This window comes from Myxine glutinosa, chromosome 1 (assembly GCF_964187855.1).
Source record: "Myxine glutinosa chromosome 1, kmMyxGlut1.1, whole genome shotgun sequence".
Taxonomy (NCBI): Eukaryota; Metazoa; Chordata; class Myxini; order Myxiniformes; family Myxinidae; genus Myxine; species Myxine glutinosa.
This window is the reverse complement of record NC_136261.1, coordinates 263,564,822-263,701,426: the sequence shown is the minus strand read 5'-3', so window position 1 is coordinate 263,701,426 and position 136,605 is coordinate 263,564,822. Positions and strand designations below refer to the sequence as shown.

General features: G+C 47.4%; 1 protein-coding gene across 3 annotated transcripts; it reads left to right on the top strand.

The window, feature by feature from the left end:
* The first annotated feature begins 29,292 nt into the window (after positions 1-29,292).
* Positions 29,293-133,195, top strand: LOC137439472 (serum paraoxonase/lactonase 3-like). Of its 3 annotated transcripts, none has more exons than XM_078786504.1 (9): positions 29,293-29,616; positions 70,527-70,597; positions 74,218-74,273; positions 91,933-92,101; positions 106,552-106,684; positions 109,801-110,001; positions 114,848-114,929; positions 132,614-132,742; positions 132,860-133,195. In XM_078786504.1, exons 1-9 carry the CDS (start codon positions 29,555-29,557, stop codon positions 133,037-133,039), a joined length of 1,083 nt encoding a protein of 360 aa, XP_078642630.1. In that variant the 5' UTR covers positions 29,293-29,554; the 3' UTR covers positions 133,040-133,195. The 3 variants fall into 3 exon arrangements, with proteins under 3 accessions (XP_078642630.1, XP_078642634.1, XP_078642631.1); XM_078786505.1 differs by lacking the exon at positions 29,293-29,616 and adding an exon at positions 31,135-31,207; XM_078786508.1 differs by lacking the exon at positions 109,801-110,001 and having other exon boundaries at positions 29,348-29,616.
* The last annotated feature ends 3,410 nt before the right edge of the window (positions 133,196-136,605 follow it).

The window sequence follows — 136,605 nt, the reverse complement described above, 5'->3', positions numbered from 1 at the left end:
TTGGGATGGTGACATACGTCAGTATGTTCTTGCCTAACCTGTCAGCCCGCACTACCGCTCTCAGATCGTTGTTGGAACAAGATACAGATTGGCAGTGGAACCATGAGCATGCCAAAGAGTGGCAGGACATTAAACAGCTATTGACAAAGGAGTCTGTGCTGCAGTACAATGATCCACAAAGGTCAATCAAGGTGTGGATGGATGCCAGCAAGAATGGGTTAGGAGCGGTACTTCTGCAGGAGAAAGAGGGACATTGGCTACTCCTTGCCTATGCTTCAAGGTAAATGACAGTGGCAGAGACTAATTATGCACAGATTGAAAAGGAAATGCTTGGTGTGTGTGTGTATGGTTGTGAACGATTCCATGCATACATTTATGGCCAGAAAGTCATTGCAGAAACAGATCATAAGCCTCTCATTGCAATAGCAGGCAAACCTCTTGGGGGAGCGCCACCTCTCATTCAAAGACTTTTACATCTGCAAAAGTATGAACTGCAGTGGCAATATACACCGGGAAAACACCTGGTGGTTGCAGATGCACTGAGTCGTGCCTGCTCAACAGAGGCAGTGAGCAGGAAGAATTAAACGGATGTAGAAGTTCATGTGTGCATGGTCCGAGCGAATCTACCAGTTTCTGCGACTAAGTGGGCTGAGCTAGCAGCAGTAATTGCAGAGGATACCATATTGCAACAGGTGATCAGCTACATCAAAGACCTGAGTATGCAGTGTCCGAAGCCTTACACCACATTTCTGGACGAACTGAGTGAAGTTGATGGAGTTCTGAAAGGCCAGCGAGTCGTTATTCCTTTCAGCATGCGCAGTGGTATGTTTGGCAGGATTCACGAGGGTCACCTGGGTAAGGAAAGGTGTAAACGACGGGCACGGGAGGCCATTTATTGGCAAGGCATGAATGGTCCGATTGATGACTATGTGAGCCGCTGTGATGTGTTTGAAACACCGCAGTGCCCAGTGTGCAGAACCACAGCAGCCGCATGAAAGGCCGAATAAAGTCTGGGTAAAGGTGGTGTGTGACATATTTTACTATGCCAGTAAGCCGTATCTGCTGGTGATGGACTATTTCTCCAACTACCAGGAGGTAGCCTTGCTAACGTCAAAGACTAGCAGGGAGGTCATCATCCACCTTAAGTCTATCTTTTAGTAAGGGAAACATATGAAAATCTGTTAACTAAATTGTTACCAAAAAATTTCTTCAGCAATATGTTTGTAAAGGTGTGTAATAACATGTGTTAAAATGTTGAAGGTCAACTCCCGTGGGAAACCCAGAAAAAAAGCTGTTGAATTCGGGTACCGAAAAATTATTTTCGAGAATTTTTATTTTTTAAAATCGGCCCTTAAGTAACTTATGAGGGGTCAAATAAGGGTTTTTCATGATTCTGAGTTGATTGTTAACATTTATATTTCAGCACAGACACTCCTTTGTGGAAAAATAATTTCTAAATATATCTCATTTTCTACTTTGCAGGACATGGAGTCTAGCAATATGGATGAAGACGTTACTCCACCTGTGCTCAATTGCTTCATCTGTGCACGCTCGGATACACCAGCTGAAAGGCTCATACAGGCAACTCCAAAGGGATACTCAACTTTATTGAAACAAGCAGAAACTGTCGAAAATGTTACTGTTGTGGAACGTATGAAGGAGGCTCAAAAGGAAGGAAAACTGAGGTACCACCAGAAGTGTAAAAATGATCTGTACAACAACTTTGTTGCAACCACCAAGAAGTCAGCTCAAGCATCAAAGGCAGAGAAAGAGTCATCAAAGTTGAAGAGAAGACGCACTACTTGTGAGTTCAGTTCATCAACTGGCTGCAGTTCTAGAAGATCACAGTCAGTTGACCTCCTGTATAAGGATGTATGCATTCTTTGCAACCAACCAGCCCAGCTCTACAAAAATAATCCAGCACAAGCTAGAAAGAAATACAGAGTGCCAGATAATTTGACTGCAGATACACTGAAGGCAAGCTTGCTGAAGACAGCACGGAGTCGCGGGGATGACTGGGGCACTGAAGTCACTGGACGCCTGGAAGGGATCAACGACTTGGTAGCAGAAGAAACACTGTACCATTTGCGATGCAAACTTATGTTTGCGAGAGGTGACAGTTTGTCCAAGACTGATGAGGAAGGAAAAAGGAAGAGAGGACAGAGGAGTATTGATGAGGAGCGAGAGGCAGTTTTTATTGAATTCTGCAAATGGTTAGACTCAGAATTAGAGCATGGGGTAATGAACATGGACCAAGTCTATGAAAAGCTGCAGGAGTTTGATCAGTCACCAGAGAAGAGCCTTTCTTATTCAAAGCATTGGCTAAAGATAAAACTTCTCGAGAAATACGAAGACACCTTGTATTTCACAACACAGGAAAGAAGGGCAGATGTACTCTGTCTCAAAGATGGCACCGACAATATTCTGCGAGGGCATCATGCTAATCTTGACCATGGAGATGAGAAGACTCAGATCATAAAGACGGCACTCAAGTTCATATCCAATGATATTGCCTTGATTGATTTAGGTCCAAAGTCATACCCCACCACACACAGTATGACTGACATCGATAGTCAGCTGACACTTGTTCCTGCAAACCTTCAGATGTTCTTGAGACCGATTGTCAAGACAGACGAAAGAGTTGCCGTTTGGGGGCAGAATTTTATTAAGGCCTGTCGACCTCGGTCTGGAGTATTGCCACACCAAATGGGGCTTGCCATACAACTTGATCATAGATTTGGGTCAAAATGGATGCTCAACAAGTTCCACCGGCTGGGATACACTGAGTCTTACACGGAGACACAAAACTACAAATACTGCTTCCTTAATAGTAGGAGTGGAGATGATGTTCCAGATACTTCTGGCACTCTTGACACCATTGTGGAGGAAACCGATGAACAGATCAATGATGAGGTTGCGGTTGATGCTGTGCTTGAGGATCAATCAGTGATGACAGCCAAAGTGCCAGCCAGTGAAAGTGAATTGTCAAGTAATGATCAGGTGGTCTTTATGGAGGTTGGGGAAACAAACAATGCAATCACTCAGTTTGTTGGAGACAATATAGATTTAAACATTGTCTCTATTCACGGAAACACTCCCTTTCACTCAATGGGTTGGATCGAAGTCACCTCTCCGGCACCACCTTTGCCAGATCCACAGACAACAGCAGCTTTCCCCCGGGTGAAGTTGAAGGCACTCGACAAAGCTAAGATCCTGAGAGGAACTGAAGTAAAGATTATTCCATTTACGAACAGGAAACAGATAGGAACGAACGCGATCATGTTTCTCCCCCTCGCTGAGCTTTCCTCCTCCCTGGCTCATGATCAGCCACTCCTCACTCCAGGTGACACACTCTGGGCAGCGGGGTGGGTGATCAAAGCCAACGATCCTGAGTTCCCACACTCCAACTGGAATGGCTGGATGAAGAGAATCCATGCTAATGATGCAAAGCAGAGCACACAGATCGAGTTCCTCCCAGTTATTGAAGGAGACCCTAATGACCTCAACACCATCTTCACCACTCTGAAAGAGTGCATACGGCGCGCTGGGGTCGCTATAGTGACCTTTGATCTTCCGATTTGGCTGAAGGCTGTGAATATAATAAAGCAGGCAAATCTACCCGTCATTCCAAGGTTGGGTGGTTTTCACCTGCTGAAGTCTTATCTTGGATCAATGGGTAACATCATGGAAGATTCTGGACTACTAGATGTGATCCAGTTGATCTATCCTGGAAGTACGACAGCCAACCACATCATGGATGGAGGATGTTTTGACAAGGCAATCCGTGTTCACCTCCTCATCGATGCAGCCATCTATCAACACATCATGAAACTTGCCTTCACTGAGGAGGAGCGTGGTGACATGAAGACCTTCATGGAGAAGGTGGCTGATGGGAAGATGGGAGCCAGACACTCAGACCCAGTAGTGCCAGTGTTTGAGCAAAGGTTTGAAGAAACCTTCAAACGACTCGCAAAAGGAGGAAGAACACCTGCACTCTGGGTGGAGTACCACCACATGGTAGATGTGATCAAGGTCTTTATCAGAACCGAGCGACTTGCAGACCACAATGGACATCTGTCCTGCATTGTTACCAAGATGCTTCACATCTTTGCCGCTGCAGGCCATCATCAGTATGCCAAGGGCGCACGGCTGTACTGTCAACTCATGAAGGAACTAGAAACTTTGCCTGCTTACAAAGACACCTTAGAATGTCTCACTGCCCACGGGAACCACGTTGTCCGTAACTCAAGTCATGAGTGGTCCGGCACATGGTGTGACATTTGCATTGAGCAGACATTAATGAAGGCAGCCAAGTCACAAGGTGGACTGAGCAGAGGAAGAATGAGAAACAGTTTTTCTGGCCACAAATGCTGGGTGGTCACCCTCAGTGAGCTACTTTGTGTGTAAATGTAAAAGTGAAAATATAAATGTTAACAATCAACTCAGAATCATGAAAAACCCTTATTTGACCCCTCATAAGTTACTTAAGGGCCGATTTAAAAAAAAAAAAATTCTCGAAAATATTTTTCGGTACCCGAATTCAACAGCTTTTTTTCTGGGTTTCCCACGGGAGTTGAACTTCAACATTTTAACACATGTTATTACATACCTTTACAAACATATTGGTGAAGAAATTTTTTGGTAACAATTTAGTTAACAGATTTGTGAAATATCTCATAAAATGCCCTTACTATTTGGACGTCAAGGGATCTCAAGCCAAGTGGTGAGTGAAGTGATGGAAGATCCACAATTTGCCAGTGCTGAATTCAAGAAGTTCTCACTAAACTGGCAGTTTGAGCACATCATGTATTTTGTTGCCTCGGCACATCTATATTACAAACACAGTCATCGTTAATAAACAAGGAAAATTTGTGGTTGTGATTAATCACTATGAACTACCGGCACGGCTGAGCCTTCCTTGCATCTAATCCTTCATTGTGAGTCGTGCAGTACAAGATCACTTTTGGACCTCAATCACTGCAAAAATAAAGGAAACTGGAGAGAAGTCGTGGCACGCCAATGTAAACCCCCACTCTTCCCACCAAAAGAAAAGTTGAAAAATGGCAAAAAGTTCCACCCGAATTGACACAATATCAAATTTTGAGTGAAAAAATTTCCCATCTTGACCTCTGTGACCCTAAGTCCCCATCCCCTGAGACATGAACAAATCCCCAAAAACCATTACATATTTCATGCGTCCCCCAATGTAGATTGAATATGCAAAGTTTCATTCAAAAATGTTTAAAATGTGCCCGAAACTGCTTTTTTTGGTATTTGATCTTTTGGCCCCGCCCCTTAGGGATACTTCTGTTTATAACCAAAATGTTATTGTTCTTGCACCTTCTTGCAAGTGGTGACCCTAACTAAAAAGTTTGGGGAATTACTGCCCAACAGTTTAGGAGGAGATAGTGACGGACAGACGGAGCCGATTGCAATATCCGGCGGTTTTTTTTAACATAGGGATGATAAAGGAAATAAATTGTAATCAAAGCTCGTGCCTGTAACAGGAAAGGAGACTAGTGCTGTACTGTATGTTTGTCGGACAGTGTCGCAGATGACATCTTTGTTGGAGATTATTTGGAGTGAAGGACCCATGTGTTAAATAATTCACAGAAGCATTTCCTTCCCCTGAAGCAAAAGGTGTCATGACGCTTGTTCCTCATCACCGTACCTTCCAACCTCAGGTAAAAGAACCTGACACAGTCCGAGTCGCTCGGGCCTCAAACTGCCAACAGCTTCGCTCTCTGGATATGTAGTCCGGCAGCTAAGCTAAATATAGCATAACAATTGTGCATTTTGTGAGGAAAGCACCAAATTTGGCACACTAGTAGACTATCATATTATGAAAAGATCTGGATATTGGGCCATCTCAGATTCAGAGATTTGATGTTTGCAAGATTTGCAGATTTTGCAGATTTGCAAGCTGAGATTGCAACGCCAGGGACGGCCGACTCCTTCCTGCGAGCTGCCCACGTCACCCACACAAGAAGAGCTCATCAAATCACTGCAGCGGCACTGCACATCCTGCAACACTGTGCGTATGAACGCCACTGTATGACGTATGCTGATGATGCAGAAGACCTGCCTGAGTTCGAAGACTGGTGTCACCAGAGAGGAGAAGACATTCCCAACTTTCAGTACTGGGCAACTGTGCTGGAACTAGAGATGTTGGTACTGGTCTACGTGCGTTCTCTGCGGCAGGCTTCATTCACGATGTACCTTGATGCCCTGACGGAACTGGTCCCATGGTTCCATGCCTTAGACCACACACACTATGCCAGGTGGGTCCCTATTCACCTGAGGGACATGGTTGCACTCCCAATGAAGCACCCAGATGTAGCCAGAGAATTCAGGGCTGGCAACTTCACTGTACAGAAGACGAAGAAGGTGTTCTCTTCGATCCCAATCGACCAGGCGCATGAACAGAATAACGCCTGCATCAAAGGAGATGGTGGAGCAGTCGGCCTCACTGACAACCCAAGTGCCCTGCGGCGTTGGATGATTGCCGGGCCAGAAGTTGCCAGGGCCATAGAAGAGTTCCAAGATGGCCATCAACACTGGGGGAGGCGAGAGGACACACGTCATCACGACCAGACACCAAGTGTGCAGACCTCTTTCGCCAAGGATGTTCGCGCCCTTGTCAGCGTCATAGAAGAGCTTGGCAACCACTTTGAGGAAGAGAGCATGGATCTGGTTGTCCTTGACACAAAGGAAATTGCAGGTCCTGCTGCAGTTGAGACTGTCAGGAATGTGAAGAAGATTGGCCAAGAGCAGTTCCAGGCTTTCACCAGAGAATGCCTGGTGGAACGGACCAAGCCAATTGATGATGCAATTCGTCGGAACAAGCTGAAGATGTAATTTTGGAAAATGGCTGCCACAGCCATCAGGGGCTGAATTTGAGATGGCCCAATATCCAAATCTGTTCATAATAGGATAGTCTACTAGTGTGCCAAATTTGGTGCTTTCCTCACAAAATGCACAATTGTTATGCTAAGTTGCCCCACTAAGTGGCAATCCAGTGAGCTGACGGAGTTCGGATTGGCACGCCTCGTATCCCGTTGTAAAAACATTGAGGTACAGTGCATTCAGAAAGTATTCAGACCCCTTCACTTTTTTCACATTTTGTTATGTTGCAGCCTTATCCTGAAATCGTTTAAATTCATTTTTTCCCTTGTCAATCTACACGCAATACCCCATAATGACAAAGAAAAAACAGGATTTTAGAAAGTTTTGCAAATTTATTGAAAAGAAAAAACTGAAAGCTTGTGCGGGTCCTTGAGAGATCCTTGAGAGATTTGAGAGGAGAGATTGAGAGAAGAGATTCCTTGAGAGAATTGATTCCTTGAGAGAAGAGATTCCTTGAGAGAAGTGATTCCTTGAGAGAAGAGATTCCTTGAGAGAGGAGATTCCTTGAGAGATCGGTCTTCACCGGGCCCGACCACAGCGTCCGCCATTTGCATGGTACATCACCAAAGTCAACCTTTTAGAGGAGTGTCATTTTGATTTTACCATGAAGTGGACATTGTGCATTATGGTGTGGCTAATGTCGGCCAAAATCTCCAATCTGATCCAAACGGATGTGGAAAAGGACATCACGAGTCGCATTATTAAATGAATTAACAAATAAATTGATGAAACTCTATGGTGTTTTCAAACTTTACACAACAACGATGTCCTAATAGCTGCGGTGAAACGTAATGGCTCTACAAGTACAATTGGGGGCTGGCAGGATGGTCTCAACTCTAAAACAGGGGTTCTTAAAATGAGGTCTTTGGCCCCCAGCGTGTCTGTGGGGTTGGTCTAGGCCCTAGGGCATGGGTTCCCAATCAGTGGGCCATGGCCCACTGGTGGCCCACAGCACGTTTTCCAGGTGGGCCACAGAGACTGCCCAATATTTGCTCAAATAATATAATATTTTCATGCACAAGGCCTAAAACAAGAGTTCAATGCTGTGTGTGTTGGCCAGTGGTAGCCATCCACTATTCCCTGCATATATTTTTAGTCTTTTTTTTTTTTTTTTTTTTTTTTTTTCTCCAGAAACCCTTCTGAAATGACAAAACGAGGATATGATGAGCAATACATAAAGTTTGGATTCACATCCATACATGATCGTGGAGAATTAAAGGGACAATGCGTACTGTGCCAGAAAGTTCTCGGAAATCAATCTTTGCGGCCATCGAAGTTGAAGCTCAATTTGGAGAAGATTCATCCACATCATCAACATAAGGATGTGGACTTCTTCAAGTGAATGAAAGAGAACGTGAAGCGCCAGCGCTTGGATCAAAGTGGAACATTATTTCAGCAAAACAAGCGTCTTATGGAGGCTTCTTATGCCGTCAGCCTCCTCATTGCGCAACAGAAGAAACCTCACACAGTCGGAGAGACTCTGATCAAGCCATATGCTCTGAAGATGGCTAGGATTCTGCTTGGAGAAGAAGCTGAAAAAAAGTTCAACAAAATTTCTCTGTCAAATCATACGGTTCAAAGGAGGATTGCTGACTTGTCTGGTGACATAAAAGAACAGGTGATTGCTGAAATCAAAGACGCTTCATTTGGATTGTTCTCAATTCAGTTGGATGAATCCACAGATGTTTCATCCTGTTCCCAGCTTCTTGCCTTCGTTCGGTATGTGAAGGGTGATTCCATCAAGGAAGAATTCTTATTCTGCCATTCTCTCGAAAGAAATACCAGAGCTGTGGATGTGATGGAAAAAGTAACAGAGTTCTTTGACCATCAGGAACTGAACTGGCACAATATCTGTGGAGTGTGCATCGATGGCGCCCCAGCTATGCTGGGAGCAAAAAGTGGCTTCCAAGTGCTTGTTCGAAATCTATCTCCAGGCATCATTTCTGTTCATTGTCTGATTCATCGGCAAGCTCTTGTTTCAGAAACCCTTCCATCTCATCTTCAGGATGTTCTTGAACAAGTCATCAAAATTGTGAACTACATATAAAGCAGTGCTTTGAATTCCCGACTGTTCAAGAAATTGTGCACAGAAATGTATTCAGAGCATAAGAACCTGCTTTACTACATCAAGGTGCTTTGGCTATCAAAAGGAAATGTGGCACGAGTGTTTGAACTCCGAGATGAGATGCAGAGTTTCCTACAGATGCAAGAAAAGCACAAACTTGAAGCTTCCTTCCATGAAAAGCTGTGGGTCTTTTGCCTCGCATACCTTGTGGATATATTGATCAACTGAACAGACTGAATCTAAAGCTGCAAGGAAAGGGAACAACTATCATTCAGTTCATTGACACTCTCAGTGCATTTATACAGAAGCTTGAAAACTGGAAACAAAAGGCTGAGGAAGGGAACTTTACCATGTTTGAATCTCTTTCAGAAGTCACTATTAATGAGTCGTTGGATCCTGACATTGCAAAGGATGTTGTGACACACCTCAGCTGTCTCCAAGAAGAATTTCTGCAGTACGTTCGAGAAATTGGGAGAGAAGGACTGGCGCTCATGAGGAATCCTTTTCTTGTTAAAGTCAGTGACGTCCAGGATGACCTGCAAGATGAACTGATTGAATTTCAAAATGAATCTGGATGCAGCGATGTCTTTGAAGCTTCCTCTATCTCTGAGTTTGGGCCAAAATGATGGGAAGCTACCCCAACATTGCAAAGGAATGCCTTTGGAAACTCCTGCCCTTTGCAACAACTTATCTTTGTGAATCAAGCTTCTCAACGTTGGTGCAGCTGAAGACAAAGGCTCGGAACCGCCTTGAATGTGAGGCATATCTTAGATGTGCGCTTTCTACAACTGCAAGGTCCATACCTGCACGGAGGACTGCACACGGCAGGGTTATCCGATCCCCACAGACACAGAGACGGGACAGCAAAATCTACAATACAAGAAAAGTAGGATTAGACTAATAATGATTTCATGAAAATACTGCCAGGATAACAAAAATGAATGTACGGTAACTTAATTCCTACATTGAGGGACCCTTCATACGGACTCATACACAACACAAGGGGACGATGAAAGCAAAAATAAATGTGTAGTGTGGTGCGTTGGCTGATGCTCTGCCTGGCATCCTTGACCGGACTCGGAACCGCACAAGATGGCATGCAGTCACGCCCAGAGCAGGCACTGACCCGCGGAGCGACGGCCAAACTCCCTTCTCCTCTGATCGTTCCATGCTCCTAAAGCTCCGATGTTTCTTTCAGGTGCACACGAAGCCCGGACCAGGAGAGAGTGAAAATGTGCCTGCTCGCGACAAAGCCCGGACCAGAAAAGTGTGAAACTGCGTCTGCCCGCGACGAAGCCCGGAACAGGAGAGAAACGCGACTGCTCGCGATGAAACCCAGGACCGAGGGAGAGAGAAAATGGTGGGACTTTTGCTTTTTACTCCTCAGTCTCAAACGTTCTTTCTGACATCACACTTGCTCCAATCACCGAGTGCCACCCGCTCACCCCATCGCTCTTTAACCAATCGCCTCGGGGCGTGGCCTCACGGCCACTCTTGGTGCCCCTCAAATCATTGATTCGGCTAGTTGGTGTAACCACGTCCGGGTATCGTCAGTGCTTGTATTATTTTAATCTGGTTTCAATCGCATGGTTGGCTGAATGTGTTTTATAAGAACAAAGGGAAAAATCATGGGGGCATTTTACACACTGGGAATTTTATCCATATGCTCTAACTAATTAGCATTGCTCCACCCCCACCCCCCCCCCCCCCCCGCATGGAGACACATAATGCTTACGCGGACATCTGGCCCTGACTTAGATACATGAAGGTGGCTACACGTCATACGGCGCACGCTAATCTGTACAATCCTATCTGGACTAAAGTATTGAATTGCCTACCCCCATACACGTAACAATATGTTAATGATGATGTCATAGGTGCCTCCATTATAACGTTATAATTCGACAAGTACAAAACTTCATCCGGTCAAGATGAAATTTCTTGGGGGTCATATCGGGATAAATAGGTTCAGAAAAAAATAATAATGGTGACGTCATCGGTCACGTGCTTTGGCCCCCATTCTTTTTTAACCAAAAAGTTTTTTTTAAACCACGAAAACATGTCCTGGGGAGGGTCTGCAATCTCTGATTGCTCTTTCATGTTACTTTGTTGCGGTCAAGACAATGTAAGTCTCTCTTCCCAGCTCCCCGCCAAATGGCAACACCGATAATGACCGCCGCATAGCGAGTCAGATTCAGTTACCGCTTGGATGCCGACCAGAGAACATTGTATCCGGCCTGTTCTGTGTGGTGCGGCATTCTTGTTAACTCAAGTCACTAATACGTACAATCTGTAAGATTGGCAATTAATGCCAATAAAATCATTGAGTGTGGCGCACGGACAGCGAGAGATTTCAGTCCTGGGCAGCTCTTTCGGTGGGAAAATTCAAATGTGAATAAGCAATAAAAACTGTTTTGTAAATTTTACGTTCTAAAAAGGTGCTATTTATATTATGTGCTTGAATTTATTCAGTTTTTCGTAAATATAGCCAAATGTACCAGTAGTTGCATTTGGAATTATAGATTCATTTCTTTTACCTAAGATTTAAGCCACATTTCGTATATCCGACTCTATAAATCTGTATAAGCTGACATTTTCATGTATATAAAGAGTGAAATTTCATGAAGGTGATATAACCAGTTTTTCTCATCAGATCCTTAATATAGATTGAACACATAAAATATTTCAAAGAAGTGGGATCTGACCATGAAGGGTTAAATTGTGAAAAGCTTGTGATTTTGTGCATGGCCCAAGCAACTTAGCCAACACTCCGATGCATTGGCTGACTGTGACGTCATAATTATGCGACAAGATTTCAGCTTTCTTGCTGCCCATGCGCACTTTGGGCGTATTATTTATCTCATCTGTTTGAGCTACAAAACGCATCTCCAATTCATCTCAGAATAAACTAGAACGGTACTCGGTAGAGAGCATACCTCCGCCAGGATGAGCAGTTTATGTTTTGTATCCTACTGATAGGCCGGATCTGGATTCGGTCCTGAACCAAAATTTAATCAGCTTGTTCTTGTAACCTGACCAACTCTTCCACCAAATTTAGTCATAACTCGTCCATAACGTTTTTAAATATCAAGTTAGATGTCGGTTTTAGCCCGATCTCTCAATGGCGAAGAATCACTTGACAATTAAATAATTACCGTATCCGAATACATATTCAGATCTTCACCAAAATTGAATCAATTCTTCCTTGTCACACACCCAACCTGTCTACCAAGTTTCGTCCAAATCCATCCTTAACTTTTTAGGATATCCTGTTCACAAACATACGGACAGCCAAACAGACAGACAGCAGTGAAAACACACCCTCCGCCCACCTTCAGTGGTGGAGGTAGTAATTGGCCACGTGATCTATTGGATGTCATATGGATAAGTGCTGAATTGCGATTGTGGATTTAATTCCAACCACTGCATATAATACACTAACATGTTGAGCCTGCTCTGCCCTCTGCACTTCCTGTTCAACAGGACCAGGAGAAAGCAATGGCATAGAGTACCCCAGGAAGAGGCTGAACTTTTGACCATGCAGCAATCTCAACCCCTGCTGTTCCAGAATGTGGCCCAGGTACGAGACTGAAGATCTCAGTATGAAGTGGAAAATTCCTCCTCGTACACCATGGACAACCTGGTGGATGCACCAACCATATATCCCCTCGTCGGGGACTTCACGCGCACAGCTGTGCTGCCCACCTCCGGGAATCGTGTAGCAAGCCCACTCTCTACCCAAACCCTCCTCATGCCTCCCCCTCCCCCCCTCAATCATCCTCCCTTCCCAATCAGCACCATCACAGTACTGTTGTTAAAGAATATAACTCACAGGCTGGTGGATTTACTCTTGTTTCACAAACAAAAATATTGTTGCGGTTTTATGTTTTTACAAATAAAGGTTAATTTCCCCCTCATAGTTAGTCACACTACAACATGTAGCCTCGTTTAAGATCAGTTATTTCTTAGTAAGTGTAAGTGTAGACCTTTCCTATGTGTAGTTTTGCGTTGAGAAGAATAATGAGAGTTAGGTCTCCTTCCAATGCTTTATGCCGCCTCGATGCTTTGGTTTTTGGCGCAAACTACCACGAGGCTGGCCTGACAAGTCGAGGTAGGCCGAAGGAAGGCGGGACAGGACAGTGGGAGTGGCCAGTAAGCACGAGCCGCCAATCAGGGCTCGAAGGGAGTGGTTTAGCACTGCGTCAAAAGGCGTGGTTTGGAACATTCGATGCGGGCTAAGGGCGTGGCAATATAACCCTTTGCGCAAAGCCCCCACCTGAGTTATGAGGCAAGCCCATGCGAGAAGGACATGTGCTGAGTGATGAGCTTGAGTTATCGGTTCGAAGCGCTGAACCAAGTTATGAGCCGGGGTCCTCTGTTGAACAGTTCTGAGAGTGCGCGGTATTGAATTGAGTTGCAAGTTAAATGCTCGGTTGAGCTTGAGGCAGATCCTCTGTTGAGTTGCGAGAGTCAAAGCACGCCGTTATATTAATCGCGCTGTGAAGAACTGCCGAGCCGGGCGAGAGACGCGCATATTCGCCTGCCTGCCTTTGTTTGAGATATGTGCTGCAAGGATCCCTCCCGCCTGCCTGCCTGCCTTCGTCGAGGGACGTGCTGTGACCGCAGAGGGCCACGCCGGGTGAGCTGTTCCTGAACAACAAAGCCGGCGCATTCAGCGCATGAACCATCCTTCTTTCATTCCCCCTGTGAGTGTGAAAGGACCCGGTGTCTGGGGATTTAAGCTACGACTGTATAAGATCTGCCCTGTGTCTCTGCTTCTACCAATCATTGTAAATAATAATTATTAAACGTATTATTTCTATGATTCGACAGTTTCGTCCTTTCCATCTATTGACTAAGCGTGGTAGGAATTATATCGCTCTAATCGGGTTCCAATAATAAGGTAACTGCACGGACCACATGGTATGTCATCCGCTCGGACATACTCAAATTACGCGTGGTTCGTGCGAGACTTGATCCCCGCTTCCACGGCGGTGTAGGTACTTAGGTACGTGTGAGAATTGTCCCGAAACCCTGTCCTGCGTCTGCCCGGGAGTGGCGACTCAAGTCTCGTGGTTGCAACGACCCAAAAAGAACAAGGGGCTTAATCTCCCCTTGGTAAGGGAACGAGGGTCGCGCGAAAACCGTAACAATATGATTACTGCATAAATACTCTATATTTATTTTCAAAGTGATAACGGAACTTCTAATGGCAAATAAAACATTTCTATGTCCGTAAGCCATGCTTTATCAGATTCGATCATTTACTTTATAAGCAGAAGCTCCTTGAGATGAATAATGTTGATAGGCGGAAAGTGAGCCGAGCCAGATACTTACTATTACCATGATCAAAAAGGAAATGGGAAACGGGAACGGGTCAAAACGGCATTCTATACATGAACAGGGCAAAATGTTTGGTGGGATTTATTTGAGGTTCTTCAGGCATTCATGCGAAATACACAAAACGCACAGCCTCGATTGCTCCCGAACAACACGATCGTTTCGGAGAAAGGAAAAACACTGAGGCAGTGTTCAACATGTTAACTTTACATATTACCTTCACAACAACAACAACAACACGATCGCTCAGAGAAAGAAGTGCATTTGGCCAATTGTGCCAATTGTGCAAGTGCATTTGGTCGATCGTTTTTTTCGTTTTATTTTCGTGAGATGGGGAGAGAAAGGGAAGCGCACAAGTACAACATTTGAGAGCAGGGACATCGGGAGAACTGTGGGAGGGAGAGGGCTTGGGGGGGGAGGCATAGGAAGGGGGAGGGGGGTGTTGTAGAGGTTTAAAAAACACATGGACACTGCTATGACTTCCAGGAGAGAAGTCGGTATTTCAAAAAAGTGGATCTGGGGTGAATTAATGGGAGTAGAAAAGATCAAGGTTTTGGATGGGGGAAGATAAGAGATGGTGGTGAACAGCTGTTTTAAAGACCTGGAGGGAGGAGTGGGATTGAAGAGAGTGAGGGAGTTTGTTCCAGAGGAGGGAGAAAAGAGGAGTGGAAGAGCGAAGGTGAATAGAGAGTCTTGATTTTGGCAGTTTAACCATAAGAGGGTTTCAGGCAGATCTTGTGCGACCTGTAGGAATATTTGGGCGACAGAACACAGACAGAGCTGGGGGAGCAAGGCCGGAGAGGAGTCGGTATAAGACAGAAAGACCACCAACCTGCCTGCGGTGAGTGAGTGTAAGGCCCTCAGCGTTAGCTTCATCGCGCGAGATTCCAATAATCCTGAAAGCTTTGGTTTCAACAGCGTGACGCCGAGCCAGGTGTGAGGCAGGAGCACCAGCCCTGAGGGGAGAACAGTATTCCATTGAGCTGTGGACGAAAGCCTTGTATGTGGTGAGGAGCTCAGGTATGCCAAGGAAGGACTTCGCACGATGGAGGATGCCCAGTCGGCGACTGGCTTTGGAGGCCAGCTTGGAAATGTGGTTTTCCCAGGAAACCTGGTTTCTATCTAAGTGATACATAAAGGATCCAAGGTTATACTGTATAAATGCGGCCCATCTCTTAAGATATATCTTAAGAATTTTGTTTTCATAAAATAAAAGATTAGTGTTTGCCAAATAACCTTTATTACAGACAATTCTCATGACTTTTTGTTTGTAATAACACGATGTTATTCATAAACAATTTAGAGGAATTACCCCAGGCAAGTAAACCATAATTTAACTGAGACAAAATAAGAGTGGAATATAATATTAGAACTATTGAATTCAGGAAAGAAATTCTTTAATCTATGGATGACACGAACATTACGAGTTACTCTTTTGTTGTGCATTCTCCACGATACGAGATTGTGCCTTCTCCACGACAAGTGATCATCAACATCACTCCAAATAATTTTGTGCACTCCAACTTCCGCAATCTTTGTTCGTTTATGCGAATGGGTTCAGGGAGTACAGATAGTGTATTGCTAAAACGCATGAAATTTGTTTTGTCCAGATTCAGTGATAGTCTATTTGCCCTTATCCAATGTAATATACACAAAGAATTAAGTTAAGCACCCCCCCCCCGTTTTTTTACAACCTCGCACATTACAAGTTTGTTGTCGTCAAAACAGTGTAATATACCCATGATATTGCTATATTTTCTGGAGAAGTGATATTATGGTCACATAAAAACATAACAATCATGCCGTTTTCAATATTTTATTCTGAATAATTTAAGGTGAAATTTTTTGGGAATTTTAGGCATATTTTCACCTCAATTTAAGTATGGAGCTATAGGTCCATCACGGACAGTGTGGATGACGTTTATGTTTTCTAACGTACAGTCATTGTTCTGAGAAGACCTCTAGCGATCTTTGCGTCAATAACGTGTGTAGGACCCACGTGATCGGATCACTGACTCAACCCTACGTCTCATAGACCCTGTAAGCCGTCGTATGCGTTGCTGTGGCAGGTTGTTCCATTCCCGATGTAATGCACGTTCCAATTCATCCAGATTGGCTATTGGAGGGACCATCTTCGCAATTTGTCGTCCCAACATGTCCCAAACGTGCTCGAGGGGGTTCAACCTGCCACAGCAACGCATACGACGGCTTACAGGGTCTATGAGACGTAGGGTTGAGTCAGTGATCCGATCACGTGGGTCCTACACACGTTATTGACGCAAAGATCGCTAGAGGTCTTCTCAGAACAATGACTGTACGTTAGAAAACATAAACGTCATCCACACTGTCCGTGATGGACCTATAGCTCCATACTTAAATTGAGGTGAAAATATGCCTAAAATTCCCAAAAAATTTCACCTTAAATTATTCAGAATAAAATATTGAAAACGGCATGATTGTTATGTTTTTATGTGACCATAACATCACTTCTCCAGAAAATATAGCAATATCATGGGTATATTACACTGTTTTGACGACAACAAACTTGTAATGTGCGAGGTTGTAAAAAAACGGGGGGGGTGCTTAACTTAATTCTTTGTGTATACATGGGCTCGCTCCAGGTTTCTCGTCTTACTTAGAAGGTTGGGATCAGGATGAGAGAAAAATAGGTTAGAATCATGGGTAAACAATATAACTAGACAAGACATTGGATGATCGGTAAAAATCATTGATACAAATTATAAATAGTAGCGTTCCTAATATGGAACCCTGTGGCACTCCACATATCACTCCTTTTAGACTTTTTTTGCCAGTCATTGAGAGCAACAAATTGTTTCCTATTTGTTGAATAATTTTTGAACCATTCCAAGGCTTTTCCCCTAATTCCATAATGTAATAATTTATGCAAAATAATTTCATGATCTATTGTATTGTTATGAATATGGGTAGTGATATGTAGAGCAGAATAGAGCTGAAAAGGTAACATGCTTCGTGTGTCGCGGTAAGGAAAACTACCTTCTAATAAGTTCATGTGTAGGCGTTTGTCAGGTTAAGATCTATACTTGTGAATCTACCAGGAGATTCGTGTGTTAAATAGTGTAGGGATTAATGAGTGGAGCCCTTATATGTCTCACCTGGTTAGCCAAACCTTTGTCCCTTTTGGCACTGCAGACCACATAGACACTTGGTTAGGATCCCTTAATACAACATTAATAACGCCCTCCCCCTGACATGACCTAGGAAGAAATCAGGTCAGGACACCGCCGATAATGGCCGCCGCCATTTGCACCTCCGAGAGGCCTATCCACCTCGCATAGCACGTGCTATGACCACGGAATAGGGGACGGGAGTGAGAGTGACGCAGTGGGCGTGCACAGAGGCGAGTCGGTGGAGGCTCTGATTGGTTGGGAGTGCGCCAATGCTGACGACACCGGCCGGGGATATTAACGGGGGCCGGACGCCAGTTGGAGAGTTGATGAACGAGAGCCGAGCACCATTATGAGGCAGTCCAGCGCAGTTGGATTCGTTGTTGAGAGTTGGATCGAGTGTTCGTGTGCGCAGTTGGCAGTGACCAGTTCGAGTCACGAGTTGGGTGACGAGGGTCGGAACGAGACAGTTGGGAGTTGGATCCCGAGTTCAGGCAGTTCAGATCGGAGATTCTGAGACGAGGTGCGCACGAGTTCGAGTTCGGAACGGGAGAGTTCGTTTGAGGTGCGCCTGAGGAGAGTTGGCAGATCCCGAGTGCAGAGAGAGAGACCGAGTGGAGCTCGCTGTCCTGCTGTCGACCTCGTGGTGATTGGTGCTTGGAGCGAGGCCTTGTGGGACTTGGAGCGAAGGACCTCGTGGTGTGCGGTCGGGCCGAGCGGAGCGGTGTTGGACAGCAGCCAAGAAAGACGACGAGACAGATAAGCCCGAGCTCCGCGTACATTTTGCACAAAAGACGTGTTTCTTTCGTAATTCATAATCCCTCGTTTTGTTTCTGAAGTCGGTGTGCGGCATCCCGATTTAGGATATTTATTACCGGCGCGTGCTTTTACTGTCCTTGCTTTTCCCAATAAACCCTTATATTATTTTCTGTACATATTTCTGAATGCAGTTTACCGGGTGGTTGATTTTAATAGATAAGGCTGCGGGGCTCTCGCCATTCCCCTCCATTCCGCGTGCTTGGGGCTTTTGGTTTTGGAATCCGCCATTGAGTTTTCGCCTCGGAAGTTAAAGCCTTCGTGATTGGCAATCCGCAACTCTGGTGTTAATTGGAGTTGCGTGACAACTGGTGTCAGGAGTGGGATCTGGGCCCGTCGGACAAATTTTTTTTTTGTCCGCGGCGAGACATCGACACGGTCGGGTGTACATCGCGCCCGACGTTCGAACGCAATTTTTTTTATAGGCGAGGCGGAGAAATTTAATAGTCAATTGGGCATACGGAGTGCGATATCGCGTCATCGACAAATTTAAATCTTGGTTTTTTTGGAATTAAAATAAATAAGCGCGTGGGAAACGACCTTCCGAAAAGCGGATGTCGGAGGTTGACGAAATGGAGGTCCATTGCGAGGCTTCTGTCAGTGTAGGGAGTGAGCCGGAAATAGGGGAAATGGAGGATAGCGTTTGAACTTCCCTCGCCGCTGGAATGGCCCTGATAGATCTCCAGATCATAGTAAATTTATTAAATGCTCAGAGGGCCGATAGTGAGCGAACCAGTAAGGAATTGAAGGATGAAATGAAGGAAATGAAAAGTGGGTTGGAAAGCAAAATGGAGTCTCAGGGGAATGAATGTAGGGAAGGAATTAAGGGAATGAGTGATCGATTGGAGGGACAAATTGAAGGAATGGGAGGTATAATTGATGAATGTACGACTAAATTGAAGGAAAGATGAATGAATGGTGCCAACGGGGCACAGGAGAAGCCAAAGGTGGCAAGGTTAGAAAATGAATCTGAACGGGGGGGAAGGCAAATTGGGAATTGCAGCAGGAACGGCATGTGTAGAGGTGAAAGGGGAATGCGTACAGGTGAGTGTGGAGTGCGCACAGGTAGATGGGGAGACTGCATGTGAGAATTGTAATAGGGAATGTTTCCCACCTGGCCTGGTTGTTTATCGGGATCATGTGGATGCCACAACACCCCAACCGGGGGATGAATTTGAAATGGTGCAGCACCAGGGCGGTGGTGTGGAGCAAGAGGGGGTAGAGTTATTGGGGGTCCGTGCAATAGAGCCGGACCGGGTATTTATTGGGGATATTGATGAAAACCTGGCGGGGCCGGAAATGATTTGTGGTATTGATGATGAGGATGAGCTTGATGTGATTCAGCGGTTGGGGACCTGGGACAGTCCCATGGAGGTAGAGGTTGACCAGGCCCAAAGGTGTTCGGGGGATGAGGTGAGTTGGTCCATGGTGGTGGTTGTGGTGACCAAGGGGATCCTCACCGTACACTACAATTTGGTAACAGAGGCTCCAAAATTACAGAACCAGTTGGGGGAGTGTGTGGACTCCGGGCTGGATTTGGATCTTGGAGGATCGGGAGATAGAGCCTCTGGAGATTTGGTCCCCGTAGAGAATGTGGACCAGCTGCAGGGATGGGGCAGAACAACCTGTAAGAGTTGTTACCTGCAGCTGCGGTTTGGCAGTGGAAATGAAAATTTGTAAAATTAAATTTAAAATTAAATTAAAATGGGAAATGGATTTGGCACAGCCATGGTTGGAGTTGGTCCCCGGGCTGCGGGATTTGGACATGGGGAGGTCATTGGTGATGGCCTCGGGCAAAAGTTGCCCCTTTGGAAATTTAGTGATGCCAGCTAGCTGGGGGGCTGGGTTGGCGAGATTTGGACGTGGGGTCCAGCCATGGGTGTCATGGTACGACCTGGGCCCCACAGGGGTTCTGGTGGAGTGTTGATTGCCTTGTCCGTCAGGGCACCGTCCGGGCGAGTGGCTCGGGCCGGCAGGATCACCGGACCCTGGTGGGGGTTAAGACCTCCAGGGGGGTCCGAGGTGGTTTCTCAAGACTGGGATGGCATTTATTGAAGACCACTAGGGGGAGGTGTTGTGGGTCGCGCTTTGGTGGTGGCACTGCGGACGGCCAACTTGGGCCTGATGTGGTGACCACCCGGGCATGCGACCTGACACCCTCTCCCTGAGACTCTGGGACAACCAGCATGTGGTGACCTGGCATGGTGGTTGGTCTATGGACGCGGGTCGAACCGAATGGACAGGAATGAGACAGCCTGCCGGACAACCACTGGGGCATCTGTGGAACATGATGGTGTGAGAGTGACCTTCCACAGATGTTCCGTTATGATTTATGGACTCTCGGTTTGGGAAGAGAGCCATGGGGTTGGTGAATTTGAGATGTGTAACGAGCCGAGCATATGGGCCATGCTTGGCTGGCATGTGTATGGCAAAGCATCTTTCTTTGGTGAGGTTAGTGAAATGTGAAAAATGTTTGGCATGGGTAATCTGTGGGTTAGATGCAAATTTAAGGGTGAATTTTGTGAAGAGAAATTGTGGACACTGTATAGTGATGCCATTATTGATCCAGGTGTGTTAGACCAAAGTGTTGGAGGCTGTGATAAAATTAATAGGGTAGCAGGACACAGCTTCAACTGGTTGCGGGGGTGACTGTGCTGATATTTGGGACGCGGGATCATGGGGATGTAGTTGTGTGGTCTGGGGGTCAACGTGGTGCTATGGGTGTCCGAGGTGTCTGGACCATGTCTTCTGGGTGGGTCTCCTGGTGGAGCATGGCTGTTGACTGGACCTTAGTGTGGTCAAGTGTGGTTGAGCACTGGGGGGCTGCGGTTCTGTGGACTGGGGGACGAGAGGGCAGCGTAGGTGACGTGAGGGGAATGCAACGCACTGCGACCGTCTCCCCCAGGGCCGAGGTTGTGTGTGCGGTAGTGTGTGTTGTGGCAGCAGGTGCTCACCACATTGGCCAGCTAGGGCTGATGCAGCCGTGTTCCTCGCAGGGGGGCCGCAGGATGGATGGTGGGTCACACCCATATGGATACTCATGGGCCATGTTGGCGTTTTGACTGCTCACCTTGTCCTGATTACCCTTGCACGGTACAGGTGAAGAGCTGTCGTGGCCACAGGTAGTTGTGTAGTGATGATCACCGTTGGATGCGGATCCACATACCTGACAGTGTAGTGGGGACAAAAGAGAAATTTGGTGAAATTTGGTAGGCCCAATGTGAAATTTTGGGATTGTGATGGGTGGATTGCACTTTGGACCTGACCAACTGGAAATTGCCTGCACTTGAGGTGAGTGTTGGATGTGTACTGCCCCAATGTTCAGGACTTGCTTGTGGAAATTTAGGGGACATGTAATTTGGAGTTGGGAGGCAGGTGAGAATGATGACATGGCCGGTGAAAGGGATGGAATGGGGGCCACACAGTGTCTTGTGGGTGGCGTATGTTTTTGTGTTGTGGTCATGTGTTTTGATGTGGTCGTGAGAGTGGAAACTGGAGAGTGAGTGATGATTATTGGAGACTGAGGGGTGATTATTGTGCTTTTGGAAATGTGTAATGATTTGAACTGTGAACTGGGGAATTTCACATGAGAGCAGGCCATGGCAAACCTGTGAAACATTTTTTGAACCATCATCTTTGGAATTGTGCTGAGTTGTGTGAGAATTGAATGGCAGCGGGGGAGGAAGTGTGTTTTGGGGATCTTGTGGGTGGGGAAGGTGTGTGTGTCCGCAGGTACGGATTAAGCTCTGAGGAGCGATGTCTGCGGCCCCCCTCTGCGGCAATTACCCCTGGCAGCCGGTGGTAACTGGAAATTGGAGCTCGTCGGTGAAGGGTCTGGTTGGGCGCCGTGGGGTGAGGAATTCCCGCGGTGACCTGTGTTGCTGCGCTGAAGCAGGAGGCGGCAGATGAGCCTGGTGTGTGTGGAGACCCTCACCGGCGAGGTAACGGCGGAAAGGGGATGTTGGGCTGTCACGGGGCCAAGAGGTAAAGGTGGGGGGGCAAAGAACTTGTAAGTCGGTTGACTTGTTTTGGGACTGCGGGCACCACAGCCTGAAGCGCCCCCACCATCTTGTTGTGTGGTACCTCCCCGCTGCCTAGTTGAGGAATGCACACAGATGATATGACATCAATGCCATGGTCCTGCAGGGGGGTGTGGTGAAATAAGTGCTTTGAAACGATTGTTGTGTAATGATGAGTTTCGGAATGAGAATGAGTGGATAAGGGGTTTGTGTTGCATGAATGAGGGAGAAATCCACCGAGCCATGTCAATCACCTGTAACATCTGGACAGGGCCCGTGGAAATTTAGGGGCGCATTGGGGATGGCCCCGCAGGTAAGGTTGTGTCTTGTGGCATCCACCGGGGGATGCGGTCTGTAGACCGGGGTTGTACAAAGGTTAGAGTTTTGAATTTTTGTAAGTTGATTAAGTTTTGTGGTGAAGTTAGTTTGAGTGTTGTTTGTTTCCCCCCTCCACAGGAACAACGGATCGAAATCAATGTACATACTTGCATGGCTGTTAAGGGGTTTAGCATGTTAAGGAAGTGTAGGTATGTAGTCCGACTCACTTCCCACAGCCCTTCCTGATTTATTTCATAGGTTGATTAAGTGTGTGACAGTAAGTGTTAACCCTCAATAGCCCGGGCTATTTTGAAACTGCATAGCCCGGGGGGGGGGGGGGGGGGGCTAATTTGCCCCCCCTCAGATCTCGGCCATTTATCGACCGAATGTGACCAAACTTGGCGTGTCTGTGTCCCATCATGTATTTTACAAGAATGCATAGTCAAATTTATGATATCTATTGTTAATCTTAATTTGTCTAATTAATGATGCAAATATGCAAATTTTTTCAAGGAATTCTCATTTGTTTCAGTTTTCCCCCCATTTATTGAGAAAATGCAATCAAATTTGGCATGTTTGTAGCTTGTCATATAATCTAAAAGATAGCTTAGTCAAATTAATGACATGTATTGAAATTTCATATTTATAATTGTAATTAATTATGCAAATATGCGAATTTTTCTTGAAATTCTGAATTTTCACATTTTGATTACCACGTAAGGGCAGAAATCTTTTTTCTAGTTGTAAATTGAAGAAAGGTGATGTTTAGTGTATGTTTTGACAATTTATGATTGAAATGTGGGAAATGATTATGCAAATTAGAGACAAATGAATATTCATTAGCAACAAGAAAGTTGAATGTTTCACAGTAATTTATTAGATGTGACTTATGAATCAGCATGCTCAAAAGCAATAAAGAATGGCAGTTATATTTGGGTGTTGAAAGTCTACTGATGATAACATAACATTTATGCAAATCATATGCATAACTGTTCTCAGGTCACATAATATATCATACAGACAGTCATGAATACTAATTAGTAAAATTATCAGGAAAATTCAACTTTTGCATTGATATGATCTGACGACTAAATGACTGAAAACAATATTGAATGACAGGAACAAACAACTGTACCCTTGTATCTTCAAAGTCTAACTCGATCTAATTTATGCAAATCATGGACTGTACTGTACCCTAAAATTGTAGATGGAAAAGATGGCAAACATTTCTTTATCTGGTAATAACTAATAAGTATACATGTATGCAATCTTGACTGGCATACATGTAATCATTTGAACTTGGCGTACTGTAATTTATGTATGAAGAGATGTGCAAATTAGATCAATATCATAATCAAATCGAGATTGTTATTGTTTACAAAATGTAAGAGACACCTGACAATTGATAATCCTGAAAGTCCCTTTTTCAGCATGAAGTCCAATTTTCTTCCTTTTTCTTTCAGTTAGTTTTGTTTTGCATAGCATGCCAGACAGAAGTGAACAGTATGTTCTTTGCAACATGCCTCACCACAAACCTGGCACTGGCTTGGTGTCTTTGGCATGGCCTTTTTCCTCAGTTTATGTCCTTCTCCATGTGACTGATCTAAGTAGGCCCTGCAACGACGATGAGAATCGCCATGATGGTCCAACAGATCTCCCCCTGGCTCTCGATGTTGCACGCCGGCTGCCTCTGTTCCTAGTGCTCTCTTCATCTTTTGGGCAATGGGTGTCGATAATCCCCGAAGAGGACGCGCCTGTATGAAAGGGGTAGTCAGTTGCTCGGCTAACGTCAGTCCAAAGTCGAACGAATCGAGCTCTCGTGGTTTCTCTCCTTTGTTGAGAGCATAGATCGTCAGTGCGTTGACTCGGCAGGTATCGAGGAGGTATGCCAAGGCCACAATTGTCCACCGGTTGGATTTCGGCTTGCAGATGAAACTCATTGCCCGTTGATCAATGACGTCCGTCCCCCCCTTTGTGTAGTCGTACAGTTTGTATGCAGCCGGCTTCTGTTTCCCATCGTCTTTTGTGACTCCGAGGATGGGTTTCATGGATGTGACCAACAGTACATTCTTTGTCCCTGATGACTTGGTGTTTACCACGTATGAGTGGAGGCTCACGTTCTTGTTTTCCCTGAACCAAGCAACTTTGTAGGAATGCTCCTCTCGTCCATCAGTCGACTTCATTTCTTGGGGTAACCCCTTTCTGTTTGTTTGTATTGTGCCCGTGCCTGTTATTCCTTTTTCGAATAACCATTCTGTGAGTGGGAGTGACGTGTACAGCCGATCAATGGTGAGATTGCGGCCTCGCAACTGTTGGTGCTCCTCCATTTGATTTATGAGGTACTTGACTACCCCTTCAGTTCCTGTCACATAGTGGTGGGTAGGGTGGTCACCGGTTGGCTTCCCTGCATATGGTAGACTGAAGAACGTGTAAGGATGTCGCATCGTTCAGCGAGCGAAACAGTAGGCCATACTTTGCCGGCTTGCTCCTGTTGTATTGCCTGAACGAAATTCCAGATCGCAATGGATACAAGGTTTCAGCAATCGTGATGAAATCACTGGGTATCAGGGCCTCTGCACAATTCCTGTTCAGCAAGTCGTGGAGCTCGCGAAATGCTGCGAAACGATCGTTTCTCCATCGCTCTGGTCTTGTGTCCTTATCATCGGATGACAATTTGGTAAGCAGAAACTTGAATCGGTTCTTGCTCATTGGGTGGTCCCCCGTCGGTGAAGTGATGCGAGTTGACAAAGTGGAAGACGCAAGGCAGCCATCTTGGATTTTGACGTGGCGACCCAATTTTCAATAGCGTTCTTCGTTATGCCGAGATACACCCACACATCAAATTAGAAGTCGGTACTTCGCTTATTTTTCAAGATATTCCGCTCACAAGGTTCAGACATACATGGCGGCGGCCATCTTGGATTTTGACGTGGCGACCCAATTTTCAATAGCGTTCTTCCTTATGCATAGATAGACCCACACACCAGATCAGACGTTAGTAGTTCGTTTATTTTTCAAGATATTTCGCTCACACATTTCAGACATATATATGGTGGCGGCCATCTTGTATTTTGACGTGGCGACTCAATTTTCAATAGCGTTCTTCCTTATGCCTTGATACACCCACACACCAGATTATAAGTTGGTACTTCGCTTATTTTTCAAGATATTCCGCTCAAAAGGTTCAGACATACATGGCGGCGGCCATCTTGTATTTTGACGTGGCGACCCAATTTTCAATAGCGTTCTTCCTTATGCCTAGATACACCCACACACCCGAATAGAAGTTGGTACTTCGCTTATTTTTAAAGATATTCCGCTCACAAAGTTCAGACATACATGGCGTCAGACATACAATGCGGCGGCCATCTTGGATTTTGACGTGGGTTGCACCCACACACCAAATTCGAATGCGATCCTTAGCTTACGCACGCACGCATGCACGCACGCACGGACAGACGGACGGACGGACACACGGACGGAGGGGAAAACCATAGTCCCCCTGGTGCGACGGGGGACAACAAAGGTGGCATATGGTATTTTATGCCTCCACCCACGAAGATGGCCAGAGGCATTATGTTTTCATGTTGTCCGTCCATCCGTTCGTATGGGCTAAACCTAGTTTTTCTCAGCAACCATATGTCCGATTGTGACAAAACTTTCAGGGTAGGAGTGACACCCATGCAGAATGTTTTTTATGATCATTGTGTTGTCATATGTCACGTGGTATGGCAGCCATCTTGGATTAAACGCAAATAAAAATAATAATATTTCTTGGAAACCACTGAATGGAAAAAATTGAAACTTGGCACATTGTCAAATACTCCGAATGTGGAACAAAAGCATGATAATGATGACATCATTGGTGAAGTGGTACACCAGCCATAAAGGTTTTAATCGAATGCCTTATCCTAAAAACCTGAAATTGCATGCACATGATCTCTGACTCATTTGTATTGAAATATTAAATTTATGACATCATAGGTCACATGGTTTGGCAGGCATATTGGATTGAAGGAAAATATTAAATAATTATATGTGAAACCGTTTACCCTATCGATGTGAAATTTTGCAAATATCATCGAACACCATTGTTGCATATAATTTGAAAATGATGATGTCGTAGGTCACGTGGTTTGGCAGCCATCTTGGATAGAAACACGAGCCTTGTCCGATCAACATGAACCTTCACAAATGGGGTCACCTCTCCATACATATGCAGAGTGTACATTTTAGACGTCATAGGTCACGTGGTTTGGCAGCAATATTAGCTTGAAAGCTGATATTCAAAAAAAAACATTTCTCCGAAAACCCTTCAGATCGATGTGAAATCTGTCCTGTGGTAAAAATGTGATACTTCAAAATAGCTGAAGGGATTTAAACCAAACTTGTTTATTTTTATGACAGTGAACGAGGGCATCAACCCATTGTCACGGGCAACTACGACGCATATTGGCATATTGGCGACACAGTCGCATTGCTCTAGTTGTCCCCAATCGCACCGCGGAGCGAAAGGGGGACTATGGTTTTTCCCTCCGTCCGTGTGTGCGTCCGTCCGTCCGACTATGGTTTTTCCCTCCGTCCGTGCATGCGTGCGGACGTGCATGCGTGCGTAAGCAAAGTACCAAATTCTAATTTGGTGTGTGGGTGCAACTAGGCATAAGGAAGAACGTTATTGAAAATTGGGTCGCCACGTCAAACGCCAAGATGGCCACCACCATAGATATGTCTGTACCTTGTGAGCGACAAATCTTGAAAAATAAACGAAATACTAACTTCTAATCTGGTGTGTGGGTGTATCTACGCATGAGGAAGAAGGCTCTTGAAAATTGGGTCGCCACGTCAAAATCCAAGATGGCAGCCACCCTATGTATGTCTGAAACTTGTGAGCGAAATATCTTGAAATATAAACCAACTACTAACTTCTAATCTGGTGAGTGGGTGTATCTGCACATGAGCAAAATGCTATTGAAAATTGGGTCGCCACGTCAAAATCTAAGATGGCCACCTTGCATCTTCCACTTTGTCAACTCACATCACTTCACCGGGACCGAGGCGTAACGCTTGTTTTCTAGGAATAGGCTTGATTTGCAGTGATCTAAAGTTACAACCGTCAAAGTGGTTGTTGTCCCCCGTCGCACCGCGGAGCGAAAGGGGGACTATGATTTTCCCCTCCGTCCGTGTGTCCGTTCGTGTGTGCGTGCGGGCGTGCGTGCATGCATGCATAAGCGAAGGACCGAATTCTAATTTGGTGTGTGGGTGCAACCCACGTCAAAATCCAAGATGGCCGCCGCCATGTATGTCTGACGCCATGAATGTCTGAACATTGTGAGCAGAATATCTTGAATAATAAGCGAAGTACCAACTTCTAATCTGGTGTGTTGGTGTATCTAGGCATAAGGAAGAACGCTATTGAAAATTGGGTCGCCACGTCAAAATCCAAGATGGCCGCCGCCATATATATATCTGAACCTAGTGAGCGAAATCTCTTGAAAAATAAACTAACTACTAACTTGTAATCTGGTGTGTGGGTGTATCTACGCATAAGGAAGAACGCTATTGAAAATTGGGTCGCCACGTCAAAATCCAAGATGGCCGCCGCCATGTATGTCTGAACCTTGTGAGCGGAATATTTTGAAAAATAAGCGAAGTACCAACTTCTAATATGGTGTGTGGGTGTATCTACGCATAAGGAAGAACGCTATTGAAAATTGGGTCGCCACGTCAAAATCCCAGATGGCCGCCACCATATGTATGTCTGACCATTGTGAGCGAAATACCTTGAACTAGAACGGGCACTCGGTAGAGCGCATACCTTCGCCGCAGCTACTGTTCTGTACTTGGCATGGGAGTGTAGGGAACAGAACAGTGAACAGTTTGGTGCTGATTTCATGCAAATCGGATAAGAATTGACCGAGTTATGACAAAAAACGCACATTTTGCAAGGTCGTGACCCCCCTGACCTTTGACCCCCAACCGCTAACAAGGGTAATGTCTTCACTGGGTCATGTCGTATATCACAAGATCGGGCATTGAATTCTGAACATTTTGGCATTAGTTGCATGCCAATTGGATAAAAATTGACCGCGCTATGGTAAAAATACGATTTTGACCTTTTCGTGACCTTGACCTTGACCTTTGACCCGATTGCTCCCAAAATCTAATCAAATGTGTCCCGTATAATAACCAATCATCCCACCAAATTTCATGCAATTCGGTTGAATACTTTTTGAGTTATGCGAATAACATACACACACACACACACACAGACATACAAATAAATACACAGCGATCAAAACATAACCTTCCGCTTTTGCGAAGGTAAAAATAAACGAACTACTAACTTCTAATCTGGTGTGTGGGTGTATCTACGCATAAGGAAGAACGCTATTGAATATTGGGTCGCCACGTCAAAATCCAAGATTGCCGCCTTGCGTCTTCCACTTTGTCAATTCACATCACTGCACCGAGGGGGGACCTCGGCGTAACGCTGGTTAATATTGAATTTTCCTGCACTGCTCTTGCCATAGATTGAGGCTAAGACAAACACTACACCAACATCAATCGAATATAGTCTCATTGCAACATACAGAATATCCCCTTTTCAGCATATATTGCGCAAATATTGCGTAGGGTACGCTGAGAGTGAAAGATATGAAGAATGGGCAAAGGAAGGAAAATTGATTTAATGATTTATTAGTCAGTGAATATATAGGTTTTTGGATTCTTAGCTTCAGAAAGCATATTCGTACGTTTATGAGTCCTATCACATCACTATTGAAATGTTGGTAAACTCCAGATAGCTCCCTCGCCCGTACGACTGTTGTTGAAAATTTTGGAGCGTTGCTTTGGAACCGGAGCGATAAAAACTGCTTTACCAAGGACACTATATACTTGATATAGCAAATAAGAGTTGCAGTTTTTCAGCAGAACACAAAGCCGCCATGTGGAAGAAGACCATTCTCACCATCATTGGTTTCCTTCTTGAGAATATCATGAGAATGAGGTGAGTGTTCATTAAATATACTGTGAGAATTGCAAGTTTGCACATGCGCTGATGTTAACACTACTTGTTTCTCTCACCATGGTTATTACAAAATCCTGATGATGGAGAATGTATGAATAATTATTGCACAATTAAAATAGTTCTTAAATAAATAAATGTAATTATGAATTAATTTTTTTTATTCAAGATGTGCAAGATATTATTTCCCACGAGGAAGAGTATTTTTCCCGAGTGATGGGAAAAGCTAGTATAGGATCCCCTTCCCCTCGCTCTTCCCCCCCCCTACCCCCCACTTTCTCTCTCCCCCACTCCCCAGTCTCTCCATTATTTCCTCCCCTACTCTTACACCCCTCTCCCCCACACCCCTCTTCTTCCCCCAATCCCCTCTCCCTCTCATGTCTCCTCTCTCTCCCTTGTCTCCCCTCTCCTTCCCCACACATCTTCACGTATGTTTGAATGGAATATGTAACCATGCCAACGGTTTTTTTTTCAATCATGCAAATCGATGATTACCTTTCCAAAGGTAGATATTCAGGGGAAGGTAGAGAGCAGGGGTTGGAGTTCAATACCGCAAACAGACATTTTGTGGGAGCAAAATACGTTGCAGTGAAAGAAGATGTCGTTGTGTGCAGACATACATGGAAACACTCTGCTGGGACCTGTATCAATGACAGTCGCTACATGGATGGCGATGTTACACACGTATTGCACTAATTTATTAATAAACAAGACTAAATATGAGAGATATGCATAATAAAAGAACACTGTACTGGATTATTTTCAATTTTTTCATCAAGGCTCGTGGAAGAGCAACGATACGGAACAGACAATGACGTTCATGGGAGCAACAAAAGTTGATGCAAAAAGTAGAATCCAAATCCAAAAACATCTTAACCGATGTCCCTGGCCGGTAGTAAAACAAAATCAAAATATGGAGTGAAATACAAATGAAATAATCGAATATATCAGCTTTTAATAAGCATATACGATACAATCATGATGGGTTCACAAAACTCAACAAAACACGGGGGATTATACACACAAAGTTATGGATTATGTCTGATGAATTATTTGCAAGGAGGGAATGGGAAATGCGAACAGGTCGAAATGGGATTTTAACATGAATGGGTCAAAATGTTAGGTGGAATTTTGGCCTGCAAAATAGAATAGAGGATTAAATCAACGGGACAAGCACGATGTCCGAAAGGTATTCACACTCGCTCTAAACCATCTTTTCTGGGTTCGAACCATGACCGGGTTATAGACTGTCATCAGTATTGCACAGGCAGGATGATTCATCAATGTGTGTGCCATCCCTCAGATGGATGTTAAACTGGGTGTCACATCTGCTGGATTTTCACCCCCCCCCCCCCCCCCACTATCCACACCCCACTCTTCCATACCCCCTTCTTCATTCTCGCCCCATCACTCTCCCATCTCTCCTCTGTCCTATATCTCTCCCCTCCCGAACCTCACCCCTCCTCTTCCTCCCTCTCTCTCGCTCTCTCTCTCTCTCCCTCTCTTTCCCTCGGTCCAACACCCCTCCTCGCACCACCTCTCACTCCCGGAATGTAAAGTACAACGACATGTGGTGAGGCTTCGGTCTCCCCCTGCCCTCCTTTCTCCCTCCCCACCCCCTCTCTCTTCCCTCCCCTCTCTCTCTATCCACCAACCCCCTCTCTCTCTCTTTGCCTCACTCCCACCCCCTCCTCGCACCACCCCTACCTCCCGGAGTGTACAGTACAGCGACATTTGTTGAGGCTTTGCTCTCCCACCATATTTTCTCCCTCCCCTATTCCCTCTCCCGTCTTCCCCTGCAATTTCTCTCTCCCCCACCCCTCTCTCTCCCCCACCCCTCTCTCTATCCCCACCCCTCTGTCTCTATCCACCACCCCTCTCTCTCTCTTTCCCTAGCTCCCACTCCCCTCCTTGCACCACCCTCCCTGCCAGAGTGTACAGTATAGTGACATGTGAGGCTTCGCTCACCCCGTCCTTTCTTTCTCCCTCCTCACTCTCTCTTCCCTTCCAGTCTCCCCCATCCCCTCTCTCTCTCTTCCAACTCTTTCCCCTCCCTTCTCCCCTCCCTCCCCCCTTTCCACTTCATCCCTCCTCCTCCTCTCTCCTTCACTTCCCCCACCCCTCCCCTCCTGCTCCCTTCACCACACCACCTTCCCCTCCCCAAATCTCTCACCCCTCACCTCCCCTCCCCCTCCCGATATTTCTCCACCACCTCCTACTCGCCATTCCCCCCGGAGTTTATTGTATAGCGACGTGTGGTGAGGCTTCGCTCTCCCCCCTCTTTTCTCCCTCCCCTCTCTCCCCCCTTTCCCATCTCACCCCTCCCATTTCTTTCTCCCTCAACCCTTTCCCCTCCCCCCCCTATCCCTTCCCCTCTTACCTCTCTACTCCCCTCTCTATTCCCTCCTCTCTTCATATTTACGTCACAAAGTACCTTTGCCTCCGGGTACCTTTGCTAGTGTGTGTGTGTATATATATATATATATATATATATATATATATATATATATATATATATATATATATATACATACACTATATATATATATATGCTTGGCTCGGCTCGCTACGCTCGGCTCACCAAGCGTCGTTACTGAGGAACGGGCTTATTTTAGCTGAGGCTAATGACTGTACCTGAGTTGCTGTGTTGTCATGATTTACACCAATCATAATACAAACAATTACTTTGCACAAATGTATTTGTTGTGTTTGTGATATTACATTTTTATAGGCAATTTCGGTTGAAGATTTAGGTTGAATGTTATTTTTTTCAAGAAATAACCCCTCAGCACACACATAGGGGAGGGGTAGTTGCAGACTGGAAGTTTGGGACGATTACACCTCACCACCACGTAATTCAAAACACCTCACAGCCATAAAACACGTAATGAAAACACCTCACCACCACAAAACTAAAAACACCTCACCACCACGAAATTGAAAACACCTCACAGCCATAAAACACGTAATAAAAATACCTCACCACCACAAAAATAAAAACACCTCACCACCACAAAAATAAAAACACCTCACAGCCATAAAACACTTAATAAAAACACCTCACAGCCATAAAACACGTAATAAAAACACCTCACCACCACAAAATAAAAAACACCTCACAGCCATAAAACACGTAATAAAAACACCTCACAGCCATAAAACACATAATAAAAACACCTCACCTCCACAAAATAAAAAACACCCCACAGCCATAAAACACGTAATAAAAACACCTCACAGCCACGAAATTAAAAACACCTCACAGCCATAAAACACGTAATAAAAACACCTCACAGCCATAAAACACGTAATAAAAACACCCCACAGCCATAAAACACGTAATAAAAACACCTCACCACCACAAAATTAAAAACACCTCACAGCCATAAAACACGTAATAAAAACACCTCACAGCCATAAAACACGTAATAAAAACACCTCACCTCCACAAAATTAAAAACACCTCACAGCCATAAAACACATAATAAAAACACCTCACCACCACGAAATTAAAAACACCTCACCGCCATAAAACACGTAATAAAAACACCTCACCACCACAAAATTAAAAACACCTCACCGCCATAAAAAATGTAATAAAAACACCTCACAGCCATAAAACACGTAATAAAAACACCTCACCACCACAAAATTAAAAACACCTCACCGCCATAAAACACGTAATAAAAACACCTCACCACCACAAAATTAAAAACACCTCACCGCCATAAAACACATAATCAAAACACCTCACCGCCATAAAACACGTAATAAAAACACCTCACCACCACAAAATTAAAAACACCTCACCGCCATAAAACACATAATAAAAACACCTCACCACCACGAAATTAAAAACACCTCACAGCCATAAAACACGTAATAAAAACACCTCACCACCACGAAATTAAAAACACCTCACAGCCATAAAACACGTAATAAAAACACCCCACAGCCATAAAACACGTAATAAACACACACCACCACAAAATTAAAAACACCTCACAGCCATAAAACACGTAATAAAAACACCTCACCACCACAAAATTAAAAACACCTCACAGCCATAAAACACATAATAAAAACACCTCACAGCCATAAAACACGTAATAAAAACACCTCACTACCACGAAATTAAAAACACCTCACAGCCATAAAACACGTAATAAAAACACCTCACTACCACGAAATTGAAAACACTTCATAGCCATCAAACACGTAATAAAAATACCTCACCACCACGAAATTAAAAACACCTCACAGCCATAAAACACGTAATATAAACACCTCACAGCCATAAAACACGTAATAAAAACACCTCACAGCCATAAAACACGTAATAAAAACACCTCACCACCACGAAATTAAAAACACCTCACAGCCATAAAACACGTAATAAAAACACCTCACCACCACGAAATTAAAAACACCTCACAGCCATAAAACACGTAATAAAAACACCCCACAGCCATAAAACACGTAATAAACACACACCACCACAAAATTAAAAACACCTCACAGCCATAAAACACGTAATAAAAACACCTCACCACCACAAAATTAAAAACACCTCACCGCCATAAAACACGTAATAAAAACACCTCACCACCACAAAATTAAAAACACCTCACCGCCATAAAACACATAATCAAAACACCTCACCGCCATAAAACACGTAATAAAAACACCTCACCACCACAAAATTAAAAACACCTCACCGCCATAAAACACATAATAAAAACACCTCACCACCACGAAATTAAAAACACCTCACAGCCATAAAACACGTAATAAAAACACCTCACCACCACGAAATTAAAAACACCTCACAGCCATAAAACACGTAATAAAAACACCCCACAGCCATAAAACACGTAATAAACACACACCACCACAAAATTAAAAACACCTCACAGCCATAAAACACGTAATAAAAACACCTCACCACCACAAAATTAAAAACACCTCACAGCCATAAAACACATAATAAAAACACCTCACAGCCATAAAACACGTAATAAAAACACCTCACTACCACGAAATTAAAAACACCTCACAGCCATAAAACACGTAATAAAAACACCTCACTACCACGAAATTGAAAACACTTCATAGCCATCAAACACGTAATAAAAATACCTCACCACCACGAAATTAAAAACACCTCACAGCCATAAAACACGTAATATAAACACCTCACAGCCATAAAACACGTAATAAAAACACCTCACAGCCATAAAACACGTAATAAAAACACCTCACAGCCATAAAACACGTAATAAAAACACAACACCACAAAATTAAAAACACCTCACAGCCATAAAACACGTAATAAAACACCTCACAGCCACGAAATTAAAAACACCTCAACACCATGTCATTTAAAAACACCTCACCACCAAGTAATTCAAAACCCCTCACCACCACGTAATTCAAAACACCTCATCACCAACTAATTCAAAACACCTCACCACCACATAATTAAAAACACCTCACCACCACGTAATTATAAATACCTCACCACCACGTAATTCAAAACACCTCACCACCATGTGATTTAAAAACACCTCACCACCATGTGATTTAAAAACACCTCACCACCACGTCATTTAAAAACACCTCAACACCACATAATTCAAAATACCTCACCACCACGTGATTCAAAACCACCACAACGTTATTAAAAACACTTCACAACCACGGAAACAAAAGTTTGAGGGAGTCGTTAAGTGACAACACAGACACTGCCCAGATGTGTAGATATATAGATAAATGACTGTACCCGAGTTGCCGTTTTGTCATGGTTTAAACCAATCATAATTCAAACAATTATTTTGCACAAATGTATTTGTAATATACGTGATATCACATTTTATAAACATTTGAAGTTGAAAAAAAAAATTCCCCAAAAAATTCCAAAAAAACAACAACAAAAATTGGAAATTTTTCAAAAAAAAATACCCTTAGGACATACCGACGGGAGAGATTATGTGCATACCAGAAGTTTGCTACGTTTGAGAAAGTAGTTCAGTGACAACACAGGGCAGATGCTGCACAGATATATATATATATATATATATATATATATATATATATATATATATATATATATATATATATATATATATATATATATTGTTACGGATCTCCGACGTCGGCTCTCCCCTTATCGAGAGGGAGTTAATCCCCATGTCCTTTATCTGGCCGACGTGATCCTGGGGGTTATAACGTCCTCCCCGGGCAGCGTTAGGTAGGGTTTTTAGGACTAGGGATTCGCTATTACCTAAGTACTAACGCTGACCGGAAACGAGGGAATAACTCCCGCCCAAATCACGGATATTGATAGAATATGCCGAGTGGACAGCAATCCGCGATCCAAGCTGTTAACCACTGACTAGACCCGATTATAGCGGTTCCGAATCGTGCCACGCTTACCCAATTGAGAAAAGACTAGGACGATCGGATTAGGAAGAATGCAGGAAGAACAAGGCAATTTATTCACAATGTACAAAGAAGAGGAAACAAAAGAATGTACAAGGAAGAGGAAGAAAAAGGACACAGGGCAGCCTTAATAACAGTCTTATTCTATTCCCTGGACCTGGGCACGATCACTCTCAGATTCGGTCTCAGACGTAGACTCACACGGGGATGTAGAAGGTAGGGTGGAAAGTCTGGCGATGGTGTTCAGGCTCCGGTCCAGCTCCGGTCCTCGACCCGTACCAGGCGATGATGGTGGACGGCAGACAGCTCTCTGCATAGCGTAGGCGCGAGCGGACAATTATACAGGGGAAGGTTGGTAAACTGGCGGTTATACGAAGCGCTTTTCACACACATCCTTCCAAAGCAGCCGCCTCAATCAAGGCTCATAACACGAGTTCTTGCAATAAGTCGTTGTAACACCGTTCTTTAGCGCGCTCTCCAATGAGTCCTTTTACCATCTCCTCTCCACTCTCTCTTGGCGCGAGTCCTCTCAACAATGCGCTCGCCCCTCAAGTCCTCTCAACCACGATAAGTTCTTTCGACTCCTCATATAACGAGTGCAGTTGCATCAGTCCTCTCCGCACAGTCCTATGTAATGAGCACTGCTGCGTAAGTCCTCTCCAGCACTAGCTCCCTCTGTCAGTCCTCTCCACCACGAGAAGTTCTCTCGAGTCCTTTAGGTCAACCTCTTATAATGATTGCAGTTGCGTCAGTCCTCTCTGCACAGTCCTCTCAACAACTCGCTCGCCCCCTCAAGTCCTCTCGAGGGCTTTGTGTCCGCGCTTTTATAAGCCAAGCCAGCGAACGCTCTGGAAGCCCCAACCACACCCGGTCAGGCGATCTCACCTCAGCCCTGGTTGTTGGCTGGTGATGGCTTACCGGCTCCGCCTTGATGGCTGTTTGACGTGGCCGCACCTCCATCCTTGCGCTCCACCCCCCTTTTCGGGCCTCACCTCGTGGCTTTTGGGCTGGGTCGAGCGAGCCCAAGGGCAGCGAAGGCTGCTGGCCATGGAGCGTAACAAATTGGGAGGGCCGATGGGGCATAGACTGGAGAGTGCTTAATGGCGTCGCTTGGAGGGAGGCTGCCAAAATGAACGAAAGGGGCCTACTCTTATTTGTTTTACGCAACGCAGATGCAACTATTGGGAATGGCCTTATCTAAACACATACTATGAAATAACTGACATCTTATGGTGACCTACGTGTTGCTTGTGGCCTATCTATGGGGTGCAACCTTCAACCTTTAATGATGTTTTATTTACAAGTGTGGGTTCTCAAAACCACAACATTATATATATATATATATATATATATATATATATATATATATATATATACATATATATATATATATATATATATATATTGTTGTGGTTCTCTACACTGCCCTTCTTCCCTTTACCAAGAGGGGATTAATCCCCTTGTCTTTCTGGGCTTGGCGGAACCGAGGCTTGCAACGTCCCTTCCGGACAAACGCGGAGTAGGGTCTCGGGACCACTTCTCGCTCGTACCTAATTCCCCGCGCTGCCCTGGAAGCGAGGAAACAAGCCTCGCACGAACCACGTGTGGTTTGATTATGCCAAGCGGATTGAGTACCACGTGGTCCATGCAATTTTAATTAGTGGAACCCAATTTGAGCGATCCTATTTGTGCCACGCTTAGCCAATCGAAGAAACCACAGGAACGGTCGAATGGCAGAAAGGAAGAACATAGGTTTAATATTTCCCACACGTATTTACAATGATCAGGGATGCAGAGACACAGAGCAGCCTTAAGCAGTCTTAACCCCAAATCCAGACAACGGGCCCGCCTCACACTCACACAGGGAATTGCAGATGGGTAGATGTTCCCCAACGCGTCGACGTGGTCGTCAAGAGACGGTCCCCATCCGGCTCTCCACGGCCCCAGCACGTCCCGCAAAGATGGTAGCAGGCGATGGCAGGAACCCATAGCGCGTCTCCCGAACAAGGCAGATAATGAGGTGGAACGGCAAAGGGCGGGACTTTCAGCGTGGCTGGCGATTACTCAGCCGTTTTCACTCGCATGACTTAAATGCGCTGTATATTGGTTCATGCGCGTCTGGCTGCGCCCGCGTATCTGTACAGCTCTCGGATGCTGACAACTCCTCTTCCTCGATCCTCTGAGCTGGTTGGTCAGTGCGCGCAAGTTCGTTGCTCATCAAGTCCCTTAGGCAGCAGTCCTTTCGTGCAAGTCCTTTGTTCATCAGCTTTCCCGCGCTAGTCCTCTCTACTGTTGCATGCACGCCAGTCCTCACTTCAGTCCTCTGCTTCAGTCCTCTTTACTGTTGTGTGCGTGCCAGTCCTTTCGTGCAAGTCCCTTGCTTCAGTCCTCTTTACTGTTGCGTGCGTGCCAGTCCATTCGTGCAAGTTTCTTGCTTCAGTCCTCTCGAGGGCTTTGCACAGCGGGTTTTATAGCTACGCCCCCCGAACCTTCTGGATCCCTCTCGAACCCTCTCACCACGCCCTGTGATGCCATGCCGCCGCCACCACCTCTGAGCTCTGATTGGCGGCTCGTGCTTACCATCAGCGCTTCTGCCACTCCGCCTCGGTCCTCCTGACATTCCTAGCCTGCCTCGTGTTAACTCGCCCAAAATGAACCCAACATTGGCGCAAAAGGGCATGAGGCTACAGACGCGGGATTGTCGGTGACAGTAGGTCCTATTCTCTTGGCTCTACTCAATGCAGAACTAACAATGGAAAAGGACTAAGCTTACAAATACTAAGACATAACTATACTATCGCGAGGCTACATGTTGCTTGTGTGACTAACTATGAGGGGCAAATTTCAACCTTTATTAGACTCACTGTACAAACTCAAAACCGCAACACTGCCCCCCTCCCTCGTCAGACTCGTCCCCGAGTCGAACCTACAAAAACTGGAACGACCGGTTTTGAGAAAGATCTGGGACTAACTTTTAATTACGTGTGACATACAGATGTGGTTCCCCCTAACATTTATTCTAACTCATGTATGTGACAGTTTTACAACACTAAATATGTCCCACCTACTGCGTTGAGTAGCTACTCTAACAGAATCATGCCCACAATTAACCGAATTGCGGAATTATTTTCAAACTAAACATAAAGGCGGTGGGCAGCATTTTTATATATAAGCACAAAACCTAACCTTATTTACAATTCTATGACCCAGGACCTGTCCTTTTTGGAAAGAAGAATGGAGGGGAGAGAAAGCACAGCAATGCACAAAAACACATTCAAAAGTCACATTTCATTTGCTGTTGGTGTCTGGCATCTTCTATCTTCGGTGTGCACATATTGAACCGGCAAGCCCCTGGACCGGCATACAGGCCATTCCTGCTCTTCGGGGCTTAATAAGCTTACAATCTTCTCGGCCCTAGCACACAAAAATAAAAAAATGCACAACAAGTGTGTTCGTTTATTTGCCAGCATGGCCAACCCTATGTGATCCGACTGCGTGACATTGATGCCACTCAAAACAAGTGGTCCGAAGATGCAAGGTGAGTTTGCAGCAAAGTGCTGCACAGCAGAAGTGTAAGGCCACAAAACTTGTGGTCCATAAGTGTAATGTGATAATGTGCAGCAAAGTGTTTGTGGCAAAGTGCTGCACAGGTGCAGCAAAGTTACAATAAAGGATACGGCAGCAAAGTGCTGCGCAGTTCGTCTGCACCGATGTAACAAAGTGCAGCGGGGGTGCTGCACAGGTGCAGCTGCACAGGAATGCTGCACAGTTCCACCTCCAAAATGGTCCTGGGGTGGGGGGAGAGACACAGCACCACCAGCAAAGCAGAAAGGGCACAGAGGTACACAGCAATACAAGGTAATGCAGCATGAGGGGCGCGGAAGAGCGAGCAGAGCAAGCTCGTCCCTAACCGTTCGTGCCCCCTAACGTCATCTTACACTACCCTTGCCCTTCCCTGTATTTACAAATTCAAATTCGTCTCTACGTCTTGTCTCCCATATCCCCCTCAACTTCAAATTCGTCTCCCAATCCCTCCCAGGAAGGAAGGAATGGAACAAACACAATGTCTCATCATGTCATGATGCGTCTTACTCACTCAACAGGTTACTTGGTCTTGGTGCGGAGCTTCGTTCTCCTTGGTGAATGGATGTGGATGGCGGGAAGGGAATTCTCTCATTCTAAATACACTACTTACATTAACCCATTTACACTACCCGGGGTCATACCCTGCCAATCGGCCATCTTTAAACTATGTGGTTCTAAAAACCAAATTTCCCATTGACCACCCTGTGATGCCATCCGAATTTGGGTCTCACTCCCCAATTTTTCACACTGTGCCCTTGCACAATTTCGGGGCTGGGTCGTGTGGCTCCACTAGCAGGTCTACCTACCTGCGCACCTCCACCACTGAAGTCGCCACCCGAACTTACCTACTCCTGCGACTACCTAAACTGGGGAAGGCCCCTCCTGGCACTTTACCCCTCTGATGACCTCTTTGGCATTGGGCTACCCGGGTCCTTCCCTTGGATCCTCGGGCCCCACTGAACAACTCACCACTACTCTAACTGGCTCCCAGAGCCTACCTGCGGCCTCACCTGGCCGACAAACTACCAGTGGCAGAGTGCCCCAATAACCATACGCACCAATTAAACCACACGCCCAGCCATGTCACTGACTCATGCACCCAACCAAAGCACTACTTGCCACTTCCCGCACCACAGGTGTCAATATCCAAAATTTACCTGAGCCCTCTTCCTGCCTTTACACTACCCCCGCCCGGGCATTCGTGAATGGGTCCATCTCCCCCCATTCACTCCTTCGCACCATGCATTCCACACTTTTTATTCCCACACCAGGGCATTCCACACCACTTATTCTCACACCTTTTGGGCTCTCATACCAAATCTCTTGCACACCTTTTGTGCTTTCACACCTTTTTCCACGAACCCCTCAAACACAGTTGCTTTTATCTCAACACAATTCCTCACCAAGCACACAGCATCATCTATCGAACTGCTTTTCCCCTAAAACTTGTGCTTCCCCGTCATACAATTACACTATGCACTCCCCTCGTTATTAACATCCACCTAATCTCTTTACGTCCCCTCTACAGTACAAATGTCTCTATTTAAATCTTTTGTCCTCTACTGTCCTCTAATTTCTGAACAATTATCCTAGCCCTCCCTTGGCTAGCTTCGGTGCCCAATGGAGGTAACCATTGCTGGCCCCCCTTGTGCCTAACACTGCCATCCCCCTAATCTAATGCCCATGAGCCCGGTGTGAGGAATGGTAAAACCACCATTCCTCCACGCCGGTACCATTCCCCAACACTATTGCTATTTGTCCATTCCACTTGAGCCTCTCCGTGTGGAAATACATCGTCATTACGGCTCGACCTCGGGAGGCCGAGCGATGCGTGCAGGTGGTTGGTCTACTGTCGGTTGGGTCTGTCCGGCATTTTCGATCCAGGGGAGGAGGCATGGAAGGGCCTTCAGAGCTCCATCCCTGCACGGTGCCTTGCGGTCCCACGCACAATGGCCCAACTGCCAACAGTCGGAGCACCGCACCCGCCAGGGGCGCGCGGCTCCGAACTCTCCTACCTCCCCTTGAACCTTTCCGTTTTCCTCTTTCACCGCGGCATGGCACCGACCATACAGGGCGGGGTCCGGCACGAATCGTGCATGGCGGTCCTTGTGAGACCGCCGTGGCACCGATCCCCGCTGATCCCCGCTGCACACAAAGCACACACTCACCAAGGGCTCACGTCGGCTATTCTTCACGCTAAATGCTACACCGGTCTGTGTCGATGCTTGAGCCGCGTTCTCACCACACGTGACCCATTCCACACATGTTGCTTGTGTGACTAACTATGAGAGGCAAATTTTAAACTTTATTAGACTCACTGTACAAACTCAAAACCGCAACAATATATATATATATATATATATATATATATATATATATGTATGTATATATATATGTATGTATATATATATATATATATATATATATTGTTGCGGATCTCCCGAAGCCCATTCCACGTTACAAAGGGGGGATTAAACACCTTTTTCGCCCTGGGTCTTCGTGTCTATGGGGCCGAATCGCCACTTCCGGAGCAAGCGTGAAAAAGGGTATCGGGTCGAAGCCGCAAGTACTGTTAACCCACGCTGCCACGAAAGCGGGGACCGGACCTCGCACGAGCCATGCTTAATCGAGTTTTCGCCCGAGCGGTATGCGTATCACGTGACTCGTGCCGTTACTGTTATGGAACCCGATACGAGCGGTTCTATTCGTACCATGCAAGGCCAATTAATGGAAGGGATGGGAATGGTCAAATCAGAGGAAGAACACAATTTATTTACACAATGTACAATGATTCGCAGAGACACGGAGCATGCACTTAAACAATGTTAACTTATTCCCAGACACAGGGCCCACTCACGCACACGGGGAGAAGAAGAGAAGAAGTTCGCGCGCCAAATGCGCTTCACCGTCGGTCGCTCCGGGACAGCTCGCTCGGCGTGGCCCTCTGGCAGTCACGGCATGTATGCAGGAAAATGCAGGCAGGGAGGAGATCGCGCGTCTGTGGCCCGGAATGGGTCGTTCTCTCAAGCGCGATTAATACAGCGCAGAGCGCAGGGCACGTTCGTGTACAAAGAGGATAACAGGCAGTTGTTCCGGGGCTGGGTGATTGACAGACTCACTCAAGCATCAACTCAGGCGAACTCCGAACTGTGCACATGACTCAACTCATCTGAGAACTCCAACTCATGGGCTGCGCAACTCTCATCTCCGTCTGAGGTGGGGGGCTCGGAGCAGGCTTTTATGGCTCCGCCCCAGCCTTACTCGAATGTTCAAAGCCCCACCTCTCATCGCCGTCGTTAGCCACTCCCCGCGAGCTCTGATTGGCGGCTCGTGCTTACCGGCCACTCCCCCTGCAGCTCCTCCCTTCGGCCTTGCCAGACTTGTTGAAGGCCTACCACGTGGCATTCCAGCGCCAAAAGACCGCCCTACTCATGGGCCTGCTCAACGCAAAACTAACACATGAAAGGATTACGCTTACATTTACTAAGAAATAACTGAACTATCGCGAGGCTATATGTTGTGGTGCATCTACCTACGAGGGGGATGATCCTTTATTCCAAAACCGTAACACTACACCCCTCTCTCACCAGACACGCCCCGAGTCGAACACACCAATAGAACGACTGGTAGCGCCTGACATGCAAAATTAATATTACATTTAAATGTGAGACATAGGTGTGGTTCCCCCTAGCATTTACTCTGACCCACGTGTGCGACAGTTTTAGCACTAGATATGTCCCTCCTATTGCATTGAGCAGCTATCTAACAGTTTCACACCCACAACTGCCCGAGTATTTCCAGAATTTCAAACTAAACACATAGCCGGTGGGCACATTCTTATATTTACAAGCACACAACTTAACTGTATTTACAATGCTATGACCCAGGACCTGTTATTTTTGGAAGAGAAGATTGGAGGGGAGAGAAAACACAACAAAACACTCATAAATGGCACTTTCTGCTTGCATCTTGCTTCTTGCTTCTTCTATGTGCGTCTAACAAACCGGCTGGCCCCCTGACCGCCATACAGGCCATTTGAAGCATCAGGGCCATCTAAACTTGCAGAACTTCTCTATCCCTAGCACACAATAATAAAAATGCTTTTATTTGGCCAGCAGGGCCACTCTCACATGGTCCAACTGCGTGGCCTCAGTGCCACTCAACAAGTGGTCCGAAGGTGCAAGGTGAGATGCAGCAAGATGCTGCACAGCAGAGGTGCAAGGCCACAAGGCTTGTGGTCCATAATGAGTGACAAGGTGCAGCAAGGTGGTTTGTGGCAGCAAAGTGCTGCACAGGTCAGCTGCACAGGTGCAACAAGGACATGGCAGCAAGGTGCTGCACAATTTGGCTGCCCATGTGGAACAAGGACAGGGCAGCAAGGTGCAGAAGGGAAGCTGCACAGGTCGATGGTGCTGCACAGTTCGGCCTCCAAAATTGTCCTGGGGCAGGGAGGAAGACAAGGCACAACAAGCAAGCGGAAAAGATGCAATGGCACACAGAAAAACAAGGCGGTGCGGCACGAGGGACGCGGAAGAGTGAGCAGAGCAAACTCGTCCCTAGCCGTCCGTACCCCCACCATTGGCGACACCACCCTAGCCCCCCTTGTATTCACAATCCGTCACTACGTCTTGTCTCCCATATCCCCTTCTAATTCCGAATTCATCTCCCAATCCCTCCCAGGAAGGAAGGGATGGAACAAACACAATGTCTCATCACATCATGATGCATCTCACTACTCAAATCAGCCTACAGAGCCTCGGTGTGGAGCTCGTCCTCCTTGGTGAATGGCCGTGGATGGGGCGAAGGGATTTCTCATCCTAACTACTCTTGTAACGTTAACTCTTGTTAACTACCTGGGGTCGTACCCTGCCAATCGGCCTCTTTAAACTATGTGGTTCTAAGAACCCGAATTCCCATTGCCCACACTGTGGTGCCCTCCAAATTTGGGTCTCACTCCCGCAAATTTTCACTCGTGCCCTCACACAATTTTGGGGCTGGGTCGTGTGGCCCTACAAGCAGGTCTAATTATCTGTGCACCTCCGCCACTGAAGCCGCCACCCGAGCTTACCTGCTCCTCACGACTACCTAACTGGAGAAGGCCCTCCCTGGCACTTACCCCCTCTATGCCCACCTTGGCATCGGGCATCCCGGGTCCTCTCCCGAGATCCTCGGGCCCCACTCACGACTAAGCTACCCCTGCTCCCAGAGCCTACCTGCGGCCTCACCTGGCCGACAAACTACCAGTGGCGGAGTGCCCCAATAACCATACGCACTAAGTAAGCCACACACCCAGCCATTCCACAGACTCATGCACCCTACAAAGCACTTCTTGCTACTACCCGCACCACAGGTGTCAATATTCATACAATTTACCTATGCCCCCGACCTGGCTTTACACTACCCAACCCGGGCTTTCGTGAATGGGTTCCACTCCCCCCATTCAATCCTTCGCACCATGCATTCCACACCACTGATTCCACACCAATTACTTCCTCACACCAAATATCTTGCACACCATTTTCCTCACACACCTTTTGTGCTCACACACCTCAACACAATTCCTCAAACACTACTACACAACTCCATTTGTTCTCAAACACAATTCCTCAAACACACAGCATCATCTATCTAACTAAGTTCCCCTAAAACTCGTGTTTCCCCATCGTCCCTTTAAACTATGCACACCCTTTTCTTTATCATCCACCTAAACTCTCTACGCCCCCTCTAGAGTCCAGGTGTCCCTACTTAAATCTTGTCTCTACTGTCTTCTAGATCCCTAACAATTATCCTAGCCCTCCCTCGGCTAGCTTCGGTGCCCTATGGAGGCAACCATTGCTGGCACCTCCATGTGCCTAACACTGCCATCCCCCTACGCTAATGCTCATGCCCCACCCCCCCCCCCCCCCGGTAGGAGGAATGGTGACACTACCATTCCCCCCACATGTGGTACCCTACTCTCCAGTCCTCTACACTACGAGCCCCCCTCTGTGGAGGTACGTTGTCACAGCTCGGCCTCGAAGGGCCGAGCAATCCATGTGGGTGGTTGGTCGCCTGTATGTGGTGTCCGTCCGGCATTTTCGATCCATGGGAGGAGGGATGGATGGACCGAGGTGCCAGGCTCCATCCCTGCGTGGGGCCTCACGGCCCCAAGCACGATGACCCAACCGGCCACGGTCGGAGCACCGCACCCGCCAAGGTGCGTAGCTCCGAAAACTCCTACCTCCCCTTGAACCTCGCCGATCGCCTTTGCCACCACGGCACGGCACCAACCATACAGTGCGGGGGCCGGGGGCACGAATTGTGCATGCCGGTCCTTGTGAGACCGATGCGGCACCGATCCCCTCTGGTCCCTGCCGCACACAACTCACCATCACACGCCCTTTTTCCACACCCCCAGGTGCACACTCTCGCTCATACTCTGGTGTGCATTCTCGCTCACACTCCGTAACACACTCTTTTCCTGCACACTCCAGTGCACACTCGCTCTCCACACACTCGGGCCTCGCACACTCTGGTGCACACTCGTCTATCACACACTCGGCCCTCGCACACTCCAGTGCACACTCTCTCTCCACACTCTCGGGTACGCACTCTCTCTCATACTCCGTGCCACCCTCACTCGTACACCGCACAATGGGCCCATCGCGAACGCCCGGGTCTCGCCTTTCTCCCAAGCGCGCCGAACACCCGTTCGCTCCAAACACATTCGCGCCATTTTCGCTACTCACCTCGGAGCCCTCCTTCTCCGCCAGCACCTGCAAACTTTTTATTGAGTTAGCAAGCCTGGCATCACGGTGCAAACACAGACTTTGTTCACATTCCATCTTTTTCTCCCGTGATTTGCTCTCTGTTTCTCCCTTCTCTTCAGCCCCAATTGTTTCTTCTTTTTCTAGCTCGACGATCGTCGGCGCCCCTAAAATTTCTTTTTTCAATTCGACCTTCCTCGGCGCCCCTGCAATTTTATTTTCCAACGCGACGATCATCGGCCCCTCTACACCCCGTGTCGCGACCCTCATTGCCCCAATCAACTTGGCTGTCCTCTGCTCTACCTCGCTCTCCATGCGCTCTCCGCACCGCTTCACCTCGCCACGTACCACCGCAACTTCCTCGCTCAACCTGCGCCAAATGTCCTCCCCCATTTTAAAAATTTCTTTCTTCGATGCTGCCCTCATCCTTTCCATTTCGCACCTGGCTTCGTCCCTCTGAGTGTCCATTTTGCTTGACAACCAATTTTTCATTTTTCCCAATTCCCGGGTGGATTTGTCCCCCAATTCTTTCAATTCCCGGGTGGATTTGTCCCCGATTTCTTTCATGTTATCATTCACTCTATCAAAGCTCCCCGTGAGTTGTACCATGAAAAGGCCCCAGTCCATTGGCACTGTGGGCCCGGCTCTCGCCGCCACGTGCGAGGCGCCGCCATTTCCTACCCCTGCTGCCACCCCCTCTTCGGCTTCCTCCACTACCAACTCCTCCTGTTGGTCCTGGGTCATTAGTTCTTCTTCTTCTACCACCACCGGCATTTGACTGTCTTGGCCAGCCATGGTACGAATTTAATTTTGGTTTTAAATATTAAATTTCGTACGCTCGTAATTTTGAGTGCATGAAGCGCACTCTAGGTCCAATTATCCCACTCCTGACACCAATTTGTTGCGGATCTTCCGAAGCCCGTTCCACGTTACAAAGGGGGGGATTAAACCCCTTTTTCACCCTGGGTCTTCGTGTCCACGAGGCCGAATCACCACCTCCGGAGCAAGCGTGAAAAAGGGTATCGGGTCGACGCCACAGTCGCCACACGCACCTTTAACCCACGCTGCCACGAAATCGGGGACCGACCTCACACGAGCCACGCTTAATCGAGTACACCCCAGCGGTATGCGTATCACGTGACTCGTGCCGTTACTGTTACGGAACCCGATTCGTGCAGTTCTATTCATACCATGCGAGGCCAATTAATGGAAGGGACGGGAATGGTCAAATCAGAGGAAGAACACAATTTATTTACACAATGTACAATGATTCGCAGAGACACAGAGCAGGCACTTAAACAATGTTAACTAATCCCCAGACACAGGGCCCACTCAGGCACACGGGGAGAAGAAGAGAAGAAGTTCGCCGCTTCGCCGTCAGTCGCTCCGGGACAGCTCGCTCGGCGTGGCCCTCTGGTGGTCACGGCACGTATGCAGGAAAATGCAGGCAGGGAGGACACCAACTGTTCCCACTCCCCAACACCAATTGTTACGGAAACGGGGACGGCGCTCCCCTGACCAAAGGGGGGGGGGGGTTCATCCCCCTTGTATTTTGCACTGGCCATCTCCGACCCTGAAGCTACCCCGCTCCCCTGTGGGGTGGGATTGGCCAAGGTGATTGGTCAAGGGATTCTCATACACCTCCGCCAATCCCTCCACAAAGCAGGTGGGTAACTCCACTCGAATCCCGGACAAGATGGAGGTTGCCGAGCTGTTCAGCAATCCGAAATCCGAGCCATTAACAACACTAACCCGATTCTGAGCGGTTCTGCCAAATTGTGCCACGTATATTCAATAGGGGACAGGACGAAAGCGATCGGATGAGAAAGAAGGAACCAAAGGTAAGAAGGAACAGATATTTATTATTATTTACACCAACAAAGAAACCAAAGGAGAAGGAAAGAAACGAAAGTAATGTACAGAAGAAGAAGAAGACACAGTGCAATCCTTAGCTTATACAGTCTTACTTACTCCCAGGGACAGGACAACACAAACAGACTCACACGAATGGGGAATTGCAGGTTGGATTGGCTGGAGGGAGAAGAAGGTGGGACCACAGGGCTGGAGGGATGACGTTCGATCCCATACAGGACGGCAGGGCTGGAGGCGAGCGGCCGCCGACTCTCCGTGCTCGGGTCCACACAGCAAGGTTTGCTTGAAGCAGCACGTCAGAGCTGCACGCGGCTGGGGGCTGTTTGAAGCAGCGTCCCTCCTCTCGCTCGTACCTCTCGCAAGCGCCTTCCTCCTCAGAACCCAACTCGGTCAATGCACCTCCCTCCACGTATCTCTCAGTGCGTGCTCCCTCACTCATCTGCATAAGCAGTCCCTCTGTCACCCTTTTATTGCCCTTCCCGAGATCAAGCCGCGGGCTAAGAGGGCACGCCTACCGGGTCGCTCTCCGCAGTGCCGATTGGTGGGCACGGGCTCTTCCCAGCTCCGCCCATGATGACGAGGGGCGGGCAACGCCCTTCTTCTCCGAGCTGACCACGCCGTAATGGAGGCGAATGCTGTTGGAAATGTAGGCAACGCTGCTGGCAATGTAGTTTCGGGGCTATTGTAAAGGGGATCTATCTTATTTGATTTCATGCAACGTAAGATCGACTAGTGGGAACATAGCCTTAACTGAAACACAGACTAATGGAATAACTATTGAGAAGGTCCTATGGTGGCCTACGTGGGGTGCATGGACTAACTAAGGTGCACTCATTTCAATTAACAGCCAATTAAAGGGGAAATGTATACAGGGGTTATTTATAAGGGATTTGTAATACTAAATTTGATAAAGTGAAGGTTCTAAAAACTGCAACACAGCACCCTCATTCCTCACGGGACGTCCCGGCCCAAAACCTTTAACTTAATGTGACACTCAGGTGTAGTTCCCTCTACAATTAACCTGACTCTGAGTGTGACAGTTTTAAAACACCAATAAATATGTCCCCCTATTATGTTGCACCCTACCTAACAGATTCACACCCACAACTAACTGAATTGCGGGTTTAATTTTCAAACTACACATGAACGGTGGGGAGCATTATTTACAAGTGACTTATTTGATGATTTACAAAACGCAACCCAGGACCTATCATTTTTCTTTTTAGGAAACAAAAAGAATCCTGTGGGAGGGAGGAGGCAGCATGCACTGCATCGACGCACCAGCACCAATAAACACCAAAGCACCAAAATGCACAGTCATGCACCATCCAGTGCGACATTGCACAACACAATAAAAAAAAACAACTGGTGGTCTTGTCCTTGCTCTGTTGCTCCCTCTGCTGGCTGTTGTCTCTTCCTGATGTTGTCTCTTTCTTGCTCTTCTTTGCTTGCGGCCTATTTGCAATAATCACAATAAAAACAGCACAGAACGTGTCCCATGTGTTTATTTATGGCCAACAGGGGCCGACTATGGTGGTCCACCTGTAGGTTGGTGCCACCTCACCGAGGTCCGCAAGCAAGATCTTTCTCTGGCCAACCTGGCCGGTCCCAGCAGAGGGGCCATGCCACAAAATGGGTGGTCCATAAATGGTGCTCCGCCACAGTACTGTGGTCCATATGGTGGTGCATGGATGCAGGCAGCTGGTTGCGGGGATTCGGGCACACAATTGCGGGCTCCCGCACGTTCCCCCTCAGTGCCCAGAGAGCACGGTCCATGGGTGGGGAAGGAAGACAAAGCGGCAGCGTTAGCGAGGGGTAAGGTCACAAGGGTACACATCCATCAAGGTAATGCAGAGCGAGGTGCGCACAAAGAGCGAATTGAGAAAGCTCGTTCCTAACGTACGCCACCCCCCCTGTCACCTACTCTACCCTTGCCCTTACCCCATATTTACAATAATTTACAATTCGTCTCTAGCATCACGTCTTCCCCATATCTCCCCTAATTCCAAATTCGTTACCACAATCCCTCTAACCAAATTTGCCATCACCCAATTCGCCATCAATCCTCATAAGGAGGGAGAGATGGACCATTAAGCACAATGTCACACCCACGTCATGATGCATCTCACCTTTCCAAAACATTTGCACAAAAATAAACAAAACAACCATGGCATGGTGTGGAGCACCGTCGTCACCTCAGGTGAGTGGGTGCAGATGGTGCGAGGAGATTCTTAATCCTAACTACTTCCTAAATGACATTAACACACTTTACACTACCCGGGGTCTTTCCCTGCCAAACCATTGGCCGTCTTACTCTATGCGGTTCTAAAAACTAAACTCCCATTGACCATCTGTGGCGCTCACCAATTTGGGGTCTCACTCCCCCGATTCAACTCCCTGTGCCTTCGCACAATTTCTGGGCTAAGTCGTGTGGCTCCCCTAACATGTCTACCTACCTGTGCGCCTCCGCCACTGAAGTTGCCACCCGAGCTTACCTGCTCCTTTACCCTAACGTATCTAATTGGGGAAGGCCCTCCCTGGCACTTACCCCCTCGGTGCCCTCTCTGGCACTGGGATACCCGGGTCCGTCCTCCGGATCCTCGGGCCCCATGCACAACAACTTTAACTGGCTCCCAGAGCCTACCTGCGTCCTCACCTGGCCGACGGACTAACAGTGGCGGAGCGCTCAACCAACCATACCTCTAACAGGCCACACGCCCAGCCATTTCCGCGTCACTAATGCACCCATCCAAACACCATTCTTCCACACGCACCACAGATGCCAATATCCAACCACAATTTACCTATACCCTCTACCTAACTCTTAAACTACCCTCCCCGGGTATTCGTGATGAGGTCCATCCTCCCCATCCACTGCCTTCACACCAACCACTCCACTCCACAGTTTCCACCATACTCACTCCACACCATCCATTCCATACTCCATGTATTCCATACCAGCTATTCCACACAACCATTCTCCATACACCTGTTCTTCACTTGCACACCTGTGCTCACACACCTGGTGCCTCCTGCACCCTCCTTCCTCCCAGGCTTCTTCATTCAATACAACGCCATTCACCCACACTCACAATACTCTGCTCAATACTCTTTCTACACACACACGGCACCATTCACGAGCATTGCCTCATTTGCTCAACACCAAGATTCTTCCATACGCAATGCCTCATTCGATAAACCACAAACACACTGCATCATCTGATCTACCTGGTGCCCTTCTAAAACTTGCGCTTCCCAGTCGCCCCTTATATTATTGCGCTCCCTCGTCGTTATAATCCACCTAACCTATTCTACGTCCCCTACTACTTGTACAATGTCACTACTTAACCCTACAGTTACCTATGGTCATTTCTAAGTCCCTAATCCATTATCCAAACCCTCCCTCGACGAGCTTACACTGCCATAACCCCATAACTAATGCTCATGTGCCCGGGGGATGTGAGGGATGGCAGAGTTGCCATTCCTCTACATCACCATCGCCAATCAAATTTTGCCCATCACGCCAATCAAATTTTCCAATCATGCCAATCAATTCACCCATCAAATTTTGCCAATCAAATTTCACTGCTAATCATATTCCCTATCCGTACTCGTCCATTAACTTGAGCCTCGGTGCGTCTTTACATTTTCAAAGCTCGGCTTCGCCAAGCTGAGCAATGAACGCAGGTGGTTCGTTTCCTGCAGTTGGATCCGTCCGGCACTCGGTTCAGGGGAGGGGGTTTGCTCGGGCCGAGATTCCAAGGTCCACCTCGGCGCGGAGCCTTTCGGTCTCCCGCCCGATGCCCCAACCTTGCCCGGCCAGAATGCCGCAACCACAAGGGGGCGCCGTCCTGACCCTTTTTGCCTTCCCTCGCACCGGGCCACCCGCTCCGCTTAGCGGAGCGTGGACGCGACCGTGCAGGGCGAGCCCCTTGCCCGGATCATGCACGACGCTCCGGAGAGACGCGACGCTGCACCGATCCCCGCCAGCTCCCGCAACAAACAAAGCGCACCGCGCACCGAGTGCTCACGTCGGCTATCCATCACCCTAAATGCTGCCCCGGTCCACGTCGATGCTTCACTTGCAGGCTCACACGCATACGCGACCCCTTTCACACTCACCAAGCCCGGCGTCTCCATACACTTCGTTATTGTACCTTCTCCTATACACCACCCAGGTACACTCATTCCGCTCACAGACTTCGTTACACACCTGACCACCGCACACCTTGGCACACACTCGTCGTTTGCACACTTCATCAACACACCTCCTCGCGCCCACTCCTCGGTCACATCCTCTGTGACAACCATGGGTGTGCACTCTTCTGCACACCCGATCACGCGCTTCAATGTGCCCTCTCGCACCCGCGCCACCACCAACTCAGGTGTACATTCCCAACACACGCTCAACCATTCCAGGTGTGCATTCTTCCATTCCAGGTGTGCATTTCTTCTCACCTGCCACAACCAACTCGTACTCCGTGTCACTCTCACCAGCACACTCTGCCGTGCATTTACCCTCACTCTCGACAGAACACTCACTCCTCGGCACACACTCTTGCTCACCAATACCCCTCGCATTCCCCATAGTCGGACCTCCTTGCACACCTCCTCTTTCCACGCACTCTGCACCTGTCGCACACCTCACCAGCGGCCTCTCACGAACGCCCGGGTCTAAACCAACACCCAAGCTCACTGAATCTCCCATCACACCATATACATTCCCGAGCATATCGCCACTCACTTCGGCACCTCTTCTTCGCTCCTCCTCCGCCACCTGCAAACTCTTTATTTGGTCAGTAAGGACATCATCACGCTGTGAGCACAAACCTTGTACCAATTCCATCACCTCCTCCTTTATCTCCTTTTTAGTCTCCCTCCGTCTCTTTTTAATTTCACTTATCCCCTCTTCCACTTCCTCTAATTTTTGTCTCACCTCTTTTATTTCCCGGTGTGCCCCTTCAATTTCTTCCTCTAATGCTACCTTGGTCGTCTCTATGTGCGTTCTGACTTCCCGTTCTTTTGTCTCCATTGCCTCTGTCACCTCATCCAACCTCTTTGTCAACCCCTCATGTACCATCTGACATTCCTTCTTCGTCGCTATCAGTTCTTTTTTTTATTTATTTCTGTGTCGCATTCAACCGCCCGATTACCGCCGTTTTCTTTTCCACTTGCTCCCCTAACTCGTTTTGTCCCACCGTCAGCTGCTCTACTCCCCGCGTCAGGTCTTCTATGCCCCCCTGTAACCTAGCCGTACTATTCCTCACCTCTTTCTCCATGCGCTCCTCACCCCGCTTTACCTCCTCGCGTACCCCCGCGACCTCTTCGCCCACTCCACGTCTTATCTCCTCTCCCATCTCTTTGGTAGATGCCGCCTTCATCTGTTCCAAATCATTCCTCTGGGCATCCAATTTACCTTCCAACCCTCAATTTACCTCTCATCTCCCCTTCCTGTTCAGGCTGGAGTTCCCCAAGGCAGGGTTCTGGGCCCTGTGCTTTTTCTGGTCTTTATCAATGATCTCTCCGACTCTCTGGAAAATCCTCTCTATCTCTTTGCTGATGACTGCAGTCTCTGCCGCTCCATTCCTCTTCCCTCAGATCGGCAGTCTGCAGCCTCCTCACTCTCTGAAGACTTGGACAAAATCACAGACTGGTCAAACAAGTGGAACATGTCTTTCAATCCTGACAAATCTCACACTCTTACTATGTCTCTCCGAAAAGATCGACTGGACAACCCTCCCATCTACTTTCTCAACAATCCTCTCCAAGAAGTTCTGTCGCTCAAGCTTTTGGATCTCACTATCTGCCATGATCTTTCTTGGGAAAACCACATTTCCAAGCTGGCCTCCAAAGCCAGTCGCCGACTGGGCATCCTCCGTCATGCGAAGTCCTTCCTCGGCACACCTGAGCTCCTCACCACATACAAGGCTTTCATCCGCAGCTCAATGGAATACTGTTCTCCCCTATGGGCCGGTGCTCCTGCCTCACACCTAGCTCGGCTTCACGCTGTTGAAACCAAAGCTTTCAGAATTATTGGAAACTCCCGCGATGAAGCTATCTCTGAGGGCCTTTCACTCACTCACCGCAGGCAGGTAGGTGGTCCTTCTGTCTTCTACCGACTCCTCTCCGGCCTTGCTCCCCCAGCTCTCTCTGTGCTCTGTCCCCCAAATATTCTGACAGGTCGCACAAGATCTGCCAGCAACCCTCTGATGGTTAAACTGCCGAAATCTCGGCTCTCTGCTCACCTTCACTCTTTCATTCCTCTCTTCTCCCGCCTCTGGAACAAACTCCCTCAGTCTCTTCAATCCCAATCCTCCCTCCAGGTCTTTAAAACAGCTGTTCACCACCATCTCTTATCTTTCCCCATCCAAAACCTTGATCTTTTCTGCCCCCGCTAATTCACCTCAGATCCACCTTGTTTGAAATTCCAACTTTCCTGGAAGTCCTGGCAGTCTCCATATGTTTTATACCTCTCCCACCCCCCCCCCCATTCCCATGCCCCCCCCAAAGCCCTCTCCCTCTCACAGATCTCTCGATGTCTCCATGTCTCTCGGTCCCTGCTCTCAAATGTTGTGTTTGTGTCCTTCCCCCTCTCTCCCCATCTTGTCTACCGCTCCCGATGTTATATGTTTCATGTGTTGGGTTGTCTTTCTGTGTGATTAATGTTCGCTCTTTCACGAGCCTCGATCTTGTATACAAAAAAAACAAACAAAAAAAAAATTTGGAATATTGATTCTAAATTTTGGCCGCTCGTAATTTTGACCAAATTTTTTTTCAGATATAAAAATTTGGTTCGGGCCTCAAATCCTACTCCCCAACAACAATTGTTACGGAAACGGGGACGGCGCTCCCCTGACCAAAGGGGGGGGGGGTTAATCCCCCTTGTATTTTGCACTGGCCGTCTCCGATCCTGAAGCTACCCCACTCCCCTGTGGGGTGGGATTGGCCGAGGTGATTGGTCAAGGGATTCCCGTACACCTCCGCCAATCCCTCCACAAAGCAGGTGGGTAACTCCGCTCGAATCCCGGACAAGATGGAGGTTGCCGAGCGGTTCAGCAATCCGAAATCCGAGCCGTTAACAACACTAACCCGATTCTGAGCGGTTCTGCCAAATCGTGCCACGTATATTCAATAGGGGACAGGACGAAAGTGATCGGATGAGAAAGAAGAAACCAAAGGTAAGAAGAAACAGATATTTATTATTATTTACACCAACAAAGAAACCAAAGGAGAAGGAAAGAAACGAAAGTAATGTACAGAAGAAGAAGAAGACACAATTCAATATTTAGCTTATACAGTCTTACTTACCTCCAGGGACAGGACAACACAAACAGACTCACACGAATGGGGAATTGCAGGTTGGATTGGCTGGAGGGAGAAGAAGGTGGGGATGACGTTCGATCCCGTACAGGATGGCAGGGCTGGAGGCGAGCGGTCGCCGACTCTCCGCGCTCGGGTCCACAGAGCAAGGTTTGCTTGAAGCAGCACGTCAGAGCTGCACGCGCTGGGGGCTGATTGAAGCAGCGTCCCTCCTCTCGCTCGTACCTCTTGCAAGCGCCTTCCTCCTCAGAACCCAACTCGGTCAATGCACCTCCCTCCACGTATCTCTCAGTGCATGCTCCCTCACTCATCTGCATAAGCAGTCCCTCCGTCACCCTTTTATTGCCCTTCCCGAGATCAAGCCGCGGGCTAAGAGGGCACGCCTACCGGGTCGCTCTCCGCAGTGCCATTTGGTGGGCAAGGGCTCTTCCCGGCTCCACTCACGATGACGAGGGGCGGGCAACGCCCTTCTTCTCCGAGCTGACCACACCGTAATGGAGGCGAATGCTGTTGGAAATGTAGGCAACGCTGCTGGCAATGTAGTTTCGGGGCTATTGAAAAGGGGATCTATCTTATTTGATTTGGTGCAACGTAAGATCGACTAGTGGGAACATAGCCTTAACTGAAACACAGACTAATGAAATAACTATTGAGAAGGTCCTATGGTGGCCTACGTGGTGTTCATGGACTAACTAAGGTGCACCCATTTCAATTAACAGCCAATTAAAGGGGAAATGTACACAGGGGTTATTTATAAGTGATTTTAATACTAATTTTGATAAAGTGAAGGTTCTAAAAACTGCAACAATATATCTATATATATATATATATATATATATATATATATATATATATATATATATATATATATATATCTATCTATCTATATATATATATATATATATATATATATATATATATATATATATATATATATATATATATATATATATATATATATATACAGACTTGGCATTTAATATGGAATATTTTTTTATTCTTGACTTGGGTTTACTTTCTGAACTCAGTATATCAATCTGGTGAGTTTCTTTTACCCTTAGGTGATGTCTTTGTTGAAAGAACCATGTCACTGATTGTCTTTCGCAGCAGGAAGTCAATAACAGGATTATATCACAGGTGGCGTGACAAAATGTAAGGACAGGTACATTTGACGATTGGCTTCACAATCGGGTATATAAGGGTTGTTGCGTTCTGTATTAGTGGAAAACAACTGCTGCACGTCTACAAAAGTTATTGCCACTTCCTCTGCAGATGGTCCGTCAACTTGACAATGCTGTTTGTCATGCAGGGGTGGCTTTACGAAATTCTGGCATGAAACAGCGTGCTATTGCTCGGCAGTATGGCATCACTCAAGGTCAGGTGTCAAAGATCCTGAAACGAAATGCTCAGAGGGGTGTCCCTACTCCAATACTGAAGCCAGGACGTCCACGCAGAACAACAAGGAGGGATGATCGCCAGCTGCACCGGTTAGTCCGCAATGGCCGTACCAAGTCAGCTAATCGGCTTAGGGCTGAGTGGCAGCAACTGACAAATGTGCCTGTATCCAGAAGGCTAGTCAACCAACGACTGGTTCAAGCAGGCTATCGTGCCAGGCGTCCCCTGAGAAAGCCACGCCTGACCAGACAACACAGCCAGCGCCGATTGCAGTGGGCCAGAGAGCACCGTCAATGGCAGCCAGGACACTGGAATCACGTGACCTTCAGTGATGAGTCTAGATTTCTGGTCTATCGTCAAGATGGCCGCGTCCGAGTGTGCAGACAAGTGCATGAAGCCCCCAACAAAGATTGTATAGTGCCAAGAGTCCAAGCTGGAGGTGGTGGGGTGACCGTTTGGGCTGCTTTTCATGCAGGGGGCAAAACTGACCTGGGTGTTCTGAATGGAAACCGGAACCAGTTCATGTCCAGGGCCATTCTGGAAGAAACATTACTTCCATTTGCTCGTGCAGCCTTTCGAGGAAACTTTGTCTTCCAAGATGACAATGCACGGCCTCATCGTGCTCGCATGATCCAACACTTTCTTGCTGACCATGGTGGAGAGCATATGGAGTGGCCTGCCATGTCCCCGGATATGAATCCGATAGAGAACTTGTGGGCAGAATTAACGCGTCAAATCGACCACTTGGACCAGCAGCCGACCTCTGTGCGTGAATTGCAGCAGGCTATTGTCACTGCATGGCAAGCGATTCCTGTCCAAACCTTGGCAAATCTCGTGAACAGCATGCCTCAACGTGTACGTGCTCTCCTGAATGCTTGGGGGTTACACGAAGTACTGAACTGTAATTTTACTGTCCGTAATCCCAGTCGTAATTTAACTTTTGTTTTTGTTGAAATTTTTTTTGCCTAATGTGCAAAATAAAGAGATACTTCTGGAAAACGTACAGAAGTTTAACACAGTACTGTCCGTGAATTGAGTTCGATATCAGTTTACATCACCTTCAAGGATCAATTTATTTGTTTCGAAATTTCAAATGTGGTTTTTGTTTCTTTTGAAGGTCACATTAACAAAATCTAGGATAATTTCAACATAATTCCAATGAACTTTTGGTTCTAAGACATCTTGAAAAGTAAGTTCACCCCCACAAAAAAAATAATCCATATTAAATGCCAAGTCTGTATATATATATATACAGTATATATATATATATATATATATATATATATATATATATATATATATATATATATATATATATATATATATATATATATATATATATATATATGTATATATGTATATATATATATATATATTTATATATATATATATATGTATATATATATATATATATTGTTACGGACGCGGTTAAAGATGTTATTTACCGAGCGGTTGGTATTACCGCGACCGAACTAATACCCGATTTGCCCCAAACTTTGGCCGGATCGCGCCACCGCTATTCAATCGGGAAAACTCTAAAGCGACCGAATGCAAAGAGGAAAACGAAGGCAAAGAAAGGTTTGGAAATACTACTAAATTTATTTACTATTCACACACATAAGCAAAAAGACAGCAGTCACGTTTATTTACAAGCACATGAGACGCAGGTGACACAGTGAAAATACTAGCTTATTCAGACTTATTGTTACTACCCAGGGACAAGACAAAAGACAGACTACGAGCACACTTACATGGGGAATGATGTTAGGGATGGCAGGTGGGTGGCTGGTGGATGGCTGGCGGGATAGGGAGGTCCAACTAGTTCTGCAGCTGATCGACTCGTGGGCAGCCGCCGCTCCTTCGCGGCCCTGCTCCAAACTGCCGTCCAGGCCTCACGCTGCTGTGGCTGCAGTTTCGGTGGCTCCAGCTGCAGCAAATGCAGTTTCAGTGGCTCGAGCTGCAGCAAGTGCAGTTTCGGTGGCTCGAGCTGCAGTGAGTGCAGTTTCGGTGGCTCGAGCTGCAGTTCAACCCTGGACTTCTCTCGCAGTTTCTCCGTCAAAGCTCGTCTCTCTTGTCTGCTACTTGGGAAATGCCCTGCCGTGGGTTATATAGGCCCCACCCCTCAACCTTCGCGAACCTCCTCGATCTTTCTTTCCACACCCTCTCCAAGTCCAACCCCTTGTTCGTGGTTGGTTGAGTGGGGCTGACTCACTCCTCCCCTCTATGACGAGGTGGGTACCCGCCTTTCTTCCCCAACCCTGCCTCGTGGTCAATGGCGGCAATTGGAGCGGAGGTAGTTTCCAATCGACGAAAAGGTGGAATGGAGGTTTTGGGAATGGGAATGAAGGGAATCTATCTCTTTCACTTGGTGCAATGGAGTACTTCTATTAATGGGAGACACAGCCTTACCCTAAAACACAGAATAAGATATAACTATCGAACAGGGGTATTCTATGATTGGCTGACGTGTATGCTTGTGGACTAATTATGGGACGCCCTTTTGACCTTTACACAGCTCCGGAGGCAGGAGGCGCAGAATAAGCAATAATAATAATAATAAAGCACACAATAAAAAAAAACAGTCCTCATATCCGCAACACTGCACCCTCCTCCTCTTAGGCAAGTCCCGGGCCTACAACTTTTATTTAGTGTGACACGTAGGTGTAGTTCCCTCTACTTTTAACCTGACCCTGAGTGCGACAGTTTTTAAAACATAAATAAATGTGTCCCGCTGCTCCATTGCACCCTGCCTAACAGACTTACGCCCACAGTTAACCGAATTGCGGAATGGTCTTCAAACTATACATTGATGGTGGGGAGCATTATTTACAATGACTCTGCTTTTATTTACAAGACTAACCCAGGACCTGTAATTGTTCTTTCTGGGGGGGAGACAGTCTGCTCTGCATCAATGCACCATTAAAGCACCCAAAAACGCACCAATACACACCCAAGCACCAATCGGTGCAGTCACCATTGTTCAAGAAAATAAAACCAACAACCCCTAACCCTGCAGGTGATCTCTTGCTCTTCGGCTCCCTCTGCTGGCTATTATTATGTCTTCCAGTTGTTGTCATTCTCTCTCATTTTCTTACTGGCGGCCTATTTGCAATAAAGTGTGCCCAACATGTCCATTTTATTTTCTTTATTTATGGCCCACAGGGCCGACTACGTGTGGTTCACCTGTGGGGCATCGGTGCCCTGTGGCCAAGGTCCGCCAGCAAGATTTCGGGCCCTCGTGGCCGGTTCCAGCAGAGGGGCCATGCCCCAACCCATGGGGTCCATCAGTGGTGCTCGGCCACAGGCATGTGGTCCATAATGTGGTGCATCGATGCAGACAGCTGGTTCTGGGAATTCCGGGCGCACAATGGAGGACTCACGCACGCTCCCCTCGGCGCCCAATGGCGCACAGGTCATGTGGGAGACAAAAAGAGACAAATGAGCGAGGGGTAAGGTCACAAGGGTACAGATCAAACAAGGCAATGCAAGGCGAAATGCGTACGGAGGGCGAAGTGAGAAAGCTCGTCCCTACCGTACGTCACCCGCCCTGTCACCTACACTACCCTTGCCCTTACCCCATATTTACAAAAATCTACACATTTACAAATTCGTCGCTATTGTCTCGTCTTCCCCATATTTCTTCTCCACCAAATTTGTCACCACAATCCCTCTAACCAAAATTTGCCATCACCCAATTCATCATCAATCCTCATAAGGAGGAAGAGATGGAACATCAAGCACAATGTCACACCCACGTCATGATGCGTCTCACAATCCAAACATTTGCATCATAAAATAATCAAAACATGGCATGGTGTGGAGTACCTGTCACCTCAGGCGAGTGGATGCAGATGGAGCGAGGAGATCCTGCATCCTATCTATCCTCTAAATGACTTTAACACACTTTACACTACCCGGGGTCTCTCCCTGCCAATCCATTGGCCAACTTACACTATGGGTTCTAAAAACCAATGCCCATTGACCAAACTGTGGTGCTTCTCAATTTGGGGTCTCACTCCCCCGATTCATCTCCCGGTGCCCTTGCACAATTTCTGGGCTGTGACGTGTAGCTCTCCCAGCAGGTCTACCCACCTGCACACCTCCACCACTGCAGTTGCCACCCGAGCTTACCTAGCTCCTCAACCTAACCTATCTACTGGGGAAGGCCCCTCCTGGCTCTGTCACCCCTTGGTGCCCTCTGGCACTGGGCTACCCGGGTCCGTCCTCCGGATCCTCAGGCCCCATCCACAACTACCGGCTCCCAGAGCCCACCTGCGGCCTCACCTGGCCGACATCCTCACAGTGGTGGAGTGCCCAAACCAACTACACACACTAACAGGCTACACGCCCAGCCATTTCCACAACACTAATGCACCCATCCAAATACCATTCTCTCACCCACACCACAGATGCCAATATCCAACCACAATTTACCTATACCCTCTACCTAACACTTACACTACCCGCCCCGGGTATCCGTGATGGGGTCCACTCTTCCCCCATTCACACCTTCGCACCATCCACTCCACTCCATAATTTCCACCATACTCACTCCACGACCATCCATACCAATACTCCATTTATTCCACACTCCATGTATTCCATACACCTGTTGGTGCACACCTGTGCACTCACACCTGGTGCCACCTGCACCCTCCTTCCTTCCTGGACCATTCGGTCAGCACAATACACAATCACCTTCACTCACTCATACACTGCTCCATCCACCTGTTCAGTTGCACACCTGTGCAATCACCCCTGTTCAATCCTCAAACACACGGCATCATCTCATCTACCTGTTACCCTGCTAACTTAGTGCTCCCCGTCTTCCCTTTAAACTAAGCACATACCACGTCATTATCATCCAAACTAATCTACCTGCGTCCCCACTACAGGTGTCATTGTCACTAACTAATCTTAACGTTACCTAATGTCATCTTCTAGGGCCCTACACACAATATCCTAACCCACCCGGGCTAGTTTTCACTGCCATAAACCCCATAAGCTAGTGCTCCTTTGCCCCCCTCTGTGAGGGATGGTGGATTGGCCATCCCTTCACATGGGGCATCTCTTACTGTAAATTTTGCTCTTCCAAATCCAACAAATCAAACATTTGCCAATCATCTGCCAATCACTGTACCATTACCAATCATCACTCTGCCAATCCTTTACCAATCATCAAATTTTGCTTTTTTTCTAATTTTGGCTCCAAAACACTAACCTCATCACCCGTCTACTTATTAGATCCTCTCGGTGCGCCAATTCACTTCGAAAGCTCAGCTTCGTACAGCCGAGCAATGAACGCGGGTTCTTTGGTGCCGGCGGCTGGATGCGTCTGGCACTCGGTGCAGGGACGGGGGCTTACCCGTGCCGAGATCCCACGCACCACCTCGGCGCGGAGCCATCCAATTGCCCGATCTCGACCTGCCGGAACGTCTCAATAAAAAGTGGTCGCCATGACGACCCTTCCTATCGGGCTGCCCGCTCCGCCTAGTGGAGCACGGACGCGGCCGTTCCAAGCGAGGCCCAGCGTGGATCGCGTACGGCGGTCCTTTCAAACCCGCCGTGGCTCGGATCCCCGCTGGTCCTCGCGGCACGCGAAACTGCCCGACGCGCACCGAGGGCCCGATTAGGCTAAGAGTCGCTCTAACCGCTAACCCGGTTACCGTCGATGCCTCACCTGCATGCTTACACGCATACGCTACCCCTTTCTTGCTCATACATCCAGCTATTCCCATGCTCCTTGTCATTGCACCTTCTCTTCCACACCCAGGTACACTCATTCCGCTCACAGACTTGGTCACACACCTGACCACCGAACACCTTTTCACACACTCGTCGCTCGCACACCTCACCAACACACCTCTTCGCGCCCCCTCCTCGGTCACCTCCTCTGTGACAATCACAGGTGTGCTCTCACTCGCACACCCAACCACGTGCCTCACGACCAACTCAAGTGTGCATTCCCACACACGCTCTACCATTCCAGGTGTGCATCCTTCCATTCCAGGTGTACATCCTCGCTCACCTGTCACAACCAACTCACGCCCCGTGTCACTCTCACTACTTTCACCACCACTCTTGACAGCGCACTCACCCTTACTCTCGACAGCGCACTCTTTCCTCATGCACCCGTCCGTTACACACCTTTCTCGCGCATCCTCTTGCGCACACTCTCCCGCTACTTCCTCTGTAACTCTCCTCACTACGCGCTTCCATGTTCTCCCTCGCACACGCGCTATAACCAACTCACTCTCGACGGCACACTCACTCCTCGGCGCGCACTTTTTCCTCACACACCCCATGGTCGGACATTCTCGCACACCTCTTTTTTCGCACACCAGACCTGTCGCACACTTCACCAACGGCCTCTCACGAACACCCGGGTCCACAACAACCCCCAAGCCGACTGAAGCTCCCCTCACATCATGTACATTTCCACGTATATCGCCACTCACCTTGGCACCTCTTCGTCGCACCTCTTCTGCCACCTGCAAACTCTTTATTTGGTTAGTGAGAAGCACATCATGAGTTGAGCACCGACCTTGTACCAATTCAATCACCTCCTCCTGGATTTCTCTTTTAGTTTCCCTTCGTCTCTTCTTAATTTCAATCACCCCTTCTTCCACCTCCTCTAATTTTTCCTTTACTTCCTTCATCTCCCGGTGCGCCCCCTCTATCTCTTCCTCTAACGCCACTTTAACCGTTTCTATGTGCGTCCTCACCTCTCGGTCCTTCGTCTTCATTACTTCTGTCACCTCTTCCAACTTCTTCGTCAACCCCTCATGTACCATCTGACATTCCTTCTGTGTCGCTATTAATTCGTTTTTAATGTCTTTTTGTGTCGCTTTTAACCCCCCGATTATTGCCGTGTTCTTTTCCACTTGGTCCACTAGTTCCTTTTGTCCCACTGTCAGCTGTTCTACTCCCTTCGTCAGACTCTCTATTCCCCCTTGTAACCTCGCCGTATTATTTCTCACCTCTTTCTCTATACGCTTTTCGCCTCGCTTTACCTCCTCGCGTACCCCCGAGACCTTTTCGCCCACCATGCAATCCATGGTCTCCCCACATTTTTGCATGCGGCCACCCATTCTGTCCCCAATCTTGTCGATTCGCTCCATATCGGCCCTCATTCCATTCGTTATTGCTTCAATTTGGTTTCCCAATCGCTCACTGTTAGCCCTCATTTGCTCACTCTGAGCATCCATCCGGTTCCCCATTTGTCGCATTCGCTCACCATGAGCATCCATTTTTGCTTCTAGCCTGTTCATAAGGGCCCTCATTTGTATCATCATAAAAAGGTCCGAATCCACCGGTGGCGCTGCTACGGTCACGGGCGCAGCGAGATTTGGTGCCGCTGTAACCGCGTGCGCAAAGGCGCCATTTTGTGCACCTGAAACCTCGTGCGCGAGAGCGCCATTTTGCGCGTCTGATACCCCCTCAACCACCTCCTCCATATACATTACCCCAAGGTCCTGGGTTACTCCTAACCCCTCCTCTAGCTCACCCACCGGCATTCGATCGCCTTGACCAGCCATGGCGCGATTTCAAAATTCGGGTTTTTGCTTTTCAACACAAATTTCCAGCAGCTTGTAATTTTGAGCGCGTTAAGCGCGCTTCGGGTCCGTATCCCACTCCTGACACCAATTGTTACGGACGCGGTTAAAGATGTTATTTACCGAGCGGTTGGTATTACCGCGACCGAACAGTTATTCCCCGACTAATACCCGATTTGCCCCAAACTTTGGCCGGATCGCGCCACCGCTATTCAATCGGGAAAACTCTAAAGCGACCGAATGCAAAGAGGAAAACGAAGGCAAAGAAAGGTTTGGAAATACTACTAAATTTATTTACTATTCACACACATAAGCAAAAAGACAGCAGTCACGTTTATTTACAAGCACATGAGACGCAGGTGACACAGTGAAAATACTAGCTTATTCAGACTTATTGTTACTACCCAGGGACAAGCCAAAAGATAGACTACGAGCACACTTACACGGGGAATGATGTTAGGGATGGCAGGTGGGTGGCTGGTGGATGGCTGGCGGGATAGGGAGGTCCAACTAGTTCTGCAGCTGATCGACTCGTGGGCAGCCGCCGCTCCTTCGCGGCCCTGCTCCAAACTGCCGTCCAGGCCTCACGCTGCTGTGGCTGCAGTTTCGGTGGCTCCAGCTGCAGCAAATGCAGTTTCAGTGGCTCGAGCTGCAGCAAGTGCAGTTTCGGTGGCTCGAGCTGCAGTGAGTGCAGTTTCGGTGGCTCGAGCTGCAGTTCAACCCTGGACTTCTCTCGCAGTTTCTCTGTCAAAGCTCATCTCTCTTGTCTGCTACTTGGGAAATGCCCTGCCGTGGGTTATATAGGCCCCACCCCTCAACCTTCACGAACCTCCTCGATCTTTCTTTCCACACCCTCTCCAAGTCCAACCCCTTGTTCGTGGTTGGTTGAGTGGGGCTGACTCACTCCTCCCCTCTATGACGAGGTGGGGACCCGCCTTTCTTCCCCAACCCTGCCTCGTGGTCAATGGCGGCAATTGGAGCGGAGGTAGTTTCCAATCGACGAAAAGGGGGAATGGAGGTTTTGGGAATGGGAATGAAGGGAATCTATCTCTTTCACTTGGTGCAATGGAGTACTTCTATTAATGGGAGACACAGCCTTACCCTAAAACACAGAATAAGATATAACTATCGAACAGGGGTATTCTATGATTGGCTGACGTGTATGCTTGTGGACTAATTATGGGACGCCCTTTTGACCTTTACACAGCTCCGGAGGCAGGAGGCGCAGAATAACCAATAATAATAATAATAAAGCACACAATAAAAAAAAACAGTCCTCATATCCGCAACAATATAATATATATATATATATATATATATGTATTGTTGCGGATCTCGAGCCAGTCGACGTACAGAGGGGGGTTAAACCCTTTTCCCCCTTGGGCCTTTGAGTCCACGAGGCCGAGCCACCACCCCCGTGGCGAGCGTGCAGAAGGGTATCCGGTCGAAACCCCAAGTACCTTCGATACACACGCTGCCACGAGAACGGGGACTGGACCTCGCATGGGTCACGGTAGTCTGATATGCCCGAGCGGTTTGTGTGTCACGTGACTCATGCCGTTAATTCTTATTGAACCCGATTGAGTGGTTTTATTCGTGTAATGCGAAGCCAATGGTGCGAAATGACTTGGACGGCCAAATGGAAGGAAGAGCACAGGTTTATTATACAATTTACCATGATCAGGGTAAAGAGACACAGAGGAAATACTTAATCAGTCTTATCTTAATCCCCGGACAAGGGCCCACTCACTCACGCGGGGAAAAGAAGGAAGGAAAAGTACACGCTCCAAACGCCTCCTTGGCGCCGTTCGCTCCGGTCAGCTCACCGGGCCTGTCCCTGGGATGTTCGCGGCACGTGCAGGGAGCTCAGGCAAGGAGATTGTTGGCGTCTGTGGCCCCGGAAGAGACCGTCCTCGCAAGCGCTATTAATAGGCAGCAGAGCGCAGTGCAGGGAGAGTTCGTGCTTATACAGAGAGCCTCGTTCACAGAGAGCTAGTTCGGGGGCAGTCTCTGGCGGTCTCTGACAGTCTCTATCCGTGGACTCGGCCCGGGTTCTATATAGCCCCTCCCCAGGGTCTCACCCGAATGGTCCAAACTTCTCCCTTGGCTGCCGTGTTAGCCACTCCCTTGAGCTTCCATTGGCTGCTTGCCGCTTACCGGCCACTCCCCTGCATCTCCTCCCTCGGGCCTCCCAGACTAGTTCCAGGCCCTAGCACATGGTATTCTAGCCCAAAGAACACATGGCATTCCAGCCCAATGAGCAACGAAGCCGACACTTACTCACCTGCTCCAACGCATACTAACACAGGAAAGGAGACTATACTTTAACATTTAATAAGGAATAACTAAACTAAGCGAGGCTACATGTTGTGGTGCAAATAACTAAAAAGGGTGGGGGGGGGGGGGGGGGTTACCTTTATTCCCAAAACTACAACAATATATATAGTATGTGGCCAAAAATATTGGCATCCTTGCACTTTTCTCAAATAAGTCACAATTTTCTCTGAAAATAAGTTGAATTTACAAAAGTATTTGGTCTCCATGATTCTTTATTTCACTGCTAATATTACAGAACATTTGTTTTTGATTCAGAACTTCATATATCCTTCAAAGGACTGCAGTCAAGCGCTTCTTATAGCCATGATTGAGCTTCCTACACCTCTACTGGTAGTTTGGCCCACTCTTATTGTGCAGACTGCTCTAGTTCTCCCAGATTTGAAAGGTGCCTTCACCCAACTGCTGTTTTCACATCTCCCCACAGGTGTTCAATGGGATTTAGATCTGGACACATTGCTGGCGACTTCAGAACAGTCCAGCGTTTTGTCTTGAACCATTCCTGGGTGCTTTTTGAAGTGTTTGGGGTCATTGTCCTTCTGCCAGACCCATGACCTTTGACGGAGAACCAGCTTTCTGACACTGGCGTAAACATTGCACTCCACAATGCATTGGTAATATCCTGATTTCATGATGCCATGCACACATTCAAGGCACATAGTGCCAGAGGCAGCACAGCAACCCCAAAACATCACTGAACCTCCTCCTTGTTTGACTGTAGGGAAGGTGTTCTTTTCTTTGAAGGTTTCATTTTTTTTCTGTAAACATAGAGATTATGTGCCTTACCAAAAAGCTCTAATTTGGTCTCATCTGTCCACAGGACATTCTCCCAGAAGGATTTTGGCTTTTTCACATGTGTTTTGACAAACTCCAGTCGGGCTTTCTTAGCAGTGGGCTCCTCCTGGGTCTCCTACCATAGAACCCCCTTTCATTGAGTTGGTGACTGGTGGTGTGAGTCGTACCTTGTGTCTGAAGGTCAGCTTGAATCTGTTTGGCAGTTGATCGCGGTGCTTTGTCCACCATTCGAACAATCCTTCGCAGCAATGTTCGATCAAGTTTTCTCTTGCAGTCACGTCCAGGGAGGTTGGTTACAGTGAAATGGGCCTTAAACTTCCTGACAACATTGCGTACGGTGGACACAGGAACATCAAGGTTTCTGGAGATGGACCTGTAGCCTTGAGATTGTCCATGCCTGGCTACAATCTTGTGTCTGGCCTCCTCAAACAATTCTCTGGTTTTCTTTCTTTTCTCCATGCTCATTGCGGTGCACACAATGACACAAAACAGAAGAATGACTCCTTTTCTCTTTTCAAACTGGTTGAATGAGTGATTTTTATGTTGCAGGCACCTGCAACCTACCACAGGTGAGTTCAATTCCAAAGTAAAGGAGAATCACCTGCTTGAAATGTCATTATTTCTTACAATTTCTAAAAGGTGCCAATAATATTGTCCGGGCCATGTTAGGATTTTTGTGTGGAATAAGCTAAGATTTAGTAGGTTTTTTCAGCCTTTTTTGTTTTGTTCCACTGCAAACCAAAGAAATACACATGAGGATGCCAAAATATATTTTTAATTTCAACAATTTTTTGGAAGAAATGGTGCATTATTTGGAAAAGGTGCACGGGTGCCAATATTTTTGCCACGACTGTATATCTGTGCAGTGTCTGTCGTCACTGAACTACTCCCTGAAACTTTTGTTTCTGTGGTGCTGAGGTGTTTTGAATTATGTGGTGGTGAGGTGTTTTGAATTATGTGGTGGTGAGGTGTTTTGAATTACGTGGTGGTGAGGTGTAATCATCCCAAACTTCCAGTCTGCTCCGATGTATGTGCCGAGGGGTTCTTTTTTATTTATTTATTTATTTATTTTTTCAACCTAAATTACTTATAAAAATGTAATATCACAAACACTACAAATAAATTTGTGCAAAATAATTGTTTGTATTATGATTGGTGTAAATCATGACAACACAGCAACTCAGGTACATTCATTATCCTCGGATAAAACAAGCCCTTTCCTCTGTAACGATGTTTGGTGAGCCGAGCCAAGCTATTATATTGTTACGGACCACGGATAAGATGTTGGTTTGCCGAGCGGATGGCACCGCGGCCCTAACAGTCACCCCGACTAACCCGATTCCCGAACGTTGGCCGAATCGTGCCACAGGTATTCAATAAGGAAAAGACAAAGGCGACACGGATGTGAAGAAGAAGAAGAAGCAGAAGCCAAAAAGGGTTGAAATGCTACTAAATTTATTCCTACTATTTACACGATCAAAGTAACCAAGGAGAAGGAAGGATAATAAAATAATTTACAGAAGAGGCAAGGTGACACAGCGAAACTTAGCTTAACTATACAGGCTTAATTAATACCCAGGGACAGAACAAACAAAGACAGACTCACGCGGGGAATGATGATAGGAATGGCAGGAGGTGGATGGCTGGAGGGAGAGGAAGGTCCACTGGAACTGGGTCATGGTCGGGCCGGGGGCGGCAGCTCCGTTCCTCCGCGGCCACGGTCGGCACCGCCGTCAACGCCCAAGCTGCGGTCATGCGAGCTGCCGTGGGACGAGCTCCGCCGGTCGAGTTAAAGCTGCCTGGTGGAGCCAACGCTGCTTGGTGGAGTTTAAAGCTGCTGGTACTGCTCGTGGTACTCCTCTTGCTTGCTCTCAGGACTCTCTCTCAATGCTTGCTCTCAGAACTCCTTCTCTCAATGCTTGCTTGTGTACTGCCAACTCTCTGACGCCCCTCTCTTTGCATGTCTCTCGCTTGGTCCAACCACGCACTCGGTTCTTGCGCGCACGCTTTTATAGCGCCTCAGGTGATCAAGCTGCCGGCCTTCAGGACACACCCCCCGGTGAGCTCGCTTCGGCCCTGATTGGTGGGTACAGGCCCTCTGACTCCACCCTTGATGACGATGGGCGGGCACGCCCTTCTTCCCCGAGCTGAGCACATGCTTAATGGCGGCAATTGTAGTTGGCAATGCGAATGGCAATTGACGAAATGGGAATGGAAATTGAAAATTTGAATTGAATTTTGAAAATTTGAATTTGAAAATTTGAATTGAAAAAGGGAATGTGAACGGAATCTACTCTTATTTCACCTGGTGCAATGGAGTGTCATCTTAATGGAAGACAAGTACACATAATAAGGAAATAAGCTACTGAACAGGGATATTATGGTGTCCTTCATGTATGCTTTATGGAACTAACTACGGGAACGCCCTTTGACCTTTATACAACACTGGAGTAAGGAGGGCGATATTTTAACAACAATTTACACAATAACAACAAAAAAAACAAACCATTCTCATATCCACAACAATATGTATATTAGTCTATTTTAATGACCGGTCGCTGAAGCTATCCACGGTCGCTGAAGCTATCCACGGTCGCTGAAGCTATCCATGTCGGAAGCGAATATTATACGTAATTAGCTCATGACGTTTTAAACGGCCATGATGCAGCTATCGGGTCGGAAAACTAACAAAACCATTTTGGTTTGTATATATATATATGATCAGGTTTGGGTTGATATTGGTTGCTTTGGTTTGGTTTAGTTTCCATATATCGATGTGATTGGTGAGATTTCGTTAATGAAGTGCTACGACTAATGCTTTAATGTTTGTTTTTTCCTTCAATCTCAGAATGAACCTGGGTTACTTCCCAGTGTCTGCGAATATAAAACCTGAAAGTTGTCGGCTCATAGAAAATATGGGTAAGTTTCAACAATATGACCGAGGGTACATTTCTGATTTACAATTTACTTTCACTCCTTGTAATTCAATGAATCAGGAAATGTCCATGGTTATGGTGATATGAAACGAATGTTAGGATATATTTGTCCATTCATCACAATGAGACCATTCAATGGGTCATATTAATTTTTGTGATCTTTACTTTCATACCCAGCATTACTGTGACTACTGTGCCTGCAAAAAATTGCAGGATGTGCAACTACACGGAGCTCATATGTACTGTATTTCATAGCCATAACTAGTACGGCACTCAGTAGAGCTCATGCCTCCACCAAGCTGAACAGTTTACGTTTTCTATCCACTGATAGGTCGGATCTGGATTCAGACCAGAACCAAAATCTACCGGTAATCGGCTTATTCTGGTAATCGGCTTATTAATATCTTATTCTTCATCAATGATCTCTCCGACTCTCTTGAAAATCCTCTCTATCTCTTTGCTGATGACTCCACTCTCTGCCGCTCCATTCCTCATCCATCAGATCGGCAGTCTGCAGCCTCCTCACTCTCTGCAGACCTGGACAAAATCACTGACTGGGCAAACAAGTGGAACATGTCTTTCAATCCTGACAAATCTCACACTCTTACGATGTCTCTCCGAAAAGACCGCCTGGACAACCCTCCCATCCACTTTCTGAATAATCCTCTCCAAGAAGTTCTGTCACTCAAGTTTCTGGGTCTCACTATCTGCCATGATCTTTCCTGGGAAAACCACATTTCAAATCTGGCCTCCAAACCCAGTCGCCGACTGGGCATCCTCCGTCGTGCGAAGTCCTTCCTTGGCACACCTGAGCTCCTCACCACATACAAGGCTTTCGTCCACAGCTCAATGGAATACTGCTCTCCCCTCTGGGCTGGTGCTCCTGCCTCACACCTAGCTCGTCTTCATGCTGTTGAAACCAAAGCGTTCAGAATCAATGGAATCTCCCGTGATGAAGCTACCTCCGAGGGCCTTTCACTTACTCACCGCAGGCAGGTTGGTGGTCTTTCTGTCTTCTACCGACTCCTCTCCGGCCTTGCTACTCCAGCTCTCTCTGGACTCTGTCCCCCAAATATTCCTAAAGGTCGCACAAGATCTGACAGCAACCCTCTTATGGTTAAACTGCCAAAATCAAGACTCTCTGCACACCTTCACTCCTTCATTCCTCTTTTCTCCCACCTCTGGAACAAACTCCCCCACTCCCTTCAATCCCACTCCTCCCTCCAGGTCTTTAAAACAGCTGTTCACCACCATCTCTTATCTTCCCCCATCCAAAACCTTGATCTTTTCTACCCCCGCTAATTTCACCCCAAATCGTCTTTTTTGAAATACCAACTTCTTTCCTGGAAGTCCCTGGTGTCCTTGTGTTTATACTTCTCCCACCCCCCCCCCCTTCCCACGCCGCCTCCCCCCAAGTCCTCTCCCTCCCACACACTCCCGATGTCCCTCACAAATGTTGTGTTTATGTGCTTCCCCTTCTCTCCCCATCTTGTCTACCGCTCCCCTTTTTATATACTTTGGTTGATTGTCTGTTTGATTTGTTTGTGTGATAAATGTTAGCTCTTCCACGAGCCTCGATTATGTATACAAAAAAAAATATATATATATTGTCACCTAACCAACTCATCCACCTAGTTTTGTCATAAGTTGTCAACAACTTTTTGAAATACCATGACACATATAATTTTTGGCCCTATCACTCAATGGTGAAGAATCATTTCAAAAAATAAAAAATTCTCTGAGCTGGATCCGGATTTGAATCTTCACAAACATTTAATAAATTCATCCTTGCAACACACCCATCCTCTTCACCAAATTTCATCAAAATCCACCTACAACTTCTTGAGATATCCTGTTCACAGACATAGGGGTGAAAACATATCCTCCGCCACCGAATGATGCTTTTTGTTCTAGCAAATAACAATGCCATTGATACAGAGGCAATGTTAAGCTTTGCCTATGTAAGTCATTGTGTCTCTATCATGTTATGGGTTCTATGTGGAAACATTATCCAACAGACTCGAGCTGACTGTATGGCCTAGAGGTATGCACACTCGACTCTAAACTGTCTAGCCTGGGTTCTAATCCAGACCCAGTATAACTGTCAACCCGGTGTTTCACAGGCAAGGTGATTCATCAACATTTGTGTCGTTTCTGACTTGGCAGATGACAATATGAAGCAGAGTTGGACAAACAATGGATGTGGGGAGGAATGAGGGGCATGAGAGGATGCCTGGGGTGAACAAGATGGATGCAGAAGGAAACTCCTAGGAGCGAAAACTGGAAAATTTGAAGGAGGAGTGATTTGGATGGGTAGAAAAGATCATGGTCTTGAATTGGGGAAGATCTGAGATGGTGGGGAACAGTTGTTTTGAAGACCTGGAGGGAAGAATGAGGTTGAAGAGGATGTGGAAGTTAGTTCCACATGTGAGGAAAAAGAGAAACAAATGAGTAGAGGTGAGCAGTGATCCTTGATTTAGGTAGTTTAACCAGAAGGGGGTTTATTTTGGACTGTGTGTGCCCTGCAGAAACCTGGGGGGAAGGGGAGGCGACAGAGAGACCAGAAAATCGGATATTCAGAGCAGAGGGTGCAAGACCAAAAAAGAAGTCAGTGGAAGACAGAGATCACTGACCTGCCTGTGATGGCGAAGTGATAACTCAGCTTCATCTTGGGAGATTTCAATCATGTTAAAGGTCTTGGTTTCCACGGCGTCAATCTGAGAAAGATGTGAGGCAGGGGAGCCAGCCCAGAAGGAGAGCAGTATTCCATCAAGTTGTGGATGAAAGCCTTGTCGGTGAATAGGAGTTCAGGTGTGCCAAGGAAGGGCTTTGAACAACGGAGGAGGCCCAGTTGGCAGCTGGCTTTGGAGGCCAACTTTGAAATGTGGTTGTCAAAGAAAGATCATAGCACATAGCGAGACCCAGGATTTGAATGACTGAACTTTCTCAAGAGGATTGTTAAGAAAGTAGATAGGAGGGGTTACCAGACAGTCCATTTGGGGACAGATATAATCAGGTTACATATGTCCACATTTTAAGGTTCGTTCAGGGTTTGTGGAGATTTGTAACCATTTGCATTTTTTTTTTAAGTTTCAGAGGTTCTGAATCCAAAATCCAATGTTTCCATTTGATTTGATTTTTTTTTTCAAATCTAATCAAATTGTAAATCAAAAAACTTTCTAATTATCAAGCAAGCTTACCACTTTCAGATGTTTGGAGAACAATAATCTTTTGCAAAGGTGAAGTGAAAAGAATATCCTCCAAGTGTACAGATCGACCCCTGGCATCACGACCATTTTTCTTTGATTTCTTTTTTTCTTGCAAGAATTTTTTTTCTTATTTCTCAAACCAAATATAGCTCCTAAATGCTCAACAAACTCAGTTAACCCAATTAGCTCTAAAAGAATACCTGAAGACTTCAAACCTGTTTCTGAATCCTCAAGTGGAAATCAAGGAAAAGCAGTTGTCTAAAACCTGACTCAGTACCAGAATTCAGTCCTTATTCTCACAATAAACCTCCAAACTACTCTCGCAATTATCAATTATGTTTCACTAATTATCTGATGTAAAAAAAAAAATCTGATGGCAAAATTTCCTTTTCAGGTTTTGGATCCGAAGACATCACCATTATTCCAAGTGGAGTGGCTCTGATATCAACTGTAAGTTTACAACTCAGCAACAATTAATCTCACAATACTATGAGATTGTTTATTCTGTGAATTCTCAAGATACTTAAGCATTTGAATAAACTAGTACACCCGCTCACTACAGGAGGGGCAGGAAGGGTCATGCCTCTTTGAGGTATATAGATTACAGTCGATCTATGGTCGGGTCTCAAGAACATTGGGTGTGTGTTCATTTACCAAGTTTTATCGTGCATTATTTTGTTACCGGCATTTCTTTAACTAGGACGTGCCCGTACGTGGGTGCCCGTTCCTTGCCAAAAAAAAAAAAAAAAATGTCTTCGCCCATGCATGCATGGGCGTGCCCGTAAGTGCGTGATGTGACCGTACAATGAATGTATCGTCCCGACGCCGCAGCTCGGATGGCGCTGCAGTTAATCGGGCCTGTATCGGCAGAGTTATTATAAACGTGTACTACAATCGATCGTACCTTACAACAATCAACACAGATTGCAACGTCAAATAAATGAATACGCTCTCAAATGTGCCGTCCGAGGCAGCGTCTGCTCGCCACGTTCAGCATCAGTACGTCGTCACTATGACTATCCGTAAGTCCGGAAGTGACGTCCTCATTTGACTGTCCGGAAGGTCGCATATCGCAGTTACGATGAATCGCAAATTAGTTTTAATTAGTTTTAAAACATAGTTTAACGCTAACATAGCGCCAACATAGTTTGCCAACGTGAAATAAATGAATACGCTCTCAAATGTGCCGTCCGAGGCAGAGTCTGTTCGCCACGTTCGGCACACGTGATAGCTCGCTGCTCTCTGATTGGTTGAATCGTTTTTTGGACATAGCTCGGTAACTACTTCTCCGATTAATATGAAACCTTGAAAAGGCACATCCTCGGGTCCCCAGCAATATACCTGGCAAGTTTCAAGTATATCGGACCCGTGGTTGTCGAGAAACAGCGGTCACAGACGCACACACATACACACACACATACACACACGCATACACACAGAGATTACTGGAATTATAGATAGATAAAGCCAGTATCTTTGTACAGTTAAATCCTGTGTCCGTTTTGAATTAATCATCGCAGGTGGGAAGACGGCCGGTGGACCCATGAAGGTAAGGTTACAGTAGTAGGTGAAGTGGCAAGAAGCTCGCAGCTTTCCCCCAACTCTCCCCCCCTCCCCCCCCCCCCCCCCGCGCATATAACGAAGGTCCACCATTGGATTGAACGCCTTGGAGTTAAAGCTCGTTTGGTCATGTGTCGCCATGCGGTGTTCACTACAGGGTAGACATATGACATTATTTACCCAACCCTTGTGGAGTATATAGAGTACAGTCGATCTTCGCTCAGTTCTGTAAGTAAAACTTACCTGACAGATGTCGGGATTCCTCCAAATTTCTTCGTTTAGTGTTATAGCCGGCGAAGCCGGTGTTGTGAATAAATGCGTACGTATTATGTTGAAAACCAGATTATGCTGGATCCCTTGGCTTGAGAATTCCGAAGCTGTGACGCACCAAATCGCTCAATGGAGGCCGCCATCTTCCGGATGCAGAAGTATGCATAAAAAATTGCGAAAACGTTCAATAGGAGTTTGTTTCACCCGTCTTTGTTTGATTCACAATCTTATGCACCTCTAATTTGTAATTAAAATACTTTCAGACCAACCTCGTTATCTTCAAAGAAAATCGTCACCAAACATCAGAACCAATGAGATTCGAGCATTTGAAAAAATATTTTTTTAAAGCTTATTATGCGTTTCGGAGGGTGAAAACAGCGTCAAATATTCTAAAATTGACGAAGAATTATTTTTTAGAAATCTCGCGGCCATAGGGGATAGTTTTTCACGGCCGGAAATATCCGAAGTTGAGACGGAATTCACCAAATTAATCCAGAAGTAAATTTTAGCAATTTTAATCTCATCCAGCATGCAAATGGTACCTACTACACCTACTAGACCTACTACACCTACTACACCTACTACACCTACTACACCTGCTACACCTACGGTACCTACTACACCTACGGTACCTACTACACCTACCTACTACCAACTACCTAACCTACTGATGCCATAGTGATGGGTAAAATAGTGGCAAGAGGCTTTGGCTTCGCCGGCTCATTGCGGCTTTGCAGTCGGGTACTAGTAAACAGCATGAGCGACTGTTAAAAAAGCTAATCATGCGTGTTTGTAGTTTATAATATTTTTTACTTCTGGTGGAGGCCATTGGGCCGTAGCTCCCACCGAAACGCCATGATAAGCTATTAATAAACTGTTACGTGGTCCCCTCGGTGAATACCTGGTCTCAGTGACCCCCGGACCGTGAGAGGAACTTCGCCAGAAAGCTGTATTATATATGCGCTTTCGCCACGCAAGCCATATGAATTTCACCCAAGAGACAACTGACGTTCAAGGATATATTTCAATGGTAATGATACCAAACAATTTCAATGACACAACCATCAACAATATTTCAAGGACACAACCACGGAGATTTTCCCCGAGCAATCAACAATACATAATCATCACCAATTCCCAATTCACAATCAATTCCCTATGATTAAGATGGCCATCTTATACATGTGTGTCCCGGTGAGTACTCACACCCCCTTTCGGTCTCTGCTCCTCACAATGTCTCTGGGCCCCTCCTGACCAAGATACTGCTACTGGTCGGCGTCTCCGCACTCGGGCGGTTGAACGAACCCCGGGTGGACGTTTCTCCACCGGGCAGGTATCGTACCAGGCACCGTGGCTGCAGCCCCTCGTGGCCACGCGGAGCGGGTACGGTAGAGCAAGCCAAACCCCACGCCGCTTGCAAGGCGCGTTAGGCCCCAACGGGCGACCCGCACGCGTCTGTTTGGACGGTGCCGCAAACGATTCCAGACGCGGGGTCGATGCACGGCCCCACGTCAACTTGACGTCTCCACTGGGCAGGTACACGTCCCGGGAATTCCTCTCGCCGGACACGGCGGACAGGTTTCGGAACGCCGCTGTTTTCCCCGCAGCGCAAGGTCGATTCCACCTTTTGTCGGAGCGGGGCGAGAGAGAATAATCCTCGTCCTTTTTCCTCGTGTCTTTTCCTCTTCCGTTTCCGGTCACTTCCGTTTCCGGCCACTCCCTCAGAAGGGCTCCTGACCCTCCAACCACAACACTACACAACAACTTAATATACTACACACGGATAAGCAAAGACCTGAATGGTAATTCACATACATTCACATAAATATGTAACACTCCCCCCCTTCAAGAAAGAAAGTTTGAACCCAGCGAAAACTTTCTTTGCCGGCCAATTTGGAGAAACCAACCAGATAACTCAACCCCCCCCCCCCCCCCCCAGATTAACTCAATCTGGACAAAGCGTCCGCCACGACATTGTCCCGGCCCCGTACATGTTCAATTTCCAAGTTGAACCCCTGCAAAGCCAAACTCCATCTCATCAACCTCTTATTTTTATTTTTCATTCTTTGAATGAAGGTTAAGGGGTTGTGATCCGTAAAGACCTTTATGGGAAAGGACGTGATTCCTAAATACACCTCATAATGTTGAAGCCCTAGCAGGAGAGCCAGGGTCTCTTTCTCCACGGTGGCATAATTTGCCTGATGTTTATTGAACTTCTTGGAGTAGTAGCACATGGGGTGGTCCACCCCATCCTCATCTTCCTGTAACAAGACCACTCCAGCCCCCACATCGCTTGCATCTACGGCCAACTTGAAAGGTGCCTGAAAGTCCGGAGCGGTTAGGACCGGAGAGCTCATTAGTATCGCTTTGACATGGGCAAAGGCCGCCTGACATTTGCCATCCCAAACGAATGGGGTCTCCTTTCTCAACAAACTCGTTAAAGGGGCTACCACATCCGAAAAATTCTTACAGAACCGCCGGTACCACCCCGCCATACCTAAGAATCTCATCAGCTCTTTCTTCCCCTTTGGGACTTGGAAGCGATCGATAGCTTCTACCTTGGCGGTCACTGGTTGTACTTGACCCTGCCCTACTACATGGCCGAGGAACACTACCTGTGCTCTTACAAATTCACTCTTGGCTAAGTTGATGGTCAGACCTGCCTCGGACATCGTCTGAAAAAATGCATGGATTTGCTTAATATGGTCTTCCATGGTCATGGTGTGGATGATTACATCATCCAGATATGCCTCCACCCCCTCCAGGTCTGCAATGAGCCTATTAATCAGTCGTTGAAATGTCGCCGGCCCGTTCTTCAACCCAAAAGGGAGGACCTTGTACTGATATAACCCATTCGGAGTGACCAAAGCTGAGATTTCTTTGGCTCTATCAGTAAGAGGGATCTGCCAATACCCTTTCAGCAAGTCAAATTTGGTAACAAATTTAGCTGGGCCTATTCGATCAATACAGTCGTCAATCCTCGGGAGCGGATAGGAGTCGGTCTTGGTCACTGCATTCACCCGTTTTAAATCCGTACAACACCGGAAGCTGCCATCGGGTTTCGGAACCAACACACATGGGGAGCTCCATTCACTGTTGCTTGGTTCGATGATGTCATTGTCCAACATATATTGCATCTCCTTCCGAAGGTACTCCATCTTCACCGGGTTCATCCGATAGGGGTGTTGTTTCACTGGAGTGGCCTCCCCCACCTCGATATCATGATATACTAAGTCCGTACGACCAGGTACATCTGTGAACAAATGTTTAAATTCGAACATTAGGCTGGACAGTTGTCCTTGCTGTTCCCTTGTTAAATGACCTAACTTCTCATCCAAATGATTCAACACTTCGGTGTTCGTCAATTTGGGGCAGGCCTGGTCATCCAAGTTATCAAACTTCACACCGGCGTTTCCGTCCATTGTCACCGGTACGACCGGTGAGACAGGAACTACGTCTTCCACCGGTTCCCTCTCATGATATTTCTTCAGTCGGTTGACATGACACAACTGTCGCTTTTTTCGTCGGTCGGGAGTGGTCACCACGTAGTCTGTCTCATTCACCCTCTCCTCCACTGCATAAGGACCGAAATATCTAGCCTGGAGGGGCTGACCTGGAACGGGCAGCAATACTAACACCCGGTCCTGAGGACTGAAATTCCTTATCTGCGAGGTCTTGTCATGTCTCTCCTTCATTTTCCCCTGGGCCCTTCTCAAGTTCCGTCGTGCAACCTCACACGCCTTTGCCAATCGGTTTTTTACTGTGGCCACATACTCCACCATCGGTGTCCGGGACTCCTGTAGTAACCACTGTTCTTTCACCAATTTCAACGGTCCCCGCACTGCGTGTCCAAACACCAGTTCAAACGGGCTGAATCCCAAGGAGTCCTGCACGGACTCCCTCGCCGCAAACAACAATAGGGGTATCCCTTCATCCCAATCCTTGGCACATTCAAAACAATACGTTCGGATCATATTCTTTAAAGTCTGGTGAAACCTTTCCATGGGTTCTCGTTCCACTCTCCTTTCCTCTGCTTGTTTCTCTTCTCTCCTCGCTTCTGCTTTCCTTTCTTCTTCTGTTAACCTTTCCTGGAGTTCTCGTTCCACTCTCCTTTCCTCTGCTTGTTTCTCTTCTCTCCTCGCTTCTGCTTTCCTTTCTTCTTCTGCTCTTTCCTTTTCTGCTTTCCTTTCTTCTTCTGCTCTTTCCTTTTCTGCTTTCCTTTCTTCTTCTGCTCTTTCCTTTTCTGCTTTCCTTTCTTCTTCTTTTAACCTTTCCTGGAGTTCTCGTTCCACTCTCCTTTCCTCTGCTTGTTTCTCTTCTCTCCTCTCTTCTGCTTTCCTTTCTTCTTCTGCTCTTTCCTTTTCTGCTTTCCTTTCTTCTTCTTTTAACCTTTCCTGGAGTTCTCGTTCCACTCTCCTTTCCTCTGCTTGTTTCTCTTCTCTCCTCTCTTCTGCTTTCCTTTCTTCTTCTTTAATCCGTTCCTGGCTCCGTAATTGCAACTCCAGTTTCCGGAGCTCAACGTCTTCTGGTTCTTCGGGTAGCCACTCCCAGGCTAACTCGTCCCATGTTCCTAATCCCACCATAGATTGTATCACCGTGGCCTGCAACTCTGCCTTCCTCAAATTAGTTCGGACCTCCAAGTTAAAATGTTTGGCCAATTTCAAGAGGTCCGACTTTAGCAACGCTCGGAACTGTGCCTCACTCGGGGTTACCCCAAAGTTCTGTGCCACAAACGCCATGGTGCCTATCGTTAACACCTGTTAACCTTCACCCAAGACTTTACCCCAATTTCTCAAAAAAAAAAATTTCCAATTAATAATTAATTAATAAATTTTAATTAATAAAAAAATTATTATTTTATTATTTTATACAATTTTAAATCCCGGACGTAGACCCAATTGCGAAACCGCAAATCGTAATTTGGACGAGCCCCCAATTCTGTTACGTGGTCCCCTCGGTGAATACCTGGTCTCAGTGACCCCCGGACCGTGAGAGGAACTTCGCCAGAAAGCTGTATTATATATGCGCTTTCGCCACGCAAGCCATATGAATTTCACCCAAGAGACAACTGACGTTCAAGGATATATTTCAATGGTAATGATACCAAACAATTTCAATGACACAACCATCAACAATATTTCAAGGACACAACCACGGAGATTTTCCCCGAGCAATCAACAATACATAATCATCACCAATTCCCAATTCACAATCAATTCCCTATGATTAAGATGGCCATCTTATACATGTGTGTCCCCGTGAGTACTCACACCCCCTTTCGGTCTCTGCTCCTCACAATGTCTCTGGGCCCCTCCTGACCAAGATACTGCTACTGGTCGGCGTCTCCGCACTCGGGCGGTTGAACGAACCCCGGGTGGACGTTTCTCCACCGGGCAGGTATCGTACCAGGCACCGTGGCTGCAGCCCCTCGTGGCCACGCGGAGCGGGTACGGTAGAGCAAGCCAAACCCCACGCCGCTTGCAAGGCGCGTTAGGCCCCAACGGGCGACCCGCACGCGTCTGTTTGGACGGTGCCGCGAACGATTCCAGACGCGGGGTCGATGCACGGCCCCACGTCAACTTGACGTCTCCACCGGGCAGGTACACGTCCCGGGAATTCCTCTCGCCGGACACGGCGGACAGGTTTCGGAACGCCGCTGTTTTCCCCGCAGCGCAAGGTCGATTCCACCTTTTGTCGGAGCGGGGCGAGAGAGAATAATCCTCGTTCTTTTTCCTCGTGTCTTTTCCTCTTCCGTTTCCGGTCACTTCCGTTTCCGGCCACTCCCTCAGAAGGGCTCCTGACCCTCCAACCACAACACTACACAACAACTTAATATACTACACACGGATAAGCAAAGACCTGAATGGTAATTCACATACATTCACATAAATATGTAACATAAACGTTGACTTGAAGCTTGTTCAAGGAGGAAAAACCCCTTGGGGAGGTGGGATATTAATGGTATTAAAATTGTTTTGTGGCGGACACAAAAGCCCACTGGCGTGGTGACATCATTCCGCGCACCAAGTGGGCGGTGGCCACACCCGAGGGGTAGGCGTGGCCTCATGATATACACCGGGCGCGCAGCCCGGAGCGCGCCAGTGTTAGAGTGAGCTCCTGAAATAAAGACGCTTATAAGTTACCGCTTGTCCGCTTCCTCCTTGCTCGCAAGCAGCGCGCGTAATGCCGCGCTTTACTGGTGACCCCCCTCGACGTTGGATCTGCCAGAGCGATCCTTCCACACGCGACGCCATTGCCATGGCCAACTTCATCAAACTTCCCGAATTTTTGGAGGTTCAGGCCGAAGTCTGGTTCGTCCAGGCCAAAGCCCAATTTCAGCTTCGGCGCCTCACCGGCGATGACACGCGCTATTGCCACGTCGTCGCCTCCCTCGGGCCCGGCACGGCCGCTCGAGTTGTGTCCGTCCTTCGCCACCCACCGGACGGCCACAAGTACGAGGCACTCAAGCGGCTACTCCTAGCCACGTTCGGCCTCACGGACAATGCACGGGCCGACCGCCTCCTGGATCTCCCCGAGCTCGGTGACACGCGCCCGTCGGTCCGAATGGACCATATGCTGTCACTGTTGGGCGACGAAGCCCCCGGTTCTCTATTCCGGGTGCTTTTCTGTTGCCAACTTCCAGCGCAGGTTCGCCTCGCGTTGGACGGGACCGGGCTAACGGAACCCCGAGCATTGGCAGCCGAGGCGGACAGGTACTTCGCCGCTTCGGACACGCCGGCGAGAGTCAGCGTGGCCGTCACGGCCCTCGAGGCTGATGCTGATGCTGCTGATGCTGCTGTTCCACAGCATCAGCTTATACAGCATACGCAGCATGCTGATACGCACCTCATGACCGCCGCCACGCCCCGCCCACCGCCGCGGCGAAAACCGCCACCGCCAACTCCACCGGCCTGGCAGGGCCAGCCGCGCTCCTCCAGCTCCACCACCTGGTGCTGGTTCCACGCCAAGTTCGGCCACGAAGCTCGGCAGTGTCATCCGCCATGCTCCTTCAACAGGTCGGGAAACGCCCGGGCCGGCGCTCAATAGTGGCGATGAGCGCCGGCCGTTCGAGCAGCCTGCTGTTCATAACGGACACCTTCTCCGGGCGCCATTACCTGTGCGACACGGGAGCGCAGGGGAGTGTCGTTCCCGCCGGCATGTCAGACAAGCATGCCGCAGGTGGGGGCCCCGCGCTGCTTGCCGCGAACGGGACGCCCATCCGTACGTACGGAAAACGCTGCCTCTCGCTGCGGTTCAGAGGGCAGGTTTTCCGATGGACGTTCGTCACCGCCAACGTGCCCATGGCACTGCTTGGCGCGGACTTCCTGTGCGCTAATGGGCTCCTGGTCGACGTCAAGCGCAGACGTCTTGTCCAGGCCGAGACGTTCAGCTCGCTCGCTTGTGCGTTGCCCAGCTCAACGAGCAGCTTGCCAAGCGGCTTGCCGAACGGTTCGGTTCCGGCCACATTGGTCTGTACGCTTCCGGCAGCGGACGCATTCACCCGCCTCCTCGCCGGCTTCCCGGCCCTCACGCGGCCCACCTTCTCGGCGGGGGCCGTCAAGCACGGGGTGGCCCATCACATCCCCACCGCCGGGCCACCGGTCTACGCCCGGGCACGCCGCCTCGAGCCGACGAAGCTGGCGGTGGCAAAAGCGGCGTTCGCTACCCTGCAGCGACTCGGCATCGTTCGGCGCTCAGAGAGCGCTTGGGCGTCGCCGCTGCACATCGTGCCGAAGCCCGGCGGGGGATGGCGACCGTGCGGGGACTATCGCCGTCTCAATGATGCCACGACTCCCGACCGCTACCCCGTCCCCCACATTCAGGACTTTTCCGCCCTTTTGGCGGGCAGGTCCTTCTTCTCGAAGGTGGACCTCATACGCGGCTACCATCAGGTCCCCGTCAGGCCGGAGGACGTCCCGAAGACGGTGGTCATCACGCCATTCGGACTCTTCGAGTTCCTGCGCATGCCCTTCGGTCTGAAGAATGCGGCTCAGGCGTTCCAGCGACTGATGGACAGCATCCTGCGCGACTTGGATTTTGTCTACGTCTACCTGGACGATATCTTCGTCGCCAGTGCATCCCGCGAAGAGCACCTACGCCACCTCCGCACGCTCTTCGAACGCCTGGGCCAGCATGGCCTGATTGTGAACCCCGCAAAGTGCCGGTTCGGCGCCGCCATAATCGATTTTCTGGGGCACCGTGTCACCAGGCACGGAGCCGTCCCCCTGCCGGCCAAGGTGGAGGTGGTGAAGGGGCTTCCGCGCCCCCGCACGATCAGAGGGCTGCAGGAGTTCCTGGGCATGGTGAACTTTTACCATCGGTTCCTGCCCCGTATCGCCCAGCTCCTGCGCCCCCTGCATGAAGCTCTCCGAGGTAAGCCGGGCAAAGGCGACGTTACCTGGACCGAGCAGATGGACGCGGCGTTCACGGGTGCGAAGCTCGCCTTGGCTAACGCCACCATGCTCGCGCACCCGGCGCCCGATGCACCGATCACCCTCACCACCGATGCCTCGGACTACGCAGTGGGCGCGGTGCACGAGCAATGGGTGCGTGGAGCTTGGCAACCGCTGGCGTTCTTTAGCCGGCAGCTTCGCCCACCCGAACGCCGTTACAGTACCTTCGACCGCGAGTTGCTCGGGCTTCACTTGGCGGTCAGGCACTTCCGCCATCTGCTCGAGGGCCGTGCGTTCACTGCCTTCGTCGACCACAAGCCGCTGATCTTCGCGATGGGCAAGGTCACCGAGCCGTGGTTGGCCCGGCAGCAGCGTCACCTCTCGGCCGTGTCCGAGTACACGACGGACATCCAGAACGTCGCGGGGAAGGACAACCCGGTGGCGGATTGCCTTTCCCGGGCCGTCGCCCACGCAGTCCACCTCGGCATCGACTATGCCCGGATGGCAGCGGACCAGGCCGCTGACCCCGATGTCCAGGCCTTGCGGACCGCCGTCACGGGCCTCCGCGTCACCGAGGTGCCGTTCGACGGCGCGGGCGCGGCCCTCTTGTGCGACGTCTCCCTCGGGCGTCCTCGCCCCATCGTGCCCGCGGGCTGGCAGCGCCAGGTGTTTGACGCCATCCACGGCCTGTCCCACCCGGGCACGAGGGCCTCCCAAAGGCTGATCGCCGACAAGTTCGTCTGGCATGGCCTCCGGAAGGCCGTCCATGGCTGGGCCAGGACGTGCCTCGCGTGCCAGCGCGCCAAGGTGCACCGGCACACCCAGGCCCCGTTGGCCCCGTTCACGGTGCCGGAACGCCGGTTTGACCACGTCCACGTGGACCTGGTGGGACCTCTGCTCCCCTCGCGGGGTTTCACCTATGTCCTCACCATGGTGGACCGCACCACCTGGTGGCCGGAGGCCGTGCCCTTGGCGTCGACAACGGCGGCCGATGTCGCGCAGGCTTTCATCGCCACCTGGGTCGCCCGGTTCGGCGCCCCCTCAGACATCTCGTCCGACCGCGGCCCCCAGTTCACCTCGGAGCTCTGGGGGGCGGTCGCGCAGGGGCTCGGGGTCCGGCTGCACCGAACCACGGCCTACCACCCCCAGGCTAACGGCCTGTGTGAGCGATTTCACCGCTCATTGAAGGCCGCGCTCTGGGCCACCCTCCGCGATGGCGGCTGGGTCGACAGGCTCCCCTGGGTCCTGCTGGGCCTCCGGACGGTGCCCAAGGAGGACCTGCGCGCATCCGCGGCGGAGTTGGTCTTCGGGCAACCGCTGCGGGTGCCGGGTGAGTTCCTCCACAACTCCACGGCACCATGGTCCGCGGCACAGCAGCGCTCCGCTCTGCAAGAGACCGCCCAGAGGTTCGCCCCGGTGCCAACGGCATGCCACGGGCACCCACCGACGCACGTCGCCCCGGAGCTTCGCACGGCGGAGTACGTCTTCGTCCGCCACGATGCCCACCGGACACCACTTCGGCCCCCGTACGACGGGCCTTTCCGCATGCTGGAGACCGGGGCGAAGCACTTCACCCTGGACATCGGCGGTACTCCTGACCGCGTTTCGGTAGACCGCCTCAAGCCGGCCCACCTTGACATGGACCATCCACCGCCAGTGGCCCGAACCCCACGTCGGGGCCGCCCCCCTGCGGGCGGACCCCCGGCACCGCCCAGCCCTGCCGCCACGCCGCCCCCCGGTCCTGCACCCATCCCAGGGGCAGCCAGGGGCAGCCCACCTGGCATCCCTGCACCCCGGACGCCGCCGATCGCCAGGGGGCGCTTCGGCCGGGTCATTCGTCTGCCCCGCAAACTGGCCCTCCAGGTGCGCGGGAATTCTGGGGGGGCGCGTGTGGCGGACACAAAAGCCCACTGGCGTGGTGACATCATTCCGCGCACCAAGTGGGCGGTGGCCACGCCCGAGGGGTAGGCGTGGCCTCATGATATACACCGGGCGCGCAGCCCGGAGCGCGCCAGTGTTACAGTGAGCTCCTGAAATAAAGACGCTTATAAGTTACCGCTTGTCCGCTTCCTCCTTGCTCGCAAGCAGCGCGCGTAACGCCGCGCTTTAGTTTTGTAATAACATTAATATTATGCTATTATCATTAGTTTTGTTATTCGAAGCGGCCTTGGAAAAACACCACGATAAAGCTAACTTAATATGGATATACACCTCAACATGCAACCCCATTGATGGCAATAGCGGGGAAAACCCACTCAGGGGAGAAACCCCCCTTGGGGAGGGGGGCAAATGAATGCGCTACAACCTTCATTGTGTAACCCTTCGTCATCTTGTCAAGTTTGGTTGAGATTGGATAAGTAACAACAGAATGCATTGGGGTCATAGATTCATCAGACAGACAGACAGACACCAAATGGCGTATTTTAGTATAATTTATGTCCAGAAAAAGGATGAGCAGTTAATTTGGACAATAGTTGCTGTTTTGTGTCGGGGGGGGTGGGGGGAGGAGGGAGGGGTGGGAAGGAGGACCTCCAGAACACATTGCTTACTGAGCTAACCTTATTGTATGACAGTTAATGTTGTGTCATCTCTTCAGCTGTCATTAAATACTCACATTGACAATTAAAATTGTAGATCAATTGATATCTACCATATAAAACACAATTTCAGTTTGTGTGTTTGTACAGATGTCTGCCCCCCTTCATAAGGGTAGGTTTTATAGGTCAATCTTTTAACACGGATATGTGTTTATTCACGGTCTAGTATAGAGGATAAAACAAACTCGAAAAGCATTTTCCATAAAATAGTAATTATGTCTCTTCTATTGGAATTGTAGATGGTGGCTTGCAAACAAGGGTGGTGTACAGAAGCGTTTTTTGAAATAACAATAAATGCAATGTGCAGGGAAGTGAAATTCACTGCACATGATGTGCACGCAGCGTAAAACGAGTGTTCATTTACTTCCATATGATGTCAAATAAAGAAGATATACAGTCGTGGCCAAAAATATTGGCACTCTTGCACTTTTTTCAAATAATGCACCATTTCTCCCAGAAATTTGTTGAAATGAAAAAAATCTTTTCGCATCCACAAATGTATTTTTTTGGTTTGCAGTGGAACAAAACAAAAAAAGCTGAAAAAATTACTAAATGTTAGCGTATTCCACACAGAAATCCTAAAATGGCCTGGACAATATTATTGGCACCTTTTAGAAGTTGTTAGAAATAATTAGATTTCAAGCAGATCATATCACGCCTTGGACCACGCCTGTCATATCACGCCTTGTTTCTGTGGATTCTCCTTTACTTCGGATATGAACTCACCTGTGGTGAATTACAGGTGCCTGCAATATAAACAACACTCATTCAACCAGTTTGAATAGAGAAAAGGAGTCGTTCTGTTGTTTTGTGTCACTATGTGTATGAGCATGGAGATGGAGAAATTCACGATGGAGAAATGGAGATGGAGCAAATGGAGAAATGAGCATGGAGAAAAGAAAGAAAGCCAGAGAATTGTCTGAGGAGGTCAGACACAAGATTGTAGCCAAGCATGGACAATCTCAAGGCTACAAGTCCATCTCCAGAGACCCTGATGTTCCTGTGTCCACCGTCAGCAATGTTATCAGGAAGTTTAAGGCCCAGGGCACTGTAGCCAATTTACCTGGATGTGGTCGCAAGAGAAAACCTGATCGAACATTGCAGTGAAGGATTATTCGAATGGTGGAGAAAGCACCTCGATCGACTGCCAAACAGATTCAAGCTGACCTTCAGACACAAGGTACGACACTTTCAACTCGCACCATCCATCACTAACTCAATGAAAGGGGGTTCTATGGTAGGAGACCCAGGAGGAACCCACTGCTGAGGGAGAGATATAAGAAAGCCCAACTGGAGTTTGCCAAAACACACCTGAACAAGCGAAAATCTTTCTGTGGACACATGCGACCAAATTAGAGCTTTTTGGTAAAGCACATCATCTCTATGTTTACAGAAAACAAAATGAAGCCTTCAAAGAAAAGACCACCTTCCCTACAGTCAAACATGGAGGAGGTTCAGTGATGTTTTTGGGTTGCTGTGCTGACACTGGCACTGGGTGCCTTGAATGTGTGCATGGCATCATGAAATCAGGAGATTACAAAGGCATTTTGGAGCATAATGTTCAACCCCGTGTCAGGAAGCTGAGTCTCTGTCGAAGGTCATGGGTCTTGCAGCAGGACAATGACCCCAACAGACTTCAAAAAGCACCCAGGAATGGTTCAAGACAAAACGCTGGACTGTTCTCAAGTCACCAGGAATGAGTCCAGATCTAAATCCCATTGAACACCTGTGGGGAGATCTGAAAATAGCAGTTGGGAGAAGGCACCTTTCAAATCTGGGAGAACCGGAGCAGTTTGCACAAGAAGAGTGGGTCAAACTGCCAGTAGAGAGGTGTAGGAAGCTCATTCATGGCTATAGGAAGCGATTGACTGCAGTTATTTTGTCCAAAGGTTGTGCTACCAAATATTAAGTCTGGCATGTGAATAATTTTGTTAATGCCATTTCTTTTCATTTTACGATTTAAAAGGATACATTAAGGTCTGAATCAAAAACAAAGGTTCTGTAATATTAACAGTGAAATAAAGAATTGTGGAGACCAAATACTTTCGTCAATTTCAACTTTTTGGGGGGGGGGAAATTGTGAATTATTTGAAAAAAGTGCAAAGGTGCTAATATTTTTGGCCACGACTGTAAGCACACATGACACTAGGCCGAGGCTTCAGACTTGGCACACTAACAAGGCTGCACCGTCGAATACGCTGTTCCAACCCGTCATTTTTGATGGTCTTTTTACTACTTTTCTCTTACTATTGGAGAAAAACTGGCACATGTCCAAAAGCTTGAACATGTCATTTCATCCGGGATAGTCTTAAAGGCTCACCACGTCTCTCCAAATGTGTGATTGGAATGATGCTGTTTGCAATGAAAATAGAGATATTGAGTTCAAATATGAATGAGGAAATGACGTCAGTGTTTCTACTTTCTCACCGTGACATTCGTGGATTCGCATTATGCAGATTTGCCATTGACTGGGTATAGAAACATTCATACGGGTACGTTTTCTCCCCAAGTCATTCACGAACTGGCTGTCCATGTCTGACGTTCGACTGAAGGTGACACAGGGATGTGGAATTTATTGGTTCCATTGTTCAGCATTCACCATTTCCACATTGTTTGTTTGCTTTTGATTTCCCACCCGTGCATAGCACGGGTACCACGCCAGTACATTTATTATTTGACTTCCAAAACAGTATGGCAGAGGATACCTTGTCTGCAGCCAAAGTCCTTTCTTGGTAAATCCAAACATCTTATGGGCTAAAAAGCCTTTGCTTGCAGCTTCATAGAGTACTGCTCTATGGGCAAACTATCACACATCACACATCTTTCCGGGGTGTTACACAAACCAAAGCTCTGAACATCATTGGAAACTCCCATGAAGAGGCCAAGGTAAAGGACATGTTGGTAACCTGTCTGTTTTATATTACCTCTTCTGGTTTTGTGTTTATATTTACCTCTACTGATTATGTTTGCCCTCTGCCTCTTCCCAGTTCTTCCAGGGTGTGTGTTCTTCCAAAAACCCATCCTGGGTAACCTTTCAAAAATCCAGACTTGTGCTTGCCATTGATTAATCATTTCGCACGCCTATAGAAATGCCTCTCTTAGGTGGTGTAACACCTAGAATAAGTTATTTCTTGTTTTGTTGCCCTCGCCAGAGGAGAGGTTGGCATTTGAGTCCGTTTGTTTGTTTGTCTCTCTGTTTGTTTGTCTGTTTGTTTGTCCGCACAGAATAAATCTGATTTTCTCTGCAACAACTGATTGACAGGAAATTTTCACCATAGGTGCAACTCCACCTGTAGAATTTTTAAATGATAATTATGACGTCATAGGCCACGTTGTTCGATCGCCATCTTGGAAAAAATCAAAAAACTCTGCACCTCTATATCTCGGAAAGCATTGAATAGAAAAAATTGAGACATGGCACATTGTAAAGAAATCTCCACGAGGAATAAAATATGTTAATGATGATGTCATAGGTGCCTCCATTATGACGTCATTCGACAAGAACAAAACTTCATCCAATCAAGATGAAATTTCTTGAGCGCCATGTTAGCATAAACTGGTGGAGAAAAAAAAATTAATGATGACGTCATCAGTCACGTGGTTCGGCCGCCATCTTGGAAAAACCGAAAAAATTTGCACGTCTATATCTCAGAAAGCGCTGAATAGAAAAAATTGAGACTTGGCTCATTGTAAAGAACTCTCTTTGGGGAATAAAATATGTTAATGATGATGTCATAGGTGCCCCCAATATTACGTCATAATTCGACAAGTACAAAACTTCATCTGATCAAGATGAAATTTCTGGAGTATAATCTAGGAATATATTAGTTTAGAAAAAAAATGATGACGTCATTGGTCACGTTGTTCGGCTGCCATATTTGTTTTAACACAAAGCCTTAAAACCACTGAAAATACATCCTGGCGAAGGTTTGCAATCTCTGATTGCTCTTTTTCTTCTTTGTCTTGTTTTGTCCTTTCTTCCTGCTATGGTTTCTGACAATAATCTTGCGCTATTTTTCCATCTGTACCGCATCTTGAAAAGGATGGACGAGACGTCTGTGGCAGCAGACACTGACTGCTCAGGCCATTGTTATTCGCACACACTGATCCATTCTTTTTGAAACCTTCACATGATTCATCCACATTTTTCGACGACATCCTTTTTGTACCATATTATTCGGTCATTCTCGAAAGAATGTCACATGGTTTGACACATTCACTCAGAAAAACTTGAGGAATCCTCCCTGATCCATAATGATGCACTCTTAGAGTGGAGCAGCCAACTTTACAGCACGATTACCAACTCCACAGGCTGAGATGTTAAGGGGTCAACAAATGACTCACACCAGCCCCTGTAAATATGGCACGTAATACAATTATATTACGCATATGCACCATCAGCGATTGTAAAATTAACTTTGCAGACTGATATACTTTCATACTCTAACACCTTCACAAACCTTCGATCAGTGCAGAAAACATTTATTTTTTATTGTCATTGAACAGACAGACACTTTGATTTGTAAATTTTATCCATTATCCACGCAGAGTTATCACTACAGGTGGCAGATATTTGAGAGAGAAAGTGCGGAGGGTCAAGAGGATCCAGACCCCTCTTCCCTTCCCCCAACATGTGATAACTTGAGAACAGTTGAATGGATGTAAAGCAAACTTGGTACAAATATTATAATGATGTAATAATGTGGGCGGAGGCATATCGGTCGACGTCGTGATGTCGAAGAGTGTCATTCTCGTCTATTTTCAACTTAGTCTGAAATTTAGCCTGAATGTGTTCCTCCTTTGTAATTAAACTTTTCAAAAATTAGAATTGGTCATATTAAAAAATTAGAGCTATTGGGTGTAATGCTCAGAAGAGGATCTTGTATATTTCGGGTAATACATGTAGGATAAGGGCATCAGTAAACGTTAGTGGATTTTGAGGTGAATTATAAGGGCATTACGAGATAATGGACAAATAATAACAGTATATGGTAATCAAACACAGGGCTCCAGCATCATAAGCAAAAATCCAACCAGGGTTTCTTTTCTGCACTTTTTAATTTTGGTACCAGTTATTTTATTTAAAAATAGAGAATAAAATTTTTATTTTTGATTTGGCTTATATACTATACTGTGTTTTGTGGCACTAATAAATTGTAGCATCATAATTTATATGGCATTTACAGTAATTTACTAATACATGATATTATATCACAGGCCGTTTGTTTATCCCTATATTTAATATGTAATGACATTCATTTTCTAATGAAACACCTTGAATCATTTTAGGGCCTGAAAAGCCAAATTATTCCCGACTTGAGCGGGGGAAAGCCAGGCAAAATGTACTTCCTGGATTTGAATGATGATGATGCAGTGCCAGTTCCTTTCGACTTTTCCGCTGATTTTAATTCCATGAATTTCAATCCCCATGGCATCAGCCACTTCATGGACCACTCAGGTATCTTGCTGATCTTGGCTATTGACATAATGTGGGTTTGTTTTTGCTTTCAAAACCGTGTTGTCATTCTGATTGTTATCTGTGTTACTAATATTGCAAAAATTTACAACTCCAACCATCGTTTTATTATCCCCCATTGGATTTAGTCCGAAACGAGGGCTTATGGATGGATTGGTTCTCGTCCGTCCGTCAATCCGTTTTTGCGTCCACAACCATTTCTCGAAGATGTATGGACAGATTTTGCTCATACTTGGCACAAAGACAACACATGATGATATACATATTGACGTCATTTTGGTGCGTGATGCGATCAAAGATGGCCGGCTGGCGGCCATTTTAGTTGTAAAAAAAACCCCGACGTTGAACACGTCCTCAACCATTTATCGGACATGCATTTACCAATGTTGTTCAAACCTGGCACACAGATAGTGAATGATGGTTTACACATGCACGTCATTTTCTTTCGACATCAGATCAAAGATGGCCGACTTGCAGCCATTTTAGTTGTAAAAAAAACAAGCAATGTTGAAAACGTCCTCAACCATTTCTTGGACATGCATTTACAGATCTTGGTCAAACTTTGTATACAGAAAATGAATGATGGGATACATTTGCACGTCATTTCTTTTCGAGATCAGATCCAAGATGGCCGACTGGTGGCCATTTTGTTACTTAAATATGTCTTCAACTATTTCTCAGATATCCATGGACCGATTTTGTTCAAACTTGGTACAAAGACAATAAATGAGTATTCATATGCAGAAGGTTTTGTTTTGTCATCCCACCAATGATGGCCGACTGACGGCCTTTAACTCCGTACAGCAAAATTACTAAAACCACGGCAGGGGCTATGACATTTATATGTCTTTTTCTTCTTTTTTATATTATCATGATATTATCACGATAATCGTGATAATGAGGTCCATTATCGTGATATAGGTTTTGCCATTATCACCCAGGTCTAGAATGCACACTCCCTCTAAACCATCTATCCTGGGTTCGAATCCCGACCCAGCTATAAACTGTCATCAGTATTGCACAGACAGGGTGATTCATCAATGTGTGTGCCATCCCTCAGATCGATGTTAAACTGGGCGTCACATCTGCTGGATTTTCTCCCCTCAACTCTATCCCCGCTCCACTCTTCCCTACACACTCTTCATCCTCGCCCCTCACTCTCCCATCTCTCCTCCCTCCTAACTCTCCCCTCCCGATCCTCGCCCCTCACTCTCCCATTCTCCTCCCTCCTCTCTCTCCCCTCCCGATCCTCGCTCCTCACTCTCCCATCTCTCCTCCCTCCTCTCTCTCCCCTCCCGATCCTCGCTCCTCACTCTCCCATCTCTCCTCCCTCCTCTCTCTCCCCTCCCAAGCCTCGCTCCTCACTCTCCCATTCTCCTCCCTCCTCTCTCTCCCCTCCCGATCCTCGCTCCTCACTCTCCCATTCTCCTCCCTCCTCTCTCTCCCCTCCCGATCCTCGCTCCTCACTCTCCCATTCTCCTCCCTCCTCTCTCTCCCCTCCCGATCCTCGCTCCTCACTCTCCCATCTCTCCTCCCTCCTCTCTCTCCCCTCCCGATCCTCGCTCCTCACTCTCCCATCTCTCCTCCCTCCTCTCTCTCCCCTCCCGATCCTCCCTCCTCACTCTCCCATCTCTCCTCCCTCCTCTCTCTCCCCTCCCGATCCTCACCCCTCCTCTTCCTCCTTTGATCCTCATGCCTTTTTCTTCTTGTTTTAAGCATTATGAGGCTCATGGAAGAGCAGAATGGTCAAGGGCAATGGATCAACAGAGCAGGAAGAACATTAAATGGATGCACCACATTACAAGGATAGGAATTGCAGGAGAGGGGTGCAAACATGGTCTTTAATCAGGTGTTGTAAAACTAAATAGTGGCAATGGTAGAGACAATCAGGTGGCAATATAGAGTAGATTTAAAATGGTATCCAGAGGAATTTAAGACTATTAAAGAAGAAGTTCCACAGGTAAGAAAAGAGGGATACAATATGATTGGAAGTGTTTACCGACAAGTGAGATCAGAAGAAACAGACATGCACACTGTATTTGCATGGCGTATTGCCAACATTTTTCTGTTATCATGCAATCTCAAAACGAAACCAGAACAGCACTCGGTAGAGCACATACTTTTGCCAGACTGAACAGTTTACATTTTATATCCTAGTGATAGGCTGGATCTGGATCCAAAACCCAAAATCTAATCGGATTGTTCTTGTCACCTAACCAACTTACCCACCCAGTTTTGTCATAACTCTTCCACAACGTTTTGAAATACTATGTTATACATCGTTTTGGTTTCATCTTTCAATGGTGAAGAATTACTTAAGAAATTAAAATTTTCTCGTTTCTGGATTCAGATCTTCACCAAAATAGAAATTATTCTTCATTGTCACATATCCAACCATACCACCAAGATTATTCTGAAACCGTCCACAACTTTTTTGAGATGTCCCGTTTACAAACAAACAGTCAGGGATGAAAACAAAATCTCCAATCGAAGATTTTGACGGTGTAGCCCGTAGGGCAAAGCCGTCTAGAACAGTTTGTCTGTACGTATGTATGTATGTATGTATGTATATATGTATATATGTGTGTATGTATGTATGTATGTATATATGTATGTATGTATGTATGTATGTATGTATGTATGTATGTATATATGTATGTATGTATGTATGTATGTATATATGTATGTATATCCTCTCAAGCATAAACCAATCAGAGCTGAGGATCTGGTCACATGACAGGGGTGACGTGATGTCATTACGGCGGTACGACGGCAGACTCCACACACTGCCATTTTGATTCCTATACCGTTCAGGCCGGTTCAGGCTACCTTAACGTTTCATTCAGTGTGAAACACAAACAAACACGTGAAACACATGAAGTAAAACACGTGAAAATAAGGATCTTTTATAACACTCGATTGTTATCGTGGCTGCGGTTGTTGTTGTTTGTGGTATTTCTGTGTAGTTTTATATATTTTTATATTGCTTCGCAAAATATCACTTCTGTATATATAATTTTGTATGCTCGTTCCGTCTCATTCTAAAGGGCTTCTACTGTCGTAGAATAACAAATGTTTCCGCTCAAACTGCTTTGTGAATAAACATACATTGGCGCTTCTTCCTCTTCTTAAAACTTGCAGAAGTCTTTCAGAACTGGCAAATTCGTGATTAAACACGATTTTTTTATGACGTAGATGTTTGGTTCCTGTGTTTACAGTGTTTGTCTCTCCGTATGTTTGTATGTCCCTCCCATATTTATCCTACATATTGGGTGAGTTTTATAGCCGACAATTACGCTTCTGAAAGGTAGAATGTAATGCCATTTGTCTTTGCCAGTTATGTTTCTTTCAACACCTTTCAGGGAATGTTCATATATTACGTCATATACCTGGTTGGGGCAAATTATCACACTTGAAGATTGGGGGGAACTGAAATTATGACAACAGGGTGATTATACTTGACGGGGGGTGGGGGAGGGGGTGCATGCCCCCCAGATCATATATAATTAAAACTTTGATTAAGGGCTCTTCAAACATTGAAGCACTCTTATGACTGCCTCAAACAGCCCTAAGCCTGGTGTTGGCTTAACGGTCAGGGTGGAGGTCTTGGGATCCTTGGGTCCTGAGTTTGAATCTCCCTGCCAGCTCTTGAATTAACACCAGGTGGGGTTGGCAGCCTGTTGTGGAGCTATGCTCGCACGATAAAGCCGGACAAAATGGACGACACCAGGAACGAAGTTTCACTGAGCTATTTATTCTAGCTCAATTCGAAAGAACTCAAAAGCACTGAATAGCCCGTTAACACGGGCGGCAATTTATATCAAAAGATCACCACACAAAAGCCACGCCTCTCAGGCGGGGCATGGTATGCAAATAAGTCAGCCACGCCTCTCAACGGGGCGTGGTATGCAAATCGAGAGTCCGCCCGGGCAAGGCAAGCCCGGACACGTCCGGGCGAGTCCGGGCAAGTAACCGCCCGCTGGTTACGTCATCGGCCGGTGCAAGGTGATTGTGTCATGCTTCCGGTAACCGCTACATGCACCCCCTCAGAATTAACTTGCACCGGGAGAGTCAGTTTGAGGGGGGTCTTGATGACCCGGCCGAAACGACCCCTGGCGATTCGTGTGGGGGTGGTAGGTGGCGTGGCGGTGGATGGTCGGGCGGGGGGCTTGGTTGATGGGGGACGGCCCCGTCGTGGAGGAAGGACCAATCGTGGAGGTTGGTCGAGGTCCAAATGGGCCGGCTTGAGGCGGTCCATGGAGATGCGGTCCGCTTTTCCGCCGATGTCAATGATGAACGACTTGTCATCCCTTTTCAGGACTCGGAAAGGTCCATCGTACGGTGGCCGGAGCGGTCCCCGGTGTGCGTCGTTCCGGATAAAAACGTACTCCGCAGTGCGAAGTGCTGGGGGGATGTGGGGTTGGGGGCTGCCATGGTGGGACGTGGGCACGGGGGCAAATCTCCTGGCGGCCTCCTGGAGGACCGAGCGTTGGCGAGCTGCGGACCAGGGGCGGGTGGCGTCAGGGATAAACTCGCCCGGCACGTGCAGTGGCTGGCCATAGACCAGCTCGGCGGTGGAAGCCTGGAGGTCCTCTTTAGGGGCCGCTCGGAGGCCCAGTAGGACCCACAGGAGCCTGTTGGCCAAACCGTCGTCCTGGAGGCTGGCCCTGAGAGTGGCCTTCATCGAGCGGTGGAACCGCTCGCACAATCTGTTGGCTTGGGGGTGGTAGGCCGTGGTGCGGTATAGCTTGACCCCCAAGGCCTGGGTGACTGTGCCCCAAAGCTCAGAGGTGAATTGCGGGCCTCTGTCAGAGGAGATGTCCGAGGGGGCGCCGAAATGGGCAATCCAGGTGCCATTGAAGGCCTGCGTCACATCGGCGGATGTTGTTGATGCCAGCGGGACGGCCTCCAGCCACCTGGTGGTCCTGTCCACCATTGTGAGGAGGTGGGTGAAGCCCCGCGAGGAGGGAAGGGGTCCCACCAGGTCCACATTGACGTGGTCGAAGCGCCGCGCGGGCACGTCGAATGGTGCCAACGGGGCCTGGGTGTGCCGGTGGACCTTCGCGCGCTGGCAGGCGACACAGGCATTGGCCCAGTCGCAGACGTCCTTACGGAGCCCGTGCCAGACGAATTTTGCTGCCATGAGCTTCTGCCATGCTTTCCGGCCCGGGTGGGAAAGGCCGTGGAGGGCGTCAAAAATGTGCCGCTGCCATCCAGTGGGCACGATGGGGCGAGGTTGGCCCAGGGAAACGTCGCACAGGAGAACTGTGCCTGTGTCCTCAAAGGGGACGTCGGCCAACCGCAGGCCTGTGTCCGCTGTCCGGAGGGCTTGCACCATGGGGTCGGCGGTCTGGTCGGCCGCCATGCGGGCGAAGTCCACACCGAGGTGGATGGCGTTCGCACCGGACCGGAGAGGCAATCGGCCACAGCATTGTCCTTTCCCGCGACGTGCCGGATGTCTGTCGTAAATTCGGACACGGTGGAGAGGTGGCGCTGCTGGCGGGCCGACCACGGCTCTGCAACCTTGGCCATGGCGAAGACCAGGGGTTTGTGGTCCACAAACGCCGTGAACGGGCGGCTCTCTAAAAGATGGCGGAAGTGGCGAACGGCCAGGTAAAGGCCGAGGAGCTCGCGGTCGAAAGCGCTATACTTGCGCTCTTTAGGGCGAAGCTGCCGGCTGAAGAAGGCCAGCGGTTGCCAAGCCCCGTTCACCCACTGTTCATGCACGGCGCCCACCGCGTAGTCGGAAGCGTCCGTGGTGAGGGCGATGGGTGCGTCGAGCGCCGGGTGCGTCGAGCGCCGGGTGCGCCAGCATGGTCGCGTTGGCGAGGGCCAGCTTAGCGCCGTGAACGCCTCGTCCATCTCTTTGGTCCAGGTGACTTCGTGCTTGGCCGGCTTGCCCCGGAGGGCTTCGTACAGGGGGCGCATGAGTTGGGCGGTGCAAGGCACGAACCGGTGGTAGAAATTTACCATCCCCAAAAATTCCTGTAGGGCCTTGATGGAGCGGGGGCGCGGGAAACTTGTGACTGCCTCCACCTTGGTAGGCAGCGGGACGGCCCCGCGCTTAGTGATGCGGTGCCCCAGGAAGTCGACGGCCGTTACGCCAAACTGGCATTTCGCCGGGTTGATGATGAGGCCGTGCTGGGCGAGGCGCTCAAAAAGCGTGTGCAGGTGGATGAGGTCCTCCGCCCGGGAAGTGCTGGCGATGAGAATGTCGTCCAAGGAGACGAAAAGGAAGGTGAGGTCGTGCAGCATGCTGTGCATCAGCTGCTGGAAGGCCTGGGCCGCGTTCTTAAGGCCGAACGGCATGCAAAGGAACTCGAAGAGGCCAAAAGGTGTAATTACCGCCATCTTTGGCACATCGGCCGGCCGGACGGGTACCTGGTGGTAGCCCCGAATGAGGTCGACCTTGGAAAATATCACCCGCCCCGCCAAAAGGGCGGAAAAGTCCTGTATGTGTGGTATCGGGTACCGGTCGGGGGTGGTGGCGTCGTTGAGGCGGCGGTAATCGCCGCATCGTCGCCATCCACCACCCGGTTTGGGCATGTTGTGCAGGGGCGAGGCCCACGTGCTATTCGAGCGCCGCACAATGCCCAATCGCTCCAGCACGTCGAAATCCGCCTTCGCCACGGTGAGTTTGGTCGGGTCGAGGCGACGAGCCCTGGCGTAGACCGTTGGACCTGTGGTCGGGATGTGGTGTTCGACGCCGTGTTTGATGGCGACAGTCGAAAACGTCGTCTGCTTGAGAGCGGGAAACTCGGCGAGCAGGCGGTGAAATCATCCGTGGCCGGTAGCGCGCAGGCTAGCTTGGTTGGTGCGGAGCCGCTCAATGAGCAAGCGAGCGAGCTGAAGGTCTCCGCGTTGATGAGCCGACGCCGTTTGACGTCCACCAAAAGCCAATGCGTGCACAGAAAATCTGCACCCAGCAAGGCCATGGGCACGTTCGCCGTGATGAAGTCCCACCTGAAGCGCTGGCCCCCGAAGCAGAATGCGACGCTGCGCGAACTGAAGGTGCGGATGGAGGAGCCGTTTGCGGCGACCAAGGTGGGGCCGTAAAGCACGGCCTGTTTGTCCTGCACCGCGGTGGGTATCACGCTCAGCTGAGCGCCGGTGTCGCACAAAAAACGCCGCCAAGACGCTGTGTCCGTAATAAACAGAAGGCTGTCTGAATGGCCGACGCTCATGGCAGGCAGCGAGCGCCGGCCTGGTTGTTTCCCGACCTGCCGAAAGTGCACGGTGGGCGGCACATTCTGGCCTTCTGCCCGAACCTGGCGTGGTAGTAGCACATGGTCCGCTCTGGTGGAGGCTCCGGCGGTCGCGTCGGGTTCGGTCGACGGGGCGTCGCGGCGGCCGCTGCCGCCAGTGGCGCTAACTCGGCCGGTGGTGGCGCCGATCGTGGTGCGGGCGTTGCTTCAGTCGGCCCAGGGTTCCAGGCGGCCGCTCCGACGTGTCGCCTGGCCGAGAAAAATTTATCGGCCTCCTTGGCCAGGGTGCGAGGGTCCGTGATGGGCGAATTAGCCAAAGCTAATCGTACCTGCCCGGGTAGCTGCCGGAGGAACAGCTCGCAGAAGAGGAAATCTTGGCTGTGCTCACTGAGTAGAGCAAGCATGTGGTCCATGCGTTCGGATGGACGGGCCTCACCCAGCTCCGGGAGGTCGAGCAGTTGTCACGCGCGTTCGGTCTCCGTGAGTCCAAACGCACCGAGGAGTAGGCCTTTGAGCGCGCCGTATTTGTCGGCATTCATCGGGTTCTGTAGAAAGCTCAGGACCCGGGCAGCAGTGGAGGCATTGAGCGCTGAGACCACATGGTGGTAGCGCGTCGTGTCCTCCGTAATGTTCCGCGGGGCGAATTGAGAAGCCGCTTGGGTGAACCAGACGGCTGCATGCGATTCCCAAAAGCCAGGGAGCTCAAAGCTACAGATGACTCCATGGCCATGTTCTTGAAAAGGGGTCACCAATTGTGGAGCTATGCTCGCACGATAAAGTCGGACAAAATGGACGACACCAGGAACGAAGTTTCACTGAGCTATTTATTCTAGCTCAACTCGAAAGAACTCAAAAGCACTGAATAGCCCATTAACACGGGCGGCAATTTATATCAAAAGTTCACCACACAAAAGCCACGCCTCTCAGGCGGGGCGTGGTATGCAAATAAGTCAGCCACGCCTCTCAACGGGGCGTGGTATGCAAATCGAGAGTCCGCTCGGGCAAGGCAAGTCCAGACACGTCCGGGCGAGTCCGGGCAAGTAACCGCCCGCCGGTTACGTCATCGGCCGGTGCAACGTGATTGTGTCATGCTTCCGGTAACCGCTACACTGTCATCTTTCCGAGGTTGGCAAAATGAGTACCAACTCACTGGGTCCTCTCTCAAGGAGGTTGGTGGCAGGATTTGCACTCCGGCCTCCGTAAAACACCTCATTCCGTAACATGCACAGTGGTGTGTGTCAGGATGGTGCTGAGGTCACTTTGATAGTGTTGACTAACTGACCAACATATAGAATAAATCAGTGTCTCAATGCAATCTCTTCACTTCCATGGTGACAGACAGCTTAGAGACTTAGAGTACTTCAAAATAATTTAATACTTACATTATTTACTAACTGGTATCCCCTCCCGGGGTATACTTATCCTCTTCAACTAAAGTATCAAACAGGCCCGGCTCCATCACTGTTAGACTTTCGGTCTTGTTTCAAGTATATTGTCTTGTGCATTATTCTGTCTGTTTGTCTGTCTGTCTGTCTGTTTGTCTGTATGTCAATCGCCTACATGTCACAAATTAAAACCGATCTTTATACGACTTCATTTTGAGGTCAAAAGGTCTTTTCAAAAGGTCAAAAAACAACTCCGTTATATTTTTTAAATCCTCAATTTTCATCTGTTTGTCTTGAAATTTGAAAACGATTTGCATATCCAGTCACTTAAATCAAGCACCCGTTATTTTTGAGGTTTAAAGGTGAAAAGGTCGACGTAGGCCCAACTTCTAAAACTGTCAATTTTCATCCAATTTACTTGAAATTTGAAGAGGATTTCCATTCCAGATCACTGTTTTCAGCCACCAATTTTTTTTTTAGCTCAACATATGCCAAATGGTCAACATAGGGCAAAGGTCAACAACTTAAGTGAAATTTCTGAAATCCTCACTTTTTATCTGATTGACTTGAAATTTGAAGAGGATTTGCATATCAGATCACTGAATTCATCCACCAATTATTTTTGAGGTCAACATAGACCAAACGTCACCAACTTATTTTAGGGATTTCGCATGTATTGTGCATGCTGTGCATGACATATTTCCTGTTTTGTTACTTGCCGGAAAAGAGTCCGGCAAGTATGTTGGTTGGTTGTTTGGTTTGTCTGTCTGTCTGTCTGTTTGTTTGTTTGTGCGCAGTACCACGTCTACATTGTTGCACATAGAATCGCCATGCTTTACACACATATTTGTCTTGCCCTGGAATAGACTGTGCCCAATTTTTAACTCTCTAGGCCCAAGGCCTCCATTATGACGTCATAATTCGATAATTCGACAAGTACAAAACTTCATCCAATCAAGATGCAATTTCTTGAGCGCCATGTCGGCATAAACTGGTGGGAAAAAAATAATAATGATGACGTCATCGGTCACGTGGTTCGGCCGCCATATTTGTCCAAAATGGCCGATAAAAAAGTACATTCCGACAAGTCCTCGGTCTCTGACCGATTTTTCATCTGTCTGTTTGTCTGTTTGTGCGCAGTACTATGTCTACATCGTTGCACATAGAATCGCCATACTTTACACACATATTTGTCTTGCACTGGAATAGTCTGTGCCAAATGTTTAACTCTCTAGGCCCAAGGCCTCCATTATGACGTCATAATTCAATAATTCGACAAGTACAAAACTTCATCCGATCAAGATTAAATTTCTTGAGCATAATCTAGGAATAAATTAGTTTAGAAAACAAATAATGATGACGTCATCGGTCACGTGGTTCGGTCGCCATCTTCGAAAAACAGAAAAACTTTGCGCCTCTATATCTACTAAAATGCTGAATAGAAAAAATTGAGACATGGCTCATTGTAAAGAACTCTCCATGGGGAATAAACATGTTAATAATGATGTCATAGGTGCCTCCATTATGACGTCATAATTCGACACGTACAAAAATTCATCCGATCAAGATGAAATTTATTGAGCATAATCTCGGAATAAATTAGTTTAGAAAACAAATAATTATGACGTCATCCGTCACGTGGTTCGGTCGCTATATTTGTCCAAAATGGCCGATAAAAAGTACATTCCGGCAAATCCTCTGTCTCTGACCGATTTTTCATTTTTTTGTCTGTCTGTTTTTGACCAGGATATCTCAAAAAGTTGTGGACGGATTCGGACAAAATTTGTTGGAGAGGTTGGGTATGTGACAAGACAAAATGATTCGATGTTGGTGAAGATCCAGATCCAGATATGGATCAGAGAATTTTGAAGTGATTCTTTACTCTAAAATAATGGACGGATTCAGATGAAACTTGGTGGGCAGGTTTGGTGTGTGTCACAAGGATGAATCGATTTGATTTTGGTGAAGTTGTGAATCCAGATCCGAATACGAGAATTTTTAAAACCTTTAAGTGATTCTTTACCATTGAGTGATAGGGCCAAAAATGATAGCATGGTATTTCTTTTCGTTGCATGATATTTCAAAAAGTTGTGGACGACATGACAAAATTTGGTGGATGAGTTGGGTAAGTGACAAGAACAAGCCAATTCATTTTCTGTTCATTTTGGGCATGAGATCATCATACTAAAAGTTGCCAATTCTATGTGTGTATGTACATTGTACAGTGTTTTCATAAAGTATTGACACCCTCACAGGGAGGTGATCAAGAACCCAATGACCACTCTGACAGAACTACAGAGTTCCTTGGCTGAGATGGGAGAACCTGCCCGGAAGGACAACAATCTCTGCAGTACTTCACAAATCTAGGCTTTATGGGAGAGGAGCCAGACAAGAGCCACTCCTGAGAAAAAGGCACATGATAGCATGCCTGGAGTTTACAAAAAGTCACATGAAAGACTCAGAGCATCAGGCAAAAGATTATGTGGTCTTATGAGATGAAAATTGAACTCTTTGGCATGAATGTAAAGTGCTACATCTGGTGGAAATCGAGCACAGCTCATCACCAATCTAACACCACGACCGCCGTGAAGCAGGGTGGTGGCAGCATCATGCTGTGGTGATGCTTGTCAGCAGCAGGGTTTGGGAGACTTGTAAGGATAGAGGGAACAATGAATGGAGTCAAATACCGGCAATTCCTTGAGGATAAACTGCTTCAGAATGCAAAGGACCTTAGACTGTGGTGAATATTATGTTCCAACAGGACAATGGCCCAAAGCCAACAGCAAAAACAACACTGGAATGGCTTCAGGACAACAACAACAACAGGCATTTTAAGGCCACTTTCCCTGCAAGAGCGGGGGTTAGCCTTGCGGTCCCCATGACAATCTTCTCCATCCCACCCCACCCTCTGCATCTCCCCCCGCCAACCCCCCCTGCCTGCATTTCTTCCTCGACCATCCCCAGCCAAGTCCCTCTCGGTCCTCCCCATCCTCCACCCCCCTCCACACCCATTTCCATCACTCCTCCCAACCAGCCACCCCCACCCCCCCCCCCCAACACACGACCAAACCATCTCAAACTGCCTCTCCCCACAGCATCCATCACAGGCTCCACCCCCACCATCCCTCGCAATCCATCACCTGTCCTCCTCTCCCCCAACGACACTCCACACATCCACCGAACCACCCGCACCTCCACCCCCTCCAGCCCCCGCCGCCGCCCCACGCCCACCACCCATGTCTCGCTCCCACAAATCACAACACTCCTCACACATGCAGCATACACCCTCCCCTTCAGCCTCAACGACACTCCCCTCCCCGTCAGTACGCCACTCAGCTCCCGAAACCTCCCCCACGCATACCCCACTCCAGCAACCGCCACCGAGTCCGATCCACACCCTCAACTCAGCATGCCTCCTAGGCAACAAAATGTTTTCACACCCGCCAGCCCCACGCCGTCTCCAAGATCCAACCCAACACCCCCTCCACCCGCAGCCCCTCCACGCACACCCCACACCCGAATGCAGCCGACACACTGGCCAACGACCCTCCCAAACCACCACATCCTCGATGAACCCATTCAGCGCACACTGCACACCGAATGGAACCAACCCCGACACCCCCCCCCCGCACACAGCACACGGACCCCAGCCCCCTCCACCCCACCACATGCTTTACCACTTGCCATCACCTTCGTTTTTCCGATATTCACCTTCAGACCATTTGTCTCCATACACTCCCTCCACCCGCCCATCCTCTCCCCCAGTCCATCCATACCCTCCGCAATCAACACCAGATCATCTGCACACAACAACTCCCACGGCAACCACCCCCCCGCCCCCCCCCCCCCCGACGCTCTGAGCCAACACCTACACCACAGCCCCAAATAGTAGTGGACCCAGCACCGACCCCTGATGCACTCGCACCTCCACCCCAGACCCACCACTGCTCCCGTCCCCCGTCCCCACAGCTGCGCGCGCTCCCCCGCACACCGCCACCACCACTCCGATCAACCACCCCTCCACCCCCAACCTCCTCAATGCCCACGCCTCAATGGCTTCAGGACAAGAACGTGAAAATCCTTGAGTGACTCAGTGAAAGCCCAGACTTGAATCCCATTGAGAATCTGTGGAAAGACTTGAAGATTGCAGTTCACCGACGCTCCCCATCCAACTTGAAAGAGCTTAAGCAAATCTGCAAGGAAGAATGGGAGAAAGTCCCCAAATCCAGATGTGTTAAGCTGCTACAGACATACTCAAGAAGACTTCAGAAGATCTTTCAATCCTGTCAAATCTCACACTCTTACGATGTCTCTCCGAAAAGACCGACTGGACAACCCTCCCATCCACTTTCTGAATAATCCTCTCCAAGAAGTTCTGTCACTCAAGCTTTTGGGTCTCACTATCTGCCATGATCTTTGCTGGGAAAACCACATTTCAAATCTGGCCTCCAAAGCCAGTCGCCGACTGGGCATCCTCCGTCGTGCGAAGTCCTTCCTTGGTACACCTGAGCTCCTCACCACTTACAAGGCTTTCATCCGCAGCTCTATGGAATACTGCTCTCCCCTCTGGTCTGGTGCTCCTGCCTCACACCTAGCTCGTCTTCACGCTGTTGAAACCAAAGCGTTCAGAATCATTGGAATCTCCCGCGATGAAGCTAACTCCAAGGGCCTTTCACTCACTCACCGCAGGCAGGTCGGTGGTATTTCCGTCTTCTACCGACTCCTCTCTGGCCTTGCCCCCCCAGCTCTCTCTGGGCTATGTCCCCCAAATATTCCTACAGGTCGCACAAGATCTGCCTGCAACCCTCTTATGGTTAAACTGCCAAAATCAAGACTTTCTGCTCACCTTCACTCCTTCAATCCTCTTTTCGCCCGCCTCTGGAACAAACTCCCTCACTCTCTTCAATCCCACTCCACCCTCCAGGTCTTTAAAACAGCTGTTCACCACCATCTCTTATCTTCCCCCATCCAAAACCTTGATCTTTTCTACCCCTGCTAATTTCACCCAAAATCCTACACTTTTTTTTGAAATACCAACTTCTGTCCTGGAAGTCCTTGGTCTCCTTGTGTTTTATACCTCTCCCCCCCCCCCCCCCCCCTTCCCACACCTCCTTCCCCCAAGCCCTCTTCCTCCCACACATCTCCCTGCTCTCAAATGTTGTGTTTGTGTGCTTCCCCTTCTCTCCCCATCTTGTCTTCCGCTCCCTCTTTTTATATATTTTGTTTGTCTGGTTGATTTGTTTGTGAAATAAATGTTAGCTCTTTCACGAGCCTCGATTCAGTATACAAAAAAAAAGAAGCTGTAATTGCTGCCAAAGGCACTTCTACAAAATATTAACTCAGGGGGTTGAATACATGTGTCAATGAGATATTTCCGTATTTCATTTTTAATTATATCGTAAAAATTTCTAAAAAAAGAAAATTCCCCTTTGACATTATGGGATATTATGTGTAAATCAACGACGAAAAATAATCTCAATCTAATCCATTTTAAATTCAGGCTAACACAACAAAATGTGAAAAAGTCAAAGGGTATGAATACTTTCTGAATGCAGTGTACCTTTCTGCTGAATACTTTAGTTCATTATTTTGTCTTACCAAAGCAGGTTGAAGCATCATACAGGTACGTATATACAATCACCTGTGATTGTTCCAAAATATAGTTTTATGTGTTTTTCCTTTTTAATGAAAATCAATTTCTAATGCATGTACAAGTTATGATGTCCTGTACCTTTTCCTTTACGTTGATTGAGCCTTATCCCACTAATGTATTACATGTGGAATACCTAAGTCATCACATGCTTAAGGCAGACATGTAGCAAAGTGTTCTGTTTCCTTGCAGATGGTGCTGAGAAAATATTGCTCTTCGTGGTGAATCACCCAAATCATGACAGCCAGGTGGACATTTTCCATGTGAACCTGGAATCTAAACTCCTGATCTATCAAAAAACAGTGCAGCATGACCTTCTGCCCCAGTCAGTATTTTGTGAAATGGGTTGGAAAGGAGTGTTAGAAGGAACTTGTTTGGGGAGTATAAAGTGTGATGCAGAAATGATAAAAACAAAAAACTATGTTACAAGATTATTTTTTTCTATCTTCATGATCTCAACCCACACTTAAGGCTGTTATGATCCAGGCCTTGGCACAATCCTAGAGGCCCAAATGCTTATCCCAAAAGGAATTATGCACTACAGTCCTGATTCTCCAAATTACCTTCTCACTGAGATTCAATCACAAGGAATGACAAGCAATTAAATCTTGCAATTGCGAACAATCTACAGTTTGTAAGCTTAACCACTTAACATGGACACTGCAGAGCAACAACAGCAGCAACAACAAAACACAACAAATAAAGCTAGCACATTTACAACAAGACCGTACAGTAGTTCATTGAACAACTATTCAGTTATTTACAAAACCTTCACAATCTGTTTGAATGGAATGATCATGTGTAACGACAACCAGGCATAGATTTGTAGAAGTGTGTGTGTTTGTGTGTGTGTGTGTGTGTGTGTGTGTGTGTGTGTGTGTGTGTGTGTGTGTGAAGTTCTACTGACGTGTGGTCATTCGGTAGTTAGATGCTTGGTGGCAATCCTCCATCTCTGTTAAGCTCAACGAACATGACGAAATGGGAGTAAAGGTGGATGTTCCACCAATATGCAGCCAATACTCCCCAGAAGCTGGTCGAAGGTCGCTGTGGGTAAACCCGCTGTGAAATGTTGATTTTCAAGAGATGAAAATATCAATGCTTCAGGGTGACATGTGTTGGAGTCTGTCCACCTTTATCAAAATGACAGACAACACTTGATAGACAAAGGATTCTTTATTACGTAAAGTACGTACAAAGAGAAAGGTTTCTCCTCAGGCAAGCAGATCTCTAGATTCTACTCAAACTGCATCAAATATATATACAAATTGTTTCACTACAAAAGGAAGGCAAAAGTGGAAACCGAAGCATGAGATCAGAACACAGGAATGCTGATACAAGGACCCTTGGCCTCCCAATTGTTACACAAGGTCAAACCATAGAAAAAACATGTTTTTGCCAGCTCAGCACAAAGAAGCAATTCTGCCCAGAAAGTGTGAAATGGCTCTCAGCCAACTCTATACAAAGAAGCATATTTCATTTGGCCTGGCTCAACTATATCACATGATGCATTTACCCAATATCCTTTTTGGCAATGGCTGTCTCTGATTGGTCCAGAGATGAAAATGATGATTTCTGAAAACAGTGTAAATGAGATATTTCCGTATGTCTCAACGAAGAGTCCAAATTATTCATTTTTACCCCAACACATGAGCAGCGGTTAAACAAAATAAATATTCCACCGGCAAAAGGCTATCTAAAACGGCGGAAGAAAGAAATAATCCCGGGAAGTAGAAAAGTTTGTCGTGTTGTTGTGAACAGCGAGCAGGTGGTGAAGTAGCACTCTGCTGATAATCCCAAGGGAAAATCAAAGAACAGTGAAGTACAGAATTTATCTGCACCACATCATCATGCCTTTTAGCTCCAAGCCCCTTGAGAGGAAAGAGTCTGCATAAAACCCTTTTCTTCTTCTTCTGTTTCACCCCACATCCTCCTGGTGTACTCAGAGTTGATTGTTGTTCCTTGTTTTAAACCATGCCCCACTAACCCAATGTTTGCTCGGAGCATCAGGATGTAAGGAACGAGCTTGGTGAATTGATTCTACCTGCACCATCTGCTCATGTAGAAAATGATGCATGTAAAACTAGAAGTCAACACAGATTATCGAAATTGTTCAACCCATCAAATAGTCAACAACAAAAATATCTGAAATCCTTCACTGTAGTGAATGAAAAAAAAGAATGATCGTTTTAAGGCCATTTTCCCCCACTAGAGCAGGTGTTTGCCTTGCAGGCCCATGGCAATCATGGTTCCCTGTTTGAGGCAATGTTTTTATGGCCGGATGCCCTTCCTGACACCAGCCCTTGGTCGCCTCTTACAATGCGCAGGGATACGGTGGACCTATTCTAAGTCGGGGTACACACCAGGATCATTCATCCCAGCAAGCTGGTACTCAATTTGCCGACCTCGGAGGGATGACAGGCTGAGTCAACCCCCCTGGCGTTAATAGTTGGAGCTAGTGATCAACCGGGATTCGAACTCAGGATCTTTAAGATCCCAAGGTGGCACCCTAACCGCTAAGCCAACACCAGGCTTCCCTGACCATATCCATGCTTCAGGGTGACATGTGTTGGTGTCTGTCGACCTTTATCAAGTCAATCAATTAATCAAGAATCAATTGTAAATTCATTTACCATTTCAGTAATTCCCCACAAGCCAATCTGTCACCATATGCATCTCACTTAATTATAGTGTCGAACAGCACCAGGGAAAGGTTGTTACGAGTCTGCAGGATTTATATCATTTTGAAACGTGATGTGTTTTTATATATGATATATTGTTTAGATGGCAGGAAAACAACTTGTATGCAATATAAGCTAAATGTATCCTTACTGACAATCTATCTATAATTCCAGTAATCTCTGTATGTCTGTGACCGCTGTTTCTCGACAACCACGGGTCCGATATACTTTAAACTTGCCAGGTATATTGCTGGGGACCCGAGGATGTGCCTTTTCAAGGTTTCATATTAATCGGAGAAGTAGTTACCGAGCTATGTCCAAAAAACGATTCAACCAATCAGAGAGCAGCGAGCTATCACGTGTGCCGAACGTGGCGAACAGACTCTGCCTCGGACGGCACATTTGAGAGCGTATTCATTTATTTCACGTTGGCAAACTATGTTGCCGCTATGTTGGCGTTAAACTATGTTTTAAAACTAATTAAAACTAATTTGCGATTCTTTCGCTTTCCTGCGCGTTTGTGCATGCTATGGCGATTTCTTTACCAAACTCCGCAAGCCGTTCGCTTTGGACCAAACCATTTCATGTAAATAGAGGGGGGGGGATTGTCACCGTACTCGCAAGCCGTTCGCTTTGGACCAAACCATTTCATGTAAATAGAGGGGGGGGGGGGGGGGGATATAATTTTAGATATAGATATAGTACGGGCATGCCCTAGTACCTGCAATTTGAGAACTAACATTCTCATTTGACCTCCTTCCAGCATCAACAATATTGTTGCAGTTGGAATTGATGCATTTTATGCCACCAATAACCACATCTCTGAAGAAGAGACGACGTTCCTCCTTTCGTTCGTTATGCCCATGAATGACGCAAACGTCATATTCTACAACGACAATAAAGCTGTCGTGGTTGCTCATGGTTTGGGCATGGCTAATGGGATCAACCTCTCTCCAGATGGCAGGTGGGTCAACCTGTCTTCTTGATCTCAACGAAGAGTCCACATTTAAAATCACATGTCCTAGTCAGGTTGAATTGTGTTTACTAGAATAGAAAAGAAGAGTCAATTGTACTTTTCTGCTCTTCCAGGATCCTCGACACCTGCATTGAAAATTTTTTTTTTGAAGAGGTCACTCAGTACACTAATAAAGTTGGGCATTCATTTTTACCTGCAAATTATTGTGACAAATGGGTTTATTGCAACAGAATAATCATGAAAATCCAAAACTATAATCATGCATTCACTATGAAAGAGATGCACCTGGGCATCTATCTATAATTCCAGTAATCTCTGTGTGTATGTGTGTGTGTCTGTGTGTGTGTGTGTGTGTGTGTGTGTGTGTGTGTGTGTGTGTGTGTTTGTCTGTGACTGCTGTTTCTCGACAACCACGGGTCCGATATACTTGAAACTTGCCAGGTATATTGCTGGGGACCCGAGGATGTGCCTTTTCAAGGTTTGAAATTAATCGGACAAGTGGTTCCCAAGGTATGGTCACCGTACTCGCAAGCCGTTCGCTTTGGCTTTGCCAATGGACCAAACCATTTCATGTAAATAGAGGGGGGGTTTCTACCGTACTCGCAAGCCGTTCGCTTTGGCTTTGCGAATGGACCAAACCATTTCATGTAAATAGAGGGGGGGGGGGGGGGGTTCTGTGGTCGTTACTGCCACGTGGTTTCAAAGTTTTTTTTTGTTGTTGTTGTTTGCACGCATGTTTTTTTGCACCCACGTACGGGCACGCCCTAGTATTTTTAAACATGCAAAGTTGTACTTTTGAAATTGTGCAGTAAATTACTGCATTACATTTCAGTGGAGAAAAATTGTGATACCTGAATGCCTTGTCATGAGCAAAGTGGTGTCACACCTGTCCCATGATGGTTTCTCACAGATTATACACTCATGAAAAATATATCATGCGGAAAAACTTGCATACCAAAGTATGGAGAGAGATTATAGTGCCTGAAAATGTCATGCTGTTTTACAATCACAGGTTTGTAACATCAGCAGGAGTAGTAGGAATTACCCATTACAGATATTTCTAAATGAACAGCAGTCTGGAATAATGTTTTGAATTGAATAATTGAACCTTGGCCGTGAAGAATTTCAAAACTTTCTTCTCCTATGCTTGTCATTCTTGCCCCCCTTTACTGTCTAAATCAGCACTGGAAGGTTTGTATTTTGCTGACCCAGATTATGCTGAAAAGTTTTTATGCCTCCGCCCCCGAAGGTGGTCAGAGGCATTATGTTTTCGGGTTGTCCGTCTGTCCGTACGGGCTAAACCTCGTTTTTCTCAGCAATCACATGTCCGATTGGACAAAACATCAAGGGTAGGAGTGACACCCATGCAGAATGTTTGTATCATAATTGTGATGTCATAGGGTACGTGGTATGGCAGCCATCTTGGAATAAACACACACAAAAAAAAAAATTCTCGGAAACTGCTGATTGGAAAAAATTGGATCTTGGCACATTGTCAAGTACTCCGAATGGGGAACAAAAGCATGATAATGATGACATCATAGGTGAAGTGGTATACCAGTCAAATATGTTTAAATCGAATTCCTTATCCTAAAAATCTGAAATTGCATGCACATGATAGATGACCCATTTGTATTGAAATATTAAATTTATGACATCATAGGTCACATGTTTTGGCAGCCATATTGGATTTAACATAAAATCTTTAAAAAAACATCTTCTCCCAAACCACCAAATTGGTTGACTCGAAACTTTATGATTGTCATTGACTAGGTATGGCGATTAAAAGATGATCATGGAAACATAATTGGTCACATGCTGTGGCAGCAATATTGGATTGAAGGAAAATATTAAATAATTATATCTCTGAAACTGCTTACCCTATCGATACGAAATTTTACAAATATCATCCAACACCATTGTTGCATATCGTTTGAAAATGATGACATCGTAGGTCATGTGGTTTGGCAGCCATCTTGGATAGAAAAACTAACCTTATCCGATCAACACGAAACTTCACAAACGTGATCCCCTTTCTATACATATGCAGATTGTACATTTTTGGGGTCATATGTCACGTGGTGTGGCAGCTATATTGGTTTGAAAGCCAATATTAAAAAAAAATATACCTTCTCTCAAACCGCTTCACTGATCGATGTGAAACCTGTCATAGCTGGTGAAAATGTGATACTTGAAAACAGCTGAAGGGATTTAAATCAAACTTGTTTATTTTTAGGACAGTGAACGAGGGCATCTACCCATTGTGGGACTATGCGTAGGTATATTGGGGATACAGTCACATTGCTCTAGTTTATCCATTAAGTATTAGTAGTATGGGAATGAGTTCAATTGAATGGGGGGGGGGGGGGGGGGGTGAAATTAATTTTGAAGTGAGTGTGAAAAATACTCAAGTTTTATTGCCATCCTCTAAAAAATATCAAAGATACGAGTATTTCTCCCACTTTAAAGTAAGCATTTGTTGATTGAATAATATAAACTAGAGAAATACCCGTGCTACGCACGGGTGGGAGGCCAGAAGCAAACAGGCAATGCAGATACGGTGAATGCTAAAGCATGAAACCAATAAATTCCACATTCCTGCAGCACCTTCAGTCGCACGTCAGACATGGACAGCAAGTTCGTGAAGGACTTCCAAGAAAAACGTACCTGTTCGCAAACAAACGGGTACGTTCACGTAGAGAAACATCGATCGTGGGTCCGTGGCGAATCTGCATATGGCGATGGCAAAATATCAGAAATTGAAGGTTTTTTTTATTTTAAACGATTCATATAAAGATCGTCACGCGTCACAATGAACGTCATGCGAAGGCGAATGTTATGCGGGAGTCCAAACCTGAGAATTCTTGAGACTAAAGCTGAAATTGGGAAAACTAAATAGCCTATTTTACTCCTGGAGATCCCAGGATTACCCACCCAAAATATCTTTGCGATCGGTTCAGCAGTTTTTTCGGTACCTTCGAACGGACAGACAGACGGACATTTGGTGAATTATAGTAAGAAGAGATAGTAATCCTCAAGAGACACACCATTGTCCCCCTCTGACTTCCCACTCTCCCACACCACACTCCCTCCCCAACACCCCTTGTCATTCCCCTGTCAATTCGAGTTCTGGGACAACTTCGCAATTTAACATTGAAGTAAATGGGGGAAAATATCATACTTTCAAGTAAGCTGGATGGATATTAATTAAATTACTTATCAATATATTTAATCAACAATATTATATACACTCCCTTGTCCCACACACCCCTTTGTCACTCCTCTCTCAATTATAGTTCAGCTTTGTAAAGTGCTAAAACTTGTTAAATCAAGAGGACTAAAATTAATTAAATACAATTGTCTATCAACACAAGAATATTTAAACAAAGTAGATAACACCAACATCATCAACTATATAACATGCAACTATCGGGGATGCCTCTTCACGGTGGTTGTACCCCCTAACGCAAGTCAGGGGCCAAATCTTCCCCCATTCTTCCCTGTTGCGCGGATTCGTCATGGCAGCGTGGCCAAGGTCAGATTGCCGATCGGTCTCCATGAACCGCCCTTTTTCCTCTTCTCTCTCTCTGGCGCCCTCTTATGAACGTTCATTTTGGGTGTGGTGTAATGGTGGCTGTGTTCGTTTAATAAGCTGAGCAACTCTGCCCTACAGCACTTCCCACTTTTTTATGCTTCTGTTGCACTTTCCTGTTGAACGAACATATTGTCAAACCTGTCATATATCACAATCACCATGCTCTACCTTTACGTTTTTCATTCAGTGTGAAACACAAACAAACCGATTGTTAAAAGGACCATGAAATATCGAAGCATCGGTGTTACAAGTCTTGCAACAAAACGGTCCGTATAGACTATAGGCCTTAGGCTTTATGTCTCGCCTTCGGGCCACTTCGGACAAATTAAGCGCAGGTTTCTTAATAGCCGGCGAAGCCGGTGTTGTGAATGAATGCGTACGTATTATGTTGAAAAGCCAGATTTTGCTGAATCCTTTGAGAATTTCGAAACTTTGACGCACCAAATCACTCCATGGAGGCTGCCATCTTGCGGATGCGGAAGTATGTATCAAAAATTGCGAAAAAGTTCAATAGGAGTTTGTTTCACCCGTCTTGTTTTGATTCACAATCTTATGCACCTCTAATTTGTAATTAAAATACTTTAAGACCAACCTCGTTCCCCCGGGCCCGCATGGGCCCTGGTTATCTTCAACGAAAATCATCACCAAACACCGGAACCAATGAGATTCGAGCATTTGAAAAAATATTTCAAAAACCAAATCACTCAATGGAGGCCGCCATCTTGCGGATCCGGAAGTATGCATAAAAATTTGAGAAAAAGTTCAATAGGAGTTTGTTTCACCCGTCTTTATTTGATTCACAATCTTATGCACCTCTAATTTGTAATTAAAATACTTTAAGACCAACCTCGTTCCCCGCTGTAAGGTAAGACTCCCCGGTAAGACCAACCAACTTTGAAATGTCATTTGCCCAAGAATGTTTGTGGCTGATAGTCAGACCTTAGAGTTTTAGTGAATGAACTTCCTCAGGAGGATTGTTAAGAAAGTAGATGGGGGAGTGTGGAGAGGGAGAGAGAGAGTGTGAAATTTGTCTGGATTAAAGACATATTTCCATTGTTTGACAAGCTTTTTGATCTTGTCACAAGCTGGTTTGAACATTTCGAATGTGTCTTTCTTCCCCTTCATTCCACCCCCACCACACCACCACAATTTCCCCCCTCCCCACCTCTACCCATTCCAATAATTGTTTAACAATCATTGTTTAACCCACTGACTGGTGCCGATGTTGTTATTTCGCAGACATGTTTATGTGGCAGATTCAACAAATAAAGAAGTAAAAGTTATGAAGAGAAAAGAAGACAACTCTTTATCCCTGCAAAAGGTAAGAGAGAACATGCCAATACACCTTCATTATTAAACTGTTGTTTATTTAGAGCCAATCACTGCTTTGTCTTCTGAGTACTGTACTACTGCACAGTATATGTTAAGTGTTACATTAAAGCGCGGCGTTACGCGCGCTGCTTGTGAGCAAGGAGGAAGCGGACAAGCGGTAACATATAAACGTCTTTATTGTAAGACTACACTGTAACACTGTACTGTCCCGGGCTGGGCGCCCGGTGTATATCATGAGGCCACGCCTACCCCTGGTGCGTGGCCACCGCCCACTTGGTGTGCGGAATGATGTCACCACGCCAGTGGGCTTTTGTGTCCGCCACACGCGCCCCCCCAGAATTCCCGCGCACCTGGAGGGCCAGTTTGCGGGGCAGACGAATGACCCGGCCGAAGCGCCCCCTGGCGATCGGCGGCGTCCGGGGTGCAGGGATGCCAGGTGGGATGCCCCTGGCTGCCCCTGGGATGGGTGCAGGACCGGGGGGCGGCGTGGCGGCGGGGCTGGGCGGTGCCGGGGGTCCGCCCGCAGGAGGGCGGCCCCGACGTGGGGGTCGGGCCACTGGCGGTGGATGGTCCACATCGAGGTGGGCCGGCTTGAGGCGGTCTACCGAAACGCGGTCAGGAGTACCGCCGATGTCCAGGGTGAAGTGCTTCGCCCCGGTCTCCAGCACGCGGAAAGGCCCGTCGTACGGGGGCCGCAGTGGTGTCCGATGGGCATCGTGGCGGACGAAGACGTACTCCGCCGTGCGAAGCTCCGGGGCGACGTGCGTCGGTGGGTGCCCGTGGCATGCCGCTGGCACCGGGGCGAACCTCTGGGCGGTCTCTTGTAGAGCGGAGCGCTGCTGTGCCGCGGACCATGGTGCCGTGGAGTCGGGGAGGAACTCGCCCGGCACCCGCAGCGGTTGCCCGAAGACCAATTCCGCCGCGGATGCGCGCAGGTCCTCCTTGGGCGCCGTCCGGAGGCCCAGCAGGACCCAGGGGAGCCTGTCGACCCAGCCGCCGTCGCGGAGGGTGGCCCGGAGCGCGGCCTTCAATGAGCGGTGAAATCGCTCACACAGGCCGTTAGCCTGGGGATGGTAGGCCGTGGTTCGGTGCAGCCGGACCCCGAGCCCCTGCGCAACCGCCCCCCGGAGCTCCGAGGTGAACTGGGGGCCGCGGTCGGATGAGATGTCTGAGGGGGCGCCGAACCGGGCGACCCAGGTGGCGATGAAAGCCTGCGCGACATCGGCCGCCGTTGTCGACGCCAAGGGCACGGCCTCCGGCCACCGGGTGGTGCGGTCCACCATGGTGAGGACGTAGGTGAAACCCCGCGAGGGGGGCAGAGGTCCCACCAGGTCCACGTGGACGTGGTCAAACCGGCGTTCCGGCACCGTGAACGGGGCCAACGGGGCCTGGGTGTGCCGGTGCACCTTGGCGCGCTGGCACGCGAGGCACGTCCTGGCCCAGCCGCGGACGGCCTTCCGGAGGCCATGCCAGACGAACTTGTCGGCGATCAGCCTTTGGGAGGCCCTCGCGCCCGGGTGGGACAGGCCGTGGATGGCGTCAAACACCTGGCGCTGCCAGCCCGCGGGCACGATGGGGCGAGGACGCCCTAGGGAGACGTCGCACAAGAGGGCCGCGCCCGCGCCGTCAAACGGCACCTCGGTGACGCGGAGGCCCGTGACGGCGGTCCGCAAGGCCTGGACGTCGGGGTCAGCGGCCTGGTCCGCTGCCATCCGGGAATAGTCGATGCCGAGGTGGACTGCGTGGGCGACGGCCCGGGAAAGGCAATCCGCCACCGGGTTGTCCTTCCCCGCGACGTGCTGGATGTCCGTCGTGTACTCGGACACGGCCGAGAGGTGACGCTGCTGCCGGGCCGACCACGGCTCGGTGACTTTGCCCATCGCAAAGATCAGCGGCTTGTGGTCGACGAAGGCAGTGAACGCCCGGCCCTCGAGCAGATGGCGGAAGTGCCTGACCGCCAAGTGAAGTCCGAGCAACTCGCGGTCGAAGGTACTGTAACGGCGTTCGGGCGGGCGAAGCTGCCGGCTAAAGAACGCCAGCGGTTGCCAAGCTCCACGCACCCATTGCTCATGCACTGCGCCCACCGCGTAGTCCGAGGCATCGGTGGTGAGGGCGATCGGTGCATCGGGCGCCGGGTGCGCGAGCATGGTGGCGTTAGCCAAGGCGAGCTTCGCGCCCGTGAACGCCGTGTCCATCTGCTCGGTCCAGGTAACGTCGCCTTTGCCCGGCTTACCTCGGAGAGCTTCGTGCAGGGGGCGCAGGAGCTGGGCGATACGGGGCAGGAACCGATGGTAAAAGTTCACCATGCCCAGGAACTCCTGCAGCCCTCTGATCGTGCGGGGGCGCGGAAACCCCTTCACCGCCTCCACCTTGGCCGGTAGGGGGACGGCTCCGTGCCTGGTGACACGGTGCCCCAGAAAATCGATTGTGGCGGCGCCGAACCGGCACTTTGCGGGGTTCACAATCAGGCCATGCTGGCCCAGGCGTTCGAAGAGCGTGCGGAGGTGGCGTAGGTGCTCTTCGCGGGACGCGCTGGCGACGAGGATATCGTCCAGGTAAACGCAGACAAAATCCAAGTCGCGCAGGACGCTGTCCATCAGTCGCTGGAACGCCTGAGCCGCATTCTTCAGACCGAAGGGCATGCGCAAGAACTCAAAGAGTCCGAATGGCGTGATGACCGCCGTCTTCGGGACGTCTTCCGGCCTGACGGGGACCTGATGGTAGCCGCGTATGAGGTCCACCTTCGAGAAGAAGGACCTGCCCGCCAAACGGGCGGAAAAGTCCTGAATGTGGGGGACGGGGTAGCGGTCGGGAGTCGTGGCGTCATTGAGACGGCGATAGTCCCCGCATGGTCGCCATCCCCCGCCGGGCTTCGGCACGATGTGCAGCGGCGACGCCCAAGCGCTCTCTGAGCGCCGAACGATGCCGAGTCGCTCCAGGGTAGCGAACTCCGCTTTTGCCACCGCCAGCTTCGTCGGCTCGAGGCGGCGTGCCCGGGCGTAGACCGGTGGCCCGACGGTGGGGATGTGATGGGCCACCCCGTGCTTGACGGCCCCCGCCGAGAAGGTGGGCCGCGTGAGGGCCGGGAAGCCGGCGAGGAGGCGGGTGAATGCGTCCGCTGCCGGAAGCGTACAGACCAACGTGGCCGGAACCGAATCGTTCGGCAAGCCGCTTGGCAAGCCGCTCGTTGAGCTGGGCAACGCACAAGCGAGCGAGCTGAACGTCTCGGCCTGGACAAGCCGTCTGCGCTTGACGTCGACCAGGAGCCCATTAGCGCACAGGAAGTCCGCACCAAGCAGTGCCATGGGCACGTCGGCGGTGACGAACGTCCATCGGAAAACCTGCCCTCCAAACCGCAGAGAGAGGCAGCGTTTTCCGTACGTACGGATGGGCGTCCCGTTCGCGGCAAGCAGCGCGGGGCCCCCACCCGCGGCGTGCTTGTCTGACGTGCCGGCGGGAATGACACTCACCTGCGCTCCCGTGTCGCACAGGTAACGGCGCCTGGAGAAGGTGTCCGTTATGAACAGCAGGCTGTTCGAATGGCCGGCGCTCATCGCCACTATTGAGCGCCGGCCCGGGCGTTTCCCGACCCGTTGAAGGAGCACGGCGGATGACACCGCCGAGCTTCGTGGCCGAACTTGGCATGGAACCAGCACCAGGTGGTGGAGCTGGAGGAGCGCGGCTGGCTCCGCCAGGCCGGTGGAGTTGGCGGGTTTCCCCGCGGTGGCGGTTTTCGCCGCGGCGGTGGGCGGGGCGTGGCGGCGTTCACGAGGTGCGTATCAGCATGCTGCTGAACATCAGCGTGCTGTAGAAGCTGATGCTGTGGAACATGCTGCTGAACATCAGCGTCGAGGGCCGTGACGGCCACGCCGACGCTCGCCCGCATGTCCGAAGCGGCGAAGTACCTGTCCGCCTCGGCCGCCAATGCTCGGGGTTCCGTTAGCTCGGTCCCGGCCAACGCGAGGCGGACCTGCGCTGGAAGTTGGCGCCGGAAAAGCGCCCGGAATAGCGAACCGGGGGCTTCGTCGCCCAACAGTGACAGCATATGGTCCATTCGGACCGACGGGCGCGTCTCACCGAGCTCGGGGAGATCCAGGAGGCGGTCGGCCCGTGCGTCGTCCGTAAGGCCGAACGTGGCTAGGAGTAGCCGCTTGAGTGCCTCGTACTTGTGGCCGTTCGGTGGGTGTCGAAGGACGGACACAACTCGAGCGGCCGTGCCGGGCCCGAGGGAGGCGACGGCGTGGCAATAGCGCGTGTCATCGCCGGTGAGGCGCCGAAGCTGAAATTGGGCTTCGGCCTGGACGAACCAGACTTCGGCCTGAGCCTCCCAAAATTCCGGAAGTTTGACGAAGTCGGCCATGGCGATGGCGTCGCGTGTGGAAGGATCGCTCCAGCAGATCCAACGTCGAGGGTCACCAGTAAAGCGCGGCGTTACGCGCGCTGCTTGTGAGCAAGGAGGAAGCGGACAAGCGGTAACATATAAACGTCTTTATTGTAAGACTACACTGTAACACTGTACTGTCCCGGGCTGGGCGCCCGGTGTATATCATGAGGCCACGCCTACCCCTGGTGCGTGGCCACCGCCCACTTGGTGCGCGGAATGATGTCACCACGCCAGTGGGCTTTTGTGTCCGCCACAACATGATCGACTAAATCGTGGCTTGTGGCAATTTTGACAGTGATGTTGAGGTGTTTTGTCTACATTGGCAAGTTTAGGTACAAAAACTCAGTATTACTCAAAACAGCAGGTTTTTGTTCTTGTACCAGGATCAAATAATTGATTCTATGGAAATGTACATTCAATGCCATCTTTTTTTGGAGTGACCAGGTCTGAAACCAAATTGGTGATCTGAGATGAGGTTGATGTAGGAAAGGTAAAAAAGATTGTAGAAATTTAATATCAACTGTAATGATGGATTCCAGGCCCATAGACTAAGCTTCGTCACGGGCAAGATGTCAAGCTCAGCAAGATGTAAGGCAAGGGAGCCAGCCCAGAGGGGAGAGCAGCACTCCATCAAATTGTGGATGAAGGCTTTGCAGGTGGATAGGAGTTCAGGATGTGCAAGAGCAGCAGAGTCTACGACAAAGTCCTGTATTACAAAATGATATAAGCACTTCTAATCCTCAGGTTGATCTGAGAGGTAGGTTTGTGTCACAAATATTGCCTTATAACCAATTAAACAAGAAAACCTTCATCAAATGTTCAACAATTTCTTTTAATAGTCAGATTATTTCATGTTGGACACATCCTGAAATGTAATGCAACAAAAATCAAGGCAAACTGTTTAAAATCAATTGCTATACAAACGATATTTGCTCACTGCTAAGCTTGTACTCCAGAAAATAAAAAGCATCACCATGTGATTTTTTTTCCTGCATAAAAATAGACACACAAGAGTAGAGTTACAGATGATGAAGAGTAAAACAAGAACAGATATACTCAAAGTGCACCACCACCATGCCAAATAAATAGATAACATCCTCTAGCACCGTGGTTCTTAACCTGGGTTCGACCGAACCCCAGGGGTTCAGTGAGCCAGTCTCAGGGGTTCGGCCGAGGACCTCCGAAACGCATTGCAATTTGTTTTTTGTTTTTTTAAGTTTTGCATCAATTTTGAATCTATGTGTAATTACGCTTATTATTAATACTAGGACGTGCCCGTACGTGGGTGCCCGTTCCTTGCCAAAAAAAAAAAAAAAAAATTTCTTCGCCCATGCATGCATGGGCGTGCCCATGGGCCCATGGGCGTGCCCGTAAGTGCGTGATGTGACCGTACAATGAATGTATCGTCCCGACGCCGCAGCTCGGATGGCGCTGCAGTTAATCGGGCCTGTATCGGCAGAGTTATTATAAACGTGTACTACAATCGATCGTACCTTACAGCGTCTGCTCGCCACGTTCAGCATCAGTACGTCGTCACTATGACTATCCGTAAGTCCGGAAGTGACGTCCTCATTTGACTGTCCGGAAGGTCGCATATCGCAGTTACGATGAATCGCAAATTAGTTTTAATTAGTTTTAAAACATAGTTTAACGCCAACATAGTTTGCCAACGTGAAATAAATGAATACGCTCTCAAATGTGCCGTCCGAGGCAGAGTCTGTTCGCCACGTTCGGCACACGTGATAGCTCGCTGCTCTCTGATTGGTTGAATCGTTTTTTGGACATAGCTCGGTAACTACTTCTCCGATTAATATGAAACCTTGAAAAGGCACATCCTCAGGTCCCCAGCAATATACCTGGCAAGTTTCAAGTATATCGGACCCGTGGTTGTCGAGAAACAGCGGTCACAGACAAACACACAGACACACAGACACACAGACATACACACACACACACACACACACACACACAGAGATTACTGGAATTATAGATAGATTATTATTATTTTGTTATATATGTTACGAACGAATGGAAATGCTATTTGTAATTGTATTCCAATCCCATTCATGGTTTCTCTGGTCTGTGTTTAAGATAAGTTGTTTCACACTGACTGTAGTAAGTTGAATCAATGAGCAACTTGCTAATTATTCTGTTGATGGTGCTTACTTGCTTACTTACTTAATGGATTTTGGACTTTGCAGGTGTTCAGAAATTCCAGGGAATAGCCTAGATTAGCTTGCCGTGTGCCGTGCGTCATTGGTTGCGCCCTACTTTCGAGTTACTGATTAATTGAAAAGTAAGTTGGAAATATTTGTGGATATGCAGGGCGGTTTCAGAGTTGCATTAAAGTCAAAAGTGGATGGTGATTATAAAATATGATTGAATTACTCAGAAAATTAGGTGGAGGTGATATTGTTGGAACCCATCTGTGGATCGGTCCCTTCGGCCGATGGGTCTGACCCATCTGTGGATGCACGAGAAATGACAATGCAGACCCATCGGCCGATGGGTCTGCGCCATCTGCGGATGTGTTGTTCACCTTGAAGGAATGTGTTGACAGAATGGTGCTCTTCAATCAGGTACACAGTCATTGGAATTACATGTGGTAGGAATTTAACAGAGATGATTTTTAAATGTTTTATTATCTATTTCTACCCATCTATTTATACATTTTGTCAATACATTTTGTAATTAACAGATACATGCCAGTTTTAGTAAAGCTTTACATAACATACTCAACATTCATACAAAACATTAGGTGTTCTTCTGATAATGGCGGAGGGGAATGTTAAATTCCTTTATATTAAATTAAATAAAATAAAATTTAAATTAAATAAAAAAATAAAATTTAAATTTTAAAAATAAAAGTTAAATAAAACATTTTAAAATCATCTCTGTTAAATTCCTACCACATGTAATTCCAATGACTGTGTACCTGATTGAAGAGCACCATTCTGTCAACACATTCCTTCAAGGTGAACAACACATCCGCAGATGGCGCAGACCCATTGGCCGATGGGTCTGCATTGTCATTTCTCGTGCATCCACAGATGGGTCAGACCCATCGGCCGATGGGACCGATCCACAGATGGGTTCCAACAATATAACTCCTTTGGTCGCAATTCAAAACTAACAATTCGCAGTTTTCTATGTAATATTATAATGGGATTTGAGGTGACATAGAGTTGAGTAGATAATAAATCCCGTCATCGTAACTATAAGTTATGTTTTCTTCGTTAAAATTTCTCAGTTTTCAGAGCGGTACTGATTAGATTTAAGCATGTTCCTTTTTTAATTTCTCTCATATAATTATTTGCCCGAACTCAATTAAGATCAGTTTGTTACTTTTTTTTTTTTTTTGCAGTATGTCGAGCAAAAAAAGGAAGTGGTCGGAGGATTACGTGCAGTATGGGTTCACGTGTTTGACGGAACGGGACGGAAGTCAGTGTCCTCAATGCATGCTTTGCAATGTCAAGTTGAGCATCTCCAGCCAAGCACCAGCAAAACTACGGGAACACTTCAAAAAACTGCACGGCGAGGGGCAGTACAAAGACGCAACGCTGGATGAATTCAAATTGAAGTGAGTCTGATTCGACGCAAGTGCGACCTTGCCCACTCTTGGCTTCGTTCCAATTGACAAACCGATCCTCACCGCGTCGTATGAAGTTGCGTACCTGATCACAAAGCAGGGCAAACCGCACACCGTTGGCGAGACACTCATCAAACCGGCCGCGTTGAAGATGGCCAACATCATGCTGGGAAAAGCTGCTGAAAACAAGTCGTCTCTCGTTCCACTCTCAAATGACACCATCAGACGCAGAATCGACGACATGAGCGACAACATCCTCGCCCAGGTAGTTGCAGATTTAGTCGCGAGCCCGACGAAATTCAGCCTTCAACTCGATGAGACCACCGACGTTTCGAATTTGAGCCAGCTCATCTTATTTGTGCGTTATGTCAAAGGAGACGAGATCAAGGAACTTTCTGTTCTGCAAGCCTCTCACAACAACAACGAAGGCAGCTGACGTGAAGAAGCTTGTGGACGACTTCTTCAGAAGCAACGGCCTCTTGTGGTAGGAATTTGCAGTTTGCTCGGACCGAGCTCCAGCCATGCTGGGATGCAACTCCGGTTTTGGAGCACTGGTGAAGGCCGATGCACCAAACATCATCGTCACGCACTGCGTCCTGCACAGACACGCGCTGGCATCAAAAACCCTGCATCCAAAACTGGCCAATGTTCTTAAAATCGTCGTTGAAACTGTGAATTACATGCGAAGCCATGCTTTGAATCATCGCATCTTCGAAGAGCTGTGCAATGAAATCGGCTCTGAATTCGAAGTCCTTCTCTACCACTCTAACATTCGATGGTTATCACGAGGGAAGGTAGTGAGCCGTGTTTTTGCCTTGCGTGTAGAATTAGCCCTGTTTTTGCGAGAACACCATCATTGCGCATGCGCAAGATTGGTCGTCACGTCTCTTCAAAGCTGTCCCCGCGCGCACGCTTTCGAAGTTAAGTAATTTTTCACAATTGTGTTTTTGTCGAATCTGTATCTTTCTTTCGGTGTATGTACCTACTGGGGTGACTTTAATAGGTTTCTCGGTGTTGGTTTTTCATACCTGTGTACAGAATCGTCGTTTTTTTCGTATCGCGTATTCTGAGGCCTAGTGTAGTACTAGTAGGCTACCGTGTCAGCCCTTGGCTTGAGGCTTTTTTTTTGTCTCAGCGGTTCTTCGATCGCGCTGCAAATTACTTTCGGTCTCTGTTTTTCACGGTCTTTTCATTCCTTGTTTCCTTGTTTTAAAATCCAAAACAAACTTCCTTGTTTTAAAATCTAAAAAAAAAAAAAAAAATTTTTTTTTCCCTTCTCTGTTCTTATCCGTTTGTTCGTTCTTATTTGTTCGTTCGTTCTTCGACCACATTGTTCGTGATCACGTGATCACGTTGTGAAAAAATGTTTCATCTGTCCCCTGAAGAACTTTATTTTGTCATATTCTATAACACCTTTTTCTTCTTCTTCTATAAAAGGATGCTTTCGACTTGCTCACCAAATCTATTCATTCCAAAAAAAAATTCCATCTCTTACAGTGCATCTTTCATTCATTCCCTAAACTCTCCAGAACTCCACCCATCCTTCAGCGTCCTCAAATGTATTTTTGACTCGAATGTCTCAAGAAACTCATTTTGCAATAAATGTTCGTTTCCCATTAATCGTACACTTTTCAAAATCCAATCTCACCCCTTCCCTCCAAATCTTCCCCATCACCCATCTCTTTCAAATCTTCCCCCTTGCCCCTCCCCCCCAAATCTTCCCCATCACCCATCCCTTTCAAATCTTCCCCCCCTGCCCCTTCCCTCCTAAACTCCCCCCACACCCCTCCCCTCCGAGACACTCCCTCACTCCTCCCCTCCTAGACTCCCCTCTCACCCCTCCTCCTCAAAGTGTCCTCCCCGCTTCTTCCCCCTTCCAACTTTCACCTTCTTCTCCCTCAACCTTCTGCCTCACGCTTCCCCCTCCTCAAATAACACCTCACTGTGCCTCACCCAATCACCATCAAACCTTTTGTCTGCCCCATTCTTCCCTTTCTCCAAGCTATTCTGTAATCTCTGACACACCTTCAACAGCTCTCCCTACCTCTTCCTCCTCTTCCACATCTTACCCTACTGCTCCCCCCCCCCCCCCCCCTGTTCTGTATCCGATGCTCCCCCTTCCGCTTCCTTAACAGTATGGACCTCAAACATCCGGGGCCTTTGCTCAAACTTAACTGATCTCTCCATACAGGTTGCTTCTGACAAACCAGATGTGATCTGCTTAACAGAAACTTTCCTCCTTCATGATGTCTCTGATTCCTTGGTATCTTTCCCAGGTTACTCCCTCCTCCGGTATGATAGACCTGAGCCTCGCCCTGGAAGTGGGGTTGCTATCTTTATAAAAAAAACTCTCTTCCTCACTCGCCCTGCACTGCCCTCTCTCCACCTCACCCCCAGGAATACCTTTGGCTACGGCTTCCCCTTCGCTCCCACCTTTTGCTCATATGTGTGTTGTACCGTCCACCAAACAGTGATGACTCCATCTACATCTCGCTGTCTGATAATATGGACCAACTTCTATCTACCCATCCCAACTCTCTCTTCCTCATATGTGGTGATTTCAACTGTCACCATGCCAGTTGGCTGGGGGTGGGTACCTCTCTCACCAGCCATGGCTCTTCAGCAAAGGACTTCTGTGACTCACTGGGACTGACACAATCTGTCAATTTCCCAACCCGGATCTCAGTCAACGGAGCATCTTCTCTTCTGGACTTGGTTATGACTAACTTCCCTGAAAATGTCTGCTGCACTTCTTCTGCTCCAATCGGCTCTTCTGGTCATGTGCTTGTTAAAGTGGACATCTCTCTGACCATTCTCAGAGAGCCTCCTCAGCGTCGACGAGTCTGGCATTTCACTCAGGCCAACTGGCACGGTCTTCAAGCAGCCATCAATCATCTGGACTGGTCTCCCATCTCTACTGCCTCTGACATCAACTCATCCTGGGAATTCTTCCAAAGTAAATTGCTCTCTCTCTCATGCACAGATTTATCCCATCTCTTCTTCAGTTGTCATACCCTTCCTCCCGTCCATGGTACATGGAATCTTGTGGTGTGGCTATTGCCCAGAAACAACTTGCTTTCGTCTCCTGGAAAGCAAATCCAACGGAAGGAAATCTCATTTCCTTTCACAAAGCCCAAAACAAGTGTGTGTCCACCCTCAGGAGAGCCAGGAAACAATATCTCTCCGTTCTCAGGACCGAACTCTCTTATCTGTCTCCCTCTTCCAAATCCTGGTGGCGTCTGGTCAAATCTGTTTCTGGTGTTTGTTCCCCCTCCATCCCCTCCCTCACCTCAAATGGCCACACGGCTGACTCCGCACGTGAAAAAGCTGAATGCCTCAACTCTGTGTTTGCCTCTAAATCTTGTGTCCCAAACCCATCCCTCTCTGTACCCACCGTACCCAGTCGTACCCAGCTGCTCCTGGACTCTGTGTCCTTTCCTCCTGACAAGGTGGAAAAGTTTCTGTCAACCCTCGACTCTGATTCTGCAACTGGACCTAACGGCATCAGCCCACGGGTCCTAAAATCCTGTTCTTCCGCTCTTTCACTCCCTCTCTCTGTTCTCTTCACCCTCTCTTTTGCTCAATGTCATCTTCCATCTGCTTGGAAATCTGCCAACATCACCGCTTTGCACAAAAAAGGTGCAAAAACAGATCCCAGCAACTACAGACCAATCAGCCTTCTCCAATGGCTTGATCTCTGAACATCAATTTGGTTTCAGACCTGGACACTCCACTCTGGACATGCTGCTTCTGCTTTCTCAACAATGGATGGAGGTCCTCAATGCCAAACAGGAAATTAGAGCAGTCTCCCTTGACATATCACATGCCTTCGATACGGTCTGGCACCCCGCTCTGCTCACCAAACTCTCCTCTTTTGGTATCCATGGAAATCTCCACGCATGGCTGGCGGACTTCCTCTCTAGTCGTAGTCAACGTGTGGCCCTGAATGGGTTTCTCTCATCTCCTCTTCCTGTTCAGGCTGGAGCTCCCCAAGGCAGTGTTCTGGGCCCTGTGCTTTTTCTGGTCTTCATCAATGATCTCTCTGACTCTCTTGAAAATCCTCTCTATGTCTTTGCTGACGACTCTACTCTCTGTCGCTCCATTCTTCATCCCTCAGATCGGCAGTCTGCAGCCTCCTCACTCTCTGCAGACCTTGACAAAATCACAGACTGGGCAAACAAGTGGAACATGTCTTTCAATCCTGACAAATCTCACACTCTTACGATGTCTCTCCGAAAAGACCGACTGGACAACCCTCCCATCCACTTTCTGAATAATCCTCTCCAAGAAGTTCTGTCACTCAAGCTTTTGGGTCTCACTATCTGCCATGATCTTTCCTGGGAAAACCACATTTCAAATCTGGCCTCCAAAGCCAGTCGCCGACTGGGCATCCTCCATCGTGCGAAGTCCTTCCTTGGCACACCTGAGCTCCTCACCTCATACGAGGCTTTCATCCGCAGCTCAATGGAATACTGCTCTCCCCTCTGGGCTGGTGCTCCTGCCTCACACCTAGCTCGCCTTCACACTGTTGAAACCAAAGCATTCAGAATCATTGGAATCTCCTGCGATGAAGCTAACTCCAAGGGCCTCTCACTCACTCACCGCAGGCAGGTTGGTGGTCTTTCCGTCTTCTACCGACTCCTCTCTGGCCTTGCCCCCCCCCAGCTCTCTCTGGGCTCTGTCCCGCAAATGTTCCTACAGGTCGCACAAGATCTGCCTGCAACCCTCCTATGGTTAAACTGCCAAAATCAAGACTCTCTGCTCACCTTCACTCCTTCATTCCTCTTTTCTCCCACCTCTGGAACAAACTCCCTCACTCTCTTCAATCCCACTCCACCCTCCAAGTCTTTAAAACAGCTGTTCACCACCATCTCTTATCTTCCCCCATCCAAAACCTTGATCTTTTCTACCCCCGCTAATTTCACCCCAATTCCACTTTTTTGAAATACCAACTTCTGTCCAGGAAGTCCTTGGTGTCCTTGTGTTTTATACTTCTCCCTCCCCCCCCCCCCTTCCCATGCCTCCTCCCCCCGGGCCCTCTCCCTTCCACACATCTCCCTGCTCTCGGATGTTGTGTTTGTGTGCTTCCCCTTCTCTCCCCATCTTGTCTTCCGCTCCCTCTTTCTGTATGTTTTGTTTGTCTGGTTGATTTGTTTGTGAAGTAAATGTTAGCTCTTTCACGAGCCTCGATTCAGTATACAAAAAAAAAAAATAATAATAATAATTTTGCCATGCAACGCACTTCCAAGAGTCAGAGTTCATCCTCGTCTTGGCGTACTTGGCTGACATCTTCGACGCACTCAATCATCTCAATTTCCAGATGCAGGGCGGTGGAGTGAATGTCATGGAATCTGAAGAAAAGCTGAGCGCTTTCCGAAATAGGTTATCGTTGTGGAGGTGGCGAACAGAGAACGACAACTTCACGAACTTTTCGCTACTGGACGAGTGCGTGAGCGGGATCGAAGATGAGTCTGAAGTTGGAGGCACTGCTGTACCGGGGGATCTGAAGCAAGCGATTGCCACGCACTTGGATGAGCTGGGAAAGTCATTCGACGGCTACGTCCCCGACCAAGAGCAATACCCAGCATGGGTGCGGCAGCCGTTTACTTTCGACGTTGCAACGGTAGATGTCAACGACCAATACCTCGACGACCTCATCGAACTTCAGCAGAGACAGACTCAACAACAACTCTTCGGCACAACAACGCTCTCAACGTTTTGGTGCCGCCAAATGGAAGGGTATCCTCACATCGCTAAAATTGCCCTTGAGATCCTCACGCCGTTCGTTACAATGTATCTCTGCGAGCATGCATTTTCGAAACTGGTGGACATTAAAACAAAGAAAAGGAGCAGGCTTGCATGCGAAAATGATTTGAGGGTGGCCCTTGCTAAAACAAAACCACGCATTTCCCAGATAGCCTCCCGAAAAGAAGAACAGAAAACGCATTAAGATGCAATTCTTCTTAAATTTTTTGTCAAACTTGAGGGGTTCCGTGAGTGTTCGGTGGGTTTCTTTAGGGTTCGGCGCCTTTAAAAAGGTTAAGAACCACTGCTCTAGCCTCGCGCATAGAAACTGTATTGGGAGGGAGAGGTGTACAATAATTGATTGATTAATTGCATAATTAAAATCAATAAATAATGATCATAAAATATTTTCTTAATCAATTGATTAATAGCATACCTAAACCAACAATGCTTCATCCGAAGCTCTAACTTTAATTAATTAAAATTAATTAAATAAGTCATTAATCGGAAAAAATAAATAATTAATTGATTAATCAATAAATAATAATATTAATCGATTAATTGATTAATCAATAAATCAAAAATATCCTTTCGAGCCATATCACTTGGTCACTGTCATGTCCAAATATAGCTTCCTAGCTCAAAAGGTGCCTGAGATATTGCCGAGATGAGAAAGAAAATAAATGATTAATAATGAAAATAAATAAATAATCATAAAATAATTAAATAATTAATCAATTGACTAATAAAATACCCAAACCACCACCATTTCATCCAAATGTGTAACTTTAAAAAAAAATTAACTCATTAATGAAATAATTAAATAATTAATCGATTAATTGATTAATCATTAAATCAAAAATAGCCTTTACAGCCAAATAACTTGGTCATTGTCCTGTCCAAATATCAGCTTCCTATCTCAAAAGGTGCCTGAGATAATGCCCAGAAGAGAAAGGAAATAAATAAGTACTTAATTAATCGATAATCATTAAGTAACTCATCAATTAATTGATTAATCAAAATACAAAAAATAATGTTTTTGCCAAAGTACTTACTCACAATTGTGCCAAAATTTCAGCTTCTTAGCTCAAAGGATGGCTGAGATATCGCCCTGACAAACAAACAAACAAGAAGACGTCATGCGGAGCACGATACCTGCAAAATCCCCCCCCCCCCCCCTCTCCCCCCATGCCAAAAAAGTTTTCCATTGATACAGCAAATTGTCCATTTCATGAAGATTAAAATTTACAATCTTGATAAAAGCTCGGGTCAACAGGATGAAAAGTGACGATTTTTCAGATGAAAAATGATGATTTTGGAAGGTTGACCTTGAGTTGACCTTTGACCTTTTGACCTCAAAAATAGTTAGTTTCCCTATTTAGTGACTCAATGTGCAAATGCAGTTCAATTTTCAAGTCAATCGGATGAAAATTGAGGATATTAAAAATTTGGCCAATGTTGACCTTTTGGCCTATGTTGACCTCAAAAATAGATGGTGGTTGAATTCAGTGACCATATATATATATCCTCTTCGAAGTTCAAGTCAATCAAATGAAAATTGGTGATTTTAGAGTTTTGGCCTATGTTGACCTTTTGGCCTGTGTTTACCTAAAATATAATACGTGGTTGAATTCAGTGACCAGCTATGCAAGTCCTCTTCAAATTTCAAGTCAATTGGATGAAAATTTAGGATTTTAGAAATTTGGCCTATGTTGACCTTTTGGCCTATGTTGACCTCAAGTATACTTGGTGGTTAAATTCAGTGACCAGATATGCAAGTCCTCTTCAAATTTCAAGTCAGATGAAAATTGAGGATTTTAGAAATTTGGCCTATGTTGACCATTTGGCCTATGTTGACCATTTGGCCTATGTTGACCTCAAAAATAATTGGTGGGTTGAATTCAGTGACCAGATATGCAAGTTCTCTTCAAATTTCAAGTCAATTGGATGAAAATTGAGGATTTTAGAAATTTGGCCTATGTTGACCTTTTGGCCTATGTTGACCTTTTGGCCTGTGTTCACCTAAAATATAATTTGTGGTTGAATTCAGTGACCAGATATGCAAGTCCTCTTCAAATTTCAAGTCAATTGGATGAAAATTGAGGATTTTAGAAATTTGGCCTATGTTTACCTTTTGGCCTATGTTGACCTCAAAAATACTTGGTGCTTGAATTTATTGAACAGATATGCAAGTCCTCTTCAAATTTCAAGTCAATCGGATGACAATTGAGGATTTTAGAAATTTAGCAAAGTTGGTGACCTTTGGCCTATGTTGACCTTTTGACCTATTGACCCCAAAAACAATAGGATTCTTGCTTTTGACCAACTCTACCATTTGGTGAAGTTTCGTGAAGATCGGTTGAAAATTGTGACCTGTATGCCGGTGACAAACAGACAAACAGACAGACAGACAGACAGACAGACAGACAGAACCACAAACACAACCGACCAATATACTTGAAAAATCTTCGATTTTGCAAGTAACAAGAAAACAAACAAGAAACCGGAGTGAAAACTGAGTACTCCCTTTCAGCACGTGTCATTGCCGGGCCCCATTCGGTGCCCGGCAATGACGTCATGCAGCACCTGGAGATGGCATAGGAAAGGAGCAGTGTGCATTGATATAATCAATGTATGTTAATCATGCTGACAACGGGGTAGTGAGAAACGGGCCAAAATGAGATGTACAGAAGAACACAATCTACGACAATATACAGTGCCCTACATAAGTATTGGAACAGTGATGTCAAATTTGTTATTACCAGTGAGGTACCCGTGCTACGCATGGGTGGGAGGCCAGAACCAAACAGATGATGCAGAAACAGCGAATGTTAAAGCATGAAACCAATAAATTCCACATTCCTGTAGCACCTTCAGTCGCATGTCAGACATGGACAGCAAGTTCGTGAAGGACTTCCATGAAAAACGTACCCATTCGCAAACAAACGGGTACGTTTGTTCCATACCCAGTCAATGGCGAATCTGCATATGGCGATCTGCGAATGCACGTTTAGAAAGTAGAAACTATCACGGCATTCTGTCATTCACTTGAACTCGATATCTCTTTTTTCATTCCAAACAGCATAACTCCAATCACAAATTAAATAACATTAATATAAAAAATAAACTTTCAACAACATTCGTGACAGAAACAAATATTTAAATCCTGATGTGAGGTTCCGTACGGTTGGGTGAACACAATTACGAATTCAAAATCGTAATTGTATTCACTCAATTCCAATCATCAATTGATACTTTTACAAAACGATTAACGTTTAACGATTAAACATTACGATTGAATGACGGTTGTATTGGGATATTATCAAACCCGTGCATTGCCGTCATCTGTCCACTTCCGCATTCGCAGCAGGTTCATAATTCTCATAAAAATCTAAACAGTATTTGTAGAATTATTTCAATAAAAGCCACATGACTGTTCATATTGGTAAATAATATTCCATCGTGTTTGGAAAAACTGGAAAATTGGAAAATTGGAAAAATTGGAAGAACAATATAGCCTATTTTACTCCAGGGGGTCCCAGAATTACCCACCCAAAATATCGTTGCGATCGGTTGAGCCGTTTTTGCGGTACCATCGAACGGACAGATGGACGGACATTTGGTGAATTGTAGTAAGATTGCTATATACTCAATTAATGTGGATTTGAGATCAAAAGATGAATATGAGGAAAGAATACAGAAGGTCATCTTTTATTTCTTGGTATTTCTATCCATATAAGTTTTACCATTTTAGAACAATATCACTTTTTATGTTTTTTTTAAATGTTATGTTAGAAAAGATTATGGTTTTGGATTGGGGACGATCTGCTGGGGTTTTTTTTTTATTGTTTTCTGTTCTCCACATGTTTATTAAGTTGTTTCATTTCCTTTGTTTCTTTTTAAAATATGGCTTGCTTCTTCAAGATTAACTGTATTATTAATTTTCAAATCACAGGTCATTAAATTACACGTCTTGCCTGACAATATTGAGGTGGATCGGAAAACGGGAAGTCTCTGGATTGGTTGCCTCCCAAGCCTTTGGCCATTGGTTTTTTATGGTACAAAGCATTCTCCGGGGTCAGAGGTAAGATTACCTCCTAGTTCCTGAAAGAGTTGTTTATAAACTGCTTTTTTCAATCAATGATGCTGTCGTAAGGTGATCCCAGTAATTTGCCGAAATATAACTTTTCCAATGTAACAGGTTGTGCGCATCGATTGTCCTTCCTCCGCCGAGCCCAGTGTGACCACAATATATTCCAACAATGGCTCAGAGCTGCAGTCCTCCAGCGTTGCGGCAAGACATGAATCTCACCTTCTTATTGGGACGGTTTTTCATCGTATGATGCGCTGCACTCTACCCATAATACCTCTTGAATGTTGAAGATCACTCTTTCAATGTGCTGTCTTGTGTGGAAAATATAGCATTCTTGTGACTTTAATGATGCTATATTTGAATCTTCCATAACAGGATCGTTACAGCTTGATTGATTTTTGCTTATAAAATTTAGAGTGGATTAATAAACAGTATGGAGATTCATCTTTTTGGAGGGTAATTCAACCATTTTTTGGTCTTATTCACTAATACTCATTATCATCTGTTTCTTGATATAACGCATGCACTGAAAATCAAATTTTTTTTTTTTTTTTTTTTTTTTTGCATGCAAGATCGAGGATCGTGTCAGAGCTAACATCAATCACAAAAACAACAACAAACGAACACACAAAACTACCTGAAAACATACAATAAAGGGAGCGGGAGACAAGATGGGGAGAGAGAGGGAAGCACAGAAGTACAACAGCAGAGAACAGGGACAATGGAAGATCTGTGGGAGGGAGAGGGCTTAGGGGGAGGAGGCATGGGAAGGCGGGGGGTGGGGGGGGTTGGAGCAGGAAAGGTATAAAACACATGGACACTGCTAGAACCTCCAGGAAAGAAAGAAGTCGGGATTTCAAAAAAAAGTGGATTTGGGGTGAATTAACGGGGGTAGAAGAGATCAAGGTTTTGGATGGGGGAAGATAAGAGATGGTGGTGAACAGCTGTTTTAAAGACCTGGAGGGAGGAGTGGCTGTATTGAAAGGCTGTATTGTAAGGTGATGATTACTTGTCAAGGATATCATTTTTTGACTGGTGAAAATTATTTAAAGATCGATGTGAAGGTATGCAGCATGAACAAAATGGTGAAATATTTGCTTCCTGAAACAAAAAACACCAACTTCAAGCAAGCCATGGATATCATTTTCATTGAGGAGTTTCTGTTCAACATCTCTGTTTAGAAATGAACATGAGTGTTTGTAGCCTTGAGTGCAACATTAATGACCAAGTAGTTATAGTTATAAACAAAAGTTCAGGTCATATTTGAATGACCTCGTACCAATGATTTTTCTTTTTGTTTTTTTCTTCTGCTAAGATAAAATAGTTTTGAAGTTCTTTCAGACCGACAGTATATGAACATAAGTAAAAATATCTTATTGCAAATATTATGTGGCAAGGGTCCACCAGTTAGCCCGTGAGTCTTCCAAACCTGCATAATCATATAGCAACCGAGTCGCTGAACATGCAACCAGTATATTAGTTTGATGGAGGCGAAAGTTTCACAATTTATGGCACAACCACAACTACCTTAAAAAGAACTGTGAGCAGCAATTTATCCAAATAGTCCTGCAGCATAGCAGACCAATTGTTCAAATTGTTCTAAAAGCACCAAAATTGGCACACATGTAGATTAATATATTCTAAACATTTTTGGATATGGAGGCATTCAAGATTCTCCCCGTAGCACATTTGGCGGCCATTTTTGAATTTGGCGGCTAATCTTGAATGCCTCCATATCCAAAAATGTTTAGAATATATTAATCTACATGTGTGCCAATTTTGGTGCTTTTAGAACAATTTGAACAATTGGTTTCGTATTTTTTACTATGCCGCTGGGCTAAAAGGGAATGAAACACACACTTTGTCGATGGAAAGAACCGACACAGTTTTAAGAATATAAACCTGTTTTATATACAATTCGAGGGTAGGGAAAATACAAGCACAAAGCAAGTTCAAATAACTTGATTTGTAGTAAAACAGATAAAAAGTACGAGTCGCTGAAGCAACTTCCACTTACAGTATTTTTCAACATAGTTTCAAGTGAGGCCTCAATTATACATTATTTAATTGATTGGACGAGGGAAGGGTGTGCACAATGAAACACAACCATGATGTGGGGAACATTGAGACAAAAATCCCACTAACATCACAACTCAGTCTTCCAAATGAAAACAAACTGATACTTTAGGCCCTGGGTGGGTCTGACCTTCTTGCATCTACCTATGGAAAGACACGCATAGATGTGTAAGAACAACGACAGGCTTTTTCTTGAACCAATCTTTCTTTAAATACCCATCTATTATTCAGAATCATTTCAATATGTTTTTAATTGCCAGTTGAGAATGTACAGCATCTGACCCACAAAGTTAATCAAACAAATGAACAATGATCAATATATTGTTACGTTTGTAGGGGGTAGACAATGATTACCTTAGAGCCAGGTGGAATTGTATAGGTAGTGTGCTCTGACTGTCGTGAAGAAGAAGAAACTTCATGCATCATAAGTAGGAAATTCGTTTAAACCGGATGTCATGTAAGCGTGTATCTTTGTTCCCATCACAAGGGGTGTGGTTGTGCTAAATAGTTAGGGATTATGGGTAATTAACCCCCTGTATGTAATGGCCTCTGTTATTTTTCCTCTGTTCCTTATGACAACGCAGTACACCCACAAGCTAAGAAATCACGCATTCATAACACTAAATAAAAGCAACCGGAACAACACGTTGAACAATACCACTGGCACTGCCAGCCGCGACATCACCACATCAAGCAGGCAGGGCTGTAAGGCCACACCCCGGAGAGCAGTGATTGGTCTGGGACCATGAAGTGATGGGATGGTGGCCGCTGATTGGGGAGTGCGCTAACGTCATCGAAGGAGGTGGAAGACCGGGGAATAAAAGATTTGAGTCCCGATATTTTGTCCTCTTGCGTGAGGAGGATTCATTTGTAGAGCATGTGAACATTTCATAGCGCTATTGCGTGATTGGATTTCATAGAAAGCGACCACCGTTCGTGTTATCTCCTCTTGGTTTCTCTCTCGGTTTTCTGGCTTTGATAGCGAACGGTCGCCGACAAGCTCTCTCTGCTTCGTGATTTCTTGATGAACAGTCACAGTTCATAGCACTCTTGCGCTGAGAGACGTGAGTGCTGGAGAGGCGGACGATGAGGACGAGCACGGTTGAGTGAACGAGGGCGCGCTGAGGCTTACTTTCCACCAGGGCCTGTGCCGCGCCAGGATTGCACGCTCAGGACCTGGACGATTCCCGATGGGGTTCAAGAGCCGCTCAGAGCTAAGTGCCTACAAAATAACACCTATTTATTTTCCAGTTATTCTTCCCTTTGTGCTGTATACGTGTCTGTGTGGGGACATCCCATTTAGGAAATTTTCATTGTGCATTATTTTCTTACCGGCATTTCTTTAATAAAGCTGGTATTTTTGTACGTTTTATTTTGTGTACAAGATCGAAGCTCGTGTAAGAGCTAGCACATTAAACACACATTAGCACATAAAACACAAAAAACATCAGCGGACACATAAAGCAATAAAAGGAGCAGGAGAAAATATGGGGAGAGAGAGGGAAGCACACAAGCACAACAGGAGAGAACAGGGACATCGGGAGGGAGGGGGCTTGGTGGGAGAGGGGCAGGGGAAGGGGAGGGGGGAGGTAAAAACAAATGGACACTGCTAGGACATCAAGGAAAGAAGTACAATAACTGCTAGGACAGTTAAATCCTGTGTCGGTTTTTAATTAATCATCGCAGGCCGTGCAGGTAAGCACTTGTGGCTCGTTTGGTCACCCGTGTCACCCTGCGATGTTCACTGCAGGGTAGACACATGACAATATGTGTAAATA

Coding starts and splice junctions, on each gene's coding strand:
- LOC137439472 (XM_078786504.1), top strand. CDS start 29,555: ATGTGGAAGAAGACCATTCTCACCATCATTGGTTTCCTTCTTGAGAAT. Junction 29,617..70,526: donor GAGAATATCATGAGAATGAG/GTGAGTGTTCAT, acceptor CTTCAATCTCAG/AATGAACCTGGGTTACTTCC. Junction 74,274..91,932: donor GAGTGGCTCTGATATCAACT/GTAAGTTTACAA, acceptor GAATCATTTTAG/GGCCTGAAAAGCCAAATTAT.